The 118,055-nt window shown below is 40.4% G+C and overlaps 1 protein-coding gene across 1 annotated transcript; it reads right to left on the bottom strand.

Moving 5' to 3' along the window:
* Positions 1 to 13,720: 13,720 nt before the first annotated feature.
* ADGRG4 (adhesion G protein-coupled receptor G4) lies at positions 13,721 to 107,872 on the bottom strand. Its single transcript, XM_075187285.1, has 30 exons — positions 107,728 to 107,872; positions 93,713 to 93,772; positions 92,335 to 92,862; positions 90,326 to 90,385; positions 89,394 to 89,453; positions 85,396 to 85,995; positions 82,408 to 82,467; positions 78,764 to 78,823; positions 75,064 to 75,123; positions 71,369 to 71,428; positions 63,046 to 63,134; positions 60,813 to 60,877; positions 59,822 to 59,864; positions 58,797 to 58,831; positions 58,528 to 58,682; positions 55,423 to 55,555; positions 53,918 to 54,021; positions 53,533 to 53,740; positions 52,627 to 52,792; positions 51,728 to 51,859; positions 50,047 to 50,169; positions 49,832 to 49,877; positions 47,909 to 48,012; positions 34,149 to 34,270; positions 30,806 to 31,074; positions 29,455 to 29,563; positions 28,017 to 28,297; positions 25,048 to 25,149; positions 17,898 to 18,053; positions 13,721 to 14,377 (listed from the first exon to the last, which is right to left on the bottom strand). The coding sequence occupies exons 3-30, from the start codon at positions 92,756 to 92,758 to the stop codon at positions 14,235 to 14,237; spliced, it is 3,969 nt and encodes a 1,322-aa protein (XP_075043386.1). The 5' UTR covers positions 92,759 to 92,862; positions 93,713 to 93,772; positions 107,728 to 107,872; the 3' UTR covers positions 13,721 to 14,234.
* Between the last annotated feature and the right edge of the window lie 10,183 nt (positions 107,873 to 118,055).

Below are 118,055 nucleotides of genomic sequence, written 5' to 3'. Positions count from 1 at the left end.
TAAAAATCAAGTCCTTTTGTGGGGAGAAGAATGCTCTCAGTTTTCCCGCTAAACAGGGAGCTTTCACTAAATGCACCTTATTAACCCCAAGAATCTTATTTAAATATTTATATTCCAAAAAACTAATTGGCATGTGGACTCATAACTAGTTGCATTAGTGCCTTAGGGCAGCACAGTGGCTCAGTGGTTAGCACTTCTGCCTCACAGCACTGGGGTCATGAGTTCAATTCCCAGCCATGGCCTTATTTGTGTGGAGTTTGTATGTTCTACCTGCGTATGCATGGGTTTCCTCCGGGTGCTCCGGTTTCCTCCCACACTCCAAAAAACATACTGGTGGGTTAATTGGCTGCTATCAAAATTGTGTGTGTTAGGGTATTTAGACTGTAAGCTCCAATGGGGCAGGGACTGATGTGAATGAGTTCTCTGTACAGCGCTGCGGAATCAGTGGCGCTATATGAATAAATGGTGGTGGTGGTGGTGCCTAACTGACACGTAGCAAGGAACCCAACTCTTCTTAGTGGAAAGTTAAATATTTTACACTATGCAGATGTTACAATTTTGGGTAGCAAATCCATCCACTGCCCCATAGTGCCAGGTGTGTTTGTCACAAAAATATATTGTACTTTCATAGTTGACCCTTTCTAACTGCACTATCACTTCCCTTCACTGCCCAAGGCACACGTTTATGGATTCCAATCAATATGGTCTTTCAAGGAGGGACATCTTTTAGAAATGTGTAACGGAATGGTAGGTGGTGCTGGAATGGGTCGCCCAAACGGACAACAGTACTTTCCTGACCCATTTTGCTTGTTCTTTGTCCCAGCCCATGTCTCCCCTATCTGCCAGCTGTACACTAAGCTGTATAGGTTTTCATCCTTTGGGCAATGATACCCTGGGAAAGGCCCTAAAGGGAGTTTGGCGTCCTGAACCCTGGAACAGAGATGTTTACTGTACCATTCAAACAGGGGCGGATTTAGTTAATTGAAGACTGTAGGCCTACAGCATTTGGTGCCCCAAGCCCCACTCTATCCCCAACCCACAACTTTTATTCTATACTTTTTCTGGACCTGTCATAGAACAGAAGGGTATCAAGGCCAATTGACTGCTTCTTTAAGCATGTTTACATAACAGTAAATGTTTTTAGAGAAGGGGATGTGGGAGGATGTGGAGGACCCCAAACTTAAGTGGCCATGCCCTCTTCATGTGAGCACGCAGCTGCTTACATCTTTTGCAGATTACTGAACAAATATACACAACAGAAGGTTCATAGAAATATACAGTACAGGGTGGAAACATTTAGGGCCTGAATCATTAAGGAACATAAATCCCAATCCGCGCCATATTTTGTGTAAAATTTTTCTGCGCCTGCTCATCAACGGAGTTCAAACGCAAAGACAAAGGGGAAGGGAAGGGACGGATGAACATAAGCAGTGTACATTAAAGGCATGATGAGGACGTTCCAATGCAGATGGGGCAGATTCAAGTCCTGGGTTTCTCGGTTTAGCAATATCATTTGCACCAGCTACAGGGCAGGTGTAAGTGCTGACTAATATGGATGAATGACACAGCATCGTCTTTGTATTAAAAACTACATGTATGAGTGCCACTAGCTAGCACAGAACAACTGTATGCAACTAAAAGAGACCATAAAAACGCATTTTCTGTACAGCACGCATTAAGAACATCTTGTTATATATTTCCCTTTTATTTTTAACAATCCATATTGTTATTAATGATTATACTGTTTAGAGTTGTTCATTTATTTTATAATATAATTAAAATTTTATTTTGTATGCTTTATAGTATATTGCTCATTCGCTGGTTCGTAATCCGTAGTCTGTTTTGTCTTTCTACCTACGGCAAGTAACGTTTAGGCAGATTGTACTTACACCATACTTGCCTACTCTCCCGGGAGGCTCCCGACTCCCGTAAGAGTAGGCAAACCTGCCGGACCCTGTAAAATGCCGAAATTCACGGCATGGAATAGCGGGCCCCTCCCCCTGCTATTCAATACCTACAATTTCTGTATTTTATGGTATGGGCAGGGCTATAGAAACGTAATTACATTGCCACGCACCCTCCTACCCTCTGTCACATGATCTGTACTCCGATCTCCCGGAGTACAGATTTAAAAAGTAGGCAAGTATGACTTACACCCAGATTCAAATGGAAATGTATCGTGAGATGCATTTGGATTTGAATATGGTCAGAAATACTGTCATGTTCTGTGCTCTTTTATTACACGTAAGTTGCATCCGAACATAAATTAGGCCCTAAGTGTCCAGGCCCTTTGCTGTCTATTAACTGAAATGTCCCACAATTCCCTGCTTGCGGAACATCAACAGCACTGTTGATGGCATAATTTGACTGTGGCACTCATGCCCAAGGTTAAACAAAAAAGTACTTCATTCTGTATTAGCGGAGTAATGCAGAGCATATAAATTATAGGAGTAGTCACAAGAAAAGGACGATAAAAAAGGAAAGAGAAAATCAATGCCAAGGCTAGCAAGGGACTGTGCTTCTATGGAGAAAAATGTATATTGCCTTATGTCAGTTTCTTTAAACCTACTACATTTAATTGTTAAAATAATATTATAGAAGGACCACTAAGCATAAAATAGGTTTATATAAAGCAGCTACTACTGACATTCACTGACATACATGTAAATGTTTCATGAGCTTATTGTTGCATGCACCAGTGATCTGCCAACTGAAGCTGGATATGACAGAGCTTTTCAAAATGTAAAACTGCTGATAATAGCAGATAATGCAGTTTCACTGTCAGGCATCTGAATTTGACATGCTGTGGGAACTTATACATTCATGAATGTAATAAGGTGCCTAAACATACAGGATCATGTAATTCTTTACATTTCAGTAGAATGCAAACATTCCTGTGTCCCAGTGCAAATCTGTAGTCTGTGGGCAGGGGCAGATTGGGAATTTAAAGTGGCCCTGGAAAAAATTCTAAGAGTGTCCTCAAGTAGATGGGACCAAATAAATGGTAGTCAGGACCAGTGATAGGCGGAGTTAGCACACCATTAGCCCTAGCCATATCGGTTTTAGGCAAGGCAAATGCAATACGCATCGCTAGGCAGAGTCCATCTGTCACAATTGGTGGAGCAAACACACAAGTAGGCAACGCATTGCATAGGTAGGTGAAACAAACACAAGTAGGCAGAGTCAGTGCACCAGTGGGTGGAGTACACATATCGGTTATGTGAGGGGAGCATAATGTTGATATCAGTAGATGATGAGGAGTGCTGGTGCTGCATTGTCATTTGGAGGCTTTTGGGGTACCTCTTGGCAAGTTAACTGTCAATTTAAAAACACATATATGTATGGCCCAATATGGGGACGCTCACTGTTTAGAGTTAGGACCAACCTATTAGCAGAAGCGCCGTGGAGTGGCGGATGGCTTTGCAAATGTCTGCAACTGAGACTTCTGCACTTTTATGTACAAGTAGAAATGGCAGCTCCTTTGCTGGCTATAACAGTGTGCTGGGGGATTTTCTCTGTATTTGTCCCTTTCAGGGTAGCATCAGTCCAAACAGACCCTAGAGCGTGACAAATGTATATGTGTGCCCAGTGTCTGCCTCTCTATATGTTTACCCAGAGGGTCTATAATATGGACTTCATTTACCTCCATTTACAGAAAATTTACCTCAATGCTTTCCTCCCCAACTTTTAAATAGGAAAATAGGATGCTACTTCTACTATCGCCTCCAGCCAATCCCCTGCACGCTCATTGCCCGACTGTCAGCCTCCCTGCGCTCATCGCCCTGACTGTCAGCTTACCCCCTCAGCTCTCATTGTCCTGACTGCCAGCCCCCCCCCACATTCAGCGCCCTGACTGACAGCCCCCCCCCCTTACACCAGGTGTAAAAAAATTTATAACAAAAGAAATCCAGGGGATACATGAGGCTGCCTCGTTAGGGCACCGGCCTACCGAGAAACTTCCCAGGTAAGGCCTATGCCCAATCCACACCTGGTTATGACCCGCAGTCTGTACTGTGCATGCCGTTAGCCATCGTGGTCAAGTTCCGAAAAGATAAGCTTGACTACTTTTCAAAAGCTGTCAACTGATGGCATGGCATAGGAAGGAGGCGTTCGAAAGCCTCTCTGCTCACTGCATCATGTGCTATGTGACATGGTTGCCATGATGGTGCAGAATGATAAATCATTAATAGCAGCCTGAAGAAACAAACTAAGGAAAAATGGTATATACCAACATTCTTCTTATAGCCTGCCACAGTGTTCGAACGTGGCTGTTAAAATAACTCACCTGATTCTTTCATGGGATTGATGTAAAAAAAAGGGGACTTTTACTTCTGAAATCCTGAATTAGCTCTTCCCCACACTTGGGGAGGAGCTAATTCAGACCCCAGACTCTGTCCTTTGCGAACCTGAACATTTTCTACCTGTATGTTGCTCCTTGATTATGAAGCAGCTAATAGAATTCCTACACGCTGCCCCAAAAGGTATTATATTTGCACATGTAGGGCCTGCTTCATCCAGGAGTGTAAAGTGAACGCAATTTGCGTTTGTTTGTTTTTTTAAATGGACGGAAACTGCACGCACAAATTCAAGTACGAGCGGATCTCAAGAAACATTTCCATTTGAATACGGGTATAAGTACGCTCTTGCTGTATGCAGACAGACACAAAACATTGCATGATACACACAATACATATGTGCAATATAAAGTCCCATGAGAATGCTGAGAAAAAGAAATGAATACATTAACACCTGTTAATAATATAATCATTAACAAATAATACATGTAAAAATATATATATTTTTTTTAAAAATTTTAAACATGCAATACATGGATTAGTTTTTTTTTTTAATGTCCACTGTAATTGCAAACACATGTTCTGGCATGCAGGCGACTGTAGCTAATGCAATTGGTACTGCTAAAAACATGTATCTGAGAGATGCCCAGAGCTGGAATTGGACGAATATGTATGTGCTTGACCTTGGCACGCCCCCTTACAGTGCATTGCGTACATACATACTTCCCTTCCTTCTCCCAGTCCACTCTTCAAATCGTAAGCAGTTGGAGGTTTTAATTGCGTTCGAACTTGGATTGCATGCACTTGTGTTCAGTGGGGTAAAGTCCGTTTCTGAACATGTGCAAATCAGTTTTATGCAAAACACGGCAGGCAAAGAGACTTTAATTCCTTATTGAATCAGGCTCATAGCCCCTACAAAAGAAAAGGATCTAGAATACACAGTGGTGGGGGCCAGGCTGAAACAGCGAACTGCATATGCCCTGCCCATTGAAGATTGAGAATCAAATCCAAACGGCACTTGTCAGATACACACTACCAGAGAGTGTCTAACAAACAGTTGAGTTATATTTGCAAAATAGAACCTTGGGTCTACTTAGCACATTTAAACAACAACAAAAAGTCCAGAAATGTGGACCTATCCTTTCAAGAGTTAAGCATATAATCCTTTTATGTTAGAGATAAACTTTCACTAGTCCTTTATGTTAATGAGTGTAAAAATCATAAATGCAAAGCAGGTTTCTTTGGTCTCCTTCCTATTCTTTTAACAAACCTGAGCACAATTATATGACAAGATGTCAGGATAAATGCAGTAAAATAGAAGAAAGCACTTTCACATCCCGCATCAGGTATCGTTCAGGTACAAAGAAAATTACACATCTTCATTCCATGTGACAAGTTTAACAATACAACATTTGAAGCACACATAGTATCCTGCTTTCTTGAAAAGAAATGGAACAGAGAACAATGACTGTCTCCTAAGAGTGTCGTATTATGGCTCAGAATGTAACACTGAAAACACATGAAGATTTTGATTAACTGAAGCAAGTTAGGATAACTTCAGGTTCCCATAGAAACATAGAATTTCATGGCTGACAGTAACCTATACATCCATGTAGCCTGCACTTTTATGTGTGTGTTTTTGTTTTTTTGCTCCGTGTGTTAGAACCCCCAATACATCCTACTAAGCTGTGAATTACAATTCAAACAGATATAGAGCCTATCTCCTCCATTCCGAAATTACAGAGAAGGGGGGTATAATGGCTATGGCCCCTGGGGGCTATGCTGATTTACAAATCACAGTTGTCACTGAGAGATAATTAGGATTGTTGCAGTGATACTCAATGATCTGCTCACATAAACTACAAATAAAATACATTCATCGGTTGTTTAATTTAGCCCATTTTTATTGCAATTGGAAAGATATTGTGAAAAGACCAGACCATTGTTTAACAGGAGAGGCAGACCCTGCTGTGTGTCACCTGTCCTGACATTTCTGTGTCACCCCTATATGTTACACTTCCACAGCCACCTTGCAATATATAGCTCTATTTCCACCATGGGCTGATGTGGTTACTGAGCAGTAAAGCAGGGAGAGACTATTAATATTATCTCAAGTGGAATGTTGGATGTAGCTGGTCCTGCTTTTCTGTTCTGAGCACCTTGAGGATCAGCCACAACTGAATACCTGTGCTGGGAATGACTGTTCATTGCTTTGAACAGAGCTTTATTGCTACCATCCCAGACAGAGAGAGTATTGTAACGGTGTCTATATTGCAACATATCTCTGGGAATTTTTATCCAGAAGGCCCTACCACCAAACACTCCAAACAATAAATCCAATACCTGTATCCTAAGTTGGGTAATTGAGTATGAAATGCTTGCATGTGTCAATGTAAGATGTACTGCAAATACATGTCTCCTGGCTGAAAATGCTTTGTATTCAAATTGGAAATTACGCTCAATGGATGAATCTTTTCACTATTAATTTACAAATTTCGTGAGCAATAACTGTGATTTTTAATAATAATTTTAAAGAACACTCCATAGTGTGTATACAGCCTTCGCTATATGAGTCCACAAAAATATGATCCTCCAGATTTACAAGTTGGACAGCACTAACTTAGAGAGTAGTCCAAGCCATTAGACAGAGGGTTGGGATAATGAACTACAGTTCTAAATAAATAAAGCAGGTGTGGCGAGTGAAAAGAGGTGTTGGGAGTTAATTTTTGGAATTAGGTGGACAACCCTTTGAACAACCTGTTAATGATTAGTGCACAGGCTTACCTGCCTTTCTGAATGATGAGAAAAGAAAACAGTATGCACTTATTGGCTCATGATGGCTTGGCAATAACAGATGGAACATAGCAATGTTTTTCTCCCAGTTTGAGCTCTCTCCTACGTCAGATGTTCTCAAGAAGGTCTGGCACCAGACCATCAGCTTTGGTGTAGTAGCGAGCAAATGTTACTGATACAATATGGGTAATTGGATACATTGCCATGACAGCAGAACCCAAGATCACTTCTTTTATTAAATCTATTAGAAGTTTACTTGTTTTGAACATATTTTGCCAAATGAGTGAGAATCTGGCAACTTCTCATAGACCTGGAAAGAGTGCCAAGACCCGCTGCCATGGAGATCTGTAAGGCATTGAAGCACTGACTTAAAGGGCTTCTCATCATTCAACAGAATTCAGCATTAAATTACTTCCCTTTATAAAATGTGTAAAAATATCTTGTTTCCTGTCTCCTATACAAAATTTCAAAAACAATCAAAGTGAACTTAACATGGACTTACATTTTCAAGATGTAGAATAGTGATTTATTATTTGCACTATATGGGGGGAATTCAATTCCCCCTGAAGTACCGTTATTACAGTAATATTAACCCGGCTTTCTGCTCGCAGCTCAGGGAGCAAAAAGTCGGCGTTAAAAGTACCGTAATAACAGTAATTATACGAGTTATTACCGTAATAACTTTTAACAGTAACGCGCCCAATTGCATTCCCCCCTATGTGTTTTATCTGTGTATAAATCAGTTATTTCTTTTACTATTTGATTTGCTCTCTTACTATTATTATGTTATTTGTTTATTATACAAATTTTGCCAGGGAGTGCTCTCCCAGAATTAATGTCAGTATTATCTAGAAAAAATAAGAAAGAATTATACTATTGAAGGCACTCCTAAATCCTTATTCAGTATTATGGTAAATTATTAATTACATTTTTTTATTATTCTTAATCGTAAAATAATATTTACAGTCAGATTTTGTATGTATGTTTTTTTCATTTATTCCCCCCAATATTAGGTTAAAATATAAAAGTGAAAAAGTATAGGAAAATTAAATGAAATATTTAAAAAGGGGGGGAGGAAAGGACTTCTCACCATAGGACCATCAATGTTTGGTTGATATACTCTCCATATTTGATTTTTATCATAATTGTAATTTCTTACTCCACTTCAATTGTTTCTCAATGTATTGTCTGATTACATTTTATTATATAGACTCTATCAGGAAATCTCTTTCAGTATTCTCTAGTGGAGATATAATATATGTATGTATAATTACTCAGGAATAATGTGCCATACTAATTTCCAATGAGAGATTAGTATATGAGAACCAGAGATTTATAAGTTATTCAGAATTTGTGGCTCAATTTTTGTTTGTAATTTTATATAGCTCAAATTGTATAGATTCAGTGTTATCCCTTAATTATTTGCATATATATCTGTCATCCTCATCAGTATTTCATATCCCAAATCAGGTTTAACTGCTTCCGGAGTATTTCCATTAAGCTGGTTGCACACTACAGGATTATCATCCAATTACTGTGCAGATCAGATATCGCATTTGTGCGTACGCTCCCATGATCAAGTTTTATCGTACCAAAGCACATTGTATCTTTTGATTTTGTTTTAGAAACTTCCTAAAAATCGCGTCAACGATGGAACAACGTCGGGCAAATGTGGATGTGTGTGTGTATTCTGGACCGGAGGTGTTCATAGATCTCTATCTGGAGTGTGCAGAGTCACGATCATTTCAGCAGATGGTAATGACAGATAAAGAGCACAGATCTGAAGGTAAATCATGTAGTTATATATACATAAATCTGCATACACATCTGGGGGTAAATGTATCAAGCTGCGATTTTGCATTTCCAGCGATTTTCTCGGGCGAGTTTAAACTGACCGATGTATTAAATGGCAATTTGATTTAAAATCACCAAAATTGTGTTTATTTCAAAATCGCCATTCTCAAAATCACTAAAAATCGCAGCCCCGACTTTTTCCCACTCTAGCTATACAAGTCACCAAATGTATTAAGCTGCAATTTTGCAAACTCGCCTGAGTTTGCTTTCAAAATCGCCAGATACAACACGCTGCTTTCTAGATGCGAGATAATTAAACACATCACTGTTACACTGCCTGCCGCAGGACCCCGGGGCTGTATAATATTAAATTCTGATGAATATTTTAAAAAATAAATGCATGGTGTCCCCCCATCCAAGCACCATTAACCCTAGCACTGCAAGCCTACTGCTGCTTGCGTGGAACTATGGGTCGCAGAAAGCAATGGGTGTCAGGGCATGTTAGCACTTGTGGTTCTCCAAGTGCCAGCATGCCCTGGCTACTATGGGTATGCTGAGACTTGTAGTTCCACAAACAAAAATGGTGTTTTGTTTATTTTTTTAACTTTCTATTGCCATTTATTACCCTACACCCACCACCCCAGAGGTGTAGGAAGAGTCCTAGTGCTTTCAGCACTGGACTGGGTGTCCCTAGAGGGGGGGACCGTACACTTTGTTTGCGGACCCAATTTCCTTGAGAATCCAGCCCAGCGCTGAGCAGCCTGGGTTTGGTTGTCAATATGGCAGGGAGACTCTTGCCGCGTGTCCCCCAGCTATAGTGCCAAGCACCCCGGCTGATTTGCCTAGTGCTGGTTACATGGAAATCGGGGGGGACCCCACACAATTTTTTTCCCGATTTTCACGCAACCAGCAGTAGACTGGCAGTGTTAGGATTAATAGTCTAATAGACGGGGGATCCCACACATTTTTTTATTATTATTATGTTAGTGAGGCAAAAATCGCCAGAGGTTTGCATGTAAAACTTGCAACCAATCAGAAATGAGTATTGGTTTTAAAATGACGATTTTCAGCTAAATACGGCCGGGTTTGAAATCGCCACAAATTGCGAGAGATGAACAGCAATTTTGAAGATCAGACTAAAAATCACTACTTAATACATATGCGATTTTGCACTTCAAATCACTGGTTATCTCTCGCGATTTGCGACAATTTAAATTTGCTGAAGAAATCGGAGCTTGATACATTGACCCCTGGGACTTTCAGTCGTTGGTAAAATCGCATCTGCAGATTTAGGTCACTTATACTCCCCTTGATAGTCATAGGTTAAATGTATTATGACATAGCATTCACTTGTGATAGGTTACAGTTTTTTGTATCTGCAGGTTCAGAGTATCACTCTGTGTTCCAATCTATCCCTGCATGTTCAAAGTGCTTGCAATGAGCTATAGGGTAACACCATAGACCAGTACTATTTTACTTATATCTTATCCTTCCTTAGCAGTATTTTTTTTCACAAATATGATTTACATGCTTATGGAGTATTTACAATAGATCTATTATAGTCCCATTGAAAGTCATAGGATAAATATATTGTTATTATTGTTAAACTCTCTCCCAGTGCTGTCGACTCCACCTTAAAAACAATGCCAGAATACGCCCTTTTCTTACTCAACATGCTACCAAAACTCTTATCTATTCTCCCATTATCTCCTGTCTTGACTATTGCAACCTCCTGCTATCTGTCATTCCTGACACTGATATATATCCACACTTCAATCCATCCTAAATGCTGATGTAAGACTGACCTCTCTCAATGCTCCACATCTGCTGCACCACTTTGCAAATCCCTACACTGACTCCATGTGTCCTCCAAAATCAAATTCAAATTACTCACCCTTACCTACAAAGCCCTCAACAACACTACCCCTGCATATATCTCAAATCTCATATCATAATACTCTCCCTCCCACCCTCTTAGATCTACCTCTGACCTGCGCCTTGTCTTGTCTCTGGTAACCACCTCTCACTCCTGCCTACAGGACTTCTCCTGTGCCGCTTCCCACGTATAGAACACCCTACCACGCTCAATCAGACTTTCTTACAGCCTTCAAATCTTTAGACATTCTCTATAAAAATCCATCCCAGTTTTAGAGGTGACCTTATCCCCGATAACACTATTCACAGTAATGCACCCTCACAACTATCCCAATCTCCACCCTGAACCACATTTACTTCTCTTGTTTCAGCTGTGCCCTCTTCCACTTAGAATGTAAGCTCTCTAATGAGCAGGGTCCTTCAAACCCTTTGTTTTCATGTCTGCGTTTATTTTGTCTACCTTGTATGTCCTTGTTTTTTGTATGTACTGTTTTCCATTCTATATGGTGCTGTGGAGCACTGTAGCGCCTTACAAATCTATGATAATAAAAATAATAACAATAATTGCTACATAGCATTCACTTTTGATAGATTTAACTTTCATCTGTAGGTTGAAGTATCACACTGTGTTAATTGATAATTCACCACACTACTGAATAAGAATTTAGGAGTGCCTCAAATAGTAGAATTCTTTTTTTTTTCTAGACAATAGATCTCCATGATGCAGGTGACAGCACTTACTGTTTTGTGATTGGCTGTCTCAGCTGGTTGTTATTTGGTACATCCAATCACAAACCAATAAGTAGGGTGTGGTGCTGTAAACTGTAACATGGAGATAGTCGTTGAGCGATTACTTACCTGGAAATCAGAGACATCTGTCGTTGTGTAGACTTCTGCCTTACAGTTAGTTAGAACAGATAGACATAGCCTTCAATAAGTTAATGCATAAACATATGCCATTTATATATTGTGATGTAATTCCTTCTTATACATTAGGAGGACTCAAAACAATATCACAAACAATTGCAAACAATAGTACACAGACTACTTTTTATTGAAGTCACTGGGATAAATGAAAAACAATCATTTAATTTCATTAAGCATCTTGCCTCATTTATCTATACAGTCAAATGCCACTTGCCGATCCGACCTGCATAATTCTGTCAAGTCTGTAGAAGATGGGGCGTGGTGAAGAGTTGCCAGGTTTTAGCTTGGCATATGGGTTGAAGATGTCAACCTACCTGCAGCTGGTAATCCACATACCTTCCAGCAGTCCCAATTTTCCAGGGACAGCAGTTGATTTTGGCATCTAAACCAGGTGTAGCTTTGGCAGAAATTATCATAACCGCAGCCATAATGGGTGCAGTTTGGCCATATCAGCGAGTGGCTTATTTTGTCCCAAATTTCCAATTATCAGGTATCAATACAATCTGGAGACTTCTCCAACTAAATAGAAAATAAAACACTTCCTTTCATTTTCCCTATTGGCTGGTATAAATCATATAAAACAAGTTTGAATCTTTCTGACAGGCACATGTACTCCTCCCCTTTACTGTGTTCTTCTTTACTTATCAGCTAAGCATAACATACAGAAGTTTACCCCTTTAGGGTAATGTCACATGAGCAATTAAAACTCCAGTAATTAGGATGAGCTTAATTGCTGGATCAGGGATACATCTTAATGAATGGAGACTCGGAACTAGAATAATGTATAAACGTTATTTCTCAGTCTCCCTGCTTCAGTGAGTAAGCTCCATGCTCCAAGGCAGAATCTTAATAACTTATATACAATACATTGTCATAGGGCAGTAAAAAATATTGCATTAGTGCAGCTTGTTATGCACAGGACAACTCATCTCATTACATACATTCCTTGATAGGTGCTGTCAAGTTGGGCATAGTGCAATTCTTTTAAGCGTATTATGATTACACAGCACCAATGTCACCATCTAAAACAATAATTGTACATGTTAAAATTTGAATAAGGCATCTCAGAAATGGGTTTAAGCCCCTTTTACTAAAGGCCCTACAAAAAGATGAGATATATATATATATATATATATAATAATAATTTAGGGGTAAATTTATTAAGCTGGAGGTTTGAAAAAGTGGAAATGTTGCCTATAGTAACCAATCAGATTCTAGCTGTCATTTTGTAGAAAGCAGTAAATAAATGATCACTAGAATCTGATTGGTTGCTATAGGCCAGTGGTTCCCAAACTTTTGCAGTTCGCGGCACCATTAGAGTCTCCATAATTTTTTCAAGGCACCCCTCCAAAATAATAACCAAGCAGTCCCGTTTTATAAGCAGTTGGGGCAAAAAAACGTAATACGTATTTAGTTCAGGACAGAAATACTTATTTAGTTGTATGCAAAAATAATACACATAAATTCAAGGGAAAACAATATTTTTATATATTTTTTTCACTTATATTTCTGTCAAAGAATAGTTTACAGCTAACTCACACTGTGCCCCCTCTGCATCTCCGCTCACATTGTGCCCCCTCTGCATCTAACCTCACATTGTGCCCCCTCTGCATCTAACCTCACATTGTGCCCCCTCTGTATCTCTCCTCACATTGTGCTCCCTCTGCATCTCCCCTCACATTGTGCCCCCTCTGCATCTCCCCTCACATTGTGCCCCCTCTACATCTCCGCTGACTCTGTGCCCCCTCCATATCCGCTGACTCTGTGCCCCCTCCATCTCAGCTGACTCTGTGCCCCCTCCATCTCCGCTGACTCTGTGCCCCCTCCATATCCACTGACTCTGTGCCCCCTCCATCTCCGCTGACTCTGTGCCTCCTCTGCATCCCGGGGGACCAGGAAGAAGTAGAAAAAAACCCAAAAAAAACTTACCAATCCGGTGGCGCCCGGAACCCAGCATCCTCCTCTCTCCTGCCACTTGTCATTGAATGTCGGGCGTGATGACGTCACGCCCGACATTCAGTGTGAAGCGAGGAGGGAGGAGGATGCTGGGTCCCGGGCGCCACCGGATTGGTAAGTTTTTTTGCTGTTTTTTTTCTACTTCTTCCTCGCCGCCGGATTGGTAAGTTTGTGGGTTTTTTTGTTTTTCTCTTCCCCCGGCTATGGCACCCCTGTGACAGCGCCGCTGCATCCCTGGGAGCCGCGGCACACACTTTGGGAACCGCCGCTATAGGCAACATCTCCACTTTTTCAAACCCACAGCTTGATAAATTTACCCCGCAGTGTTTATTAGTGATTCGTTTAGTGTGGGGCTGAACACTAGTGCTGGATATTAATTACACAATGCAAAATTGTGATTCATTAACTTTTAGATTTAGTCTGCCCCCTTCCTTCTGCCCTTGCCATCTGGCCTTAAACATAGATGACAAGCAACACCCCATTTTATATTTGATAGTAATCCTTAATTACAAAGGATTTGAGAACATGTTACCACTGTATTTTTATGACACAGATCGTCAGTGTAATTTGTGTAAATTGCAGTAATAGATCGTTTTATCTCAGTCTATTTAATTGAGCGTCTAATTCCATGAGCGACAATATTTTCCTAGAGTCGGCATTTGCTCTCCTTGCTTGCGGGAAGACAGTTGCGTGAATCGAAGGCGCAGTAGCAGCATAGTTGATGTATATTCCTCCTCCTACATAAAGCAAACAATAATGCCAGTTATTCAGGATGTTTTCTCTTGCTTGTTACATTAAAAGAAGTGAAAAGTAGATTTGGCTGAAGAATCACAAGTTTACCAAAATAGTTATTAAATGTGTTATAGTGATATCCATGTAAAAGTGTTGCATGTGTTTTTTCTAAGTAATCAAATCAAAGGTTAAGCATAGTTGCCTACTCTCCCGATTTTCTGGGAGTCCTCCCAGATTCCCGGGAAAGCGGGGCAGCCTCCCAGTTCCTAACCACCTCAATAGTAAAGTGGCGGGGGGTGGGGCTTAGGAGGCAAATCGCGTGCCATTGTGGCCCGCCCCCTGCTGTAATTGGTCATAAAATGTGATTGATGTTTAAGGGACGGGGCCTCAACGCACCCACTTCCCCCCCGTTCTCCCGGAGCAGTCCTTGCCAAAGTTGGCAAGTATGGGGTTAATGTCTTCAAAAGTGGAACTGTATGTTTGCCGTAACAATTATATTATCTTATTTTAGGGATGTGCACCGGCCACTTTTGGTGTCTCGTGTTTTGTGTTTTGGATTTGGATTTGCTTGAGGTTTTGGGTTCGGATTTGTTTCGCAAAACACCTGACGAAAGGTTTTGGTTCGGATTTAAGGTTTTGGATTTATTTTAAAAAATATAGCACAGCACAGCACAGCACAGCACAGCACGAAATATAGCAGGACAGAGGACCACCTAACACAACCTCCCTCTACCCTGATCAATGCCCGAGTGTAGATGGCGGCGGCTAGTGGGGAATTTATAGAATACGAGTATCGCGAGATCCGACAGCGGGATTATGACTCAGAGCCTCGGTTTCAGTTTTGCAATTGGCGGGAATACCCGGATCTGTCTCGGATCCAGCTCGAATCGTCAACGTTCGGGTGGGCTCGGATTTCAGATATCCGAGCCCGCTCATCTCTATCTTATTTCCAATATACCACCTTCTTTGGATTATCTTTTGTTTTTTCACATCCATGTCTTGGTATGGTTTCTAACCTCAGAAGTGAGCACTTTTCCACAAGCACTGTCACTGCCTCTTGAAAATAAATGAATCCGTGGGGATACAAACCAGAGAAAACACAGAGGCGTTTTTATTGTAGCCCACTCCATATACACATAGGCATGCCCCTATTTCCACTTTTTGAATGTCCCTAAAACATGTCCATGGACATGTTTTGGGGAACATATTTCAGGATTTTAGATCATTATAGTGATGGGCATGCAAGTAAAAATGTCACTTCAAAGTCTTGTTTAATGTCACTTTTGAGACAACCCCCTTAATTAATGGCAACTTTCCCGTTTTTTCTCAGCAAAACATACATTTTAATGTATTTGATTTGAACTGTCTGCCCCCAGAAATAGCTGAACTCCTCCTACCTGTTAAATTGCTATTATTGGCTCCCTCTTCCTGCTTCTGTTATTATTATTATTATCCTTTATTTGTAAGGCATCATAAGATTTCTGCAGTGCCATGCAGAATACAGAGAGTTGACCATACAGGCTCCAAGCATAGCAAGTACAGTGACATTGGAGGAAGAGAAAAGGTGTAGAGACAGGAGGGAAGAGGACCCTGCTCATAAGAGCTTACATACTAAAGGGAGGGTAAACAGATAGCAGGCACAAGAGGGAGTCAGTTGAGGGGAACAGGTGCAAGAGGAGCACAAACAGGGAAGAGGGAGTTGAGGAGAACAAGCATGGAGATAGGTGGATGGCTGGTAGGCTTTGAACAATAGATGAGTTTTAAGTGTCTGTTTGAAGGTGCACAGACTAGGGGACAGTCGGATAGAGCAAGAAAGGTCATTCCAGTGGAGGGGGGCAGCCTGGGAGAAATCTTGAATTCTGGCGTGGGATGAGGTGATCAGAGTGGAGGAGAGGTGACGGTCATTTGCCGATCGGAGGGAACGGACGGGAGTGTGAATGGAGAGGAGGTTGGTGATGTTTGGGGCAGAGGAGTGGGAGAGAGCCTTGTAGGTGATGGTGAGGAGTTTGAAAAGGATTCTGGGAGCCAGTGTAAGGCAAGGCAGAGTGGAGTTGAAGAGGAGGAGCGGCGTGAAAGGAAGATAACTCTCGCAGCCGCGTTGAGTATAGAATGAATGGGAGCACGGTGAGAGCAGGAGACGCCGGTGAGGAGAAGGTTACAGTAATCAAGATGGGAAATGTTGTGTGCATGGGTAATGGTTTTGGTGGCATCTTGAGATAGGAAGGTCCAGATGTGGATGATGTTACGTAGTTGGAAGTCACAGGATTGGGCAAGGGATTGAATGTGAGGGGGCAAAGGAGAGGGAGGAGTCGAGGGTGACACCCAGGCAGCGGAGTTGAGGAACAGAAGAGATGTTGATATTATTAAAAATGATAGAGAGATCATGGTGGTATGAAGATTTAGAAGGAGGGAAAAAAATAAGTTCAGTTTTAGCCATGCTAATTTTAAGAAAACGTGACGACATCCAAGAGGAGATGGCAGAAAGGCAGTCAGATACAGGAGAAGGGGGGGGGGTCAGGAGAAGAGAGGTAGAGTTGAATGTAATGTTTTGTTAATCAGTGTGAATGGCACCCAGTGTCATGATCCTCTTCCAGGTCTGTAGTTGATGCAGGAAGTAATACTTTGACTAGTACACCTAGTGCATTGTGATCTCATTAGTTAAGGGGACTCAAACATTTTTGTGCTTAATTGTGCCTAGCACTAGCTACTGTGGGTACTAATTAAAAAAGGGAGTAGAACCCATTTTCACTGGCAATAAAGCTTTTTCTCACTTGTCTTACAGTTGTAAGGGCTTATTGCTACCTATAACATTACTATAGCTGGCAATAACCCCACTGCTGGTATCACTGATGATGTCTGCCCCATGCCTTTATGGGGTAAGGCTATTTATAAAGTATCTCAGGTTAGAGCTAACAGAAAGATAAACTGGAGAAAAAAATAAATTAGATAAATTGTACTATTTCTCTGCCCCAAGAAAATAAATTATGAATGAAGTACTATCTGGTGGAGGTCAATCCACAAACAGCCAATCAGAAGAGGCTAGATAGTCATCATCACCATCTTCAATAAATATATCTGCACCAGCCCTTTAGCTCTCACAAGAGATGTGTCTCATGATGGCTATATCTGCACCTACGTTTAATTGAGGTACAATCAGTACAAATACACATTCTTACTGTACTCTTACTTGATACGGGCTTTAGCATGAGATTTTATGTGCATATGTGTATATATATATGTTTCATTAAAATTTGATGCCTCTTATGTGTACAATAGGAGAACAGGCTGCCAACTGACAACTGATTGTTAACATTGCTGTATGTTTGTATACAGGTAAACAGATAAAAAAAAATATTTAAATGACAGCTTTTAAAATAGTATACTTGTGGAATCTCATGTCCCATGTTTATAGACAGCATGTACAGGTTTGTTCCGGGACACAGGACAGTGACCAACATTTACCATATAACTCAAAAATCCTTGTGGATGTTCCCAAAATAGGCAAATCAGATATCCACAACTCACCGTTTGGAAAACTCCTTTCATAATAGCCATCTCTGTAATAGCCTGAGAGACTGGATGCGTTAGATGTCGAGGCAGTATTGTTAGATTGGATAGAGTCTGATGGTGACATGCGTATGCGGCCATGTTTTGTATCTACATTGCTCAGTCTGCTCCAATCTGAAATACATATCAAATATATGAAATGTTATTACATTGCTAAACAAAACAGTAGACAGACTGCATGTAATAATCCTATTATTCTGATAAGTAAATAAACATGGGGAAGTAAATGTTTTTCCTACTTCCACACCTTCTCTTCAATTCACACTTGCCTACTTCTCGGAATGTCCAAGAAATTCAGGTATATCGGAAACTCCTTATGGACTTCTGGCAGGGTAGAACACCCTCTCCCTCTTAACTTCCTTCTGAAGTGGTTGGACTGATATAAAATATACATAAGATTGCTCAAATTCCAATCTGTTGTATCAGCCAAGAGAAAAGCTTCAAAGGAGAATGGCACCACACCAAGGTTATTGTGGCCAACTGGAACTGGGCAGGTAACCTGTTATTTTGACAATTGAAAGTGACAAAGACTATGTGACTGTGTCTTTTCCTGAGGCTTTGGAGAGACCGAATGAGGAAGGACCTCATTCTGCATGAGGACTGTATAATGGGTGATAAGTGGTCCTAGCCACCAACCTCATAGTCAGAGGCGCAAGAACCTTAGTAAGCCTTACTAAATGTTGTTATATTTATTATTTTTTATTATTTTGTTCCTACTGCTGCCAAATAAAGCAATATTTAGGTTAGGTTACTCTGGATCCTTGTTTTATGTATGTCCTGTTTTCGCTACTGTACGGTGCTGCGGAGCACTATGGCGCCTTACAAACCTACGATAACAATAATAATAATCTTCGCTTACGAGTACCCAGCATGAAGTTTGCACCACATTTCATTGGACCTTTCAAAATCCTCCAAAAGATGAGGCCAGTGACCTTCGGGTTGGATATACCAGCTTCATTACATGTCTGCAAGGTTTTCCACATTTCCCTACTCAAACTTTTAGTACTTAATCAGTTTACCCCTAGTGATCCTCCTTCCTCTAAAGCAGTCGACAAGCAAGAGGTGTATGAGGTTAGCTAGATTTTGGACTCTCATGTTTCTAAAGTTGGTTTTCAATTTCTTGTGGATTGGAAGGGATGTGGTCCTGAAAAACGTTCTTGGGTCAAGACCTCTGACATTCATGCTCCCAGACTTCTTAAGATGCTTCATAGGAAATTTCCTGATAAGCCTTTTCATTGGGTGTCCGGAGTCCACCTTTAAGAGGGAGGGTACTGTCACATATCGAAATCTGGCAGTTACTTTTCAAACCCGCTGTCCTGCACACTTCCTCTCTTCGTCCCTCAGCTCCAAGCGCAGAACCCTGTGCCATAATATTAATACTTTGTACAATAGAAGACGCATGGCCCTTTAAGATCTCTGAACCTGTGATCAAGTGTTCTCTCCTGAGACCCACCCTGCTCTTCAGCTCATCTCTTTAAAACTGCTGGAGTATTAGGCTCCATACCGTTACTCCAGTATTCCTTTGAATATTGTGGTTGATTCCTGGGTATTCTGACCAGGACTGTTCCTGACTTCTCTTCTGCCTGTCATTTGGTACTGTGTATTCCTGATTGTCGCTGACCTGGCTTGTTCTGACTATTATCCAGTTTCCTAATTTGGCATTCTGTAGTCCGTTTGTGTACCAGTTGACTGGCTATGTTGAACAGTCTCGTGCACTTTGATACCAGCTCATCTCGCCTGGAGCAGCAACCTGCAAACTTACCTGCAGCAAAGCCCGAACCACCTTTCAGGGGTCTCTGGTGAAAACCGGTGATTCATTAGACTCTTAGACTCCGTGACTCTGTTACTGCCAACGCTGATCCAGGTTGGAGAAAGTGAATCTACTATATCTGCTAGAATTGTGACATGATCTTTGCTTCAGCCTGGGAACGATAATCTCTTAGTTCTTGCACTTCTTCTTGAGAAGCTTGATCTTCTAACTGTGCTGCCTGGGCTGAAAAGTTCTCAGCACCCAGCTTATCATGCTGAATCTTTAACTCTTCATACTGGGTCTTGTATCACTTTCCAGTAGATTTAACCTGGGTTATGGTATTCATTTTCTCTTGTATATCTGCGACTTTGGCATTAGGTTCTTTCTGCAGAATTTCCTTTTCATTCTTCAGTTTTGCTGCTTCTTGTTTTGCACTCTGACATTGACTTTGACTTGTATTCTTGTGTCACGGAGCTTGAGTTTGGAGTAGGCCTCGAAGCCCCGCTCTAGATAGACTTACCCCCAGAGAGGTGCGGAGTCTAACGGTAGAGAAGTATTCACCAGGAATCCCCACAAGGGAATATGGACTTAGCTGCTCTCTAGCAACAGGTTGCAGTCCTCTAAGGTGGATTAGAGCAGGGTGAGATGGACCCGTGGAGTGGAGCAGGACTGCTGGACGATAAATGCAGAGGTTCAGGTGAACCGAAGCGCTAAGGTCTTTAGAAAGCAAATAGCTTGAGGATGGGACCAATGATGAGGCATGAGGTTCTTGCAATAATACCACAGGTCTTGATCGTGGAACAAGTAACACAGGATACCGATGTGCAGACGGGAGCCAGAGAGAACAGAGTCCTAACAGGTAAGGAGACCTGAAGATCTGGCACCTTAGAAGAGAAGCAGGTGCTTTAAATAGACAGAGGTGTGTGGGACAAAAGAGATCCTTAGATGGGAGACCCCAAGAGAGAGGGGGGGTTCCTGCATGTGAGAGAAGAGATCCTATAGATGGGAGACCCCAAGAGAGAGGGGGGGTTGCTGCATGTGAGAGAAGAGATCCTATAGATGGGAGACCCCAAGAGAGAGGGGGGGGGCGTTGCTGCATGTGAGAGAAGAGATCCTATAGAGAGGAGACCACTGTAACAATCAGTGTAGCAGTATTAAGATTTTTTCAGCGGCTGAGAGCTGTATATAGAGTAGTGCCAGAGAGAGGGTGTCAGAGCCTAAGTCAAGCAAGCGAGGCGAGTGATATCATCCCCACAGGAGCGGCTGACAAGGGTTGAAAGTGATGGAAAAATGTCAAATTGGAAATTTAGAAGTGGCGGTATGGAAACATAATGGGCATCTAAGTGAATGGAATGTGATAGTTTTGCAGTGAAGGCAGTCGGAGAAGTGTCGCATACCACCGTATACACTCCCACTTCGACCACTGGGTGAGAGTACACCAGAGAGAGGGTGTCAGTGTCTAAATTCAGCCAAGTCAAGCAATTGAGAAGCAGAGCTGGATCTAGATTGTATTTCTAGGGGGAAGGAGAATTTAGGCCCTGTCCCCTTTTTTTACTTCCAATGGTGGGCTCCCTTCAGTGTTGCTGTCAGCACAGACAGGCACTCAGAGTATGCTACCCCGATCATCCCCCCCCCCCCTCCTCGCGGATCCACAACTGTTGAGAAGTCATCCTCAAATTGGAGGGTGCAAGCTGCAGTTGAAGTTACATGGAGCGTGAGTGTCTATGTAAGGAGCCGGCCTGTGTTAGAGGTAGGAGAGACAGCCTACATGAAAGCCTGCAGAAAGGGAGCAGGGAGAGGCTGATATGGGAGTGGGAGTGGAAACACTGTGCCCAAGAGAGATTTGTGCTGGAGGAGATAGAGGGGATCTATTTTGTGACTGTAATTACACCAGCAATTTAAGAGATGTGCAAAAGGTGTAAGGAGAACTTGTGAACGGTGATAACCTATTTAGAACTGAGGAGTAGTAATAAGATGTTCATGTTGTAAATGCAACTGTGATCATGTCAATCCAAGTATTGTGCTGTAGTGGAGAAGACATGTGGATAAAGAGCTATATTTTGTGAGAGAGAGGTTCTGGCACACAATTTATTATTTCCATTGCGCTGCCCCATCATTCTACAACACCTCTGTCCACCCTTAATTTTTATAAACAGGAGTGTCCATAAGCCCTGTGTACGGTATATTTTTTTGTTAAGTTTAAAAACAGATAGCAGTGCACTATAGATTTTGTTTAGTTTTTCCTTATATTTGGGAAAACATATATTTTTCCAAATTTCTACAAGATTAGCCCTTGTTCTAGAGCTTTCTCCATGAAAAACATCTGTAGTATCATCATCATCATCATTTATTTATTTATATAGCGCCACTATTTCTGCAGCGCTGTACAGAGAACTCACATCAGTCCCTGCCTCAATAACCTAAATTCACTAACATACACACACAGACAGAGACAGACTAGGGTCAATTTGATAGCAGCCAATTAACCTACTAGTATGTTTTTGTATTGTGAGAGGAAACCGGAGCACCCTAAGGAAACCCACGCAAACACGGGGAGAACATACAAACTCCACACAGATAAGGACTCAATCCAACTCATGACCCCAGTGCTGTGAGGCAGAAGTGCTAATCACTGAGCCACAATATGTAATTATACTATAATGAAATCATATTTATCGTACCAGAGTAATCTGCATGCTTTAGAAAGGGAAACAAACACAGTAATAAAACAAGTCCTAACAGGTAAGGAGACCTGAAGATCTGGCACCTTAGAAGAGAAGCAGGTGCTTTAAATAGACAGAGGTGACAGGCAATTAACCAATCAAGAGAATGCAGGAAGTTTTGAAAAGACCAGGTGGGCGCATGCTCAGTTCAGACCAGCAAGTGAATGCAGGGAGTGAGAACCAAGGAAAACAGGTAAGAACAGTGACCAGAATGAAAGGTAGTTGGTGCCATGTGTGACATCTTGGCTGCATTTACATGTGCAATATCAGTTTTCAATTTTTCAGTCTCTTCAGTGAACTGCTGTGTTCAGGCCCTCCAATGTCTTACAGCTTCCTCAAGCAACTTCTTTTCCGCCTGCAGCATCCCACTTTTCTCACTGAGTTCAGTTACATTCGTACAATGCTAATAGCTTTGGGCCTGATGAATGGAGCCTGCCCTCTCTCTCTATTCATTACCCTATGGACCCTTACCATATTTTTCTACAGCTGAGAAACACACATGGGAAGCTTTTCCCACACACATAAACAATCTCCCTGGGGTTTTAATGTACAAAAGGCAGTACTTTCGTCACCATATTATATATATATTGTGAAAAGCACGCCAAACAAACTGCTACACAGGTTTTGCTGAACCGCTTTGCTGCTCATTTTCTTGTCAGGATGGATAATACAACCTCTGCAGTGTTTTCAGCAATAACACCAAACATATTCAAATATTTACAAAGTCCCATAGCCCTAACACTGGCTACTACAGTTAGATCCCTAACTGGACACTGGACACTTGTTGGCACCAGTCTTCCACCCGCAGCACAAATCCAGCTATTTAAGCTTCCAGTCAAAGCATTGCACTAGCTGATTCCTTAATTGATAAGGCCCAGGTGCTCCACTGTGGTCCTGTGCTCTGTGAGTCTGGAAGTTTACGAAGTTAACCCTGCCTGCATCCTCAGCCTGCAGGTTCCCAGGGAAACCACCAGTCTCTCCTCTATTAGCATGTGGCAAACTGCGCCTACAACCACAGTATGTACATATAAAGTATATATATATATATATATATATATATATATATATATATATATATATAAATTAGTATTCTCTTTTGCACATAAGTTAAATACTGACTGTTTTTTCATGTAGCACACAAATACTTGATAGCTTATTTGTACACTGAAATTTAAAGTTAATATTTGTGTGCTACATGAAAAAACAGTCAGTATTTAACTTATGTGCAAAACAGAATACTAATTTGCACCCCTTGCATTGTAACATGGTTTTGTCCAGGATACTTAAATAAGAAGTTTCTTAAGTTAAGATCCTTAATGAATCAGGCCCATGGTGTGTTGCAAATAAATTGTTGACGTTGTTGGATTGGTCTTTGCATAATTAGAATTGTTTTATAATTCAGTGAATACATATTCTGTGCTCTGACTTCTTTCTATCTTGTTACAAAATCCCAAAAGTGTTTTGAACAAAAGACATTCCCATCTCAGTGATGTGCCAGGAACATTTGTCATACAAAAATAGCGCTTTTAGGGGGGTATTCAATTGTCCGCGAGTTTGTTTTTTTTCCCCAGCAACGTAAAAAAAAAAAATTCCTGCGGGTTTTTAACTGCAATAGCGACCGTTTTTAGTTAGCACAGCGCAAAAACTCGTGCAATTCAATTGAAAAGGAGGGAACTACCCCGCGCGTTAAACATTGTGTTTGCAAGTTTTTAGGGGAGTGAAGGGGAGTTTTAATGCGGTCATGCAGAACACAAAAAAAGGTTTTGCATACATTTTCATACATTAGATTGCATTACACATTGATAATATCTACATTACAGTACTTTCTTTAACATATTTTTTAAACTACAGAATCATCAATACCAGGCCTGTCCAACCTGCGGCCCTCCAGGTGTTGTGAAACTACAAGCCCCAGCATGCTTTGCCAGTAGACAACCTGTTGATAGCTGGAAGAGCATGCTGGGACTTGTAGTTTCACAACATCTGGAGGGCCGCAGGTTGGACAGGCCTGATCTATACCATGTCAAAACACATTACTACATTCATATTTGTACCAAAAACATACATAAATATAATTATTTAGTGATTTTTTTTTTTATTTTTTTTTTATGTGTTTTTTATTTCATTATTTTTTCACAAGAAAATCAACTTTTACATGTTAGGCATTAGTAATAAACATAAGTTTAACTTTTTTTATTACATGATTTCAAATACTTTTCAGAGGTTTTTTATTTTTAACACACCCCAAAGAGGTGCACATTTGCCTGTTTAACGTGCCGCATTAAAAAACAACTGAATAGCTTTTAACGCGGCTGCCTCTTGCACATCCTATACTTTCAATAGACCTTCTACTGGAGCGCGAGAGGACAGGACCGTTTCATGAAAAAAACCTTAGCGTTAAAAATGGAATTGAATCGCGGGTAAAGTTAACCCGCTCGAAAATGATAAAAAAAACTGTGTTAAAATGACTTAACGCGGTCAAAAACAAAACTTGCTGCCAATTGAATACCCTCCTTACAGTGCTGTGTCATAATTAAGCAGGTAAAGGTTTTTATATACAATATATTCTTCTTTTTAATGTCACAATTAGAATGCCTCAAATTATTACAGCAAATAAATCGAAATAAGTTCTCACCTGAATAGATGTCAAGTCGACACTTTCCACAGCAGAGATACATCCGCCAATGTTTTCTCACATTCTCCTTCATTACACAGTGAAACACAAAAATAAAAAAGCCTAAGACAAAAGAAAAAACGTAGACAAACTAATAAATATCTCTTCTACAAAACTTTTGATGATTTTGAAAATAAGTTGTGTGCTTAAACATGAATGAATATTTGTATGTTTTACAATGAGAATGCTGCTTTCTCTCTTTGCGATTTAAGTGGAGTTATGCTCAGCCTACATAAAAGCTGGCTGCTATGATTCACCCATAGTTCTGTATCTTGTGTCAGCCAGGAGTAATGCTCTATTAATGCACAAACTGGATAATTAGCCCTGGCAACCGGCTACCGACAAACTAATCTTGTGTCTCTCTTGCAGGGCTGTAAACACGGGCATTGCGTTAAGTTAATGATACTGCATGATACTTGCTTCTGTGCTTCTATACAGCTATTATGCTCCATTATTATTACTGATAGATTAGCTGGTTTGTAAGGTTATACAAAAGGTTTACAAAGAAGTTGCAAAAATAGAAAATGAAAAAGTAGACAAGTGTCCTGGTTCTCCTTTAATAGAGCTGCCCTATATATGTGTATATGTTGTGTCTGCTGTTCAAGGGGAAGGGGGGCATACACATTGAGTCAAACTACCAAAAAAAAGGTATATACAGATCTTAGGTACCTTCCTGTTTTTTGTCATAGCTTGCCACAAATATATGTCTCACTATATAGAATAATCCCCAAATAACTTCCAACAAGGGAGTAAATATCTTATATATGCATCACCCTCTTGTGACTACAGGTGAGGGCTAGCGGGAGGGCAAGTTAGAGGGAGTGACCATTGGAGGCGTGGCTGAGCGGTGAGAAACGGAAACGCCAGAGTACAATTGCTTGGCAGGTCTCATGGAGACCTTAGTCTATAAAGATTTAGATCTAACGGGACAAACAGTGTATTATCCCTGGACCCAGGATGGAGCGGAGGAGGTCCTGGGGTTCACTGGCATTCCGTGGAGCAGTTCCATGGCTGATTGTCATGTGGGCCCCACATGTCAATCAAGAGGGAGAGTCTCCATAACAAAAGAGATCCTTAGATGGGAGACCCCAAGAGAGAGGGGGGGTTCCTGCATGTGAGAGAAGAGATCCTATAGATGGGAGACCCCAAGAGAGAGGGGGGGTTGCTGCATGTGAGAGAAGAGATCCTATAGATGGGAGACCCCAAGAGAGAGGGGGGGGCGTTGCTGCATGTGAGAGAAGAGATCCTATAGAGAGGAGACCACTGTAACAATCAGTGTAGCAGTATTAAGATTTTTTCAGCGGCTGAGAGCTGTATATAGAGTAGTGCCAGAGAGAGGGTGTCAGAGCCTAAGTCAAGCAAGCGAGGCGAGTGATATCATCCCCACAGGAGCGGCTGACAAGGGTTGAAAGTGATGGAAAAATGTCAAATTGGAAATTTAGAAGTGGCGGTATGGAAACATAATGGGCATCTAAGTGAATGGAATGTGATAGTTTTGCAGTGAAGGCAGTCGGAGAAGTGTCGCATACCACCGTATACACTCCCACTTCGACCACTGGGTGAGAGTACACCAGAGAGAGGGTGTCAGTGTCTAAATTCAGCCAAGTCAAGCAATTGAGAAGCAGAGCTGGATCTAGATTGTATTTCTAGGGGGAAGGAGAATTTAGGCCCTGTCCCCTTTTTTTACTTCCAACGGTGGGCTCCCTTCAGTGTTGCTGTCAGCACAGACAGGCACTCAGAGTATGCTACCCCGATCATCCCCCCCCCCCCCCTCGCGGATCCACAACTGTTGAGAAGTCATCCTCAAATTGGAGGGTGCAAGCTGCAGTTGAAGTTACATGGAGCGTGAGTGTCTATGTAAGGAGCCGGCCTGTGTTAGAGGTAGGAGAGACAGCCTACATGAAAGCCTGCAGAAAGGGAGCAGGGAGAGGCTGATATGGGAGTGGGAGTGGAAACACTGTGCCCAAGAGAGATTTGTGCTGGAGGAGATAGAGGGGATCTATTTTGTGACTGTAATTACACCAGCAATTTAAGAGATGTGCAAAAGGTGTAAGGAGAACTTGTGAACGGTGATAACCTATTTAGAACTGAGGAGTAGTAATAAGATGTTCATGTTGTAAATGCAACTGTGATCATGTCAATCCAAGTATTGTGCTGTAGTGGAGAAGACATGTGGATAAAGAGCTATATTTTGTGAGAGAGAGGTTCTGGCACACAATTTATTATTTCCATTGCGCTGCCCCATCATTCTACAACACCTCTGTCCACCCTTAATTTTTATAAACAGGAGTGTCCATAAGCCCTGTGTACGGTATATTTTTTTGTTAAGTTTAAAAACAGATAGCAGTGCACTATAGATTTTGTTTAGTTTTTCCTTATATTTGGGAAAACATATATTTTTCCAAATTTCTACAAGATTAGCCCTTGTTCTAGAGCTTTCTCCATGAAAAACATCTGTAGTATCATCATCATCATCATTTATTTATTTATATAGCGCCACTATTTCTGCAGCGCTGTACAGAGAACTCACATCAGTCCCTGCCTCAATAACCTAAATTCACTAACATACACACACAGACAGAGACAGACTAGGGTCAATTTGATAGCAGCCAATTAACCTACTAGTATGTTTTTGTATTGTGAGAGGAAACCGGAGCACCCTAAGGAAACCCACGCAAACACGGGGAGAACATACAAACTCCACACAGATAAGGACTCAATCCAACTCATGACCCCAGTGCTGTGAGGCAGAAGTGCTAATCACTGAGCCACAATATGTAATTATACTATAATGAAATCATATTTATCGTACCAGAGTAATCTGCATGCTTTAGAAAGGGAAACAAACACAGTAATAAAACAAGACTGGGTATTACCAAAGATGTAAGAGGAACCTATATGAAAATAGGGGTTTTCCACAAATTATATACCTTGTAGTGTATTAAAAATGGCAAAAAGATACAAAAAGGCAGTTCGAACAGGACCCCAGGCAAAGAAGACAAAGCCCCAGGTTAATCCAAGTAAGAACGCAAGACTGAGAGTGTTTTTAATGTCGTGAAGAAAGAGAGTCTTCCAGTCCTGTGTCTTCGTAGCCTTTAATAACTTTATTTGGAGAAGTACAACAATAAACATTGATATGTTGGTAAGAAAGATGATAACGAAGTAGGCTACGACTGCCACATAGAATACAACATCATTCTGAATCCAGCAACTGCAAATAGAAAGAAAACAGGTAGGATTATTTTTGGGAAACATATAAAAAGGAAATTCTTCTTAAGGGCATTTATGAAAATTGATGCACAGGAAAAAGTTGTGGTTACCCATAGCAACCAATTATATGTTAGCTGTCAGTTTTCTCATTCTGTCTAGAAAATGAAAGCATGTCTGATTGGTTCACATGGGTTAAAAGAACCTTTCCCAATATTTATATACTTAAAATATAACTCATCCCAAAGTGCAAAAAAAAATTCTAATATAATTATATTATGATAAAAAAAAAGAATTGCTAATTATATTCCACACTCTGTTCACCGCATCCACTGTGGGCTCCGCTCACTCTAATGGTTCCACACTGCCCTCCACTCACGTCTTCCTGCTCAGCCTGAATGGGTAGTTCATGGGGTACCAAGCATGAAGAGAAGAGTGGCCTGCGATGTTGGACCATCAGACCCATCAATGACCCTGGCAAATTGGGCAAATGGAACGTGGTAGATAAGTAAACATTTGTTTCAGATGTTTTCTCAGTGAACTACACTTAAAACTACATTTTTAGTTTTGGGTGGAGTTAAGGTTAGTGTCCTGTAATTAATCTTGCAAAAATAAAATGTCAATTTAAAATTTGTGTGTGGCCAGCATTAGGCTGAGGGAGACAAAGTATAGAGGTAATGATATCACATTTATCATGGTGTCCAACAAATGTTTGCATATAAGTTTACTACACAAATAGATAACTACTCTACCACATACTTGCCAACTCTCCCGGAATGTCCGGGAGGCTCCCGAAATTCGGTTCAGTCTCCCGGGCTCCCGGGCTCGTTGGCATTTCTCCCGCATCCTGGATTTCATGACGCGATTCTCGGTGATTGACGCCATTTTGGAGGGCAGGAGGGGGCGGGACGAGGCCAATCGCGTCATTTTGGCCCCGCCCCCGCGGCGTAAATTACGTTTTCGCGGGGGGCGGGACCAAAATGACACATTTGGCCTCGTCCCGCCCCCTCCCGCCCTCCAGTCACGCCCCCTCTCCCGGAAACTTGTTTCCAAGAGTTGGCAAGTATGCTCTACCATCCTCAAGGCTCTCTTTAAATATAAATCATGCATAGTTTTGATAATTGTGTCTCTTTTTACGTGCTAAAATAATTTTGTACTCACAACAAAGAAGAGCTGTCATCAGTGTCGGCATTTTGCTTGTGTTCTGATCCATATCCGTAGAAATTGGTATCTATACCGAGTACTATGACAACTACAATTATTGGTATTCCTGTCAGAGACACAAACAGTAAGAGTGACTCATTCAATTAATATAAGCAGGAAACATACAAGGCCTGATTTATCTTGGAATGCAATGTGAACGCAACTTGCATTTAAAAAATCGGACCTAACTTGTGCCCGTATTCAAGTACAAGTGGATCTGAAGAAAGAGTTATATTTAAATATGGGTATAAGCAGACTCTTAACTTGACGTATGCAGACAGACAGGAGGGACTGTCTGATATGCTCGTGCATATGTGCAATATATGCAATACAATGCAAACCAAATAAAAACAAAAATCTATTAAATTGAAAACTCTCAATATTATATTATTTTTTTTGTTTACATGAAATACACAAATCAGGATGTTCTTAATACCTACTGTTCATAATATACATTTTTATAGTTTCTCTTACACATGTTCTGACATGCATACGCGACCGTCATCACCATCACTGGGCACTTACGGCTTCCCCATAGCTGGTGCAAGTGATAAAGCCAGAGCCAGATTAACATATTGGTCTTTCTGGGCTATAGCCCAGGGGCCTCTGGCAGCCAGGGGGCCCTAACAAAGATTTTTACTTAATGCCGGCGACAGGGTCCCATTCATTCAAGTTAGGCAGGCGCAGCTAACAGCGCATCTTATGCTGTTAGCTGCCCTGCGGTGCACAGCATGCTGCTTAGCGAAGAGGTCACCTGAGACTGACATAGTCTCACGAGACCTCCTCACTGACCAGCATTGACAGCAGGGCAAGAAGAAAAAGAGGTGCTGTCTGAAGGCTGCAGCAAAATGGACCAGGTAAGTTCCTATATATGAGGGGGGGAGGTGATACACTGGGGAGGAGGGGGCGCCTTTACAAATTACTGGGGGCTTCTTAGCCCAGGAGCCTACATTGGCTTAATTCGGCCCTGGATAAAGCTAAAAAAAATCTGTACATAAGAGATGCCATGAACTTGAATTGGACAAATGTGCATGTGCTCAACCTCGCCCCCCCCCCCCTTACCGTACATTGCCTGTGGGGGCCCCTCCCCACCCTTCAAGTCATAGGAAGTCAAAAGTATATGCGTTTGGACATGAGTTGGGTGCAATTGCATTCACTGGTGTAAAATCAGTTTCTGAGCATGCACAGGGCAATTTGACACAAGATATGGCACACAACCAGACTTACGTATGAAGAGAAGTCAGGCCCACATGCCCCAGCATACCCTCAAGGTGCCTAAATGACAGTAATTACAGTATTGTGTACTTACCCCAGCCAGCTATGCATAACTTTAATATGTACTTATTGATGTACGAATGAAAGACTTTGACAAATGCAAAATACATGTGTATAGCCTCCAGTCCCATCCACGTGAAGGATGTCAGTAAGAAGTAATGGAGCAGGGCAGCGGTAGAGATGCACAGACCCTGAATTCTGAATGAAGATAACCAGTTGTTGAGCAAGAAAATCATATTAAGCATCAACAGCGAAAAAGAGAGATTCATCAGTATTTTAGAAGGGTAATCCCTTCTCAGCTGCCTGAAAAGAAACAAAAATCGCTTTGTAAGCCATCTTTTTACAGGAATAATACATTAAATATAAACTGGGATCATTGTCTTTTCATTGTGGTTAAAATATATGGTTTATTGTGTACAGACAACAAATCTTATAGAAACCAATAGTAGCCGTACCACCTCTAAAAATGGCTGTGGAAACATCACACTGCTCAACTGCCAAAAAAGGTTTTGTTTACCAATATGGAGATTATCTATGTATCTACTCATTAAAATAAGTTTTTGAGTGACTTTTTTTCTCCCCGGTTTTAGGTTATGTTGGAATAGAAGCTTGAAATTCAGTTTAAGGAGAATAACAAAAAAAGAACAGAAATGCTATATACTATGCAGATAAACTGCAAATTCATGACATTAAAGGGTAGATTTAGCAAGCCTTCTAAAAAGGAAAGTGGAGGTGTTGTCCATAGCAACCAATCAGATTCTAGCTATCATTTATCAAGTACATACTAGAAAGTTATAGCTGGAATCTGATTGGTTGCTATGGGCAATAACATTTTAGGTCTTATGGTTGTATGGCGATTTGCTTTTGTAGATCAATAAACCTACTTGTCCCTCATATTTTCCACATTAAAAGCCCTCTTATAACTGAAACTAGGCTTGAGTTATACTCAGGCCTGGCGCTCCCATTAGGCAAGGTTAGGCACTTGCCTAGGGCGCCGGGCTCTGGAGGGCGCCTGGAGGGCGTCTTCCAGAATGAAAATTACTTTAAAACTGTGCGACGACCGCTGACCATACCTGTCACGGCCGCCACACAGCATTCAGATGCATGGGGGAGGGGGGAAGAGGCTATTGCTCACCACCGCCGCCTCTCTGCTCCGTCTCCTCCCCTCCACTCACAGTGAGTGGAGGGGAGGAGACGGAGCAGAGAGGCGGCGGTGGTGAGGTAAGGAAAGACGGAGGGAGGAGGGCGCCGATTGTTGCGGGGGGCTGGGGCGCCGATTTTGTAAAAATGCCTAGGGCGCCATGGAGGCTAGCACCGGCCCTGGTTATACTTGTATATTGCAGGGCGCCATACTTCCGGGTTTGTGACGTCAGAACTGACATACGTTTCGGCTTAAGCTTGTTCACAGGGTGCTGTAGATTTATTGATCTACAAAAGCAAATCGTCATACCACCATAAGATCTAAGACGTTATTGGGCAATATGGATGTGGCATGGTAAGATTATCAGTAACACATATTAGTGTTATCACTTAAGTTTGGGCTATTATATGTGTCATTGGGCATAATTATTTATAGGGCTAAATGCATATACAGCCCTGCGCATATATATGTGCTTATATGGATACTAATATGATACTACAGTCCAAACACTATATATAGAGCAATTTATGGGAAGACTTTCCCATCAATTTAGATAGATTAGTCTATCATTTACCTATGATATTTAGAGCAACATCTGCGTCATTGGATATGATGAATCATAGGACAATAATGCTATAGTTTATATGTTACATATCAGGTAATCTTAGGGAGAGTCTCCCATAAATGTAGTAATATCTATTTCCTCTATATGAATTACTTATGGCATGTTAAATATTACCATTGTGAATAATGTACATACTATCTAACATTACTTTTTAATAAACGATTGCTCTCCAAATTAAGATGATCTATCTGATATATTAAATACTATCCCCATTTTCAATAATGTTGATACATGCCCTTTAGAGTTTACATCTGGCTTCTATTACATATGAGTGATTAATAGGATCGTGAATTTGGTCAATACATATACATTTATATTACATAATTCAATATATTACATTGTATTCAATCATAATACCCAACAATTTGATGTCTCACTTTCCTTTATAATACATTTCTATCGGCTGATACGTTCAAAGGTCTGACTATTAGTTTTTAACTCATTCCTTTACACTTTTAATCACTTTTGTTTTTAATATTTCGCCTATATGTGATCCTTACAATAAAGGCTTATTTTGCCGAATAATAGGAATCTCAATGGTTACTAAGTTGTTAATATCACATTCATAAATTCCTTATTAATTATTATTGAACTGGAGTGCCTTCTATTTATATACTCAGACCATACTTCGGTCTTTTGTTTATACACTGAGTGGTATATAAGACTATGGCTTAATCATTTAGAAAAAAGCAAGGACACAATGTAGCATTAAGTTTGCCAAGTCTATAATTGCCCCAGTTTGTGTGTATGATGCATAGTTGCCTACTCTCCCGAAATGTCCGTTAGACTCCCGAATTTCCGGGAGTCCTTCCGGGAGAGCAGGGCAAATCCAGGCCAGTTCCGTTAGTTAAGTGGAGGGGCGGGGCTTAGCAATGTGATTCACGCATCACTGCGGCCCTGCCCCCTGCTATGATAGGCTAAAAGGGTTGTGTCAGTTTAGGGGGTGGAGTGAAATGACATCTCCCACTTGGCCACACCCCCAGAATCTCCAGCGAGATCTCCCCTACCGGAAGGGAGATCTCACAAGTTGGCAAATATGGTATGATGCATTCAATTAATTATAAGGTCCTATTTCTAAAAATGATGTTGAGCTGAATGCATAAATAGTCTGAATTCTAGGAAAGTTATTATTCTGATTTTAAAGATTTCCACTGGGCAAAACTGGGGTTATTCTGTGCATTGTCTATACTGCTTTATACTGTGGAGATCATAGAGATAGTTAGCATTCAGGGCAGGATTTATTTTGTGCTGTTTTAGATTTCCTAACTGACCAAACCTAAAATTACTCATATTTCAGTGTACAACTCCTCTTACATGTTTTGGAAATTCTGACAAAATAAATAATTAAAAAGAACAATAAAGAAAATGAATATAAACGGTTCTCTGTCTTCCCTTCTTAACGGTGACACCCTAACTGCAATTACAGTCTCCATCTACTGCTCTGTGGATTTCCGTGGAAGAGGGAAATTGAAATTCACCCTTAGCCTTTCTTTAGGATTGTTCTGTGAGGGAAAGCTGTATTACAAAATTTACAGATTCATTTTCTTAATCTGATTTCTATACAGTATGTAATGCATTTGATCTTGTATTTTATCGAAGCACAAAACTCACTTAAACATTCCATAGGTTACAAGAGAAATTCCCAGACATAGAGCGGCTATACCACATCCCACATAAGTCAGGAGGCTTAGTATATGATCGTCATAAGGGTTGATAGGTGTTTTAGAAATATCCTGAAATAAAGGAGAAATCCAAACTCATTAGTCCTTTATTAAATCCGATATAATGTACAAACCTTTGGCCTAAGATGTGTATTGTATAAAGATATATGGATTTCCCACTGTAAAATGTGATATGTACACCATCTTGAGGATAATTCTATTTTCACAACTCTTAGGGGCATATATTTAATTGCGATCCCGATTCGCGGGATCGCGCCGGAACGGCCACGAACCTCATCTGCGGTACCGCAATAACGTGGATTTTCGTTCGCAGCCCACAGGGCTGCGTACGAAAATCCGCGTTATTGCGATACCGTATTACCGGCAGCAGTGAGCATTTTGCGCGGTAACGCGCGTTACCGCGGATCGGATCGGAATTGAATATGCCCCTTACCTTGAAAAATATGTGTATTTTGTAACAATACATGTGTGAAAAGCCACAGTCTATTGTACTAACCATCATTCATCTCTTAAATGACTGTATTATACCAATTATTTATCATTGTGTTCTACACATTAAAATCTTAGATATTACTGTATTATAGTCATTAGTCATCTCATATATCATTCTTTTCTACCCATCATTCATCTTCTACATCACAGTATTATAGTCATTAGTCATCTCATACATCACTGTGTTCTACCCATCATTTATCTTCTACATCACAGTATTATAGTCATTAGTCATCTCATACATCACTGTGTTCTACTCATCATTCATCTTCTACATCACTGTGTTCTACCCATCATTCATCTTCTACATCACTATGTTCTGCCCATCATTCATCTTCTACATCACTGTCTTCTACCCATCATTCAGCTTCTACATCACTGTGTTCTACCCATCATTCAGCTTCTAATTCACTGTGTTCTACCCATCATTCAGCTTCTACATCACTGTGTTCCTCCCATCATTCAGCTTCTACATCACTGTGTTCTACCCATCATTCAGCTTCTACATCACTGTGTTCTACCCATCATTCAGCTTCTACATCACTGTGTTCTACCCATCATTCAGCTTCTACATCACTGTGTTCTACCCATCATTCAGCTTCTACATCACTGGTTTCTACCCATCATTCAGCTTCTACATCACTGTGTTCTAGCCATCATTCAGCTTCTACATCACTGTGTTCTACTCATCATTCATCTTCTACATCACTGTGTTCTACCCATCATTCATCTTCTACATCACTATGTTCTGACCATCATTCATCTTCTACATCACTGTCTTCTACCCATCATTCAGCTTCTACATCACTGTGTTCTAGCCATCATTCAGCTTCTACATCACTGTGTTCTACCCATCATTCATCTTCTACATCACTATGTTCTGCCCATCATTCATCTTCTACATCACTGTCTTCTACCCATCATTCAGCTTCTACATCACTGTGTTCTAGCCATCATTCATCTTCTACATCACTGTGTTCTACCCATCATTCATCTTCTACATCACTGTGTTCTACCCATCATTCAGCTTCTACATCACTGTGTTCTACCCATCATTCAGCTTCTACATCACTGTGTTCTACCCATCATTCAGCTTCTACATCACTGTGTTCTACCCATCATTCAGCTTCTACATCACTGGTTTCTACCCATCATTCAGCTTCTACATCACTGTGTTCTAGCCATCATTCAGCTTCTACATCACTGTGTTCTACCCATCATTCATCTTCTACATCACTATGTTCTGCCCATCATTCATCTTCTACATCACTGTCTTCTACCCATCATTCAGCTTCTACATCACTGTGTTCTAGCCATCATTCATCTTCTACATCACTGTGTTCTACCCATCATTCATCTTCTACATCATTGTGTTCTACCCATCATTCATCTTCTACATCACTGTGTTCTACCCATAATTCAGCTTCTACATCACTGTGTTCTACCCATCATTCAGCTTCTAAATCACTATGTTCTGCCCATCATTCATCTTCTACATCACTGTCTTCTACCCATCATTCAGCTTCTACATCACTGTGTTCTAGCCATCATTCAGCTTCTACATCACTGTGTTCTACCCATCATTCATCTTCTACATCACTATGTTCTGCCCATCATTCATCTTCTACATCACTGTCTTCTACCCATCATTCAGCTTCTACATCACTGTGTTCTACCCATAATTCAGCTTCTACATCACTATGTTCTGCCCATCATTCATCTTCTACATCACTGTCTCCTACCCATCATTCAGCTTCTACATCACTGTGTTCTACCCATCATTCAGCTTCTAATTCACTGTGTTCTACCCATCATTCAGCTTCTACATCACTGTGTTCTACCCATCATTCAGCTTCTAATTCACTGTGTTCTACCCATCATTCAGCTTCTACATCACTGTGTTCTACCCATCATTCAGCTTCTACATCACTGTGTTCTACCCATCATTCAGCTTCTACATCACTGTGTTCTACCCATCATTCAGCTTCTACATCACTGTGTTCTAGCCATCATTCAGCTTCTACATCACTGTGTTCTACTCATCATTCATCTTCTACATCACTGTGTTCTACCCATCATTCATCTTCTACATCACTATGTTCTGACCATCATTCATCTTCTACATCACTGTCTTCTACCCATCATTCAGCTTCTACATCACTGTGTTCTAGCCATCATTCAGCTTCTACATCACTGTGTTCTACCCATCATTCATCTTCTACATCACTATGTTCTGCCCATCATTCATCTTCTACATCACTGTCTTCTACCCATCATTCAGCTTCTACATCACTGTGTTCTAGCCATCATTCATCTTCTACATCACTGTGTTCTACCCATCATTCATCTTCTACATCACTGTGTTCTACCCATCATTCAGCTTCTACATCACTGTGTTCTACCCATCATTCAGCTTCTACATCACTGTGTTCTACCCATCATTCAGCTTCTACATCACTGTGTTCTACCCATCATTCAGCTTCTACATCACTGGTTTCTACCCATCATTCAGCTTCTACATCACTGTGTTCTAGCCATCATTCAGCTTCTACATCACTGTGTTCTACCCATCATTCATCTTCTACATCACTATGTTCTGCCCATCATTCATCTTCTACATCACTGTCTTCTACCCATCTTTCAGCTTCTACATCACTGTGTTCTAGCCACCATTCATCTTCTACATCACTGTGTTCTACCCATCATTCATCTTCTACATCATTGTGTTCTACCCATCATTCATCTTCTACATCACTGTGTTCTACCCATAATTCAGCTTCTACATCACTGTGTTCTACCCATCATTCAGCTTCTAAATCACTATGTTCTGCCCATCATTCATCTTCTACATCACTGTCTTCTACCCATCATTCAGCTTCTACATCACTGTGTTCTAGCCATCATTCAGCTTCTACATCACTGTGTTCTACCCATCATTCATCTTCTACATCACTATGTTCTGCCCATCATTCATCTTCTACATCACTGTCTTCTACCCATCATTCAGCTTCTACATCACTGTGTTCTAGCCATCATTCATCTTCTACATCACTGTGTTCTACCCATCATTCATCTTCTACATCACTGTGTTCTACCCATCATTCATCTTCTACATCACTGTGTTCTACCCATCATTCATCTTCTACATCACTGTGTTCTACCCATCATTCAGCTTCTACATCACTGTGTTCTACCCATAATTCAGCTTCTACATCACTGTGTTCTACCCATCATTCAGCTTCTACATCACTATGTTCTGCCCATCATTCATCTTCTACATCACTGTGTTCTGCCCATCATTCATCTTCTACATCACTGTCTTCTACCCATCATTCAGCTTCTACATCACTGTGTTCTAGCCATCATTCATCTTCTACATCACTGTCTTCTACCCATCATTCATCTTCTACATCACTGTGTTCTACCCATCATTCAGCTTCTACATCACTGTGTTCTACCCATAATTCAGCTTCTACATCACTGTGTTCTACCCATCATTCAGCTTCTACATCACTATGTTCTGCCCATCATTCATCTTCTACATCACTGTCTTCTACCCATCATTCAGCTTCTACATCACTGTGTTCTAGCCATCATTCAGCTTCTACATCACTGTGTTCTACCCATCATTCAGCTTCTACATCACTGTGTTCTACCCATCATTCATCTTCTACATCACTGTGTTCTACCCATCATTCATCTTCTACATCACTATGTTCTGCCCATCATTCATCTTCTACATCACTGTCTTCTACCCATCATTCATCTTCTACATCACTGTGTTCTACCCATCATTCAGCTTCTACATCACTGGTTTCTACCCATCATTCAGCTTCTACATCACTGTGTTCTAGCCATCATTCAGCTTCTACATCACTGTGTTCTACCCATCATTCATCTTCTACATCACTATGTTCTGCCCATCATTCATCTTCTACATCACTGTCTTCTACCCATCATTCAGCTTCTACATCACTGTGTTCTAGCCATCATTCATCTTCTACATCACTGTGTTCTACCCATCATTCAGCTTCTACATCACTGGATTCTACCCATCATTCAGCTTCTACATCACTGTGTTCTAGCCATCATTCAGCTTCTACATCACTGTGTTCTACCCATCATTCATCTTCTACATCACTATGTTCTGCCCATCATTCATCTTCTACATCACTGTCTTCTACCCATCATTCAGCTTCTACATCACTGTGTTCTAGCCATCATTCATCTTCTACATCACTGTGTTCTACCCATCATTCATCTTCTACATCATTGTGTTCTACCCATCATTCATCTTCTACATCACTGTGTTCTACCCATAATTCAGCTTCTACATCACTGTGTTCTACCCATCATTCAGCTTCTAAATCACTATGTTCTACCCATCATTCATCTTCTACATCACTGTCTTCTACCCATCATTCAGCTTCTACATCCTTGTGTTCTAGCCATCATTCATCTTCTACATCACTGTGTTCTACCCATCATTCATCTTCTACATCACTGTGTTCTACCCATCATTCATCTTCTACATCACTGTGTTCTACCCATCATTCAGCTTCTACATCACTGTGTTCTACCCATAATTCAGCTTCTACATCACTGTGTTCTACCCATCATTCAGCTTCTACATCACTATGTTCTGCCCATCATTCATCTTCTACATCACTGTGTTCTACCCATCATTCAGCTTCTACATAACTGTGTTCTACCCATCATTCAGCTTCTACATCACTGTGTTCTACCCATCATTCATCTTCTACATCACTATGTTCTGCCCATCATTCATCTTCTACATCACTGTCTTCTACCCATCATTCAGCTTCTACATCACTGTGTTCTAGCCATCATTCATCTTCTACATCACTGTCTTCTACCCATCATTCATCTTCTACATCACTGTGTTCTACCCATCATTCAGCTTCTACATCACTGTGTTCTACCCATAATTCAGCTTCTACATCACTGTGTTCTACCCATCATTCAGCTTCTACATCACTATGTTCTGCCCATCATTCATCTTCTACATCACTGTCTTCTACCCATCATTCAGCTTCTACATCACTGTGTTCTAGCCATCATTCAGCTTCTACATCACTGTGTTCTACCCATCATTCAGCTTCTACATCACTGTGTTCTACCCATCATTCATCTTCTACATCACTGTGTTCTACCCATCATTCATCTTCTACATCACTATGTTCTGCCCATCATTCATCTTCTACATCACTGTCTTCTACCCATCATTCAGCTTCTACATCACTGTGTTCTACCCATAATTCAGCTTCTACATCACTGTGTTCTACCCATCATTCAGCTTCTACATCACTATGTTCTGCCCATCATTCATCTTCTACATCACTGTCTTCTACCCATCATTCAGCTTCTACATCACTGTGTTCTAGCCATCATTCAGCTTCTACATCACTGTGTTCTACCCATCATTCATCTTCTACATCACTGTGTTCTACCCATCATTCAGCTTCTACATCACTGTGTTCTACCCATCATTCAGCTTCTACATCACTGTGTTCTACCTATCATTCAGCTTCTACATCACTGTGTTCTACCCATCATTCAGCTTCTACATCACTGTGTTCTACCCATCATTCATCTTCTACATCACTGTGTTCTACCCATCATTCAGCTTCTACATCACTGTGTTCTACCCATCATTCAGCTTCTACATCACTGTCTTCTACCCATCATTCAGCTTCTACATCACTGTGTTCTAGCCATCATTCATCTTCTACATCACTGTGTTCTACTCATCATTCATCTTCTACATCACTGTGTTCTACCCATCATTCATCTTCTACATCACTATGTTCTGCCCATCATTCATCTTCTACATCACTGTCTTCTACCCATCATTCAGCTTCTACATCACTGTGTTCTAGCCATCATTCAGCTTCTACATCACTGTGTTCTACCCATCATTCATCTTCTACATCACTATGTTCTGCCCATCATTCATCTTCTACATTACTGTCTTCTACCCATCATTCAGCTTCTACATCACTGTGTTCTTGCCATCATTCATCTTCTACATCACTGTGTTCTACCCATCATTCATCTTCTACATCACTGTGTTCTACCCATCATTCAGCTTCTACATCACTGTGTTCTACCCATCATTCAGCTTCTACATCACTGTGTTCTACCCATCATTCAGCTTCTACATCACTGTGTTCTAGCCATCATTCATCTTCTACATCACTGTGTTCTACTCATCATTCATCTTCTACATCACTGTGTTCTACCCATCATTCATCTTCTACATCACTATGTTCTGCCCATCATTCATCTTCTACATCACTGTCTTCTACCCATCATTCAGCTTCTACATCACTGTGTTCTAGCCATCATTCAGCTTCTACATCACTGTGTTCTACCCATCATTCATCTTCTACATCACTATGTTCTGCCCATCATTCATCTTCTACATTACTGTCTTCTACCCATCATTCAGCTTCTACATCACTGTGTTCTTGCCATCATTCATCTTCTACATCACTGTGTTCTACCCATCATTCATCTTCTACATCACTGTGTTCTACCCATCATTCAGCTTCTACATCACTGTGTTCTACCCATCATTCAGCTTCTACATCACTGTGTTCTACCCATCATTCAGCTGCTACATCACTGTGTTCTACCCATCATTCAGCTTCTACATCACTGTGTTCTAGCCATCATTCAGCTTCTACATCACTGTGTTCTACCCATCATTCATCTTCTACATCACTATGTTCTGCCCATCATTCATCTTCTACATCACTGTCTTCTACCCATCATTCAGCTTCTACATCACTGTGTTCTAGCCATCATTCATCTTCTACATCACTGTGTTCTACCCATCATTCATCTTCTACATCATTGTGTTCTACCCATCATTCAGCTTCTACATCACTGTGTTCTACCCATAATTCAGCTTCTACATCACTGTGTTCTACCCATCATTCAGCTTCTACATCACTATGTTCTGCCCATCATTCATCTTCTACATCACTGTCTTCTACCCATCATTCAGCTTCTACATCACTGTGTTCTAGCCATCATTCAGCTTCTACATCACTGTGTTCTACCCATCATTCATCTTCTACATCACTATGTTCTGCCCATCATTCATCTTCTACATCACTGTCTTCTACCCATCATTCAGCTTCTACATCACTGTGTTCTAGCCATCATTCATCTTCTACATCACTGTGTTCTACCTATCATTCATCTTCTACATCACTATGTTCTACCCATCATTCATCTTCTACATCACTGTGTTCTACCCATCATTCATCTTCTACATCACTGTGTTCTAACCATCATTCATCTTCTACATCACTGTGTTCTACCCATCATTCAGCTTCTACATCACTGTGTTCTACCCATAATTCTGCTTCTACATCACTGTGTTCTACCCATCATTCAGCTTCTACATCACTATGTTCTGCCCATCATTCATCTTCTACATCACTGTCTTCTACCCATCATTCAGCTTCTACATCACTGTGTTCTAGCCATCATTCAGCTTCTACATCACTGTGTTCTACCCATCATTCATCTTCTACATCACTATGTTCTGCCCATCATTCATCTTCTACATCACTGTCTTCTACCCATCATTCAGCTTCTACATCACTGTGTTCTAGCCATCATTCATCTTCTACATCACTGTGTTCTACCCATCATTCATCTTCTACATCACTGTGTTCTACCCATCATTCAGCTTCTACATCACTGTGTTCTACCCATAATTCAGCTTCTACATCACTGTGTTCTACCCATCATTCAGCTTCTACATCACTATGTTCTGCCCATCATTCATCTTCTACATCACTGTCTCCTACCCATCATTCAGCTTCTACATCACTGTGTTCTAGCCATCATTCAGCTTCTACATCACTGTGTTCTACCCATCATTCAGCTTCTACATCACTGTGTTCTACCCATCATTCAGCTTCTACATCACTGTGTTCTAGCCATCATTCATCTTCTACATCACTGTGTTCTACCTATCATTCATCTTCTACATCACTATGTTCTACCCATCATTCATCTTCTACATCACTGTGTTCTACCCATCATTCATCTTCTACATCACTGTGTTCTACCCATCATTCATCTTCTACATCACTGTGTTCTACCCATCATTCAGCTTCTACATCACTGTGTTCTACCCATAATTCAGCTTCTACATCACTGTGTTCTACCCATCATTCAGCTTCTACATCACTATGTTCTGCCCATCATTCATCTTCTACATCACTGTCTTCTACCCATCATTCAGCTTCTACATCACTGTGTTCTACCCATCATTCAGCTTCTACATCACTGTGTTCTACCCATCATTCAGCTTCTACATCACTGTGTTCTAGCCATCATTCATCTTCTACATCACTGTGTTCTACCCATCATTCAGCTTCTACATCACTGTGTTCTACCCATCATTCAGCTTCTACATCACTATGTTCTGCCCATCATTCATCTTCTACATCACTGTGTTCTACCCATAATTCAGCTTCTACATCACTGTGTTCTACCCATCATTCAGCTTCTACATCACTGTGTTCTACCCATCATTCAGCTTCTACATCACTGTGTTCTAGCCATCATTTATCTTCTACATCACTGTGTTCTACCCATCATTCATCTTCTACATCACTGTGTTCTACCCAAAATTCAGCTTCTACATCACTGTGTTCTACCCAAAATTCAGCTTCTACATCACTGTGTTCTACCCATCATTCAGCTTCTACATCACTATGTTCTGCCCATCATTCAGCTTCTACATCACTGTGTTCTAGCCATCATTCAGCTTCTACATCACTGTGTTCTACCCATCATTCAGCTCCTACATCACTGTGTTCTACCCATCATTCAGCTTCTACATCACTGTGTTCTAGCCATCATTCATCTTCTACATCACTGTGTTCTACCTATCATTCATCTTCTACATCACTATGTTCTACCTATCATTCATCTTCTACATCACTATGTTCTACCCATCATTCATCTTCTACATCACTGTGTTCTACCCATCATTCATCTTCTACATCACTGTGTTCTACCCATCATTCATCTTCTACATCACTGTGTTCTACCCATCATTCAGCTTCTACATCACTGTGTTCTACCCATAATTCAGCTTCTACATCACTGTGTTCTACCCATCATTCAGCTTCTACATCACTATGTTCTGCCCATCATTCATCTTCTACATCACTGTCTTCTACCCATCATTCAGCTTCTACATCACTGTGTTCTACCCATCATTCAGCTTCTACATCACTGTGTTCTACCCATCATTCAGCTTCTACATCACTGTGTTCTAGCCATCATTCATCTTCTACATCACTGTGTTCTACCCATCATTCAGCTTCTACATCACTGTGTTCTACCCATCATTCATCTTCTACATCACTATGTTCTGCCCATCATTCATCTTCTACATCACTGTCTTCTACCCATCATTCAGCTTCTACATCACTGTGTTCTACCCAAAATTCAGCTTCTACATCACTGTGTTCTACCCATCATTCAGCTTCTACATCACTATGTTCTGCCCATCATTCATCTTCTACATCACTGTCTTCTACCCATCATTCAGCTTCTACATCACTGTGTTCTAGCCATCATTCAGCTTCTACATCACTGTGTTCTACCCATCATTCATCTTCTACATCACTGTGTTCTACCCATCATTCATCTTCTACATCACTGTGTTCTACCCATCATTCAGCTTCTACATCACTGTGTTCTACCTATCATTCAGCTTCTACATCACTGTGTTCTACCCATCATTCAGCTTCTACATCACTGTGTTCTACCCATCATTCATCTTCTACATCACTGTGTTCTACCCATCATTCATCTTCTACGTCACTGTGTTCTACCCATCATTCAGCTTCTACATCACTGTGTTCTACCCATCATTCATCTTCTACATCACTATGTTCTGCCCATCATTCATCTTCTACATCACTGTCTTCTACCCATCATTCAGCTTCTACATCACTGTGTTCTACCCATAATTCAGCTTCTACATCACTGTGTTCTACCCATCATTCAGCTTCTACATCACTGTGTTCTACCCATCATTCAGCTTCTACATCACTGTGTTCTACCCATCATTCATCTTCTACATCACTATGTTCTGCCCATCATTCATCTTCTACATCACTGTCTTCTACCCATCATTCAGCTTCTACATCACTGTGTTCAACCCATCATTCAGCTTCTACATCACTGTGTTCTACCCATCATTCAGCTTCTACATCACTGTGTTCTAGCCATCATTTATCTTCTACATCACTGTGTTCTACCCATCATTCATCTTCTACATCACTGTGTTCTACCCATCATTCAGCTTCTACATCACTGTGTTCTACCCATAATTCAGCTTCTACATCACTGTGTTCTACCCATCATTCAGCTTCTACATCACTATGTTCTGCCCATCATTCATCTTCTACATCACTGTCTCCTACCCATCATTCAGCTTCTACATCACTGTGTTCTAGCCATCATTCAGCTTCTACATCACTGTGTTCTACCCATCATTCAGCTTCTACATCACTGTGTTCTACCCATCATTCAGCTTCTACATCACTGTGTTCTAGCCATCATTCATCTTCTACATCACTGTGTTCTACCTATCATTCATCTTCTACATCACTATGTTCTACCTATCATTCATCTTCTACATCACTGTGTTCTACCCATCATTCATCTTCTACATCACTGTGTTCTACCCATCATTCATCTTCTACATCACTGTGTTCTACCCATCATTCAGCTTCTACATCACTGTGTTCTACCCATAATTCAGCTTCTACATCACTGTGTTCTACCCATCATTCAGCTTCTACATCACTATGTTCTGCCCATCATTCATCTTCTACATCACTGTCTTCTACCCATCATTCAGCTTCTACATCACTGTGTTCTAGCCATCATTCAGCTTCTACATCACTGTGTTCTACCCATCATTCATCTTCTACATCACTGTGTTCTACCCATCATTCAGCTTCTACATCACTGTGTTCTACCCATCATTCAGCTTCTACATCACTGTGTTCTACCTATCATTCAGCTTCTACATCACTGTGTTCTACCCATCATTCATCTTCTACATCACTGTGTTCTACCCATCATTCATCTTCTACATCACTTTGTTCTACCCATCATTCATCTTCTACATCACTGTGTTCTACCCATCATTCATCTTCTACATCACTGTGTTCTACCCATCATTCAGCTTCTACATCACTGTGTTCTACCCATCATTCAGCTTCTACATCACTGTGTTCTACCCATCATTCATCTTCTACATCACTATGTTCTGCCCATCATTCATCTTCTACATCACTGTCTTCTACCCATCATTCAGCTTCTACATCACTGTGTTCTACCCATCATTCATCTTCTACATCACTATGTTCTGCCCATCATTCATCTTCTACATCACTGTCTTCTACCCATCATTCAGCTTCTACATCACTGTGTTCTACCCATCATTCAGCTTCTACATCACTGGTTTCTACCCAAAGTTCAGCCTCTACATCATTTTTTTTCTGCCGATCCTTCATCAAGCATCTTTGTATTATATCCATCATTCATCTTCTACATCACTGTGATCATACACAACTGTATTATAACCATGATTCGCCTGATACGTGATTGTGTTGTCCTCCTCATATGTCTCATACTTCATCATGGTTTACCCATCAATCACCCTGTACAGTGTTGTGTTCTACCAATCATCCATTTTGTATGTCATTGTGTTCTACCCATCATTCATCTCATACATCATTATGTTCTACCCATCATTCATCTCATACATCATGATGTTCTACCCATGATTTGTGTTTTACATCATCTACTTACTATTTATCATGTAGTTTCTACTTAATCTCTAGTGAGTTTGTCTCAAAAACGGACGGGATAGGTATTTTAAAATCAACACTAATCGCCAGAAATTGTATTTTGGAATATTAAAATCGCAGGTAAATCCATAAGGCGACTTTGCACATACAATCAATCAAATTGCTGAAAAAAAATCACAGCTTGATACATTTACCCCCAGTTAGTAAGACAGTTCACTTCTCCTTTAACTCCTCCTGCTGGTGTAGTTATAGTCACAGGTAAAGCAATTCAGTTCCAACTTTTTAATAACACAGTACATAGAAAGCTCTCCTCGATGCAGTTCTGACACACGCTGTGTGACTCTCAACTGCAGCTCACATCTCCACTGGGATGATCTCTCCCTTTTGCTCTGACACTTTTCACAAACAAGTCTGCAGGCGATATCAGGGGAGCACGGGAGCTCCTACCCATTGTCCCGGGTCCCCAGTTCTTTCTTCAACTTTCCTCTCTGTTTCTTGCTCTCTCTCTCCATTTTTCCTGCACTTTTCTTCCTTAATCCTCTCTGTGACAGATGCTGCTCCTTCTCCTCTAGCTTTGTAGCAGACTTATGTGTTTTGTCGACATACGAACACATACGAGCCATCATTTTATTCCTCCCCTCAGGGGATGGTGCACGAAACATTGTGTCAATTTAGCCCCGGCCCATGAAGGAGTCATGCAAAAGAGTCATTTTCACGTGATTCACCACGAATCACATTATGGACGCTCCCATGCGAGAGAATGCCCTGCCCTCCCGGGAGTCCAGGAGACCTACCCAGAACTCGGGAGTCTCCCAGATATTCCTGCAGAGTGGACAAGTATGAGCTGCCAGCTTGAGTTGATCTCCTAACAGACAGCCTGGCTACACACGCTTTGCAAGGCCCGCACCTCAGCAACTAACCGACCCCCCTGGTGAGTTCCCGCCTGCAGTCATCTGGGAGCATGGCTTACAATAACACCACAAAGGGAGTTACATATATCAATGCACTTCTAAATTAAACAAACTACCATTTATTAAATAAAAAAAAATATGCTGTTGGTAACCTTTGTATGTAAGGCTATAAATTGTTCTAGAGTAGACAGAGTTATGATTAAAATAGCTAGTGTGCTTGTTACAGAACTCCAGCTAACGTAAAATAGGAGAGAGCCTAGTGGATTGAATTATGGTGCTAATAGTGCTTGCAGTGTTTTTGCTCCCTAAAAGAAATTGGGATCCTTATTACATAGCAAAGTTTGTGTAAGTGTTGTGAAAATTGAGGTGTTTATATATTTAATACTATGTACCGTACTTACAAGTAGAACTCCAAAGTGAGTAAGATGGGTGCAGTTACAAGATGTGTACTCCAAGTTTGTGGATGTTTGTAAACAGCCAGATGTGTTCCATCCTCCCAAATTATCTGCACCAGAAACATATGATCCAAGAGTTAGTTAATGTTTGCCAATCAGCAGCATAAAAATCAGGATAACATAATTATTTTCCATGAAAATAGCTTAGCATAACAGGGGCAAATATCTCTATTTAGGAAAGAGCGGGTGTAAGGTTTATTTTGAAGTGCATTTAGATGGTGTTGTTGGGAAATTCAAGTATGCTGCAATTAAATGGCCTTAGATTCTTATATAGTCAGAGACATACTGGACCCAGTGTGTGAAATTGTTTTAAAGTAGTTACATTATGCAAGACTAAAAAAGCAACCTGTTTTGTTGCATGTTCATAAACCACTAGTATAGCACCTAAACCAGTCTGTCTTTCTAATTTATTATACATTGACACATTTTAACCTGTTCATACTTTGCTTCCACTATGCATCTTTTCTAAGAACCTGAAGCATAAGGGTAATTACAGGGTATTAGTATCGTTATGTAATGTTTTGCTAAATAGTTATTTGCTTGCTCCATTACTAGTGGCTATTTCAAAATAAAAAGTTTGCTAAAAAAAATGAATGGGTCTGAACTGAGTAACTATATTTTAGTCTGGAAGCTCTGAAAAGTGTGAATTGGCAATTATTATATTTAGTCATAAGATTTACATCCCATTGATGGAACACAATACAAATATATTCCTTATACATGACATCATACTTGTCCAGATACAGGATGTGTAAGGAAGCACTATGATTAAATTCTTATATAGTTTTTATGTATTTATTTGTAAATATAGCTTCATATGTGCTACAATCATTATTTATTTTGTTTTGTTCTTGGAATAAATGTTCCTATATGGTAAAAGTATTTTTTCCCTTGTAGCTTTAAATGTGAAATGTTTCCACACACATAGGTGGCCAGATTGGATGACATCTAGCCATCACTGCAATGGCCAAGTGTTTGGACTTCCATCTTTACCTGGGTGGTCAGAAGATAAGACTATATTGTTTATCTTCTGATTGAATTTTAGCGGTATCTGGTGAACTTTCACATATGTTATGATACTGGGCCTATTGCATTATAAAGATGCTGATATTGCAGTGTGTGTGGTAAGCTTCATAAGGTATTGTCTGATAGTTTTGGCAGAATTCCTAGTGAGCTTAGATTGAATATCTGGTATAAGTTCTTTTCATGCCATTCATAATTTAAACTAACCTCATATCTCATGGATGTTACAATTACCTGTCCACTCATGCAGGGCCATCTTAACAACATTAAAGGCCCCCGGGCAAAGCAGTGCACCGGGGCCCCTATATATATATATAGAGAGAGAGAGAGAGAGAGAGAGAGAGAGATAGATACAGATATAGATATAGATATATAGAGATAGAGATAGATAGATGTACTTGCTCGGTGACCCTTGAAGGTTTTTTTTTGCAGTTTTTTTTTTTTTCAGGATTATTTATTCTAATTAAGAGCCCCGCCTATGGGGCCCCCTTGTCCGTGGGGCCCCCGGGCACCTGCCCATCGTGCCCAATGGAAAAGATGGCCCTGCACTCATGGGATTATGTTAATGAGGACAGGGTTGTGTGTGACAGGGGCAGTGCTATGACGATTGGCAGGAAATTAATGCAATCAGGAAGCTACAGACTGAGAATTATAGTGGAAGGAGCAGAGTCCTCACCAGCACAGAGTAGTAATATGATGCTCCTAATTGGTGCAGGGACACTGTAGTGTCAAATGTAACTCTGTATGAAACAAATTTCATACATCCAACTTATTTGTAACTTTTGGAATACTGTCAGAGTCATTTTCATTTTAAACAATAAAACACAACTAAACATGATCACTTACTGTTTAGAGTAAAGTCCCAAAATACACACTTCACTGGAAGTTCATCCTAAAAGAATAGAAAAAATACTTGCTATAATGTATGTTTTAAACAGGTTTATGTTAGGTGATTTTTATATATCCCCTGCTGTTTGTATTTGTAAATTAGTGGTCTTCTCTCTAATAATTTATGCCATCTATCAGATGTATGTAATTGTAAATAAGGTTGTGTAACTTACCACATTTTCATTAATGTGTCGCAGAGTTATGGTCACTGGCTCGTTCAGCTCTTCAATATTGGTACCCTCAACACTGGCACTTACAATGTAAGAGTTTAATATTAAATCGCTGGATTCATTACCCTACCAAAAGATATGGTTTCAATTATTTAAATGTCAGTGCTTTAAAATAATATTCCATCCATATTACTATGACATACATTAAAAAAATTGTGCTGGGATAATTATATTGTTGTAACAGATGACATATCATAATCACAATCACAGACTCTATATTTGTATAAATTGGGTTTAAGGATATCATTGTTTAGCATTCATTATCAACATGTATGTATTTCAAGTTGTAACATGCTCCATACTGTAGAATGACCACCTTACCAAATATATGGCCCCAAGCATTGTAGCTAAGCTGTTAATGACAGTACAAGGTTTCAATAAAGTGGCCATGAACTGTTGTAATCATGCTCAAAGGTTTAACCAAATGGCAAACCATTGCATGAACATATAAAAAGCGACCTTGCCACATTTATGAGAGGGTAAGAAATTGAAAAACAATATATATACCTTTGTTTTTAGGCCATGTTACTGTAAAGCACACTTTCTTTGCTTCTAAACTCAGTAGAAGTAACAGGTCACAGTTTAGACTAATTCCTGAGGTTGCACTATCCACGATGAGCAAAATTCAAAATTACTGTTTTCCCTATGTTGAGCATTTAAAGTAAACTGAGATGTACACCCATATGCAATCAATAGAACCCTACCCCATATGTCCCGATATAAACATTATAACATTTCCATGACAAAAGATCAAAGTTATATTGCTAGTGAAGTTGATGCATCACCAGAATTGAGGATCGTCAGGCCTGGAGGGACAAAACATATCCGGTCCTAAGGTAGTTAGAATGATTCTGTAAGTCGCTTCAGAGTTCCATGAGCGATATTATAACAACTATGTACTTATTTGGTCAGAGATCTTCTGGTACATTACCCATATATAGAAGTGGTAAATAGGAATGGCATTAGTTTTCAAAAGATTTATGGCATCATCATTTTAGTATTTAATACCATCCCTCACAGGGGCAAACACAGGATTTCTAGAGAGGGGTATCCACACCATGCTGCCAATGGGCATGACCAGTATGCATGGGGGCATGTCTATAATTTTAGACAGTGCTGTACCGATCTCAAACTCTTCCTATCCCCATCATATACACAGGAAATTCCTATCCCCATTATGTACACGGGGGAAGACACCTCAAGCATAGAGTGTCCTAAGCTTGGTGTGGGAGGTTTCCAGGCACCAGGAAAACCCCCTGGGTGCGCCCCTGCCTCATATACTGCAAGAAATGTATTGTCTTCTATTATAGATAGTAAAGCAGTCATTTGGGCACAAAATGTGTTGAAGAATTCTGATGTACTTTAAATATAAATACAAAATTTACCGGGTATCATCCCGATTTTCTGTGCAAGTAAACTGAATTTGATTTAGTGGTTTGATATATTGCCATTACAATATGAGTTTGCATCTCAGTTGTGAAGTTAGACATATTACAAGGTATATAAACGAACTCACACATACTTTTAGGGGAGTCTGTCCTGTTCCAGTTTATACTTATTCTGAATGAAATGAAAAGATACTTAGAGATTAAGTTCTCACAAACTTTCAATACAAAATGTTTACCTTAAAAAGTGATGGAGTCCCAAAAAAGTTAAACTGCACTTTGGAAGCTGCTGCTATTGCTTGGTCTTTTATTGCTTCAGGTAAATGAATGTAGCCAACAGCCTTGACTGCAGGAACGTTTTCTAGCGATATCTGTTGAAATATTTTCCAAAAATTACATTCAGAAGACTTATTTAGACATAGCATTTACCCCAATGGTTATCTCCTAATAGTATTTAGCAAAGCTCAAACGGATTTTATTTTTAAATGCGATTAAAAACTAATACTGTAATATATATTGTTTTAAAATGTATATGTCTAGCAGTGATGTCTGGAAAATTTAAATATAATGGACAATGGGCACATGCTGGGAATGATGAGAATTCCAGGACCCCACAGTAAGGAAGGATAATGGGGTAAAAATAATTTACATTGACATTAAAAGAAGACAATCAGCAAAAACAATCGCAGATAAACTCACTCCAAGGTTTATCAATCACACAAATCTGGTTGTGGATCTCAAAAGGTTACAAAGTTACCTATGTTCAGTAATGGAGTGTATGGGGTATATTTACTAAACTGCGGGTTTGAAAAAGTAGAGATGTTGCCTAGAGCAACCGATCAGATTCTGGTTATCATTTATTTCGTACATTTTACAAAATGACAGCTTGAATTCGATTGGTTACCATAGTCAACATCTCCCCTTTTTCAAACCCGCAGTTTAGTAAATATACCCTCAATTGTCTAATTTTTAGCATAGGTTCAGTGTCTAAATGCAAATATGTGTATGTTTTCTAAATGGAAAGTGTACTTTTCTAATGTCTTTCTTAGCTTAAATGACAATTTCCCACCAAAGCCTTAACTACTAAATAAATATGCAAATTCCCTAGTCATTCATTTTAAATGAACAGCAATCATACCTCTATGTTCTTCCCTTCCAGGTATGACTTAACATTGAAGTACACTTCTTTAAAGTCCTTAAAATTAACATTGGTCACTAGAAAAGCCAGGGAATCCACTGTGACATATTCTGTGTCCCCAGGAAAATTCATTTTGAATCCAATTTCCTCCGTAATGTTCAGTATCCTTAAAAGCAATTGTAAAAACCTCCATAAATATTAAGGTAAAGAGAAGTACATGGTACATAATTATATTTATGAGTAGCTGTTGACATACTGTAGTTTCCGGTAAGCCATAAATTCATTGCACGTGACAATTTCAATTGTCTTTTTACTAAGTTTAAACAATATTGCTCTGAAATCATCATATGTCTAGGACTAATATAACCGGTTGTCCGAAAAAAAAAGAAGTCAAACTGATTGGGTTTTTTTATAGGGAAACTTGTAAGCCTAATGACTGCATTGTCATGTGTTTGGTTTTCAGACAACCGATTTGCAGTTACCCCCATAATCTATTCAATTGGATATCTGTGTGGTATAGCCTGGCCATATTGTCTGTAGCACTGGTCATTCGGAAACTGGATTTGCCTATTTTACCATGAAAATAACAAAAAGATGGCATACCGACTATTGTTTGATCATTCTTAATTTCTGTTGAGGCGATATATGCATTTTTGCTTTGTATATCGAAGCTTATCTCTAGCCTGGACTGTATGTTATACTATGGAAAAGAACATTTCTGCTTTTTGACAAATTAAATTAAACTGAAAAGAACCATGTTCTTGTATATGTTACTGTATCTTACAGTTTGTTTTGTTCTATGATATTAGGAGTAGTTTCACAAGTTTCTGTCATCAGTCCTTCACCATCTGAAATTATTATTTTTAAAAAATGGAACAGAAAATGCGTTAGAGCTGAAATACTCACTTGTTGGTAAATATGTGCAGGGAATCATCAGCTTTTGTCAAAATTGAATTGATTAGATCTAAGTTAATCTTCCCATTTTCCACATCCAATTTTCCCAGTGTGACTATCTCAGAAAGTTTGCCGAGAATGATTCTTATAGTGTTTTCTGGTAAGGAGGATGCTATTTTTGTCATATTTAAAATCTGCTCTGCCAAATAGTTTGCGTTTTCTACAGCAAAAGCAAAGAAACAAATGAATGAAAAAGTGGACATTTTGTAGAATACAATATTATCAGTGTTTCAAAATATCAAAATCTGTGGTAGGCAAATGTTTGTATTCACATGTCCCAAACAGATAAAAATGCTGCATTTTAATAATACATAATAATGAGAATGTTTAGTATTACCTGGTGTTACAATGATATTTTCTATTGTCTCAAATGAACCAGGAAGGCATCTGGTATAGTTCGGAGTTTGCCATTCTGCACACTCAGTGTTGACATTGATATAGCTAAAACATATACAAATAACAATTATCATGAGTAATGCAGAGGCAAATTAATTCAATTTGTCTAGAGCAATACAGCATATCAAGGTCTAGTCGGCAAGTCATTGCCATAGATAGCAGTTTTAAATAGCGCTAGGCCGATTACAGGTCAAACTATCATATTCAAATAAACACTTGCTTTCCCAATGCTGCCCATTCTGGCTGATAAATATCCTTAAAGACATAGAAACATAGAACCATAGAATTTGACGGCAGATAAGAACCTTGGCCAATATAGTCTGCCCATTTTTTAACCTATGGTAACCTCCAACCTTATTTGATCCTTAGATCTTTGTAAGAATATCCTTATGTCTATCCCAAGCATTTTTAAGTTGGTCTACTTTATTAACCTCTACCACCTCTGATGTGAAGCTATTTCACTTATCCATCACCTTTTATGTGAAGTAATATTTCCTCAAATTTCCTCTGACCCTACTTCCCTCCAGTGTCAGTGCATGTCCTCGTGTTCTAATACTTCTCTTCCTTTGATAAATGTTTCCCTCCTGTACCTTGTTAAAACCATTGATATATTTGAAATTTTCGATCATATCACATCTTTACCTTCTCTGCTCCAAACTATACTATACATATTAAGATCTTTTAGTCTTTCCAGGTAAGTTTTGTGCTGTAGGCCATGCACCATTTTAGTTGCCCTTCTTTGTACAGTCTCTAATGTATTTATATCCTTCTGGAGATATGGCCTCCAGAACTGTTTTCTAGATAAGGCCGTACCAATGACCTATACAATGGTATTATTGCTTCTTTCTTTATGCTACTGATTCCTCTCCCTATGCAACCAAGCATCTGACTTACCTTCCTCATTGCTTTGTTACATTCCTCACCTGCCTTTAAGTCACCTGAAATAGTGACTCCTAGATCAATTTCCTCCTCAGTAGTTTCCATTATAGTGCCATTAATACTATATTTAGCGTTTGAGTTTTTGAGACCCAAGTGCATGATTTTGCATTTTTTTTTTGCATTAAACTGTACTTGCAACTCTCTTGACCATTACTCTAGTCTACCTAGATCATTATTCGTTTTGCCCCTCCTGGTGTGTCTACCCTGTTGAATAACTATGTGTCATCTGCAAAAAGGCATACTTTCCCTTCCATACTATTTGCAATGACACCAATAAAGATATTAAAAAGCAGTGGTCCAAGTACAGATCCTTGGGGTACTACACCTTTCCCTCCTGTGAATGTACTCCATTCACTATAACTCTCTGTTTTCTATCCTTCTATCCTGCAACCAAGATCTTATCCATTCAACCATCTTAGAATTCAATTCCAAGCTTTCAAGCTTATTTAACAGTCTGCAATGTGGGACAGTGATCCTTCCGCAGTTTTCGTATATTACTGATCTTACCAGTATCTTGTGGCAAATTCATCAGGATTTCTGTGGCATGGTGCTCTGCCTGTTTCTGTTGGTTTTGTTTCCGTCCAGTTATATGTACCTTCCCCATTGTAGATTGTAGAGTTGCTTGGGCAACTTCCTGGATCTGGCAGTAACATAGTGCGAATGTATAAGTAGAAAGCATAAACATGATAATAAATTATGATAACAAATTTCAGATTAATAGATAGAAATACAAAGTTCAATGTACGGAATGTATTATAAACATTTATTTAAAAATGGTAACATTATATTCTGATAAATCGAATATGTTTTTCATTTAACATTAAATAGGAAAAGGATTAACTTTCACTAGTTCTCTCTGTGATGTAACATTAGCCAAATAACGCAAAACATGAACATGATTTCAGCTAAATATGGCAGAGTGTGTGAGTAACTGTTCATAGGTTGGAGAGTGGCATCTGCTTGGTTCAGTTTCTGCTTGCCAACCCCCTTGTTTAGTTTCGATCCAGCCCCTTTATTAGATATGTTCTGATTGACCCAATTGTTTCTTTCATAATCTGAGGCCTGTCTGATACAGAAACAGTTCAGTTTCTAAAGAAATGGGTTTTATCTTGGCCCAGTGGACAGAAGGGAGTTGTTCATCATTGGGCTGTAGCGTTTGGCTTTTTGTATAAAGGTGTCAACAGTATGTCTATCCCTGTTCTTTGGTGCTGGTGTCTTGGCCCATTGATCATAAGGAATTTGGGGGTTCACTTATGACTGTGTGGCATTTGTTATTGAGGTCAATGTCACTCATATGGAGGAATATTCTCGAACGTGTTCGAACATAAATGTAAGATAAAGTAACATTTTTAATGTCATATTACTGTATTTTTTAACATATTTTAATATGGTCTGTGAAATGCTAGAAGAAAGTTTGTTTATAATTTTTTTCTGATTTTAGCACAATAAAACGTTGTCTCCTCGTTTAAGAATATCCTCACTGACTAAGCTAATAGGTTGAGAAAGACATTATGCTACATCTTACAGGGAGCTCTCTGTAGTAAAGTTATTACTCCATTTGGGATTGATGACTACTATGAATCTGTTACTGTTTCAGCTATCCATTGCCCTTGTCACTTTTAAATGTGAATACACTGGGATGACCATCAAATAAAATATTCTACAATAGAGGTCATAACCTGGATATTCTGTATTTGCTCCTTAGTCAATGGTAACAGGTATACACAGGCCAGAGCAAATGCCCTTAATGTCCTCACCTTCTTGGAGAGGGGCGGGCATCTTGCTCCTATGAGACTGGGAGTGTAGTGCAGTGCTATGACATCATAGCCCAATACCAACATGGAGAAGCAGCGGGTAGCTTTACAGGTAAGAAGCTGTCAGTATTGGTTCTCCATGTCTCTCTATGCCTCTCCATGTCAATGGCCATCGCTCAGCGTTGAGGGAAAATAAAAACACTGAACGAATGACATTCAGTATTTTAGGTGCCCTCTAAACCCTACTGACAGAGCCCTAGTCTTGGGCCTATGTGGCCTTTACCCAAATGCAGTCCTGGATACCCAGGTACCCTTACCCTAGCGGTCGGTGATCCTGCCTTGTGTCCCACTGCCTAAATCCACTTCTTCCAGTTGGTATTCTTCCTATAGTGTCCCCTTTTTCCTAAATGTCAAGTCTTTAGGTACTCTGCTGTCACTAGGATTTAGAAACTCTACCATGGAAAAAGGGATTATTCGACAGATAGGCAGATCATTTAGTGGATCATGTAGAGTTGGACGCTTGTTATTCTCCATAAAAATACGCATTTTTATACAGCACATGTGTACCACAAATGTGTATGCAAACATCCATATGCCGATTTTGTCTTTCGACTCCTTTCGACTGGAGAGCGGAATGGACAAGCATAGGCTAGTACACTAAGAATGTGTTCACTTAATTGTGACTGAGGTAGACCTGGTCGCACCTGACAGCAGGCATAGCTCTTGCAAATGCTGGAGAGCACTTGCAACAAGACGCAGTGATGATAATGACGATCTGTGGCACTAGCCACTCCTGATTGTCTCATGACCCCTCTTACTGATAGTACTTAATTCATTACTTGTTTGCTGTATTAAGTGACAACCCTCTATTCATATAACTTAATTGATATTTCCATATGGACTGTGGCAGGAAAGAAGATTCCTATTTGATTTTTAAAGGTGAAAACAATAATGTTTGTATTTAATAATACTTTACACGGTAAATGCAACTTTCACACTTATTAATAACTTAAGATAATATTCTCCTTTATGTATATTATGACACTTTAATACAACATTGCATTGTGTACAAAAAGGGTAGTACGAGTATTTCACATTTACTACTAACATCTTGAGATGCGTCTAACTGAACATATGTACGTAAATGTGCTTTTTCATGTCTGCATCATTTCCTGATTGCAAATGTGACCATGGGGTAAATGTATCAAGCTGAGAGTTTTCTGGCGGGTTTGAAAAACCAATCAGATTCTAGCTATCATTTATTTAGTACATTCTACAAAATGACAGCTAGAATCTGATTGGTTGCTATAGGCAACATCTCCACTTTTCAAACCCGCTGGAAAACTCTCAGCTTGATACATTTACCCCCATATCTACATGAACCCCACAGTTACTAGCCTGCATAGAAAAATACAGGGGACACAGTTGAATAGTCAGGCGGTGCTTAAAGTCTGAATTAAGAAAGTGAGTATCCGCAAATGTCGGTTGCAGCTATTTTGGCCATGATAATTATGCTCCAGTCATTTACTCTAGTTTCTTCTCAATTTCTGAGCTGGATACATTTCAATTGACCCTTAAACTTGTAACACTTATAAAACCTAATTAAATTCAATTTATAGTGTTGTTCATTTGTAGAAAATGATTCAATTACCTGAGAAAATTTAATTTAATTTTCATGATCTTGTAAAATGTTTTACAGAATCATTTGGAAAGTCTATACAAAACGCTTGTGCAATGATCATGCTTGTACTTCTGACATTAACATTGTTTGACTTGCTATGAAAAAGGGAAGGAAATTAAAGAGCAAATAAATGGTTTTATTACCACATAAATTATTGTTTTGAAAGAAAATAGTTACCTAAGAGATCTATGCTCACAGATTGCACAGAAGCAATTATATTATTGAGTTGTGGATCTGTATAATCCTGATTTTCCAGAAGATTTTTCAACTTTGCAGCAAGTAATTCCGGACTTCCAGAAGAATTAGCTTGGACAATGGATTTGGAGTTATAACTAGAGAAAGTAAAATAGATGCATATTACAAAATGACACTGTTGTGCTTAGTATTATATATAATATAAAACATCACAATTGCACAAAAACAAACCACACAATAATTATACTAACTTGGAAGCACCAGAGTCCACATTGGTCCCCCTTCTCTGGCAGCACAATGAAGGAATAAGATAATTTATAAAAGTCAGAAAAAAATTAATATTTTTTTTAAAAAAAATCACGTTAAGAAAAGTAGAGGATTTAAATATGATTAAAAAGGAAAATTATAACAAAAATGATTAGACATACAAAACAGAAGTTATGGTCTAACACTAGGGAGAGAATATTCCTAGTGATGGTAGAAGATTCATAGAACAGATTCCCAGCAAAGACCATCGGCCTGTTAAAGGGGTGCGTTGAACTACTCTTGACTAATTAGATGCCACCCTTTACTGTATTCTACATCCTCTTTATCATTTAACAGCATCTTTAAATGTTTCCACAGACTTCAAGGTTTGTTTCATGTGCCTGCCATATGGCAAAACGCTATTTATGAGTCAATTCTAAAATTAGTGTAATGATTGCTTTTCATCCATCTCTATATGACAATTCTCACTATTAGTCATTCAGAACATATGTTGTATTGGATTATATTTTATAGGTATAATTTTAGATCTCTTATCTATGCCATGAGTATGTCTGCTATAGTTGGTTATAGCTAGTAATTATTAGCATACAATTTCAGAAAATAATTTAAGTGGATTGGAAAATATGAAGCCCATTCTAAAATCTACCTTTAAGGGGCAAGAGCCTGTTTATGGTTCAAAATGTGTATGCATATATATTTATCGTGAATATATTTGCAGGAAGGTTTATTGACATGGCAAATAAATCCAAATGTTTTACTTGTTTTAAAGACCTTAGTACAGCTCACTTAGTTCTGAAGCCCATTAATTACAGAGGGAATTAGAGAGTATGGGGCAGTTAGTGAAATATCACTCATATTCTCAGGGTTCCATGTGCAACAGCCTTTGTTGCTTATTGTAATCTAATTCAGACTTCTTGCCTCACTTCTATATTTGCAGAATTAACTCAACTTGACAAATTCCCTTCACAAATGTTACTAATTAAAAGGGAAGTAATATAGACTTGTTTACCTTTTTATTGCTTTTATGTGTAGGGACATTCCCAAGTTCATTACTGCAGCAAACATTGAGATAATAGCATTAGATCAGCAGATAAAATGTGATTACAATGATTCATTTAAAGTGACAGCAGGAGATTGAAAGATTTAGTTATAGAACCAGGAAAACCACGGAATTATTGTAATATTTACTAGATGACTAGATTGGTTTCTCAAACTCTTTAACTTTTTATTTGTACATTATTGATTTATTCACTCAGAATTCAGAACACGGTTCTCATTCATAGGAAGGTTAATGTCAGAAACAGGAAAGCGTAGACATTATCCAAGACATGTTGGCACTTAGGCACTAACAAATAAATCCCAAGAAAAATATTAGCCGTTTTTGTGGTTTCTGTAATCACACAAACACTAGTTAGGGCATGAGAAGTGAAAAACTAAATCCATTGTAACCTACTATCCACTAGTCCTTGTTATATATTTGGAGAGATTTAAAAAAGAAAATTATTTCATAATAATTTCCTAATATTGTTTTGATAATGTCAACATTATCCACTCTTGTTAACTCTATCCCTAAATAATGTATTGCAGATATATCTTGTTGTTACATGTGGGTGTATAATTAGGAACATTCATGTAGTCTGCACTAAGTAAGGAAAACCCCAATATGTCCAACTCCTTTGCATTCAAATAGAGCCACCATATTCATGTGCAAAATCTAAGCAATTGCTTAAAATCAGGAGCAAAAACAAGTTGAAAAGGAATTTGCACTGAATGAGGAGCATGTTTTACACATTTGTAAATTACCCATATTAATAAGGTATACAGAGCAATGTGTTTCTGTAACCCATAGTAAGCAATCAGATTCCAGCAATATTCACAACGCATCATATAAAATAGTTCAAGACGGAGAATAGAATTGTTTCGGTTAAAACAGTAACTGAGTTCAGGGTTTGGGTTAGAGAGATGGTCCTTGTTCACGTAACACTGTGGACATTACATACCTCAGGCTATCAGTTACAATAATCTGCATTAGAGCAAACTCTGGGTCCTTCAGGAGGTAGACCATCTGAGGAAGTAAAATACAAGTAAATGTGCTTAATCACACTGAATGAATCACAGCAGAGGTTTTTATTCTTAATTGTCTAGGCTTATTTGAAATATCTTTGACAATTTCATAGTGTGATGATATTTTATTTATCTGTTTCTCACAAATCTTCCATCAGCGATAACCTTGAGTTAACTGAGTGACTGGCATTAAAAACACCCTAAACAAACCCTCCAACATGACTCCTGCCAATACAAAATGCTCTGATCACAAACTTCCCACTTAATTATCTAGCGCTGTTACCAGGGCTGAATTAATTCATTATTGCTGTTAAACAAAACACACTTCTCATTGATAAATGAATTCAGCACAGACAAGCAGAAGGTTCAAGAGCAGAGCATTCTGCTACAGGTAGAATAGGTCATGTTTGGGGTGGGGAGGACTGCTCTATTAAAAAACATTTCAGTTTGTAATTCTTAATGCAATTGGAAAATAAGTGAGCAAATAAATATATATATATATATATACAGTGCAACTTCTTAAAACAAACTAAACAATAAAATATCAAGATGTCCTATGTATTTGATCTATAATAACTCTTATTGAGATGTACTGCATATCTGTAATGGATAGTTTAAAAAAAAAGCTGGTCTCGCCTTATCCAGCAAATAAGTATATATCTAGAAACTCTATTAAAATATGCCAGGAAGCTTTACATTACATCTTAATGAGTTCCCCATACTTCTGTTGAAGTAATCACATAACTGAAACACACTAGATACTATACAAATGTAATTAAATGCTAATTACATTTTTCAAAAGTGGTTTAAAAAAATGACTCCCATCCTGTTACCGGAATAGTGGGCCCCTTCTCCTTGGCCCCCTAAAATATTCTGCAGCCCAATATGTGTAAATTCATTTAAACATAACAGTGTAGTAATTAACGCTTGGGCTCTGACATGTAATTACACTGACAGGTCCTCCCAAAAGGTAATATGACCACTTCTTCTCAGGCAGCACATTGCTAGAGAGGCAGAGATAAGGTTTCCATCTCACCTTCTGGGGGCAGTAGATGTGTCACCACACGCAGCTGAAGTCAGTGGAGACGTCAGCAGAAACCTGGTCTTAACTATGGCTGCAGCCTGCTCTGCAAAAATGTTAATCATTTTTTGAGGCAAGATTTCATGAATGGTCCTTCCCAGGGTAGAAGAAAGGATTCCCAGGGGTGGGGCCTCACCATTCAGTTAAGGGAGTGGGATTATCTATTAAAATGGCCTTGATGATGTATTTTGAACACTGTTGATTCCTTTACTCTTGGTACGGGTCCCACTGTATTGATGTTCTAATAGAGTGTGGATATTAAACTTTTGAAATTTTTAATGCACTAGATTTGTTCTCCCTTTTTCCTATTGTCATTCTATGTACATGTGGAGTACTACATTGGAGTGGGAACCTATTATGACAGATTGAAGAACGACCAGGATATATTTTTGGAGGATGCATTTAATCTATTGTGCTGAGTAAGCATACATCTATAAGGGGTCCTTTTGGATCACATAGGATTGCTGGGTTATCCTTGCACACTCTGGGTATCCATGGTGAAAGATTGAAGATAAAATCCTGCATGGTGGTGGAAATCAGGTTTTATGGGACTCTTTAATGACATATTACGCTATGTTATGTTATTTCTGTTTGTTGGACCATTGAGTCCTTTTTAGGGTTCCTGTGTTTCATCTAGCTATACCCATTGAAGAATATAGCATAATTTTGGTTTCCTGTTGTGCTAAGAAGGGAGCGCAAGTGTATGTATGAACCTTTTGTGTATATATATTGATATTTGAATATTGGTGGATATTCTATCATCATATACAGCTGCATACCTAGTGGAGCACCTTAACAGAAAATTATTTATTTACACTCAGCATTTCTTTAAGTATCAATTGAAGTTAGCTACAGTGTAACAGGTTTATTACTTATTGATTTTGTGGAGAAATTCAGTAAAAGATAATGTGCAAAATGATGCAACACAATATAATAATATATATATATATATAGCATAAAAAATATGGAACTATCATATAACCACTGCAATGACCGAGTTAACATATCTGAGGTTATTTCCCCGACTTATATTTTTGAGTTGTAATATTTTGCTGTCTATCTGTTTACTATATAAATTCCAGTCTTACCATGTTTTCCATGAGCGTTAACACCTGTTCTGCATCAATGTTCCCATTGGGTTGAATTGTGATCCTCATTGTGACAACGTAGAACATGACTGGAGAGAAATTAGAGGAGAGAAAAATAATGATGTATATGCAACTCAAATAATAAATAAAACAGATACTAGGTTTGTAGTGTATGTGTTATGTCCTAATAGTTACTATCTCTGTAGTACATGTAGCCATAATTTTTCGGTAACAGTATTGAGCTGGGGAGATTCCTACATGTCAATAACAATATATTACTATATTATATATAAATAATATATAAATTATTATTATTATTATTATTATTATATATAGGAACATTCGGAACTTGATAAATTAAATCCAATTTAGCTAAACTGTGGAAGGACTAAACACTAATCTAGCCACACATGGAACAATCAGGTTGGTCATTTTTTTCATTTTCCACAAAACAACCCTGATGTTGGCTATTTATGAGACCAATATCACCAGCTAATCCCAATAGCTGATTAGGAATCATATAATTTTTAGAAGCCAGCTTAAACCTACTGCTCAATGACTACTGTCTAAATGTGTTGTGTGTGTGTGACGATTGGCCTCATATCATATAGGTCATGTGTTCTTGGTTGTATGACACTCACTATGAAAGTGTTCCACATTGGCTTATAGTACAAAATTAGCACATTACATAGACTCTATTACACTGTTATATGCATTTATATAAATACCACAACTACAGTACAGGCATTGGTTTGAAATAGAGACACTTAGGGTTATCTAGACTCCTACCTATACTACTTACATTAGCAGACCCTCACAACTGTCCCAATCTCTGCTCTGAATCAAGCTCTCTGATGAGGAGGGTCCTCCTTACCCTCTGTTTTCCTGTCAGCATTTATTTTGTCTACTCTGTATGTCCCTGTTTTATGTAGGTCATGTTTTCCCAACTGTCCAGCGCTGCAAAGGAACATTATGGGCTACAAATGTTAGTTCTCAATAGTACCTTGACTGTGGTTGCTGGCAATGGTTTCTTGCTGGATTCACAATTATGGATGTCTGTGATTCTTGACTATAATACTGAAGACTCTATCACCCCACTAGAAACAGTGTGTTAGGAATCACACATGAATATTGTGGATTCAACAGCCAGACTGATTTGACACTACCTACAATGTAGGCGCAGAGTCTAACAAGAGGTCACGGCTCTCTGAGCAGGGATTGGATGTGACTTGCACAATTATGTGGTATGACAAATAGTCTGCAACTCACTGGCGTAGAGAGAATAACCAGGATTCTCTGTCATGGATGAAATAACCAATACACATTGGCGTGGATGGAATAACCAGGACACACTGATGTGGATGGAATAACTCAGACACATTGTTGTGGATGGAATAACAGGGATGGAGAACACAGAAACCATGGCCGTGGACCATTTTGCCAAAAATTGTGCCTTAAATAATAAAATAGCATGTATCTGCTAAGAATCCAAATCAGAATGCTTAAAGTTGCATGCCTCTCAATGGATTTTCTTTTAGGTTATGGGGGGCTGGGAGGCAGCATGTAATAGAATGGCAGCCAATATAATATATAGGATGAGCATGCACACTACTGCGCATGCCAGCGTAATCCATGATTACTCCAGCAATAATCATGATATCTGTGACTCCAGACAGGAAGGAGAACCCCGGCGCCACCTGAATAGAGGAAGGAACATGCTGGACCCTGCATTTCACATATCTGGGTCCAGCAAGCTGTTTCCTCGTTTCAAACAGTACCCACCTCTTATGGGTGGACTCCTGATAGCCAATAAAAGGATTATTGGGAAATTTTCCAGTGAAATTGTTTCAGAACAATAGAAACATGGACATTTGTAGCATCAATCCACGCTCTCTCCTCTTGCCCAGAACCTTTCTAGTCTACTAGAAACTCAATATTCCCACAAGAAATTCTGGAACCAAGAATTTATTGTACCTCAAATATGTCACCAGGATTGGTCTTACCAGTAAATAGAGGAGTAGATGTTGAGGAGAACCAATTAATGATAACAGGCATGATATGCTGTAGAGAAGTTAAGATGAATATTCAAAAGTTTACATAGCAATCTCCAGAATTTAGAAACAAACTGCACTCCATAGTCTGAGACAATCTCCAATAGACATCTGAGATTTTCTTCATGAAAAAAGTCAGCAAGTTAAATGCATTAGGCAAACCAGTTAATGGACCAAAATGAAGCATCCTAGAAAACCAATCATTCACCACGCAGGTGGTAGTATAATTCTTATTGGAGCGAAGATCAGTAATAAAATCCCTGTGAAATGCGACCATGGTCTCATAGGATAGGTAGAGGATGCAGTGAACCCAGAAGAGCTTGCTGGTAATCTTTATGTTGGGCATAAATTTAGCAGGCATAGATGAAATCTTTCACATCTTGATGAAGAATGAGCTACCAATAATCAACGGGTTTACCGGGACATGTAATGTCTTAGATGCAGAAGAAGGCAGGAGCAACCAAATTGGATTACCAGTGAATAAACTGCCGATAACAATTGGCGAAGCCAAGAAACCGCTGAGTGGCTTTAAATGCAGGGGCCAGTCTAACACTGCTCATCCCTTTTCCATATCCATTCGAAGGTCTTAACCAGAAGCAATATACCCCAGGAAGGGTATCTCTTCATGTTCAAAAGACACTTCTCGAATTTGAAAAATAGCTGGTGTTTCTGAAAGCAGTAAAGTACCTCCATCACATCAAAATGATGAAAAGCCAGATCTTTGGAGTAAATAAGAATATCCTCCAGGTCCACCACGACATATAGATAAAGCATATCTCCAAAGATCTAATTGATAAAACTTTAAAAACACTGCAGGTGCATTACATAATCCAAAACGTATATCCAGGTATTCGCAATGGTCGTCACGGGTATTAGAGGCATTCATCCCCTTCATGTATGCATATGTGATTATATGCTCCTCTGAGATCCAGTTTGGAGAAAGTGGTGGTTTCCTTGATACGATCAAACAGGTCAGTAAATAAAAGAAGTGGATAATGATTTCTAACGGTTACAGAAATGAAGCCGCGATAGTCGATGCATGGTCGAAGATTCTAGTCAATCTTTATTTACAAAAAAAAAATCCTTTTTTGGAGGGTCTAATGAAGCCTCATTGAATGATGTCTATAATGTATTTGAACATGGTCTGTGTTTCAGAAGGAGAGAGTGGGTAGACACAACCTAACAGGGATTAGATTGATAGGATAGTCCCATGCATGATGAGGTTACAGAATCTCAAACTGTTGTTTGTTAAAAAGATCCTGAAACTCCAAGCATTGCGGTGCTATAGTAGACGCTGCAGTAGTAGCCACAGTAATTACCTTTTGGAGTGCTGTCACTTTACTAATACAGCCAGAGTGACACAAAGGACCCCAGACTAAAACTTGAGTGGTGACACAATCAACATTTGGGGAATATAGATGTAACCAAGGAAGATCCAATGAAAGACCCAAAATGATGGGGTTAGAGGTGTGAGGAATAACTAGGAAGAATATGAACTCTTTATACAGTGCCTAATAGTACCGCATGGGAATACAACATTTATAGCATTGAAATAACTGGGGTTCTCCAAAGGGAAAAGAGGCAGGAACCACCTAGCTGACATATTGGAAGAAATAACATTTCCAACAGCCCCCGAAACCCCAAATAACCAGGACACACTGGTATGGATGGAATAACCAGGACACACTGGTATGGATGTAATAACCAGGACACACTGGTATGGATGGAATAACCAGGACACACTGGTATGGATGGAATAACCAGGACACACTGGTATGGATGGAATAACCAGGACACACTGGTATGGATGGAATAACCAGGACACACTGGTATGGATGGAATAACCAGGACACACTGGTATGGATGGAATAACCAGGACACACTGGTATGGATGGAATAACCAGGACACACTGGTATGGATGGAATAACCAGGACACACTGGTATGGATGGAATAACCAGGACACACTGGTATGGATGGAATAACTAGGACACACTGGTATGGATGAAATACCCAGGACACTGAAAGGGACAGGGATGGAGAATGCAGTGAACACAGGAGCCAGGAGCTCATGAACAAGACTTAATATTCTGGCACCATTTTGCTAACAGTGCCTTAAATATTATGTAGACGTTGGATTGTGGGAAGGCAGCATCCAATAGAATGGGAGCCAATAAAATATATAGGATGGGCATGCACGCATTTACACATGCCCGAGTAATCCAAGTTGGCGCCTACCATAATTGTGATATTGGTGAACTCAGAGGGGACAGAGATCCCTGGCACTTCCTGAAACAGAGGAAGGAGAGCACCAGACCCAGGTATGTTAAACGCAGAGTCCGGCGCATGACAAACTGGATGAAGTGGATGAGGACTTATTAGTTGTCTTAATGTCAGTTGATGGTTAGGAGTTAGTTTTAATCGAGGTGGTACTAGTCAGTAATGGCGAGGTTTGGAAGATAATAGTTAGATTAGTAACAATTGGTGTGACGAAGGGGGTTGTACTAGATATACTAATAACACAGTGTGTTGTTCCATTAATAGCACTTGCAGTAGCAGAGGCTGAAGTCTGTATAGAGGACAAAATACCCCTAGCTTGCTTTGTACTATAAGATACTGTACTTTCAATTTCTTGTAGTGGTTGTGTTGTGCACATTTCACGATTCCTTGTAGTTACAACTGGAGAGTCTGAAAATAACATTCAAAGTCATTCAATATGTGTGTTTTGGAGATGTCATGATATAACCGTGATGAAGTTAGTATGTCTGCTCTATTATTCCATCAGTTAAGAAAACATTAGTCTATATATGCAGATAACACACAGGGTACATAAACTGAAGGGTGCTGTACTTCTCTTTTAACAACTGCTTCTGTACAATCGTGATCATTCTGCAAATATTTGTAACATCTTAAACAATTGTGGGGTCATGTATTTGCTAAGAATCCAAATCACAATGCTTAAAGTTGCATGCATCTCAATGGATTTTCTTTTAGGACCTTGCTTGGTTCAAACATTACAAAAGTGATACTGCACGCAGGTAACCCACGCTAATTTGTTAGTCAATGCCTCTGCTGTCACAAACCTTATTTTGCTTACTTCCTTCTTTGATCTCTGACAGTGGACACTTCCCACACACTGTGATAGACACGCCTTTCACCTCATTTTCTCCCACTTAATTTCCATCTCCAGCCTTCCCACACTCTAACGACAACTTAATTTCCTTCAATCTCACCTTACTTCAGCCTTAACTTACTTCATGCTCCTTCCCCCACTTCTCAATTGCTTAAACACTCAAATACACACACAGTGACACCTAAATGCTTTAGACTCAATCCATTTCTCACCTACACCAATACTGCTCTTCTCTCCCATAACTACCCTATCCTGCTCTGATCTGGCTCCATCTTTCTACACCAACACATACAATTTTCACTAAACAAAGCTGCTCCAGCCGTCCCATATAGTGTTTATTGGTCAAAATCTCGCACCAACACTGATTTCCTTCATTGCAGATTCATTCTTTTATCTTGACACATTGCCCATTGACTTGCCAATTAAACATACTTAATTTCTTTAATATCAAGCCATTCTGCTAACCCCCAATGACAGTTTGCCCCAAATTGCCTCCTTGAACCAATTTCTTCTGAAAATCTTCACACTCTTGCCCAAAGCACTCCCCCCCTCCCCCTTCCTCACACATACCCATCTCTACATCACCTTTTCAACCTGTCTCTCTTCACTGGCATATTACCATCCTCTCTTAAACAAGTACTCATCTCACCAATGAATCCATCGTTTGACCCAGCCTCTCTCTCCAACTACTGCCTTATTTCACTCATCTCTTATCTCTCCAAACTACTTGAGTAGGTTGTGTACAACCTCCTATCTCACTTTATCTCTCACTCCCTTGATTCTTTTCAATCATGCTTTCATCCTCAACATTCCACTGAGTCTGCTCTCACAAAAACAAACAATCTAATTTCAGCAGAGTTTAACGGTCACTTCACCATACTCATCCTCCTTGACCAATCTTCTTCTGTTGATACCACTGGTCATTCTGTTTTCCTTCACATACTTCACTCCATCTGGTACACCCTCCCCTCCAATCTCAGTATCTGTGGGAGTACCACAAGGCTCTGTCCTAGGCCCTCTGTTTTTTTCACTGTGCACATCTTCTCTTGGTAAACTAATTTGCTCACTTGGACTGCAGTACCACCTCCATGATGATGACACCCAAAGCTACTTTTTCTCCACTGACCTCACTTCTTTATCTTGTTAGACCTACTGTGTCTCTTGCTTTCCCACACAGATGTCCCAATGCTACCTCAGCAACACCACAATTCCTCATTCTTCTACCACTGCCTTGGTGGCACCCTTAACTTTGCCCTCTGCTTTACTCCTCACATCCAGTATGTCTGATATTCCCGTTGTCTCTAACTTTGAAACATTGCAAGAATCATTCTATTACTCAAGATGCATCCAAAACATTTATCTATTCTTTCATCATCTCCTGCCCCAACAACTGCAATCTCCTTCTATCTGGCACTTCCCTAACCAATCTGTTTCTGCTTCAATCCATCCTAAATACCACAAAGCAACTGACCTTATCTCACCACTCCACATCCGCAGTCTACAAATCTCTTCATTGGTTTCCCATATTTCTAGGTATACAATTTAAATTACTCACCAACACCTGCTAAGCCCTCAACAACCTCACCATTTTATACATTGCCTGGAGTTTCTGAAGTATTGGTACTTTTGTTTATTGTTCTGTACTGTTATACCCTTTATAGTCTACTGTTTGTACTATGTGCGGCGCTGCGGAAACCTTGTGGCGCCTAACAAATAAATGATAATAATAATAATAATAATAATACATCTTAAATGTCACCTTAAAATATGCAAACTCTTAGTTCTACCTCTGACCTATGCCTTGTCTCTGGTAACCACTCCCATCAACAAAACTTCTCCAGTGCCTCTACCAGGGCCTGGCTAGCAAATTTAGCCCAGGGGTCGAGACCTAGCTCAGCAGCCTATTAGGAAGCTTTTAAAGGAAAAAAATGCAGGTAGCCTAGTAACCCAGCCCAAGGTAGCCCACTATGGGACTGGTCCTAGGGGCAGATGCCCCCCGCCCAGCCAGACCCTGCCTGCTACCCACTTATACCCTGTTCACACTGCCTCAACAACCTGGATTTTTGCCAGGGGAAGCCCCAACGACCTTGGTCAAGGCTCAGTGTGAACGGTCCAGGGGCATGTACCGGGGTCGGATGACCCTGGAATCAGACATGGGTCCTTTGGAGGGTTATTCCCGAACCCGACGCGGGTAGCTTCCAGTGTGAACGGTGAAACCCGGGTTGAAACCCGGGTTGAAACCCGGGTCTCACCAAAGCTATTGAAAAGTAAAAAAAAACCAAAAACCTCACAAGAGGATCCAATCAAAGCTCTTCTTGTGATGTTACCATGGAGACCCGGACAGACCCATGTTCAGAGTGAACACAGTCAACCTGGGAATTTGCCAGGGTGTCCTGTACTGGTACCTGGCAATATCCCGAGTTCATAAACCCGGGATATTGCCAGGGCGACAGTGTGAAAGTGGTATTATTGGGTTCCATATCACCCTCACTCTTACTTTCCAGCCTTCAAATTCAAAGGCCATGGGTTGCCTTCGGAATAGTTGCTGCAGTGATGTAACATCACAGATATTTTCTTGCTCCCCAGAGAACTGTACAGGAAAATCTGTCATGTTTGACTACCATAGTACCCGGAAATGAGCATAGCCAGACTGGATACTTTCCAGCCTTACAATAAATAAAATCAATCCCAACATAGTTACCAACATTTGCATACAGCCAACATACACATTCTCAATCATTGTTAATTTACGTAGAAAAATAATTACATTTCTGCCTTTTTGGATTCTTAACAGATATGAATATTGTCAGAAGGAAATGCTCCAAAGACTAATATTTGAAAACCAGGCTTACCACTGGCATTTAGGACAATTATGCTCCTGTGACAGTTCAAAACAACAACAACAACAAAATTGGTAGTATCAAATACATACATAGCATTATATTGAAAAAGTAATGTATCCTTGGCAAATTGTAGCAGATTATCATCCATGAGCTTCATAACTTTATTTTTATTTTAAAGTGTTTCTGTCTGTTAAACACATAATATTTAAATAATAATGGCAGTCACCCACAATGATGGGCTTGAAATAGGGGGAGCAGCTCGACAATAAGACAAGGAAATAAAGGTATTGTACTTACCAATAGGGGTAGTCAGAGTGGTTGTACTTGCTGTGGATGTTTGTTCATTGGTTGCATTTGCTGAAATTAAAAATGAAATTAAGTAAACATTGAAGACTCTAGAACAGGAATATGTAGAAGAGTCAGTGTCGAGAAATGTAAGAATGGGACATAAGCCAAAGAGGCAGGGGAGGGCTGACATATTTCATCCCGGGGAGCAAGACTCGACTCAGCAGCCTATTTAAAGGAAAAAAATGCAGGTGGGCAAGTGACCCAGCCCAAGGTAGCCCAGTATGGGACCGGCCCGGGGGATAGATACCCCCCTGCCCTTCAGCCCAGCTGCAAAGAGGTGAGTTGAAAAGAAAAGTAAGAAAGTTATAAAGAATCTGTGTCTTATACCAAAGCGATGTATACCCCAAAATGGAACAACTCTCCAGGGATTGTCCATGGTTTTGAGGCCCTATCCTGCTATCCAAGTATTCCCACCAAAGTCCTGGGAAATACTGTATGTGAATGCCCTGTCTTTGTTGTGATGCTGCCAAATGACTGTTAGACTTCTCTGTATTGAGAAGTGTGGTGGTATGAACAATAAAAGCTACTACACCATCTGTTGAATCTTAGAAGAAAGGTACTATTAACCTGATATATTCTGCCCGGCCCATCCTATGAGGAGGAGGTAGAAATCTTGGCTTCTGCTCAATGTGAATGATTTCCAAAAAGCATGAGGTGAGATTATTATGGAGACCTCCTACTGAAGTCAATTGTGTTTAGGGCCTTTACTATAAGACTAGAGAAAGATGTCTATGTACCTAACAAGGTAGGGTCTCATTTATGTGATTCAAGGGAGTTTTCCGCTTTGTTAATTGTAGCAAAAGGATCTGATCTCATATCCTTTAGTCTGTCACCTGCTGGCTAAGATATGAAACTATGGAGTTTTATGGAAATTCCATTCAAGTAGTGTGGAATCGAAGTATTGTTTTGGACATTTTGTGTCCACCTTGCTGGTATCGAAACCCACCCCTATTTTAGTAGTGCATATAACCCGTCTAAGCCCACAAATTATGGTTGCTGTTGACCTTGACTGGGTAGTGAAGGTTACGGGTACCAGTGCTATATATAAAATAATGCAAAAAGTTCTCAAGCCATCTAAATATTAGGCTAGAAATTTTTTATTTCACTCTTGTGGGCATTTCATCCTCTATCTTAAGAAAATAAATGATATATTGGCTACTTATAACAGTCTTCCATAAAAAAACTTATATACTCTCATAATGAGTACACAGAAATATATTCTGCCAACCATGTATATTCATATACAATGATTTCCAACATAATTGACTTCTCTTAAGTTTCATGTTTTGGTAATCTGTCGGTATGCTAGGGCTAATTTTTATCCCCTTAGGTTACCCAAGTGAGTTAAGCTATTTGAGTGACAGTCTGCAAGTAAACGCTGCAGACCCAGTTACATACAGGTGTAGCACTGCACCTGGATTTATTTACATACAGGTCTGAGACATATGTGTCACAGGCTGAAGTGTAAAATGTGATTTTACTTGCATGCATTCACAGTTTCTTTTCCACAGCTAACAACAGAGCTGACAAGGTGCCTGCAATCAAAAGGTTACAGAACATCTACAGGAAACTCCTTTTAAAGGCAAAGTGGAAGTGTCGCCTGTCCATCAAGCCAAGGCTGTGGGAGGAGTCTCTGTATAAAAACTTGGGTTGGGCATTGCGACCAATGCCAGCTAGTGGCTGGTGACCAGTTAGGGAAACTGGAACTAGAAAGTGGCAGGTTGCCTGGTGTCGTCCTGACTTTTGCTGTTAAAGTGATGCTGCTTATTGTGATGGAACAATAAAAGCGCTACATTTTAGCAAGAAGTTGTCTGTGTGACTGATGTCTGTAGGTTGCCCGTGTCACAAGGTTGTATCTCTTGCTACAATATATAAATAAAGATACTGTAAAACTACTTAAGTAATTATGAAACAGCATGCAATATTTGGTTACAAAAGTATTAATCCTTGTAGAAGCACTTTTAGCTGCAATTATAGCTGAGAGTTTTCCTCTTTCTAATATTGTTTTACTTCTGTCAGGTTGGATTGGAAGAACAGGTGAATAGTAATTGTCAAATCATAGCAAAGATTCTCAATGGGATTGAGGTCTGGACTTTGACTGGGCACTCCAAGACATTGACTTTCATGGTGGCACTATATAAATCATTTTAAAAATTAAGCCACTCCAGTGTGGCTTTTGCCGTATGTTGAGAAGCACATCCAGAACATGATGCTCCCATCACTATGCTTCTTGATAGGTATTGTGTTTTTGGGATGTTGCACAGTGTTAGGCCAAAAACATTCATCTTTTCTCATCAGACCATAGAATTTTCCTTCACTTAGTATATTGGTCTCCTATATGCTTTATGGCAAACTCTAAATGGGATTTCTTTGTGAGTTTCTTTCAACAGCAGTATGCTTTTTGCTTCGCTACCATAAAGTGCAGTTTTCTGAAGGGCCCAGGCTATTGTTGAATATGGACAGCTTCTGCTATATCTACTGTGGAAGAGTAGCCATAGGCCTCTTGGTGTCCTCCCTTCCTACATGGGCGCTCAGTTTAGGAGGATGGTCTGTTTTAGACAAATTAGGCAATATTCTCTTTATTTCTTTATGATGGGGAATATTCAAAGTGTTTTAAATCTCATTATATATTTCCCCTAATTGATGTTTTTCCATAACCATTTCTTGGATTTGCTTGGAATGTACTTTGATCTCCATAATGAAGCTCTTGTTTGGATATGCACCAACCAACATATCTCACCTGTTTAGTTCCATTCTGGAACTAAACAGGATCCAACCAAAGCTCTTCTTGTGATGTTACCATGGAGACCCGGGCAGACCCATGTTCAGTGTAAACACAGTCTACCCGGGAATTTGCAGGGTGTCCTGTACTGTCATCCGACAATATCCCGAGTTCATAAAACCGGGATATTGCCAGGGCGACAGTGTGAAAGTGGTATTATTGGGTTCCATATCACCCTTACTCTGACTTTCCAGCTTTCAAATTTTTAAGCACTTTCTAAAATTGCCAGTGATGTGCCATGGGTTGCCTCCGGAATAGTTGCTGCAGTGATGTAACATCACAGATATTTTCTTGCTCCCCAGAGAGCTGTACAGAAAAATCTGTCATGTTTGACTACCATAGTACCCGGAAATGAGTATAGCCAGACTGGATCCTTTCCAGCCTTACAATAAATAAAACCAATCCCAACATAGTTACCAACATTTGCATACAGCCAACATACACATTTTCAATCATTGTTAATTTACGTAGAAAAATAATTACATTTCTGCCTTTTTGGATTCTTAACAGATATGAATATTGTCAGAAGGAAATGCTCCAAAGACTAATATTTGAAAACCAGGCTTACCACTGGCATTTAGGACAATTATGCTCCTGTGACAGTGCAAAACAACAACAACAACAACAACGAAATTGGTAGTATCAAATACATACATAGCATTATATTGAAAAAGTAATGTATCCTTGGCAAATTGTAGCAGATTATCATCCATGAGCTTCATAACTTTATTTTTATTTTAAAGTGTTTCTGTCTGTTAAAAACATAATATTTCAATAATAATGGCAGTCACCCACAATGATGGGCTTGAAATAGGGGGAGCAGCTCGACAATAAGACAAGGAAATAAAGATATTGTACTTACCAATAGGGGTAGTCAGAGTGGTTGTACTTGCTGTGGATGTTTGTTCATTGGTTGCATTTGCTGAAATTAAAAATTAAATTAAGTAAACATTGAAGACTCTAGAACAGGAATATGTAGAAGAGTCAGTGTCGAAAAATGTAAGAATGGGACATAAGCCAAAGAGGCAGGGGAGGGCTGACATATTTCATCCCGGGGAGCAAGACTCGACTCAGCAGCCTATTTAAAGGAAAAAAATGCAGGTGGGCAAGTGACCCAGCCCAAGGTAGCCCAGTATGGGACCGGCCCGGGGGACAGATGCCCCCCTGCCCCTCAGCTCAGCTGCAAAGAGGTGAGTTGAAAAGAAAAGTAAGAAAGTTATAAAGAATCTGTGTCTTATACCAAAGTGATGTATACCCCAAAATGGAACAACTCTCCAGGGATTGTCCATGGTTTTGAGGCCCTATCCTGCTATCCAAGTATTCCCACCAAAGTCCTGGGAAATACTGTATGTGAATGCCCTGTCTTTGTTGTGATGCTGCCAAATGACTGTTAGACTTCTCTGTATTGAGAAGTGTGGTGGTATGAACAATAAAAGCTACTACACCATCTGTTGAATCTTAGAAGAAAGGTACTATTAACCTGATATATTCTGCCCGGCCCATCCTATGAGGAGGAGGAGGTAGAAATCTTGGCTTCTGCTCAATGTGAATGATTTCCAAAAAGCATGAGGTGAGATTATTATGGAGACCTCCTACTAAAGTCAATTGTGTTTAGGGCCTTTACTATAAGACTAGAGAAAGATTTCTATGTACCTAACAAGGTAGGGTCTTATTTATGTGATTCAAGGGAGTTTTCCGCTTTGCTAATTGTAGCAAAAGGATCTGATCTCATATCCTTTAGTCTGTCATCTGCTGGCTAAGATATGAAACTATGGAGTTTTATGGAAATTCCATTCAAGTAGTGTGTAATCGAAGTATTGTTTTGGACATTTTGTGTCCACCTTGCTGGTATCGAAACCCACCCCTATTTTAGTAGTGCATATAACCCGTCTAAGCCCACAAATTATGGTTGCTGTTGACCTTGACTGGGTAGTGAAGGTTACGGGTACCAGTGCTATATATAAAATAATGCAAAAAGTTCTCAAGCCATCTAAATATTAGGCTAGAAATTTTTTATTTCACTCTTGTGGGCATTTCATCCTCTATCTTAAGAAAATAAATGATATATTGGCTACTTATAACAGTCTTCCATAAAAAAAACTTATATACTCTCATAATGAGTACACAGAAATATATTCTGTCAACCATGTATATTCATATACAATGATTTCCAACATAATTGACTTCTCTTAAGTTTCATGTTTTGGTAATCTGTCGGTATGCTAGGGCTAATTTTTATCCCCTTAGGTTACCCAAGTGAGTTAAGCTATTTGAGTGACAGTCTGCAAGTAAACGCTGCAGACCCAGTTACATACAGGTGTAGCACTGCACCTGGATTTATTTACATACAGGTCTGAGACATATGTGTCACAGGCTGAAGTGTAAAATGTGATTTTACTTGCATGCATTCACAGTTTCTTTTCCACAGCTAACAACAGAGCTGACAAGGTGCCTGCAATCAAAAGGTTACAGAACATCTACAGGAAACTCCTTTTAAAGGCAAAGTGGAAGTGTCGCCTGTCCATCAAGCCAAGGCTGTGGGAGGAGTCTCTGTATAAAAACTTGGGTTGGGCATTGCGACCAATGCCAGCTAGTGGCTGGTGACCAGTTAGGGAAACTGGAACTAGAAAGTGGCAGGTTGCCTGGTGTTGTCCTGACTTTTGCTGTTTAAAGTGATGCTGCTTATTGTGATGGAACAATAAAAGCGCTACATTTAAGCAAGAAGTTGTCTGTGTGACTGATGTCTGTAGGTTGCCCGTGTCACAAGGTTGTATCTCTTGCTACAATATATAAATAAAGATACTGTAAAACTACTTAAGTAATTATGAAACAGCAGGCAATATTTGGTTACAAAAGTATTAATCCTTGTAGAAGCACTTTTAGCTGCAATTATAGCTGAGAGTTTTCCTCTTTCTAATATTGTTTTACTTCTGTCAGGTTGGATTGGAAGAACAGGTGAATAGTAATTGTCAAATCATAGCAAAGATTCTCAATGGGATTGAGGTCTGGACTTTGACAGGGCATTCCAAGACATTGACTTTTATGGTGGCACTATATAAATCATTTTAAAAATTAAGCCACTCCAGTGTGGCTTTTGCCGTATGTTGAGAAGCACACCCAGAACATGATGCTCCCATCACTATGCTTCTTGATAGGTATTGTGTTTTTGGGATGTTGCACAGTGTTAAGCCAAAAACATTCATCTTTTCTCATCAGACCTTAGAATTTTCCTTCACTTAGTATATTGGTCTCCTATATGCTTTATGGCAAACTCTAAATGGGATTTCTTTGTGAGTTTCTTTCAACAGCAGTATGCTTTTTGCTTCGCTACCATAAAGTGCAGTTTTCTGAAGGGCCCGGGCTATTGTTGAATATGGACAGCTTCTGCTATCTCTACTGTGGAAGAGTAGCCATAGGCCTCTTGGTGTCCTCCCTTCCTACATGGGCGCTCAGTTTAGGAGGATGGTCTGTTTTAGACAAATTAGGCAATATTCTCTTTATTTCTTTATGATGGGGAATATTCAAAGTGTTTTAAATCTCATTATATATTTCCCCTAATTGATGCTTTTCCATAACCATTTCTTGGATTTGCTTGGAATGTACTTTGATCTCCATAATGAAGCTCTTGTTTGGATATGCACCAACCAACATATCTCACCTGTTTAGTTCCATTCTGGAACTAAACAGGATCCAATCAAAGCTCTTCTTGTGATGTTACCATGGAGACCCGGGCAGACCCATGTTCAGTGTAAACACAGTCTACCCGGGAATTTGCAGGGTGTCCTGCACTGTCACCCGACAATATCCCGAGTTCATAAAACCGGAATATTGCCAGGGCGACATTGTGAAAGTGGTATTATTGGGTTCCATATCACCCTTACTCTGACTTTCCAGCTTTCAAATTTTTAAGCACTTTCTAAAATTGCCAGTGATGTGCCATGGGTTGCCTCCGGAATAGTTGCTGCAGTGATGTAACATCACAGATATTTTCTTGCTCCCCAGAGAGCTGTACAGAAAAATCTGTCATGTTTGACTACCATAGTACCCGGAAATGAGTATAGCCAGACTGGATCCTTTCCAGCCTTACAATAAATAAAACCAATCCCAACATAGTTACCAACATTTGCATACAGCCAACATACACATTTTCAATCATTGTTAATTTACGTAGAAAAATAATTACATTTCTGCCTTTTTGGATTCTTAACAGATATGAATATTGTCAGAAGGAAATGCTCCAAAGACTAATATTTGAAAACCAGGCTTACCACTGGCATTTAGGACAATTATGCTCCTGTGACAGTGCAAAACAACAACAACAACAACAACAAAATTGGTAGTATCAAATACATACATAGCATTATATTGAAAAAGTAATGTATCCTTGGCAAATTGTAGCAGATTATCATCCATGAGCTTCATAACTTTATTTTTATTTTAAAGTGTTTCTGTCTGTTAAAAACATAATATTTCAATAATAATGGCAGTCACCCACAATGATGGGCTTGAAATAGGGGGAGCAGCTCGACAATAAGACAAGGAAATAAAGATATTGTACTTACCAATAGGGGTAGTCAGAGTGGTTGTACTTGCTGTGGATGTTTGTTCATTGGTTGCATTTGCTGAAATTAAAAATTAAATTAAGTAAACATTGAAGACTCTAGAACAGGAATATGTAGAAGAGTCAGTGTCGAGAAATGTAAGAATGGGACATAAGCCAAAGAGGCAGGAGACAACTGACATATTTCATCCCGGGGAGCAAGACTCGACTCAGCAGCCTATTTAAAGGAAAAAAATGCAGGTGGGCAAGTGACCCAGCCCAAGGTAGCCCAGTATGGGACCGGCCCGGGGGACAGATGCCCCCCTGCCCCTCAGCCCAGCTGCAAAGAGGTGAGTTGAAAAGAAAAGTAAGAAAGTTATAAAGAATCTGTGTCTTATACCAAAGTGATGTATACCCCAAAATGGAACAACTCTCCAGGGATTGTCCATGGTTTTGAGGCCCTATCCTGCTATCCAAGTATTCCCACCAAAGTCCTGGGAAATACTGTATGTGAATGCCCTGTCTTTGTTGTGATGCTGCCAAATGACTGTTAGACTTCTCTGTATTGAGAAGTGTGGTGGTATAAACAATAAAATCTACTACACCATCTGTTGAATCTTAGAAGAAAGGTACTATTAACCTGATATATTCTGCCCGGCCCATCCTATGAGGAGGAGGTAGAAATCTTGGCTTCTGCTCAATGTGAATGATTTCCAAAAAGCATGAGGTGAGATTATTATGGAGACCTCCTACTGAAGTCAATTGTGTTTAGGGCCTTTACTATAAGACTAGAGAAAGATGTCTATGTACCTAACAAGGTAGGGTCTCATTTATGTGATTCAAGGGAGTTTTCCGCTTTGTTAATTGTAGCAAAAGGATCTGATCTCATATCCTTTAGTCTGTCACCTGCTGGCTAAGATATGAAACTATGGAGTTTTATGGAAATTCCATTCAAGTAGTGTGGAATCGAAGTATTGTTTTGGACATTTTGTGTCCACCTTGCTGGTATCGAAACCCACCCCTATTTTAGTAGTGCATATAACCCGTCTAAGCCCACAAATTATGGTTGCTGTTGACCTTGACTGGGTAGTGAAGGTTACGGGTACCAGTGCTATATATAAAATAATGCAAAAAGTTCTCAAGCCATCTAAATATTAGGCTAGAAATTTTTTATTTCACTCTTGTGGGCATTTCATCCTCTATCTTAAGAAAATAAATGATATATTGGCTACTTATAACAGTCTTCCATAAAAAAAACCTTATATACTCTCATAATGAGTACACAGAAATATATTCTGTCAACCATGTATATTCATATACAATGATTTCCAACATAATTGACTTCTCTTAAGTTTCATGTTTTGGTAATCTGTCGGTATGCTAGGGCTAATTTTTATCCCCTTAGGTTACCCAAGTGAGTTAAGCTATTTGAGTGACAGTCTGCAAGTAAACGCTGCAGACCCAGTTACATACAGGTGTAGCACTGCACCTGGATTTATTTACATACAGGTCTGAGACATATGTGTCACAAGCTGAAGTGTAAAATGTGATTTTACTTGCATGCATTCACAGTTTCTTTTCCACAGCTAACAACAGAGCTGACAAGGTGCCTGCAATCAAAAGGTTACAGAACATCTACAGGAAACTCCTTTTAAAGGCAAAGTGGAAGTGTCGCCTGTCCATCAAGCCAAGGCTGTGGGAGGAGTCTCTGTATAAAAACTTGGGTTGGGCATTGCGACCAATGCCAGCTAGTGGCTGGTGACCAGTTAGGGAAACTGGAACTAGAAAGTGGCAGGTTGCCTGGTGTCGTCCTGACTTTTGCTGTTAAAGTGATGCTGCTTATTGTGATGGAACAATAAAAGCGCTACATTTTAGCAAGAAGTTGTCTGTGTGACTGATGTCTGTAGGTTGCCCGTGTCACAAGGTTGTATCTCTTGCTACAATATATAAATAAAGATACTGTAAAACTACTTAAGTAATTATGAAACAGCAGGCAATATTTGGTTACAAAAGTATTAATCCTTGTAGAAACACTTTTAGCTGCAATTATAGCTGAGAGTTTGCCTTTTTCTAATATTGTTTTACTTCTGTCAGGTTGGATTGGAAGAACAGGTGAATAGTAATTGTCAAATCATAGCAAAGATTCTCAATGGGATTGAGGTCTGGACTTTGACTGGGCACTCCAAGACATTGACTTTTATGGTGGCACTATATAAATCATTTTAAAAATTAAGCCACTCCAGTGTGGCTTTTGCCGTATGTTGAGAAGCACACCCAGAACATGATGCTCCCATCACTATGCTTCTTGATAGGTATTGTGGTTTTGGGATGTTGCACAGTGTTAGGCCAAAAACATTCATCTTTTCTCATCAGACCATAGAATTTTCCTTCACTTAGTGTATTGGTCTCCTATATGCTTTATGGCAAACTCTAAATGGGATTTCTTTGTGAGTTTCTTTCAACAGCAGTATGCTTTTTGCTTCGCTACCATAAAGTGCAGTTTTCTGAAGGGCCCGGGCTATTGTTGAATATGGACAGCTTCTGCTATCTCTACTGTGGAAGAGTAGCCATAGGCCTCTTGGTGTCCTCCCTTCCTACATGGGCGCTCAGTTTAGGAGGATGGTATGTTCTAGACAAATTAGGCAATATTCTCTTTATTTCTTTATGATGGGGAATATTCAAAGTGTTTTAAATCTCATTATATATTTCCTCTAATTGATGCTTTTCCATAACCATTCCTTGGATTTGCTTGGAATGTACTTTGATCTCCATAATGAAGCTCTTGTTTGGATATGCACCAACCAACATATCTCACCTGTTTAGTTCCATTCTGGAACTAAACAGGATCCAATCAAAGCTCTTCTTGTGATGTTACCATGGAGACCCGGGCAGACCCATGTTCAGTGTAAACACAGTCTAAAAGACTAATATTTAAAATCCAGGCTTGCCACTGGCATTTAGGACAATTATGCTCCTGTGACAGTGCAAAACAACAACAACAACAAAATTGGTAGTATAAAATACTTACATAGCATTATATCGAATAAGTAATGTATCCTTGGCAAATTGTAGGAGATTTCATCCATGAGCTTCATAACTTTATTTATTTTTATTTTAAAGTGTTTCTGTTTGTTAAACACATAGTATTTAAATAATAATGGCAGTCACCCACAATGATAGGCGCATCTAACCCAAAAACACTACCACGCATGTGCAGAAAGCACCAAATCCGCCTGCATCTTGGACGTAATTAACACTTGTGACAGCTTGAGACTCACTAGGAGAGAATGGGAGGAACATGGAATTGTGAAGGCGTGACCATGTAAATACATCCTAGTCGCAGTGAGGTGCAGACGCAACACACGTCAAAACAGGGCTAAAACTGTGCGGCAGGAATTAGGTGGCGCAAGCTTTAGCTAGCTGCAGGAACTGCTCACAGCTCGGTAGGGTATTAAGAGTGGGACGCAACTGGGGTTGCTTGCCACTTGTAATACCCTACCAAGCTGCAGCGCACTCCCACTCCTACACTTCTTAAACGGACTTTGCGTCCGACTCTAAATGATGTCCATAATATTTAAATAATAATGGCAGTCACCCACAATGATGGGCTTGAAATAGGGGGAGCAGCTCGACAATAAGACAAGGAAATAAGGATATTGTACTTACCAATAGGGGTAGTCAGAGTGGTTGTACTTGCTGTGGATGTTTGTTCATTGGTTGCATTTGCTGAAATTAAAAATGAATTTAAGTAAACAGCGAAGACTCTAGAACAGGAATATGTAGAAGAGTCAGTGTCGAGAAATTTAAGGAAAATGGGACATAAGCCAAAGAGGCAGGGGAGGGCTGACATATTTCATCCCCGGGAAAAAAGACTTGACTCAGCAGCCTATTTAAAGGAAAAAAAATGCAGGTGGGCAAGAGACCCAGCCCAAGGTAGCCTAGTATGGGACCAGCCTGGGGGATAGATATCCCCCTGCCCTTCAGCCCAGCTGCAAAGAGGTCAGTTAAAAAGAAAAGTAAGAAAGTTATAAAGAATCTGTGTCTTATACCAAAGTGATGTATACCCCAAAATGGAACAACTCTCCAGGGATTGTCCATGGTTTTGAGGCCCTATCCTGCTAACCCAGTATTCCCACCAAAGTCCTGGGATATATGTGAATGTCCTGTCTTCGTTGTGATGCTGCCAAATGACTTTTGGACTTCTTTGTATTGAGAAGTATGATGGTATGATCCAGAGCCGTAACTTAGAATTCTAGTGCCCTGGGCGAGAAAGACAAATGCCGCCCCCCTAGCCCTCAATCTTAACCAAATTAACCTAAAATATTCCTAAATTGCGCCCCCCCTTCAGCGTTGCGCCCTGGGCGGTCGCCCCCTGTCGCACAGCCCTAGTTACGGCCCTGGTATGATCAATAAAATCTACTACACCATCTGTTGAATTTTAAAAGAAAGGTACTATTAACCTGATCTATTCTGCCCGTCCCATCCTATGAGGAGGAGGAGGTGGAAGTCTTGGCTTCTGGTCAATGTGAATGATGTCCAAATAGCATGAGGTGAGATGGGCAGCACAGTGGCCTAATGGTTAGCACTTCTACCTCACAGGAACACAGGAAGATTTGGTAATCTTGTGAGACAAAGATCTTCCCTGCTCACTCTACAGGAAGTTCCCACCCTTATGGATGTCAGTAGCACCAGAAGCATAGATAAGTACAGTGGGCTGGGAATGTCATAATGCCTGGGGGCATGGCGTGATGTGGCTGGGAGGGCGTGATAAATGTAATGTTTTATTATAATGTAGGTATCAATGCCCCATGTTGGCCACACCCAAAACACAATGTGGTCACGCCCTCTTCGGCAGTTTCTTTCCTACTGGAACAGAAAGGGGACTTATGTACTTTAAATGCCAGGGCTGATTTTTAGTCCCAGTCCAGCCCTGATTAGAAATATAAAGAATATTGTCATCAGAACAGCAGAAGTAATTTTGCTTGTGTTAGCTAATGTAATTTCCATTTGGCTCAAATGTCCATTGTTATGAGGTGTGGCTTAGATCTGGTTTGTAATCAGAACAATGTCTGAGTGACTTGACATAGCTAGCTGGCAGTCCATATTAATTAGCTAGGTCAACAGGTAATCTGAGAGTTAATTAGGTTAGAACTTCTAGATAATATGCAATGTGCCTCCACAGTAATATACTGGCTGGAATAGCATTGGGAAATGTATATATATGTATCACTATAAATGCTATTGTAGCAAAATATAACACAGACTCAGATTGTGTAATGTTGCAGATACCATGTGTCAAATGTATTGATGTGTCATTCCTTAATGTCTATTGTATGTTATATTGTAACCCTTTGTTTAGTGTATTCGGCCAAATCACTAATTGAGTCAAGCCATTCAACTGTATAATCAAGGTAACAGACCCCTGCTGTAAGGGGGAGGATTGAGACATTTGACCCTACTCCTTGGGTATACATTCAAGAATATAAGGAGAGTAGAATGCCAAGAGAGCTATTCTAGCTTGTAGGATCCTGGTGTACAAGACATCAGCAAAAAGGACTCTGGGCCAGGCATTGTGGTGCCGCTAGAGGAAACCCTACTGCTGTCGTAATAAAGCCTTATGTTGGATATATTCTGGTCTACCCGAGTGAGTTGAATCCCACAGAGGGTAACTGCCATCACTATATAAATGCCTAGAGGCGTGTGTGAAAAAAAACAAGCTGCAGTGCCACCTGCTGGGCAGAGTTATACACTGACCTATATATTTCTTGAAGGAGAAGTGACATTTGGGAGTGGTTGGTGGTTGCTGGGGGTGACAGTGGGGAGTTTTTAACACCTTAAGTAGCTTGATGAAGGATGTGGCGATGAAGATGAAGGATGAAGTGATGGAGAAAAATGATGAGGTGGTGACATGTGGACAAAACCACGTTAAAAAAGGGCGCTTGCGTTGGGAAGTAACGCTCTTCCCCTGAGGAGGCCTGGGCTAAGCCCAAATGCAAGACAAGAACCTTTTTAACACCTTAAGTAGCTTGATTTGACTAGAATGCATGAGTATCATGCACGGGTTAACTTGTATATATATATATATATATATATATATATATATATAATTGTTAGATGCACAATTACTTTTTGTGGGAACTTTTTCTTTTGGGGTTCCAGAACAATGACACACTGACATTTTGGGTCCCAGGTAAGAAAGGGTTGAGCACCATTGCTTTAGTATTCTCATCACTTCTAGGTTGTCCCAACATAATTATTTAAACAATTGCTTTAATTCTTACATTGGTTCTATTAAATATTGTATATTTTATTCAACTACATATTATAAAATATAATAATGTAAATATTATTGTTATTCACTGTTATAGTCCACTTTGTTTTCATTTAATCATTGGAACTCAAATTATCCTTTGAGTTACATCGCTTTCAATCTGATGATATGTGAAAGGATTACCAGTGTTTTGGTGGGTAACCAAGGAGGAATGAAGTACGTGGGGCAGGGGCTCTTTTCTTATGCACAACCCGGATCCAATACTGCAAGAACAATACTGCTTTAATAGTGCTACGTGCATATGTCTCTGGCTGTAGTGTATGTGAAAAATGGGCATTTTAATGTCCAAACTCTCTTTTAATTCAGAGGAACATGTTACTTACCACAGTGCAGCCTCTCATCTTTACTGACTCTTTGGAAGTTCCAAGGCTGTGTAGTCCAACTGAGAAGATTCCCTTCGGAACAATCACCCAGCTCATCTTGGGATCTTGCATAGCTCCACAGCTGGAAGTAGTATAAATCTCCAACAAAGTTAAGTCCGTCAGTTATAGCAATTTTACCATCATTCCTGGTATGGGTAGCACCTAAAACCAGGCTTCCATAGCCTTTAAGCGAAGCATCTTTTGTTGTAGTGTTATACACATGTGTACCGTTCAAATAAACCACCAGTTGCCTTGTTGAGCGCTGCCACATTAAGCACACAGAATGCCACTCGTGTTCTTTTAAAGCTTTGTCAAATTCATGCACCTCTCCCAAATGAGATATATGAAGTTTATTGGCCAACAAACCTAAGCCAAGTTCAAGAGGTTTGTTCCCGTTTTCAGCACAGTATGAAAATGCTGTCCAAGCCGAAGCACTGCCATCAGGACATAGGTCCAGGCACACTGTAAATTCTGATAATGGCGGGATATTGGTATTGGGCAGTTTTCCAGAGTTCTTTTCTGATACAATAGTTGCCTTGTCATTTGCCAGTAAAGTTCTATCTGCAATACAGAAAGAAATGGGAAAGGTCTGAGTCTGGTTTAAGCCAACACCTTTCTTAGTATTCTGAAAAAAGTACCCTTTACCTACACACAATAGAGTCAGATATTTTTTGGGCTAATCCAATATTCATATGACTGGAGATGTGCCATTATTCTAGTATATGAATAATTCTTACATTCTCATAGGGTTTTAGGGTATACTATATAAATATCTTTTAGTCCATAAATATATAATAAATCAGGTATGGTATGTATTGCATGAAAAGGAATGCTGTGCCATTCAAATCATCACAAGCATTCCCCACCCCCTGAGATGGACACTCCTTTCACCTTGTCTTCTCCTGCATCTATTCCATCTCTTGTTTCTCCAACTCAGCCTTCCAGCTGTCTGACCACGAATTCCTTTCCTTCAGCCTCAACTTACCTCATGCTCCCTCCCCCCATGCTCAATTGCTTAAACATTCAAATAGACACACATTGATACTTAAATGCTTTAGGCCCGATCCAGTTCTTTTCTGCACCAATGAATTCATATCTCCTATAACTACTCTGTCCTCCTCTAATCTGGCTGCCTCTTTCTACAACAGCAGATACACTTTAACCCTACACAAAGCCGCTCCATCCACCACATACAGTCCCTAGCTGTCCAAGTCTTAACCTTGGCACACCAAACAAATTAGCTACCTGCAAATCTGTTCCCACACTGCTAAAACCACTGGAGGAAATCTCGCACCATCACTGACTTCTTTCATTGCAAATTCATCCTTTTGTATTACAATACTGCCCTTTCACTTGTCAAGCAAAGATACTTTACTTCTCTAATATCCATCCATTCTTCTAACCCACAATGTCGCTCTTCCCTACAGCCATCCCCCCACAGACCTATTTCTACTGAATTTGTCGATTCTTTTTAATCATGCTTCCATCCCCAACATTCTACTGAGTCTGCCCTTACAGAGTGATGAACAATCTACGTACAGCAAAGTCTAAGGGTAACATCTCTATTCTCATACTCCTGGATCTCTCTGCCACTGCCAATACTATTAGTCACACTCTTTTCCTGCACACCCTTCACTCCATTCGCTATCTTAATACATTTATTAACTGGTTCACTTCTTACCTATCAAACAACTCCTTTATAATGTCTACTTCTAGTACATCCGCCTTTATGCTGATGTCACCCAAAGTTACTTCTCTTCCACGGACCTTGCTTGTTTATCTAGTCTGATCAACTGTGTCTCTTTTTTTTCTGCATGGATGTCCTAATGCTACCTCAAGAACACCACAATCTCACAATCTCCTCAGTTTCCCATCGCTGCCTTTGTCTGACCTGTGCGTTCACTCCGCCCTCTACTTTACTTCTCACATCCAGTCTATCTCATGTACCTGTTGTCTCAAACGTTGAAACATTCACAAATACAAATTACTATTACCCAAGATGCATCCAAAATTGTTATCTATTCTTTCATCATCTCCTACCTCAATTACTTCAACCACCCCCTATCTAGCATTTACCTCACCCATCTGTTCCTGCTTCAATCTCTCCTAAATGCCACAAAATGATTGATATTATCTTATCACTCCACATTCGTCGCGCTGCAAATTTCTACATTGGCTTCCTACATTTTCAGGAATCCAGTTAATATTACTTAACCACACCTACAATATCCTCCAAAACAGAACCCCATTTCATACATCTCAAACCTCATATTAAATTATTCTCCCTCTTAGATCTACTTCTAACCTATGCTTCGTCTATGCAACCATCTCTCACTCACAACAAGACTTCTTCAGTGCCACTACCCACTTCTGGGATTTCCTTCTAAGCTCGGTCTGAATCTCCTTCCCTACATCCACCTTTGCTATTACACTGGTACATCTTCGTTACTGTCCTAATCTTTACTCTGTGCCACAGTCCCACTTCTTGTCTCAACTCTGCCCTTTTCCCACTGTATTGTAAGTTTCTCATAGGGCCCTCTTTATTGTTTTTTTATATGTCTTCATTTGTGTTCTTTTCTTTGTATGTCCCTGTTTTATATATGATTTGTGTGCCTCACTGTCCGACACTGCGGAGAAATGTAGTCTATTACAAATAAATGACAATATTAATATGAAGTCTATCTTGGCATAAAGTTAATTTGTCTTTAAGTGATTGTCGTTATTGTCTGTGTGTTAACTGGCCAAGTAGTAGGTTATACTATAGTTGATTAGTTCGGGACTGCCTGTTGCCCAGCCTTGGTAATCTTTCTACAGGATGTAAGCATTATCATGCTATGGAATACTGCAACGAGTGTGGTTGTTACCATAGAAACACTTGTAGTGGCAGCAGAGGAATATAAATTACCATCTGGTGCTGCAGTCCTAGTAGATGTTAATGTGGCTGAATACAAAATACATTTTTACTAATATTAACTGATTGCAATCATAACAGTTATATATAGTCTATAAGGGGGAATTCCCTGTAATGTGCCTTGGAGTGCCTACACTCAGTCATGAAGGCACTCTGCGGTAATGTGACATCACAGTTGTTTCCTCACAACCCCATACAGTATCCGGAAATGAGCAAAGCTGAATGTTTCCGATTAAATTCCCCAGCTCATCGAGATTAACTGAATTCCCACCTATGCAGGGGCTGGCTGGACTGGGGGGGGGGGGGGGGGAGGGGCAGGGGGGCATCTGCCCCTTCCCCGGGGCCGGTCCCATAGTGGGCCACCTTGGGCTTGGTGACCAGAACACCTGCATATTTTTCCTTTAAAATGTTCCTAATAGGCTTCTGAGTCGAGTTTTGCCGCCTCAGGCTAAAAATTTCCAGCCAGTCCCTGCCCCTATGAATGCAGCTCTGGATCCTCTCCCACATTAAAATAAATAAAATCAATCCCAACATAGTTATCCACATTTGCATGCAGACTACATACACATACTCAATCATTGCTAATTTACGCACAAAATAATTACATTTGTGCAGGAGGAAACACTCCAGAGACTATTATTTAAAAACCAGGACTGTCACTGGGATATGGGATAATTATGCTCCTGCCACATTACAAAAAACAACAAAAATGGGTAGTATAAAATACATAGCACAATAGAGAGTAAGCAAAGTATACTTGAGAAATATGAAGAGTTTACCCTCTGCGAACATCATAACTTTATTTAATTATTTTATTTTAAAGTGTTTCTCTCCGGTAAATTAATACTGTTTAAGTAATAATGGCAGTCATCCATAAATATTGACGTGACACTGGGGGAGAAGCCAGTAAGGCAGGTGTGAAACTAGACATCTTCTTCTTGGGTGCCAAAACACCATAGCCTGGCACTGTCTTTAGTATTGAAACACAAAGAATATTAGCATTATGTTTGACAAGGTGAGCAGAGGGCAATAAGGATATTGTACTTACCTATAGTGGTGGTCAGAGTGGTTGCACCTACTGTGGATGTTTGCTTATTGGTTGCATTGGCTGAAATTATAAAATAAATGAAGTAAACATTGAAGGCTCTAAGAATATTAGCATTATGTTTGACAAGGTAAACAAAAGATAATGGTGCTGAGTCAGAATATTGTCAGAAGGAAATGCTCCAAAGACTAATATTTTAAAGCCAGGCCTGCCACTAGCATTTAGGACAATTATGTTCCTGCGACAGCACAAAGCAACAAAAACAACAAAATGGGTAGTATGAAATACTTACATACATAGCATTATATTGAATAAGTAATGTATCCTTGGCAAATTGTAGCAGATTATCATCCTTGAGCTTCATAACTTTATTTATTTTTATTTTAAAGTGTTTCTGTCTGTTAAACACATAGGACCTCATTTAGAGTCGGACGCAAAGTCCGTTTTAGGCGCATCTAACCAAAAAACACTACCACGCAGGTGCAGAAAGCACCAAATCCGCCTGCATCTTGGACGTAATTAACACTTGCGACAGCTTGAGACTCCCTACGAGAGAATGGGAGGAACACGGAATTGTGAAGGCGTGACCATGTAAATACATCCTAGTCGCAGTGAGGCGCAGACGCAACACACGTCAAAACAGGGCTAAAGCTGTGTGGCAGGAATAAGGTGGCTCAAGCTTTAGCTAGCTGCCGGAACTGCTCGCAGCTCGGTAGGATATTAAGAGTGGGACGCAACTGGGGTTGCTTGCCAATCGTAATACCCTACCAAGCTGAGGCACACTCCCACTTCTACACTTCTTAAACGGACTTTGCGTCCAACTCTAAATGAGGTCCATAATATTTAAATAATAATGGCAGTCACCCACAATGATGGGCTTTAAATAAGGGGAGCAGCTCGACAATAAGACAAGGAAATAAGGATATTGTACTTACCAATAGTGGTGGTCGGTGTGGTTGTACTTGCTGTGGATGTTTGCTTATTGATTGCACTGTCTGAAATTAAAAAAGAAATTGAGTAAACAGAAAAGACTCTAGAACGGGAATATGCAAAAGGGCCAGTGTCGAGAAATGGAAGGAGAATGCGATATGAGCCAAAGAGGTTATTTGAAAAGAAAAGTGATAAAGGATTACTATCTGATCCTCCTATCAAAGTGAAGCATACCCCAAAATGGAACAACTTTCCAGAGATTGTACATGGTTTTGATGCATCATCCTGCTAACCCAGTATTCTCACCAAAGTCCTGAGATATATGTGATGCCACCAAATGACATTTAGGGCTAGATTTACTAAGCTGCGGGTTTGAAAAAGTGGGGATGTTGCCTATAGCAACCAATCAGATTCTAGCTTTCATTTTGTAGAAGGTACTAAATAAATGAAAGCTAGAATCTGATTGGTTGCTATAGGCAACATCCCCATTTTTTCAAACCCGCAGCTTAGTAAATCTAGCCCTTAGACTTCTTTGTATTGAGAAGTATGGTGGTATGATCAATAAAAGCTACTATCTTATCTGTTGTATTTTAGAAGAAAGGTACTATTAACCTGATATATTGTGCCCAGCCCATACAATGAGGAGCAGGTAGATAGCTTGGCCTCTGGTCAATGTGAATGATTTACAAATAGAATGAGGTGAGATTATTATGGAGACTTCCTACCAAAGTGAATTGTGTTTAGGGTATTTGCTACAAGAATAGAGAAAGAGAGAAAGATTTATGTGCACCTAAAAGGTAGTCCATAATGCCTTATTTGTGTGATTCAAGAGAGTGTGCCCCCTAGCTAATGGTAACAAACTGATCTGATCTCATCTTCTTTAGTAACTTAAGAGTGATACATGGTCACCTCCTGGCTAAGATATGAAACTATGGAGTTTTATGGAAATTTCCAGTCAAGTAGTGAATAGAAGTATTGTTTTGGATATTTTATCTTCACCCACGCTGGTATGGACACCAACCCCTGTTATAGTGGTGAATATAAGAATATTAGCATTATATTTGACACCAACCCCTGTTATAGTGGTGAAAATAAGAATATTAGCATTATATTTGACAAGGTAAACAGAAGATAATGGTCCTGAGTCAGAATATTGTCAGAAGGAAATGCTCCAAAGACTAATATTTAAAAACCAGGCAGCCACTGACATTTAGGACAATTATGTTTTGGATATTTTATCTTCACCCACGCTGGTATGGACACCAACCCCTGTTATAGTGGTGAATATGACCATTCCAGCCCAAAAATTATGGTTGTTGTTGACCTTCGCTGGGTAGTGAAAATTATGGGCACCATGCTATATATGAAATAATGGAGAGAAAATTCATGCAATCTGAACAATAGGCTAGAAACATATTACCTTACTATTGGATGGCATCTCATACTCATTCTTTAGAAAATAGAAGCTGTACTGGCTACTAATAAAAGATTGATCTTATCTCACCATTCCACATCTGACGCTCTGCAAACCTCTACTGTGGCTCCCCATATTTTCAGGAATCCAATTCAAATTATTTGCCCACACATGCAAAGTCCTCAACAACAACACCCCTTATACATCTGATAAGTCCTCTTAGAATATTCTCCTTCCCCTGGCCTGTTTCTCCAATCTGAGCTACAGACCCTCCTCTTGTCTCAACTCTGCCCGTTCTCAGGTGGACTGTAAGTCTGTCAGAGGGCCCCCCTTCTACTTTGGTTATATCTCTGCATTTATATTGTCACTTTGTATGTCCCTGCTTTACGTATGCTCTGTGTGCCTCACTGTCCGGCACTGCAGAGCCTTTCAAATCAGCACCAATATTAATATTAATTATGTTTTGACAAACAGTTAATTTGTCTTTAAGTGTTTGGCTTTAGGTCTATGTTTAAGTGTTAACAGCCCAAGCAGTAGGTTATACTATCATTGAACACAACCCCCAGTTACAATGCAGTGTATTTTACAGAGGGAACTTACCTGTAGATGTTGGTAGAGGTGGTTTGGGTGGAGATGAAGTCTTACTGAAGTCTGTAGAAGTAGTAGCTGGTAATAGTGAAGATGTTCTCACAATAGCTAATGATGACGTTTCCTCTTGTGTGCTGTTGGCATCAGTTGTCTCTTGCTTTTGTACTGTTGTATGGTTTATCCAGGGTGAGAATGGCGCAGAAGGTGGGGTTTTCAATGTTGGTGGAATATGATGGGATAAGGACGTATTAGGGGTTGTAGATGCATTATTGGCAGTTGGTAATATGATGCTGGAATTAGCTGTTAGAACATCTCCATGTAATGCCCCTGTTGAAGAGGCTTCAGTAGAAGCATTTGATACTACTGTCTGGATTGTCACCACAGGTTCAGGGGGCTGAGTAGATGGTGTATTGTTTGGTATATTAGCACCAGTCATACTCTGCTGACTTCTTGTTGTGGAGAAAATCCTTGGTGTGGTTGTTACAGTAGAAACACTTGTAGTGGCAGCTGGTGCTGCAGTGCTGGTAGATATTAATGTGGCTGAAAACAAAACACATTTTTACTAATAGTAACTGATTTTAATAATAACATGATAGTTACATAAAGACTATAAGTGGGTATTCACACCCACGCAATGTGCCATACAGTGCCTTTGGAACACTACATAGCACATGTGATGTTCGAGCATCGTAGGACCTCTTATTGAGCACAGCTGGACATCACTGTGATGTCCGGAGACTCAACACAGAGAGTTGAATTCTCCTCTGAGTCCAGCTCTAGATCCTCTCCCACATTTGCATACAGACAGGATACACATTCTCAATCATTGTTAATTTATGCAGAAAAATAGTGACATTTGTGCATTTTTGGATAAATAAAGCGCTATGGGATTTGCTGGCACTATATAGATAATTGTTGATGATGATGATGATTCTTAACAAAGATGAATACTGTCAGGAAGAAGCATTCCAGAGATTAATATTTAAAAATCAGGCTTTCCAAATGGCATATAGGACAATTATGCTCCTGTCGCATTACAAAAGAACAACAACAAAATGTATGGGTGGTATAAAATACATAGCATAATAGAGAGTAAGCAATGTATTCTTGTCAAAGAGTTTACCTTCCCTGATCTTCAGAACTTTACTTATTTATTTTAATTTTTCTGTATGTTAAGCGGATAATTAATAATGTAAGTAAGTAATAACGGTAGTCACAATAATCTGATTGAAATTGGTGGATAAGCCAGTAAGTGAGGTGTGAAACTTGACATCTTCATCATGGGTGCCAAAACACCTTAGCCTGGCACTGTATTTAGTACTGAAACACAAATAACATTAGCATAATGTTTGACAAGGTGAGCAGAAGGCAATAAGGATATTGTACTTACCTATAGTGGTGGTCAGAGTGGTTGCACCTACTGTGGATGTTTGCTTATTGCTTGCATTGGCTGAAATTATAAAATAAATGAAGTAAACATTGAAGGCTCTAGAACAGGAATATGTAGAAGACTCAGTGACCAATGGAAGAAGAATGTGACATGAATCAAAAATGATTCATCCCCTTTGGAATTTTTCACATTTTATTTTCTTACATCGTGGAATCAACACGGATTTATTCAGGAATTCCTATCACTGATCTACACAAAATAATGTCAAATAATATCTATGGAAAAGAACCCGCAACAGTTTTTCTTAAGTAATTTTAAAATAAACAGATTACAAAGATATAAGTATTCACCCCGTATTTTAATCTTTGGCAGAAACACTTTTCGCTGCAAATACTCATTACAATATTGTTCTGTCAGGTTGGATGGGGAGAATTTGCAAACAGTAAATTTCAAATCATACCACAGATTATTAATGGGTTGGAGGTCTGGGCTTTGATTGGGCACTACAGGACATTGATTATTATGGTGGCATTATATAAATAAAAAATAATGAATAATACATTTTTTTAAAAAAAGTATTTAAGCCATTTAAGTGTGACTTCTGCTGTATGTTTTGGTCACACACAGGACAGGTTTCATTATTATTATCATCTTCATCATAATTTATTTATATAGCGCCACTAATTCTGCAGCTCTTTACAGAGAACTCACTCACATCAGTCCCTGCCCCATAGGAGCTTACAGTCTAAATTCTCTAACATACAGACACCACACGCACACACGCGCACACACACACACGCACACACGCACACACACACGCACACACACACACACACACACACACACACACACACACACACAGAGACAGAGACTAGGGTCAATTTGAGAGCAGCCAATTAAACTACTAGTATGTTATCGAATTGTGGGAGGAAACCGGAGCACCTGGAGGAAACCCATGCAAACACGGGGAGAACATACAAACTCCACACAGACAAGGCCATGGTTGGGAATCGAATCGAACTCATGACCTCAGTGCTGTGAGGCAGAAGTGCTAACCAGTTTTCCTCCAAATGTGTCTATATCTTGCCCCATCCGTTGTATCCTGTATTAGTACTTAGCTAATGATGAAGTATTCCAATATCTGAAGCATACTCAGGACATGACGCTCCCTCGCAACACTTCATGGTAGGGATAGTGTTTTTGGAATATTGCACAATGTTAGGCTTGTGGCAAACATAGTGCCATAGTGTTCAGGCCAAAAACTTTAATCTTGTCTCATTTAACATAGAATTATGTTTCACTTGGCATGTGGCTCTCCCATATGATTTATGACAAAAAAAAAAATCTTCTTGCCACAACACCATAAAGCCCAGATTTCTGAAGTGCCTGGGCTGTTGTTGGATATGGACAGTTTCTCCCATCTCTGCCATGAAAGAGTGCAACACTTGTCAGTGTAGCCATAGTCCTCTTAGTATCCTGCCTTCTCACTTGGGTGCTCAGTTTTATCATAATGCAATATTCTCTTTATTTCTTTATGATGGGAAATACTTGAAGTGTTTTCAACACAGGATTCACGTTGAACGCTCTGAACCTCATTCATGGTACACGCTGGAAGCACTACAAAAAACATTTTGGTTTTACAAAGGTAAGCCCAGATGGTCCACTCAGTGCACACACAGCTGCATGTATACTCTCCTCTCTCAGGAGACCCCTCAACAATCTATACGTGTGCCTATTTGCGGAGAGGCTGAAATATAGGTAGAGGTGCACTATGTGGAAATGTTAACATCACATCAAAGGTCCAAACTATTACCACTTTAGAACCACACCTTTCATTAAATAAACATTTTCTGTTTTTATCCTAAAATACTACCTAGTAAACCTTACTCATAGCTCATGTTAATCAGCAGAATGAGGGGACGTTGGGGCTGCCTTTATTTCATGTGGTACTTTTACGTAAGTTTTTTTTACATTAGGCATAATGCATCCCACTAAAATTCCAGCTCAAAGCTGGTGAAAAACCAAGTCATTTTGTTGAGTGGAAATAGCTGTGCGCTCTTCTCAGCCACAAATGCCCCTAAAGATGTACCTCTTTCTCTCATTTCAGTAATGTTGCCCCGTAAGATGAAATCTCATTCTGCACTTCTCATAGTTTGCAAGGAAAACCCTGACTCAGACCAACTCCTCCAATCATCCAGTTCAACAACTAATGTTTGTTTTGTAGTTTCGTTATGTTGCTAATAAAGTTTTCTTTAATAAAAAAAAAAAAAAAGGTATGCGCAAGCAAATATACACAAAGGTCAAAACAACCCAAACTACTATATCTTAGCATAGATGATGAGCAAATTGTGCAGATATACAAATTTGAAACTACAAAATAAATGTGGAAGGAGCTACAGAAAGTGTAATAAAGTAAAATCTCAGTAATACTTTGTATTTAATCGGAAAACAATATCAAACTACGCTAATTAAGAGCCAGTATATACAGGACTACCTTTGGTAAAGCGTGCAAGCAATGTTTTAAACGCAAGATTGGGGTATACTATATTAAGCATGCAAGATTGGGGTACACTATACTAAACACGCAAGATTGGGGTATACTATACTATATAATATTTTATAATATTTTGAAACCTGGGTAGCTAAAGGTCAGCAGCCAGGTTTGGAAAGCTAGAATGAATCAGCTGAAGACACAAAATAATTCTCACAAAATACTATAAAAATGCATGGCAACACTTATTAGACTATTATTGAAGCTGCCTTTAACACCAGCATGCATAGCGTATTGGCTCCGAAACCATAAGTGTGACAGGATGGACCACCTATGCCACCCGTCTTTTGTTGCTGGGAGCCGGCTGGGCTTACTTTACCACCGTTCCCTTTCTTTATCCAAAATCTGCCCCCCCCTGTCACATTAGGAGGAGCCTGCTGCTACCACTAGGCTCCTACACCAGCACCTAGAACCAATTCTTTCTGGGTAACTCTCGCTGCTAGGGTACCCCCTTGCTGGTACACCTGGGCTGGTATACCTGACCTCTTGCCTTCAGATCAGGGTTGCTGTGGATGGTTCTCCCCTGGCCTATCACGCTGATAGAGCTGCAGGTAGCGGGCAAAATGTTGGTACTGGAATGCTGGGTCCACCTCAGAACAACTAGAAAATGGATTAGATTTGGGTCTAATCTGCAGATCACAGAAATTTACAGCAGGGTAAGTAGTCATCAAAGCAGGTTCTTGAAGCAAAATATGGTTTATTAGCTCAAGTAGTCCTAACAAGGACAGTTCACAGTCACTAGTTGAAGGTACTAGTGACACCCAGAAAGGTACAGATGGTATGATACATTACTTTTTATACACATTCTGACCCACATGTCAGCAGGGGATAACACTGCCCTCTGATCCGCCCCAACACGTCTGAGTTATTTTTAGTATCAGGATGCAATATGTTTCCCCAAAACATGGATTTACATGCAATGCAAAGTTAACAATATTTACACTACTCCTGTCACGGGCACTAGGAGTCTTTACCCAGGGATCACCAGATGGTAGGCTTACCAGAGCAATGTAGATGGTAATAGGGTACTCTGGTAGCTGGGTGATCACGGAACATGAAATGATGGCCGATGAGATGCTCAGGAAAGTCTATGACTAGCAACACTGGTAATAATGAGGTAATGATACACAAGGAACTGTATGGACAAGGGCACGTGAAGGTAGTCAGTGGTCTGCGATAGCAAGTTGTACCACTGCTATAGTGAGGTGGAATGTCCAACAGAAACAAGGAGGTGATGAGAGTCAGCGGTCTGCGGGTAGCAAGTTGTACCGCTGTCTGAGTGAAGGAATGGAATCCAAGTGGAGGTATCCAGGTAGTCAGTGGTCTGCGGTAGCAAGTTGTACCACTGCTCTGTGAGAGGATAATGGAACAGGTGATACCGGAAACAGGGATCAGTGGTCTGACATCAGCAAGTTGTACCACTGCATATATATGTGAGGAGGTGCACGGGGAAAGACTGCAACACAGGATATACACAGGCACCTTATACACGATCCACAGTAATATGCACAATATAGGTATATATATATGTAAATGACTGATCAGGTCTGCAATCTAGAAAGTCTCTTGAAGTAGTCCAGCACAATGATAACACAGTCAATGATGGCAATAGACTCAGCGGATAGCAGACTCCAGAGAGAACCAAACACAGTCCAGCAAGATATGCAATACACAGCACAGTCAATGAGAAGTATGCATACCGTGGTTCAGCAGTAGCAGTCAGATGGGATTGCAGCGGTACCTGAGCGGCTGGAGACCGACTGGATAGGAAGTCCCTGGATAGGAGAAGCAGCGGTCTAGCAGGTGCAGCGCACAGGTGAGTAGACCGACAGGGACACGAATCCACAGGAGTCAGCAACACGTGGAACTGGACTCATAGGAAACCCAGGAGAATGGAGATGATCCAGCAGAGGGTAGTAGAAGGGATACAAATCCAATGCTGACCGGAGGGTAGAGGCCAGTGGAACACGTGAAGGCGTGGAGAGTGGATCAGCAGGAGATGGACGATAGCGCTGACCACAGCGGCAGGACTCAGCGGCACACGGAGGTAACCAATAGCAACCACAGGAACCAACAGCGATGGGAAACAGGAGTGCAGCGCAGGGCCGGAGCTGTAGATCACGAAGTGTAGCAGATGGTAATGAAAAGCGGCAGTCTCGAGGAAGTCACAGCAAAGATAAGATGAGAGTGTAGTGCACGGAGGCAGCGGATAGTAATCAGCTGGCCGTCACGATGTTGAACACAGGCGAGTTGCAAGCAGGAGACTGTAGTGCACAGAGGCAGCGGATAGTAGTCAGCTGGCAGTCACGATGTTAAACACAGGCGAGTTGCAAGCAGGAGACTGTAGTGCACAGAGGCAGCGGATAGTAGTCAGCTGGCAGTCACGATGTTGAACACAGGCGAGTTGCAAGCAGGAGACTGTAGTGCACAGAGGCAGCGGATAGAAATCAGCAAACAGACTTGATGAGAAGCAGGTGAGTGAGGTAAAAGCTGGAGTGCACGGAGGCAGAGGATAGCAATGAGCAAACAGTCACATTGATATAAAATAACGTTGAAGTGGTGTAGAAGACTGTAGTGCACGGAGGCAGCGGATGGGAATCAGCAAACAGTCATGATGATAAAGTTGATGGTAGAAGTGGTATGGAACCACCGTAGTAGAAGTGGTTTGGAAACCACAGGAATCAGCAGCACTGAATACACAAGTAATACAGGAACACCTTCAGAGACTCATGAGGAATGAGACTCCAAGATCAGGCAACGTGGTAGTGACCACAGGTGCTTAATATAGGGAGGTTGCCTGATCTGCCAATTAAGTTAAAGGGGTATACACTGAAGTATAGAAAAGGGCTGCGCATGCGCAGACCCTCAGGATGGTGGACGGCCACGGTTCCTAAATGTCCGGGAAGAGGCACTCACGGTCCGGTGAGTGACAGTACCCCCCCTTTTAAAGGTGGGCACAGAACGCCTGGAACCGGGCTTGTCCGGATTTTTGGAGTAAAACTTCTTCAAAAGGGCAGGAGCATTAAGATCTTCAGCTTTGATCCAAGAGCGCTCCTCAGGACCAAAGCCCTTCCAATGAACGAGGAAGTGGAGGACTCCTCGCGAAATTTTTGCATCTAGTACCTCGGTAATCTCAAAATCCTCCTCCTGATGGACTTGAACTGGCTGCGGAGCTGAGGGAGGAGTTGAAAAACGGTTGATAATAAGAGGTTTGAGCAAAGATACATGGAAGGCATTAGAAATCCGAAGACTCTTAGGAAGAAGGAGTTTCACACATACTGGATTGATAACTTGAATGATCCTATATGGACCAATAAAACGAGGGGCGAATTTCATGGATGGAACCTTCAAACGAATATTTTTTGTGGATAACCAGACACGATCTCCAATTTTTAGTGGTGGAATAGCCCGCCTCTTCTTATCAGCGAAAGATTTATATTTGACAGATGTCTTCTTCAAACAGGTTCTAACCTGAGACCAGATATTTTTAAAGGTCTGACAAACAGTCTCCACCGCAGGAACTTGGGTGGGCGGGAGGGCAGGAAATTCCGGAAAAGACGGATGGTGACCGTAGACCACAAAGAATGGAGTTTTGGATGATGACTCATGGTACATGTTGTTATGGGCGAACTCAGCCCAAGGGAGTAACTCTACCCAGTTGTCTTGATTGGCTGATGAAAATATCCTTATAAAAGTCTCAAGATCTTGATTGACACGTTCGGTTTGTCCATTGGATTGTGGATGGTAAGAAGATGAGAGTGCTAATCGTATGCCCAAGGTTTTACAAAGGGCTCGCCAGAATCTGGACACGAATTGTACTCCTCTATCAGACACAATCTCAGATGGACATCCATGGATACGGAAGATCTCTTTAATGAAATGTTCAGCCAGGATAGACGAGGAAGGCAAACCAGACAGAGGGATGAAATGAGCCATCTTCGAAAATCTGTCCACTACGACCCAAATAGTGTTATGGTTCTTACTAGGTGGTAAGTCAGTAACGAAATCCATACTAATATGGGTCCATGGTTTGGACGGAATGGGTAGTGGTCGCAGCAACCCTGCTGGGGTTCTGCGGGAGGATTTGAATTGCGAACATAATTCACAGGAAGCAATGAACTCTTTGACGTCTCTCCTCATTGAAGGCCACCAGTAACTTCGAGAGAGGATCTCAAAAGTCTTGTGTTCACCGGCGTGTCCAGAAAAACGAGAGGCATGGAACCACGAAAGGATTTTCCTCCTTAGAGTAGGAGGCACGAGGGTCTTCCCAAATGGTAGCGTTTTGGTGGATGAAGCAGCCAGTGAGATACATTTGGGGTCTAGAATGGTATGGTTGGAAACCTCTTCTATATCAGAGGACGTAGCAAAGGCTCTAGATAAGGCATCAGCTTTTTTGTTCTTGGCAGCTGGTTTGAAGGTAATTATTAATTCAAAACGGGAAAAGAAAAGAGACCATCTTGCTTGACGAGGGTTCAAGCATTGGGCAGACTGGAGATATGACAAGTTCTTATGATCCGTGAAGATCGTCACCGGATGGCGAGCTCCCTCCAACAAGTATCTCCATTCCTCTAATGCGGCTTTGATAGCCAGTAATTCCTTGTCTCCGATGGTATAATTCTTCTCTGCGGGTAGGAGACCCCGAGAATAGAAGGCACAAGGGTGGAATTTTTGCTGTTCCGAGCGTTGGGAGAGAATAGCTCCTAAGCCCACATTAGAGGCATCTACTTCTAGGAAAAAAGGGAGTGTCACATCAGGCTGACGAAGGATTGGAGCCGAAGAGAAGGACTCTTTTAATGTTTGAAAGGCTTGAATAGCCTCAGTAGACCATTGCTTAGGATTAGCCCCTTTACGAGTCAGGGCCACAATAGGAGATGCAATGGAAGAAAAGTCTTGAATGAAGCGTCTATAGTAATTGGCAAAACCTAAAAAACGCTGGATGGCACGAAGAGTAGTTGGCTGGGGCCAATGTAGTACAGCATTTACTTTGTCAGGATCCATCTTCAGACCAACTCCGGAAACAATATACCCCAAGAATGGAATCTGGGGTAATTCGAATGAACATTTTTCTAATTTACAGAACAATGAATTTTTCCGTAGCCTGGAGAGGACTTCTGCCACATGTTGGTGGTGAGAAGGCAGGTCCTGTGAAAAAATCAATATGTCGTCCAGGTAGACGACGACACATACATATAATAAGTCCCGAAAAATCTCATTGATGAAGCCCTGAAAAACAGCGGGGGCATTACATAGCCCGAAAGGCATTACCAGATATTCGTAATGCCCGTCTCTGGTGTTAAACGCCGTCTTCCATTCGTCACCGGAACGGATTCTGATTAAATTGTAAGCACCACGAAGATCCAACTTAGTAAAAATACGGGCTCCCTTAATGCGGTCAAATAGCTCAGTGATCAACGGAATGGGATACCGGTTCTTGATAGTAATGGCATTGAGTCCACGAAAATCTATACAAGGGCGTAATGATCCATCCTTCTTTTTGACAAAGAAGAACCCAGCTCCAGCGGGCGAGGTGGAAGGTCGAATGAACCCACGCTGGAGGTTCTCCCGTATATATTCAGATGTAGCTTGAGTTTCAGGTAACGAGAGTGGATAGACCCGGCCTCTGGGAGGAGTCTTGCCAGGAAGAAGATCAATCGGACAATCCCAAGAACGATGAGGAGGAAGACGTTCAGACTGAGCTTTATCAAAAACATCGGTAAATGAAGCATATTGAGGAGGGAGTCCCGGTGAAATAGCTGAAATGGAAGCCTGCTGTACCTTGAGAGGAATGACTTGGGAAAGGCAATGATGGTGACATTCAGGCCCCCAAGACGTGACTTGAGGGGTGCGCCAGTCAATCTGGGGAGAGTGACACTGAAGCCATGGAAGGCCTAGGACAATCGGACTTGTCGTAACAGGAAGAATTAAAAACGATATCTCTTCATGATGCAGAGCACCAATCTGAAGGGTTACTGGAGACGTACTCTGGGTGATGAGACCGTTGATGAGACGTGATCCATCGATAGCCGTCACAGTAATGGGAGTTTTTAAGGTAATCATTGGTAGAGACCATTGATTAACTAACGATTTGGAAATAAAATTTCCTGCTGCTCCGGAATCAATCAATGCCTGTGACTCAAAGGTCTTGGTAGCAAAGGAAATAGTCACATCAAAAGCGCAGACTTTAGATTTCATAGACGATGGAGAGGACTCCAGGGACCCTAACTTCACCTCTCCAGAACTAGTTAGGGCCTGGCATTTCCCGATCTCTTAGGGCAGGAGCTGAGGACATGAGTGGAATCAGCACAATAGATACAGAGTCTATTCTTGACTCTTCGTTTCCTCTCCTCAGAAGATAACTTGGAACGTCCAATCTCCATGGGAATCACAGCGGGTGACACTGGACGAAATTGAGGGTTAGAGCGAAAAGGTGCTTTAGCAGAAGTCGTTTTCTCAGCCTCTCTTTCACGAAATCTCATATCAACACGATGGCATAGAGAGATCAAATCTTCAAGTGACGAAGGAAGCTCTTGGGTAGTCAGTGCATCTTTAATTTTATCGGAAAGCCCCTGCCAGAAGGCGGCAACTAGGGCTTCAGTGTTCCACTGAAGTTCAGAGGCTAAGATCCTAAATTGAATGACGTACTGGCCTACAGTATGAGATCCTTGTCGCAGACGGAGGATGCTGGAAGCAGCGGAGGTCACACGACCTGGTTCATCGAACACACTTCGGAATGTAGAAACGAATTTGGCACTATCTTGTAATATTGGATCGTTCCTCTCCCACAGAGGGGAGGCCCAAGCCAGGGCTTGTCCTGAAAACAAAGAGATAAGATAGGCCACTCTGGAACGATGGGTAGAAAAATTTTGAGGTTGGAGCTCAAAATGGACTGAACATTGGTTAAGGAAACCCCTACAAGTTTTGGGGTCTCCATCGTACTTTGACGGAGTAGGCAGGTGAAGCGTGGAAGCTATAGACACCTGGGATGGCAATGGGGAAACGGAGGAAAGCACAGGAGCTTCAGTAGTAGCTGTCACAGTCTGTCCAGATGTACCTTGGGAGGTTAATGACTGATAACACTGAAGTAACAGCTGTTGGCGGGCATCCTGTTGCTCCACACGGCTAACCAGATGTTGCAGCATCTCTTTGGCGGTAGGTTCCACATCTGGGTCTGTCATGGCCTGATCTTACTGTCACGGGCACTAGGAGTCTTTACCCAGGGATCACCAGATGGTAGGCTTACCAGAGCAATGTAGATGGTAATAGGGTACTCTGGTAGCTGGGTGATCACGGAACATGAAATGATGGCCGATGAGATGCTCAGGAAAGTCTATGACTAGCAACACTGGTAATAATGAGGTAATGATACACAAGGAACTGTATGGACAAGGGCACGTGAAGGTAGTCAGTGGTCTGCGATAGCAAGTTGTACCACTGCTATAGTGAGGTGGAATGTCCAACAGAAACAAGGAGGTGATGAGAGTCAGCGGTCTGCGGGTAGCAAGTTGTACCGCTGTCTGAGTGAAGGAATGGAATCCAAGTGGAGGTATCCAGGTAGTCAGTGGTCTGCGGTAGCAAGTTGTACCACTGCTCTGTGAGAGGATAATGGAACAGGTGATACCGGAAACAGGGATCAGTGGTCTGACATCAGCAAGTTGTACCACTGCATATATATGTGAGGAGGTGCACGGGGAAAGACTGCAACACAGGATATACACAGGCACCTTATACACGATCCACAGTAATATGCACAATATAGGTATATATATATGTAAATGACTGATCAGGTCTGCAATCTAGAAAGTCTCTTGAAGTAGTCCAGCACAATGATAACACAGTCAATGATGGCAATAGACTCAGCGGATAGCAGACTCCAGAGAGAACCAAACACAGTCCAGCAAGATATGCAATACACAGCACAGTCAATGAGAAGTATGCATACCGTGGTTCAGCAGTAGCAGTCAGATGGGATTGCAGCGGTACCTGAGCGGCTGGAGACCGACTGGATAGGAAGTCCCTGGATAGGAGAAGCAGCGGTCTAGCAGGTGCAGCGCACAGGTGAGTAGACCGACAGGGACACGAATCCACAGGAGTCAGCAACACGTGGAACTGGACTCATAGGAAACCCAGGAGAATGGAGATGATCCAGCAGAGGGTAGTAGAAGGGATACAAATCCAATGCTGACCGGAGGGTAGAGGCCAGTGGAACACGTGAAGGCGTGGAGAGTGGATCAGCAGGAGATGGACGATAGCGCTGACCACAGCGGCAGGACTCAGCGGCACACGGAGGTAACCAATAGCAACCACAGGAACCAACAGCGATGGGAAACAGGAGTGCAGCGCAGGGCCGGAGCTGTAGATCACGAAGTGTAGCAGATGGTAATGAAAAGCGGCAGTCTCGAGGAAGTCACAGCAAAGATAAGATGAGAGTGTAGTGCACGGAGGCAGCGGATAGTAATCAGCTGGCCGTCACGATGTTGAACACAGGCGAGTTGCAAGCAGGAGACTGTAGTGCACAGAGGCAGCGGATAGTAGTCAGCTGGCAGTCACGATGTTAAACACAGGCGAGTTGCAAGCAGGAGACTGTAGTGCACAGAGGCAGCGGATAGTAGTCAGCTGGCAGTCACGATGTTGAACACAGGCGAGTTGCAAGCAGGAGACTGTAGTGCACAGAGGCAGCGGATAGAAATCAGCAAACAGACTTGATGAGAAGCAGGTGAGTGAGGTAAAAGCTGGAGTGCACGGAGGCAGAGGATAGCAATGAGCAAACAGTCACATTGATATAAAATAACGTTGAAGTGGTGTAGAAGACTGTAGTGCACGGAGGCAGCGGATGGGAATCAGCAAACAGTCATGATGATAAAGTTGATGGTAGAAGTGGTATGGAACCACCGTAGTAGAAGTGGTTTGGAAACCACAGGAATCAGCAGCACTGAATACACAAGTAATACAGGAACACCTTCAGAGACTCATGAGGAATGAGACTCCAAGATCAGGCAACGTGGTAGTGACCACAGGTGCTTAATATAGGGAGGTTGCCTGATCTGCCAATTAAGTTAAAGGGGTATACACTGAAGTATAGAAAAGGGCTGCGCATGCGCAGACCCTCAGGATGGTGGACGGCCACGGTTCCTAAATGTCCGGGAAGAGGCACTCACGGTCCGGTGAGTGACAACTCCGTTATATGCTTAAACTTGCTGCTTGCATTATCTGAGATACAGCCACACCAGACAGGAAGGCAGCGGCCCCCTGTTGTGTATACAGGCTCACAGACATATTGGTCACTTCACATGAATAGGTCTCATTGACATGAGTTTACCTGTCTCTTGCCAGTTTCAAAAACACATCTACTCCACTTGGAAATTCCCAAAGAAAAGTTAAAACCCCAAACAAGACATTTCCATACAAAACACATCCCAATGTAACACGATAAGTGCATTTGCAATTATATTTATTGGCGCTTGCACCACTAATTGAAATACATTTCTACAATAAATTATTTCTACATGATCCAGCCACAAATAAGTTATTTATAAGTAATCCTTACCCTAGCGTATGGACATTATATGACTTCAGAAGGTATAGGAGAAGATTACCTTCACTGCCCATTGTTTCCTACAGTCACCAAACAGACACCAGTAAATAATGTACTATATGTACCAAGTTTTCAAAGCATCCTATTGTCAGTAAAGAGCTCACAAGTAAGGCAATGTTGTGGCATTCTAGGATGACAGCTGCATAATTACAGGAGAGAGTAACACTCTTGCAGAAGGAAAAATCTCTGATATACTATACCAGCTAAAGTGCAAAGAAGCGGTCAACAGCATCCATATGTGGCACAAATAACTAAGACATAAGAACCCCTAAGCAATAAGGAAATAACTAAAAAGAAGCTCACTTACAGTATTAAGACCAATCAGTGCAGGCAGATGATAAAATTCAATAGTTGCTTGAAAGGGAAAATGACAAAGAAATCCTTTCTAAAAGATAGCAGTATCAGACCTCAACAGCATCTAGACTTGATACACACGAACATGAGTGGACCAATGAGCTTTGAGACCCCAGGAATAAAGAAGTATTATCTCATGTTCATTGATGGTCAGTCAAGATACACAATAAGAATATTATCTAACTGCTGCACAGCAGGGATGAAGTATTAGAGAAACTTATTGGGGCATATTCAATTGTCCGAAAGTCCCGCAGCGTAAAAACTACTACCGTTATTACGGTAGTAGTTAGCTGGATTTCAGCGCGCGGCTCAGTGAGCTGCAAGCTGAAATCCAGCGAGAAAATTACCGTATTAACAGTTTTTCTGCGCACTATTACCGTAATAACAGTAATAGTGCGCTGACCACGGGATTTTCGGCGTTTCCGCCGACAATTGAATACGCCCCATAGAATATTTTGCTCAAAAAAACATCAAGTTTGGTAAGATGCCAAAAACACTATGTGCAGATATAATGGGACAGAATACAAGTAGCAAGACACAAGGTATCTTGCAAAAGAACAGACTAGTATACCATGCGACCCTGGAAAAAATGCTAGAGCTGAGAAGAATCACCTTACTCTTAGTGAAAACAGTAAGGTTACAAAGAAAATTCCATATGAACAGTGAAAGATAAAGAATCCTGAGCTGCAGCATATTAGAATATTTGAAAGCAAGGCCTATGTACATGTTCCAAAAGAAAACAGTGACAAATGATGAGGAATTCTGGTAGGCTACAGAAAAAGTTTAAAAGGATACAGAATTATGCAGCAAGACACCAAAAAGTAAACACTTGGCAGTTGTGGTGATTAATGGAGCAGCCCTGGATTAGAAATAGCTCTCACATAAGTAGTTGGTGATAAGTGTATTGCTGCAGTGTAAGAAGCTTTATTTGCAGTATTTGTTCTATAATAAAAACATCTGCATATCAACACATCTGGACAATGTCCTGTGCTAACAGGAACCCGCAGTGTGTGCTGTAAGACATTTTCATTCAATTTTTTTCTGCTTTTCTATTCAGTGCTGGCTCAGAGCTAGAATACTAATATGGGCACAGTATTGGTATAATGTGTGGCAGCAAAGTACTGTCATAATAGGTGGGGGGGCAAAGTACTGGTAAATATACAAGCTACTTAATCAAATACTTTCATTCTTAAATTGATTCAATTCAATATTATATATTCTATTCAAATACATATTAGAAAGTATAATAATTTAAATATATTTTCTGCATTTATTCTTTTAAATTTGTTTTGTTTTAAATTATTGGAACTCGGATAACACTTTGAATTCCATCGCTATCAATCTGATGATATGCCCGTGGCGCAGGGGCCCATGGCTTATGTATCGCCTGGGTTCAACACTGCAAGAACAATACTGCTTTAGTAGTGCTACATGCATTTGTCTCTGGCTGTAGTGTATGGGAAAAATGTGCATGTTAATGTCAAAACTCTCTTTTATTCAGAGGAACATGTTACTTACCACAGTGCAGCTTCTGATCTTTACTGACTCTTTGGAATTTCCAAGGCTGTGTAGTCCAACTGAGAAGATTTCCTTCAGAACAATCACCCAGCTCATCTTGGGACCTTGCATAGTTCCACAGCTGGAAGTAGTATAAATCTCCAACAAAGTTGTCAGTTACAGTAATTATACTATCATTCCTGGTATGGGTAGCACCTAACACCAGGCTTCCATAGCCTTTAAGCGAAGCATCTTTAGTTGTAGTGTTATAGACATGTGTACCGTTCAAATAAACCACCAGTTGCCTTGTTGAGCGCTTCCACATTAAACACACAGAATGCCACTCGTGTTCTTTTAAAGATTCATCAAATTCATGCTCCTCTCCCAAATGAGATATATGAAGTTTATTGGCCAACAAACCTAAGCCAAGTTCAAGAGGTTGGTTCCCGTTTCCAACACAGTATGAAAATGCTGTCCAAGCCGAAGCACTGCCATCAGGATATAGGTCCAGACACACTGTAAATTCTGATAATGGCGGGAGATTGGTATTGGGCAGTCTTCCAGAGTTCCTTGCTGATAAAATGGTTGCCTTATCATTTGCCAGTAAAGTTGTATCTGCAATAAGGAAAGAAATGGGAAAGGTCTGAGTCTGGTTTAAACCAACACTTTTCTTAACAGTATTAAAAGATGCCCTTCACCTTGCTCCCATAAATTCACTAGTAAGTAGTGGCATTAATCAGGCAATGATAAATTGATTAACTGCCGTCTTATTAATATGGGTTCAGCCTACAAAACGGATGTCTCAAGTGGGTGTAGATGAGGTATCCACTTTAAATGATCTCTAAATTTTAAAATAGAAGTTGACCCACTATGATAATGCATTTCATACTATCCACATATTATGCATAGGCAAAAATACTCATACCACAACAGTGGTCAAGATGAATTTGAAATTTATACGTAAATGACGCACCCAACTTTCTAGGTCAAAGAAAAAACATTTGTGCCAAAGCTATTGGACTCCTGATACCAAGGAGTGTATGGAAAGTCCCCATTTAAGAGTCACTGTTATATAAGTATGTCAATGATTCTCACATTCTCATTGGGTTTTAGTTCACACTATATAGATGGAAACAGAGAAAAGTTTTAGGGCGCATAGAAGTTATGTGATAGTTGTATATCTACAATATCGATCAATATGTGCAATATGGTCAAAAGTGGATTTTATTGACAAAAATAAAAATGAAAATTGCTCTGATCACATGACTCTGCTCACAGTCTCTGCTACCAGACAGTGCTGATCCCCACCAGACTGGCTATCAGAGATTACCCCAGCATGACACTGGATTCAGCACTGTATGGGTATCTTCCAATATAAGGACATCAAAAGAGCTGCATTTGAATTGGTCTACACAATCGGCCCGAGAAACACCTGGGGAACAAATATACACCTATCACATAACTTTTATGAGCACTAGGACCTTTTTCTATCTGTTTCCAACCACCTTGGGAGGGTGGGGACTATCCTCTATTATATTTTAGGTTTTATTTAGTGCTTGCATACCCATCCAGAAGGAAGCGCGGCCCATCCCATTACCACTGTTCTAACACTATATAGATGCCATTTGTTCCATTAATCGGGTATGGTATGTACTGCTTACAAATGTATCCTGGGCCATTCAAAACATCACAGATCTGTCTACTTTTCAATACAGTATTTCAAAGCCAATGTCCTATTGCTGTGAGAAGCAAAGATATATGACATTGTATGTATGTGTACTTAACTTTTTTTTAAATCATTTTATTTCCTGTTTGCCGAACAACAAAAATAAAACAATTGTTATTATTTAACAATAAAAGTGAGAATATTGCATACGGTGAAAACGAAAAAAATTCTCTTGATATTATACAATTGTCAGACATTTTTCACATATTGTTAATACAGATAGGATTAGCGCTCTGAGTAACTCTACTACCTTCGGACACTTGTCTAGAGGGATATCCCCCTCCTTCACCAAATAATATAGACACAGTATAAATAACAGGGGTATGACGCTGCCTCTATTCTTTAACAAATTAATCACATACAATAGTGCAAATAAGTGCAAGAACATCGCTACCTATATGACCCTGGATCTAATCACATATAGTTCATGTTTCTTTTATATGTCACAATGGTTACATTTCCACCAGGTAATTCTGTAGATAGCTGATATAATCAGAATTTTCCAAAATTAGTGTCCCTCTAGTTTACTTGTTCATATGTTAAACACACTTGTTATACATTTATGAAACATATAATCTTACTTCTTTGCAACCAATATAACTTTTAATATTGCCTTCATATCTCGGGAAAGCAATCATTTTTTTCAAATGTCATAATTACATAGAAGCATCTGGAGTGGATCATTCCATAATGTAGTTTTAAATGTTGTATTTATGAACGCTAACACTTTGTTCTAAAACCTAGATACTTTCCTGCGTTTCCGGAGATTACAGTAGAAGCTGCTAATTTTCTTTTTGCATTTTGGACGTGTACTTAGCTCACTATCTACAGAATGCTACCTCTGGGCTTGTTGTTATATGTATGCTCTAGTGTGCTTCTTCATATGTACCTACTGCAATTTTGCTAAGGTCTGTTGTTTCAATATCTTATCATGTTAGCTAATGATAAATGTATTGATTTTCAGGAAATGTAAAACATTTTCTAGAGTATCTGGCGCTGGTCAGTTTAATATTTACTTGACAATTGCCCCTTGGGCAAAATACATATTTGATGAAAGAAATTTTGTTTCATTTCCATTTTAAGAATAGCTTGTAGGAAATCTCTAATTCAAAGGCTGGATTACCCCAAATTTTAGAGTACTCTGGACTTAATTGTCTTGTTTCTTCTTCCTATTTATATAAGAAGATGGGTAAGTTAAGCACAGCCACTGCAGAAAAGGGAGCAAAAGTTCTGATTCTGAATCTTGGTTTGCATAAAAATCATCATTATCGTCATTATCTATTTATTTATATAGCGCCACTAATTCCGCATCGCTGTACAGAGAACTCATTCACATCAGTCCCTGCCCTATTGGTGCTTACAATCTAAATCCCCAAACATACACAGACCAAAAGAGACTAAGGGCAATTTTAGAGCAGCCAATTAACCTACCAGTATGTTTTTGGAGTGTGGGAGGAAATCAGAGCACGCGGAAGAAACCCACGCAAACACGAGTAGAACATAGAAACTCCACACAGATAAAGCCATGGTTGGGGATCTCTGAGATCCATATCAGTCCGGCTGCTTACTGTCAAGAGCCATGTTAGTCTGTGTCTCTAGTTGCAGCCAGAGATATAGGCTGTTTAGACTAAGTAAGACCAGATACACCTACAGATATGTACACTTAAACCAGATAAGTTGTTTTATTCAATTATTGATGCACATTCTTTATACCTTTCATATCTTAAAAAAACATGCTATGGTTTTACACTGTTTTCTATATATATATTGTGGAAAGAGCACACTTCTTGTTAAACACACAAGAACAACTTCTTGCTCTTTACTTTGTTTTAATTTCAGGATGTTAAAGTATTTGACACCATAAAGATTCCACACAGTTTCTTGTGACCCTAAACAATAAATAAACAGAGACCATCTCTTTAGACACCGGCCATCTTCTCTAGCTTCGGTCACACTGAACAGTGAGACAACCAGGTTTTTTTTACCTGACACTCCTGCCGCAGCTCTAGCATAGTGGGCAGGTGACACTCCCACCTTCCCTAAAAGGGATTTCTCATCACTTGCCTCTGATTGGTTGCTCTTACTGCAGACACACCCTGTTAGCTTGCTGCACAGGAAAAGACACTTCCAAAGCATGCAACTCAATCAAACTCTATACTTATATTTTGTCACACATATGTCCTCCTCCTTTTTATCTTTATACTAGGTGCACTGCTACACAAATGTGTAATACTGTTTGCATCCTTTCTCTGCAGAATGTCATTAAATACCTCAGTTTGTTACAATATATTTTGCACTGCACTTTATGGCTGCTGGAATCCACCTACCTTACCTGGAAGTAATTATTTTAGATTGGTTCTAGGCATATTTTTATCATAGGGCGAAAATCTCAAAGGAACACCCATTTTCACCGGTGATAAGGCTTTGCTCTATACATCAAGGGGTCACTACATAGACAATAAAACTAATTGGATTTCACTGGAGATAACCTTCCCATGCAAAGCCTACTTAACAAGCATCATGGTGGTACATGTACTACCGTAATGCTAGTGTTATCACCTACTACTACAGTTATCTCACTGCATAATAATGAATAGACACCTGGGGGTAGATTTAATAAACTTTCTAAAAATGAAAGCTGGATGTGTTGCCCATAGCAACCAATCAGATTCTAGCTACCATTTATCTAGTACATTTTAGAAAATGATAGCTAGGGTCAAGTTGCTATGGCCAACACTTCCAATTTTCTTTTTTAGAAGGTTTAAGTAATCTACCCCCTAGTCTGGGAGTAAAGGAACAATACACCCTTCCAAGATCTCGCGATAAGCCTTTTCTATTTTTTTTTATTTCATTTACTTAAGTGTTGAGCTTAAATTCATCTACACATTCACTTGTACAGTATTATTCACTTTCTATCCTACTAATATAAACATGTAGCTGTATTCTACACAATACTGAACCATGCTTCATATAGATGTGCCATTTTTAATAGCATATGAAAATAATAGGTTAAACCTCCTACTACAAATTAGCTCTGCAGTAGCTCCCTATCTCTTGCCATTGTGCTCTTGTCTTGTAATATCTTTAATCAAGCTAAGAATCAATGTGCCTGGTTAATGCTGCTAATCTCTGACTTTTATTGAATTTGTGTATGGATTTCCCAGGGTTTTATTACCTCATTATTGAAAAAGACTATCTTTTGTGTATTAAATTAAAATATAATAGGATTAGCAAAACCTGTTCAGTGGGCTCACTAGACAATAACTAATTTGATTGTCAATAATTGCAATGCTGCACAATCAAACAGTGATATTTATCGCATGTACAATATCAACCAGCAATGCCTCAGTAATAAAATAATAAGAGCCTCAAAATTGCAGATAATTTTTCTTCAGGTGGATTATTTTTATATTATTTACCAAATTGTCAATAGAGCACATGTTCAATGTGATCTGGGGTTTATTGACTCCTATAGTAACAATATTTGTACTGCGTTGGAAAGGAAACACGTGAGTGAGAATGGACAGAGATAAATGGTGTATGCTGAATCCATGCACCATCCTCATTAATGGGGTTTATGCATTAATAATATGCGTTTCCAGCAAATCACAGTGATGCATATTTAAGCACCACTTCAATGCATCATGCTGGGGCTACTCTGGGAGCTCCGGAAAAGTGACCCCTGTGCTGCGATTAGTTTTTCCTATTTACTGGCAGCTTAGCGATGCCGGTGATAGGCGGAAGTGATGTGCGCATGCGCACAGCCCCAACACTGTATTGGATTCTGCAAAGCCAGAGAGGCTTGGGGGAGAGAGCCAGGACAAGGAAGTTATGAGGAGGACTGATAGACTTGAATAAAGAAATGAGTCTTAAGGGCACGCTTGAAGCCTTTGAGAGTAGATGCTAACCTGAAGGAATGTGGAAGATCGATCCACAGCTGGGGAGCAGCCCGGGCAAAGTCTTGGAGACGGGAGTGAGAAGAGGTGATCAGTAAAGTAGTGAGGCGGCAGTCACAGCAGAGCGGAGGGGGCGGGTAGGAGTGTAGGTAGAGATGAGATTGGAGACGTAGGGAGAGGAAGATTGACTAAGATTTTTAAAGTTGAGGGTGAGGAGTTTAAATTTAATTCTGTAGGGTATGGGGAGCCAATGTAGTGACTGTTGGAGGGAGACTGCAGAGGCAGAGCAGCGGGAGAGAAAAAATGAGGAACATAGATTACAATGGGGACTGCGATGCTGCATGGTATTTTTCTGTGAAATCTCCTCTGTTAGGCATGTAATACATAGCAACCAAACTTAAAAGATGCGGATACAGCAGTTTCCGCTTCTTTTACTTGCCAAATGAGCTTAAAGTATCGACCCCCATGTCTTTTGTAAATACAGGTGATCTATTTACAATAGGGATCAATGATCCCGATGTAGTCAAGGCACTAGGACACAGGGAAGAGACTCAGATCACCTTTTTGAGGCAAAAGATGTAGATGAGGTGACAAGTGTCATTTGAGGTGAGAAGCTGTTAAAGAAACCGTTAGAGGCAATGCATGGGCAGCGAGACAGACAGATTGTTACCTATCAACCGTAGTAAGGAGATAAAACAAACTGCAGAGGTAGAGTTGAGCTTCCAGTGTCACAAGAGAGACCAAAAGAGCTGACAGTTTCATTGAGAATAAATAAGTGTGGGCAGACATCTCAAACATCAAGTCAAACTAGCCATGTTTCCAGAACTGTGAAGGATTTCAATGATCTTTTCAGCAATCCACACTTTCATCAAGTGTACAGAGCTGTAACGATCATTGTGCATGATTCTATAATGTATTTTACACTTTACTAAATGTTTTGATATTTTTGCCAAGCCTGTGCTGGTCTGTTCATATACTTTGAACAAATATGGATTTATTTTTTATGAACTGTGCACTGTATAGATGATGTTAATTGAGTGCCTTCCCTCCTGGAATATCTACTATATAAATGCGTAGTGGCGTGTGTGGAAAAAAAAACAAGCTGCAGCGCCACCTGCTGGGCAGAGTTATACACTGACCTATTTATTTCTTGAAGGAGAAGTGACAGTTGGGAGTGGTTGGTGGTTGCCGGGGGTGACAGTGGGGAGTTTTGAACACCTTAAGTAGCTTGATGAAGGATGTGGCGATGAAGATGAAGGATGAGGTGATGGAGAAAAATGATGAGGTGGTGACATGTGGACAAAACCACGTTAAAAAAGGGCGCTTGCGTCGGGAAGTAATGCTCTTCCCCTGAGGAGGCCTGGGCTAGGCCCAAATGCATGACAAGAACCTTTTTAACACCTTAAGTAGCTTGATTTGACTAGAATGCATGAGTATCATGCACGGGTTAACTTGTATATACATATATATACACTATATGGACAAAAGTATTCGGACGCTAGTCCATTACATTAACAGGGACTGTAACGACAATGTATTCAAATACGTATACTTTATTATGGAGTTGGCCCCCCTTTTGCAACCATAACAGCTTCCACTCTTGGAAGGCTTTCCACAAGATATTGTAGTGTTTCTGTGGGACTTTGTGCCCATTCATTCTGTAGAGCATTTATGAGGTCAGGCACTGATGTTGGACAAGAAGGCCTGGTTTACAATCTCCGTTCCAGTTCATCCCACAGGTGTTTGATGGGGTTGAGGTCAGGGCTCTGAGCGGGCCACTCAAGTTCTTACATACCAAACTCATCAAACCATGTCTTTGCAGTCCTTGCTTTGGGGCACAGTCATGTCGGAATAGAAAAGGGCCTTCCCCAAACTGTTGCCACAAAGTTGGAAGCATAGCATTGTCCAAAATGACTTGGGTGAAGCATTAAGATTACCCTTTACTGGAGATAAGGGGCCTAGCCCAAACCCTAAAAAAAGCTCCATACCATTATCCCTCCTCCACCAAACTTCACAGTTAAAATAATGCAGTCAGGCAGATAACATTCTCCTGGCATCCGTCAAACCCAGACTCGTCCATCTGACTGCCAAACAGAGAAGCGTGATTTGTCACTCCACAGAACATGCTTCCACTACTCCACAGTCCAGTGTCGGTGTGCTTTACAATACTCCATCCGACGCTTGCCATTGGTCCTGGTGATGTGAGGCTTGCATGCAGCAGTTCGGCCAAAGAAATCCATTCCATTAAGCTCCTGCTGCACAGTTTTTGTGCTTACATTAATGCCAGTGGCAGTTCGGAACTCTTTAGCTATGGAATCAGCAGAGCGTTTGCGACTTTTGCGCACCATGCGCCTTAGCAGTCGTTGACCCCGCTTTGTGATTTTACGCGGTCCTCTGCTTTGTGGCTGAGTTGCTGTTGTTCCTAAACGCTCCCACTTTCTAATAATATCACTCACAGTTGACCATGGATGAAATTTAACAAACTGTCTTATTGCAAAGGTGGCATCCTATCAGAGTACCACGCTTGAAGTCACTGAGCCCTTCAGAATGACCCATTTTGTATCACAAAAGTTTGCAAATGGAGACTGCATGGCTAGGTGCTTGATTTTATACACCTCTGGCAACGGGTCCATATAGTATATATATATATATATATATATATATATATATATATATATATATATACACCGTATTTCCCCATGTGTAAGACGCACCTTTCTCCCAAAAATTTGGGGTCTAAGAACTGGGTGCGTCTTATACAGTGGTAGCGGGGATCCTCGCGGGGGGGGGGGGAAGGGGCAGGGTTACAGTGGCAGCGGGGAGGGGGCGATTGCAGTGGCTTGCTGCCGGCGGCTGTGTTTAAAACACAATCAGAGCAGCTGGGAAACACACTCCAGCTGCCTGTCTCTGTGGAACGGACCTGCATATAGTGTGCAGCCGCCGGCAGCAAGCCCCTACAATCTCAGCACACTCTTATACAGTGGCAGTGGGGGGATCCAGGGGGAGGGGGGCAGCGGTACAGTGGCAGCAGGGGTGCGATTCCAGGTGCTAACTGCCAGTGGCTGCACTTTATGTGCAGGTCCATTTGGCAGAGACAGGCAGGGAGAGTGTGCCAGCCCCTGCAATCTCCGCACACTTTTTGACAGCTACCGTAATATATTTTTTTTTTAAATTTCGGGGCCAATATTAAGGTGCGTCTTATACATGGGAGCGCCTTATGCATGGGGAATATATATATATATATATATATATTTGGTGCCACCAAAACGGCTCTGACCCATCGAGGCATGGACTCTACAAGACCCTTACAGTTGTCCTGTGGTATCTGGCACCAAGATGTTAGCAGTAGATCATTTAAGCCCTGTAAGTTGAGAGGTGGGGCCTCCATGGCTCAGAATTGTTTTTCCTGCACATCCCACAGGTGCTCTATCAGATTAAGATATGGGGAATTTAGAGGGCAAGACTACACCTTGTACAATTTGTTATGTTCCTAAAACCATTCCAGAACAATTTTTGCAGTGTGGCAGGGCGTATTATCCTGCTAAACGAGGCCACTGCCTTCAGTGAACACCGTTGTCATGAAGCGGAGTACTTGGTCTGCAACAATGTTTAGGTGAGTGGTGCATGTCAAAGTAGCATCCACATGAATTCCAGAAGCCAAGGTTTTCCCAGCAGAACATTGCCCAGAGCATCACACTGCCTCCACCAGCTTGTCATCTTCCCATAGTGCATCCTGCTAGAACTCTGGGAGGTAACCTGCTGGAGACTTTGTGGGGAATTTGTGCTTGCACTTGTGATTTTCTGACACTTGTTATATTTGTGGGGTAACATGTTTCTCCTTGGGGAGCACTGTTGTATTTTACTAAGTGTGTACACTTTGCTAAATAAAGGGGTTATTATATCTTTCTTGCTTTCTTACTGTATGACCTGTGAAACTAGAGGGCCGGGTATCTAGAGAACTACTGCTCCAACCCCAATGTCCTCACACTAATATATCCCACCACTTGACAGGTGCCATTGTAATGAGATAATCAAAGTTATTTAATTCACTTGTTACTGGTTTTCATGTTGTGGCTGATCTGTGTATATATATAAATATATAGTATATATATTGGAGGCTGTTTGATTAGAGGCTGAGCTCAATCCAAGTTATTGATCCCCTGTTAAGAGTAACAAAGTGGACATTTGAAAGTCACATTTACATTACTATGACTGCATATGTCACCCGGGTTGCTATTGTTTAGATCGGATTGTTTTCAAATTGTTTAGTTAGGGCTGCAGTTAGATATCATTGATTTTCCTGCTGATGATAGACAGGGTGTCTGATAGTCGCCATTTTGTTTGAGATAGAGAGGATTGAAACACTAATCCCATTTAGTTGTTGTGATTGCAATCTGCATTATTTACACTTTATGTACAACATATTTGCATACCTCCCAGATCAGAGTAGGGCTTATTTGTCCCAATTCCATGTTGAGAGCTATGTATTTACAATTGTCTTTTGTCAATCGCCTTTCAGCACCAATCCACCATTACCCCCTTATAATAAATGTGCTGTGGTGGTTTTTATAAAGGGTTTTCTGTGTGTGATTCTATAAATAAGCTTGGTGACAGGTACAAGGGGTCTCCCAAGTCAACCGCTGGCTTGAAAGCCCCTTCTGCATCCATCAAGCAACAGTGAAGACGTAGGTGGAGGCACCGAGGCAGATATACACAGGTGAGACCAC

Source organism: Mixophyes fleayi, chromosome 9 (genome assembly GCF_038048845.1).
Source record: "Mixophyes fleayi isolate aMixFle1 chromosome 9, aMixFle1.hap1, whole genome shotgun sequence".
NCBI lineage: Eukaryota > Metazoa > Chordata > Amphibia > Anura > Limnodynastidae > Mixophyes > Mixophyes fleayi.
This window is presented reverse-complemented; position numbering and strand designations above follow the sequence as displayed.

What these genes read in the sequence shown, in the direction of transcription:
- ADGRG4 (XM_075187285.1), bottom strand. Translation starts at nt 92,758, where the DNA reads ATGACTGGTGCTAATATACCAAACAATACACCATCTACTCAGCCCCCT. An exon ending in ACCTCTACCAACATCTACAG is followed by an intron (nt 90,386 to 92,334) that starts GTAAGTTCCCTC and finishes TTTTAATTTCAG; the next exon opens with ACAGTGCAATCAATAAGCAA. An exon ending in TAACGCTCATGGAAAACATG is followed by an intron (nt 60,878 to 63,045) that starts GTAAGACTGGAA and finishes TTACTTCCTCAG; the next exon opens with ATGGTCTACCTCCTGAAGGA.